The sequence below is a fragment of the Fistularia commersonii genome, chromosome 4 (assembly GCF_037954325.1).
Source record: "Fistularia commersonii isolate RoL2024-O1a breed Wild chromosome 4, RoL_Fcom_v1.0, whole genome shotgun sequence".
In the NCBI taxonomy this organism is placed as follows: domain Eukaryota; kingdom Metazoa; phylum Chordata; class Actinopteri; order Syngnathiformes; family Fistulariidae; genus Fistularia; species Fistularia commersonii.
In genome coordinates this window covers 7,092,620-7,215,385 of record NC_141287.1, presented here as the reverse complement: position 1 = coordinate 7,215,385, position 122,766 = coordinate 7,092,620, and the positions used below count along the sequence as shown (strand labels likewise).

At 41.7% G+C, this 122,766-nt stretch overlaps 1 protein-coding gene across 7 annotated transcripts; it reads left to right on the top strand.

Annotated features, from left to right (window-relative positions):
• Window positions 1-18,305: 18,305 nt before the first annotated feature.
• On the top strand, window positions 18,306-110,944 carry dachd (dachshund d). Of its 7 annotated transcripts, XM_086144958.1 has the most exons (13): window positions 18,312-19,055; window positions 66,473-66,588; window positions 73,143-73,259; window positions 73,488-73,640; window positions 86,420-86,592; window positions 86,706-86,841; window positions 86,989-87,120; window positions 101,126-101,271; window positions 103,182-103,329; window positions 103,694-103,837; window positions 105,125-105,145; window positions 105,319-105,387; window positions 109,364-110,944. In XM_086144958.1, the coding sequence occupies exons 1-13, from the start codon at window positions 18,499-18,501 to the stop codon at window positions 109,399-109,401; spliced, it is 1,950 nt and encodes a 649-aa protein (XP_086001084.1). In that variant the 5' UTR covers window positions 18,312-18,498; the 3' UTR covers window positions 109,402-110,944. The 7 variants fall into 7 exon arrangements, with proteins under 7 accessions (XP_086001089.1, XP_086001088.1, XP_086001091.1 ...); XM_086144963.1 differs by lacking the exon at window positions 73,143-73,259 and having other exon boundaries at window positions 18,306-19,055; window positions 86,992-87,120; XM_086144962.1 differs by lacking the exon at window positions 73,143-73,259 and having other exon boundaries at window positions 18,306-19,055.
• The last annotated feature ends 11,822 nt before the right edge of the window (window positions 110,945-122,766 follow it).

Sequence of the window (122,766 nt, the reverse complement as noted above, 5' to 3'; positions counted from 1 at the left end):
ATAAGTTCTCACTGAACTCTGAAGGCCTTTACTCCTCTGTAAAACAAGTAGCAGTTGAACTAACACGCCATGAAACAGGAAATAGTCATTCATTGATTCTGTGTGTGTCCAGAAAGATCAATTTTATTCTTCCTTTGTTTTCAGACTACAATGCACTAAAGCTCCTGCTGCAGCAGGATATGTTTCGTACAGCCGTGATCCAAATGAAGCTATAAATCAAGTGTTGGAGCAGAAACACATAATGTCATCCCCTGTAGACCTTGTATGGCACTGTTTTGCACATCAAACTTCTCCAACCCGCTTTCACAGTGTCTGTGAAAACAGTTTGAGGATGTTGGCCGATCTGATTACTGATTCTCACAGTATCAAAACAAGGGGACAAAAAAAAAAAATGCTGTGTTTTTTTTTTTTCTTGTGTGTGTCCTTATAAGTTCGTTAGATTCACATCTCTATAATCACTGTTATCTGGTTCAAAATCATTGTGTTATTGTGCATTTTTTTTTTTATGTGTGTGTGTGTGTGTGTGTGTGTACTTAAACTGACACTTCTTTAATTGTATTACACTCGTGCTATCTTGTGCTGGAGTTAACTCTTAAAAGTGAAGTCTCAAGCAGATTTCCAGCATCTGCCTATTTAAGATTCATAGAAAAGACCATCCACCCCAATCAATAACTGCTCCAGATTTAAGTTGCATTATGTGTCCCCTTCACAGGCTTGATTTAAAACATCAGCACAAAGTATTCTTAATTTTATTGCCTGCCGTAAATTAAAATTAATGATGCTGACATCCACAATTAACAATGAAAAATGCAGATTCTTATAATTACTTTAGCTGTAATATTGTTTTCAGCCCAGACTCAAGGTGCTCCTCATATGCTCCTCACCATTCAGTAAAACACAAAAAGACAGCTTCATTACATTTTATTTGCTATAGGAAACAAAAAAAAGGGTCTAACAAAAATCCACAGCTCATTTGGGAATTTCTCGCCATGCATAATTAAGCAAATTTGATTGGAATTAAGCATGACTTCTTTTGGTTGGGTTTTAATGAATGCAAATCAGACATCTACATCCCTAAGATTAATTTCAGCCAATTAAAAAACAAAGCTTGTTGGAAAGTGTAAGTGTTCAAAGCAGGGTAGCAAAGCACGTTCTCTCTCCCTCTCTCTTTCCCTCTCTCTCCTCATCTTATCTTCATAACTTGCACTCAGGAGACCCCCCCCCACCCACCCACCCTTCCCAACTTTGATCATTAGCATGAAGTTACAGGCAAACAGTATGAATTCAAATGTGGCAGAAATGCACTGCCAAAATCCTTAAGCCTTTGAATGTCAAAGTTTTAGCCATTAGTCCTTTCCTTTAGAGCGGGAATATCCGTTTGTGAGAAAGTTGGTCGCTAATTTCATAATTTTCTCGAATCGATACGTGCGTTGCTTTTCCCCTTGCAGCTGCAAAGTTTAGAGTTTAATATGTTATTTCCTGGATTCTGACAGGAGAAAATATGCCAATTACTCTGCATTAGTTTGCTCTCTGTAATGTTGCCACAACCTGAGATCAACCTTTATCAGTGTTCAAGAGCATTCAATCCATCTGACTTAGGCTCTCAGGAGAACTCATGGTGGTATTTTCCATTTGAAGGCACCATTGCACAACAGACCAGTGACAAATAATGCAGCTCACACCAATAACAAATGCCACTGTCAGCCAGTGTCTATGGCTTCGGTTTTAGGCTCATAATGACGGTCTTACATTACCCTCCATCTTAAATGTTTTTATGCGCCCGTCAAGGTGGTGCACACCAGCGCTGAGTGAATCCTGATTATTTTGAGAGCCAGAAGTAAACGCTAATGATTGAGGGCAAGCAGGCACCTTCAGGCTAATGCTAATCTGCCTGCATATTGCCCAGAGAATGCCGTGTACATTGATTTGATCTCTCACATCAAAAGACAAACAGCGGTGCAAGTCAGCACTTCCCCAGTCAATGTCATTCCTTGAAGTGATTCCCCCACATGTGCATCTTTACGGTCCTGGGGAGGGAGTCGGGGAATAAAGTAGTAGGCGATCAGATCTATTGGCATTTCTTTAAAGGAGATTCATGGCGGGGGGAGAGAGACAAAAAGTGTGGAAAAGTGTTTCCCCACTCACCTGCAAACCTGAGCCACTTCTGAGAGGCTTGCTGTGTTTAGATTGCATTAATCCCTCTGTCTCTACCTGTTACTGAGCTTTCATTAATGTTGTCTTTTAACATCAAGTCTCCTGCAGAGTGGGGAATAAGTTGACAGTACTCAGAAGAACTGCAGAAATTTCAAAGCGCCGCAAGATCCCCTTTATGTGTTCCCTTAATCATTCAAAAGCCCAACGTAGTATGCCACTTGCGTACTGTAGCTCCTCCATATGACGAGAAGAATTAATGTTTGGCCTCTGATGCATTCTTTTTGAGAGAATAAAGGAATGTGAACGGAAAGCATTATCTATTCAAGGAGCGCAGGGAATACTCTGACTGTCTCAGTTCTGTTGTAGCTGCTGCGTCTCATTTTGTCTGTCGCAGATCACAGAGCTGCAGACTGGTATGTTTCTGAGGGAGAATTGAGAGTGGGGAAATTGTACTGTTTTATTAGAACCCTGTGGGAGAGTTTTGTAGAGGCGAGCACGCCATTGAGCCTATTTGAATCACGCTAGCAGTGAATAGATATGATAATATTGAAATACTTTGGAATCACTTTCACAAAAGTGGTTATGTGATGATGTTTCTGTTGTGAGAGCCTTGAGCAGATCCCCTCGGAGATACACAGCGAGTCCACGCTGCCTTGTTTAATTTATCTGCGCCCTAAACGTTACACATCTACACCTTTTAACTATAAATCAACATATCACTGGGAAAGACTTGTCAGACTGGAACACCAGACAAGATCGGTATTTTGCCTTTTTATTGTTTGTTCTATTTCAGTTTTTCATCTTCCCCCTGTGTTAATGTATCAACGGCGACGCCTCGGGCTTTTTTTTGTCATTCAGTACAGCCTCATTGCTATAGAGATGGCTTTATGCCCACTTTATGCACCAAGGACCACACATTCAAGTTCACTAGAGCAGACCTACGTGCCTTTTGAAGCATTCGGATCGCGTCATTATGAAAGTATAGAGTTCGTACATTTGTAACTCCAATTGCAACTCAGCCATCGGTATAAAATTTTTCTATTTTAAATTTCCTGAATGCAGTGAGACAAAGAGAGGGAGAGATGTGTGTAATCTTTATTTCACACATAACACAACCGAGGTTATTATTCACGAGGGTGAAGCCATTGAGGCTATTCACTACATTTGTTTCAGACTGTCTAAAGAAATACTACTCAGTCCACTAAATTCCTTTCCTTCAGTGGTGTTTTCCAAAAGCGGTTTAATTCCCATTATATTCCAATGAACTATTTAAATGTGCTCAATGAAAGTCTGTCTGCTAGGTGTGGGGATAAAATGCGTGGGGCAAAGAGATTTTCCTAAGAGATGGGAAGCCCAAGGGACATGCGGGAGGACAATAGTGTCTCTTGGGAAAAATTTATGCAGCTGAAGTTAATTTGAATACATAAAGGAGAACTCTTGTCATAAAAAAGGGGGCTACAATATAGCCTGTGTTTTCTTGGTCCCTTGTGTGGGAAAAGAGGCCGATTATGTTTTTTTTTTTTACCTTTTCTGGCTCTTCTCTCAGTTACTAATTTAGCATTTAAAGGTCTGCAGTTGTGCCAGTAATGCATCAGCGCAGGAACTGTATTTTCTACCTCCACATATCAAACTTGGGTCAAATCTGTTGCTCTTCAGTGGTGGTTAATTAACCTTTTTATCCATTCACTCTGCATATTCATTTCAGATGCATAGCACTGTGCTGAAATTGTTGCACAGGTTTATCGCCGCCTGCAAAGGAATTATATCTCCCCCTCTTAGTTAGTTAGTCTGCATATGTGGACTTGTTATCTGAAATCTGAAGATATTTGAAATAGAATGGGGAAAGAGTCGGGGCTTTGAGTGAAAAAGTATGCTTTGGAGGAGGAGGAGGAGGAGGAGGAGGAGGAGGAGGAGGTGGAAGAGGGGGAGGCAAGGTGTAAGCATGTTGGTGGAGAGGCAGCTGTTTGTTTTTCACAAGAGGAAGTCAGGCACAGTTTTGGCCACCTGTGTTTCTGAAGTGTCATACACTCACCTGCCTCTTCATATACTATACCTGCACGCTGTAGTGCCGGGCAAAGAAATGTGGGGTGGTGGGTGAGGAGTGCAATTCATTGAAATGTGGTTTTAATATTTTGCCCCTCTCACGTATGCAAATATTAGAAACACCTCTTGATATAATGCGGTTCAATAACACTGGAAATATCAACCTCAGTGACAAATATAGTCAAATGACTACCAGACAGTCTAAACCGAACCGAACATTAGCATCTTTGTGGTATTTATGTGAACACTGTTTCACTGAATCACATTAGGCTGTAGAAGTGTGTGTAGTTAAGTGGTCATGAGAGTATTTAACATTCACCGAGAGACTTGAAGTGCAGAAAATCTCTTTGCATCCTGTGCAAACTGCTTGTTTATATAACAGGCTGTTGTCTGCAGTTTTCATCCTGGTGTATCAAATGTCAGTCTGTTTTCTTGGGGTGCTGGTTTTATCCCCTGACCTGTGCTGATCATCTTTACAGAGCTTCAATGTTTAGTTTTAGCCAAACAACTTGCAATGTTTTTTTTTTTTTTGTTTTGTTTTTTATGAAATACTCACACTATTTTCAGGCCCTTTTGGTCATTGTTCCTTTTTTTTTTTTTTTTACTTTTTTTCACAGTTTAATTTATACCTGTTTTTCCTCCAGCACTTGGCAACGGAGAAACTGTGGGCAGGGGGGAATCGATTTACCCAGGTGGCCGTAAATATAACTTCAAATGAACGATAATGTTGTTCTCTAACATAGCCCTTATATAAAACTGTAACACAACTCTACTTCTTCCAAATGTCGTGAATGAAGCCAGAATATAATAGATGTGTTTGCAGCACTGGACATGTCATCTGTAAACTCAGTGCCAATGGAGGATAGTGCGCTGTTCTGTATCAATCAAGTTAATTTTGTGTGTATAAAAAAAAAAAAAACATTTGGAAACAGACAATCGTAGTAACACAGAGATACCACTGTATTTTCTTTAACATTGTTACCGATAAAGAGGTTTATCTGAACAGATTGCTAAACTCATATTTCCTCCTACACATTCATTTCCAGGCTAACACCTTCACTTGTGTGAGTACTTGGACTGTGTGTTTTGGCAAATTCAGTAAATATAATTCTACAATGTAATATTTATTTGCTTTAAGTGCAAAACCAGTGTGTCACTTTACAAAGCTGTTGTTTGAGGCACATGAAAAACCCCTGGTGAAGCAGCTTAAAAGACCCAAACCAAACAGTCAGCCTCTCCACCACGCAAGTATAAATACAGCACTTTGCTGAAGTCTAATAAAAATAAAGTGCCAGTCACTAAGTGACACAAAATTCTTGCTCAAAGCAAACTATCAAATGTCTGGAAATTGTAGAGTGTAAAGTGTTATTTTCTCCGAATCAAAAAGTGATCCCCAAAACGATGATTTCTTCCGTAATGAAATGTACCGATATTTATTAAAGATAATGAATTATTTCTCATCACTGCTACCAAATAAATACGCAGAAAATAAACAGCATCACATGGTAATGGTTGATTTTATGATCTACTGGCATTACATAGTCAATCCTTGTACATAGTCCGTTTTGTAAATTGACTACATTTGCTAAATGTTGGCTGAAAAGCTTAACCAATCAACGGAACAATAATAATAATGAATCAATATTTATAACATCTTTTTGATACATGGGAGTATTGCAAATTTTTCATATGAGATGGAGCTAAAAAAAATTAAGCTCTTTGGGGAGGGATGGACATCATCCATGTCCAAGTCATCTCATGATACTTAGAAAACTAGACACTGACGAAAGTGATCCTTTACTTTGTAGCTTAAGAAATAAATAAAGGAAAAAAAGACTTGCAAAAGGGTCTTAAATGGGGCCCTGAACCATTTGCAGCAGTTTTATCTTAATGTGCAGTGTGCACATTTAGCAGCTCGTCATACTGTGCTGCATAAATTCAGCAGCGTGTTTTCCAAATGCTGTGCATGTGCTGTCAAACTGCTTAAGATGTTTTCCTAATTTGTACATGTTTTTTAATGTTCTAATGCAGGGGTGTCAAACTCAAATACACAGTGGGCTAAATTCAAAACTGGGACAAAGTCACGGGCCAACGTTGATATTTATAAAAAAAAAAATCTTCCTCCAGATATAACAGTGACCCTTTTCAAAGACCCAAACAAGCTGTGCTTAAAAACTGTATATGGAATTAGCAAAGGTTAATACTAGGTAATGTATAACTTAATATTAAAATTGATATTTAAATTAAAAAACACATCAATGGCAATTATAATTTAAATGAAAATGACATAAAATTCGTGTCCTTTTTATTTGCAACCTTCTGAGTAAAATTTTAACCTTTTATCACAGGCTGATAATAAATGTAAATATGAATTAATAATAATATTTGTGCATCAAGAAAACATTAATTAAAGATCCGTTTGCTGCACACTGATCTACTCTGATCATCTGCATTTCTTTTTGCTATTTTTCAGAAAGGTAGTATGTTACAAGTATTAGCATAAGGTTGCTATGATAACTGTCAACAGAGGAGAGGACATCTATGGGCCCTGTCGTGATTTTCGTGCCAAAACACCAGCAGAGCATTCTGGGATTTGTGGTAGCGGTACATACGCTGTAGGCTATAATACCGGTGGGCTGGCACATATTATTTATTATAACTTTGCGGGCCAAATATAATTACACTGCGGGCCAAAAGTGGCCCGCGCGCCAGAGTTTGCCACCTATGTTCTAATGTGTTGGACTTGAAGCGCCTGCACACATTTCACCTTAGAGCTTGATTTATGTGTTTTTATTCTTCTCCTTATTTTCTTTTTAAACACAACGATGTTAAAATGGCAGGTTTTTAATAGCTTTACATGCATTTATTTCACTGGACGTTCATCATGTGGGATTGTGAGAACTGTCATCTCACTTCCTCTGTATGTCCAGTACATGTGGAGAAATGTGACTTTGACTTTGATCGCGTTCAGTTTTCTGCATTTATAACAACAACTAAACAAACAAAGACATGCACCACACACACACACACACACACACACGCATACATACTCACACACACACTTTGCAACAAAAGACAAAGAAGAATACATCATATTCATATCAGCACATTTTCCTGCTCAGGCAGGCAACGCCCCGCACATTCTCCCCTCTTACTTTTCCTGTTTGGTCTGCCCTCTTTACTTTGTCCCTTATCAAAGCATCATTCATTCCTCCCTCTTCTATGATCCTGCGTTTTGCTGGTGTCTGTGTGGCTTGGCACCTTTCCATTCCCTCCCCTTGCCCCTCCACAGACACTGCCCTGGACACTGCTTTGTGTTCAGGCAGAAGCAGAGTGATTGAGAGACATGAGTATAGGCCTCCCTTCACCACAATATCTGTTTGCATCATGAGATGCAGCTTATAGAGAAACTGTGAAATGAACAATACAATTTTTAATGAATTAAAGATGAAAAATGTTCCATAATAAGATTAAAAAAATCTTTTTTCATTTTTTTAATCATTTGTTAGTAGACCGTTATATGCCCCCATTCTGAGCATTTGTGCTTTTGGAAAAGCTGATAGGTATCCCATTTAGTAATTCAATAGCAATATGAAAAAGTAAGGAATTTGGGTATAAAAGTGGAACTCTATACTCGCTGGCAAATAGGGAAACAACGGTGGGGTATACCTGTTACAACAGAATTTCTAAATTCAATACTGACAAAATGAAATTTATTATGTGAAACACAGCACAAACATTTGTTAGTCGATGCTTTTATCTTTTGACTCTGGATCCTGACACATGCAAGACTCTCAGATGTATTTATTGCAGCAGTTACTGCAGAGTTGAGCTACATTTGATGTGTTGTGAGCTCCTGCAGAGGTCACTGTTGTGTGATGCCTCTGTGTCAGGGTGTGATCCACTCAACAGCCTCCATTACTTCCTGTATGATATTTGCAGTAAGTGCTGTGACTTTGAAAGAGACCGAGAGAATGTGAGGAGGAGAAGGATTACAAAGTTAATTTTGTTTGCTAAGCCATAATGTCTAGAACAAATACTAGTGTTATAAAGAGAAAAGTTTGCTGTTGTTAATCTGCAGAGTGTTGATCGGTAATTATTTCTCATGCTATTGTTAATCATGCTGCACCAGTAGTAAGTTAATTTAGAAACAAATGACGACCCTTAAGTACATATAACTGAAGGCATCTTATAATTGTTGGATTATTTTCTCTCTGGTAGACACATGTTATGCTAATCACACAATCCCCATATTTGTATATAGAGCACAAATTAGATGCTCTGATTGACTTTATCCCATGCATTTGTGTGCCATTTAGCTCTGAAATACGTGTTTATAAAACTACAGTTGACCATATTAATCAACTCTTTGGCATTAATCATCAAGTAAAAGGGCCCAGATGGTACAATCTTAGCCAAGCTTGAATTAATACGAAAGGTTTCTTGCTACTGCGTTGAAATCCTCTCAAGGACCTTTGAAGAATGACATGAATAATCATTGTTGTTACAGTAGATGCATAGTTTATCAAGCCACCAGTGCACTATGATCTACTGCAAACTGAATCATTTTATAGCAAATGCTGCTGCTGCTTTCCCCAGATGGATTTCAGTTTGAGTACTGAAGCATAAGGCCGTTCCAACATATAAGATAAAGATCAGAATCATATCTGTATACAATTGTTTTAACATGATATTTCTCATGAAAAAATAATTTTATCCGTCATAACATATGATACAAGGATTTTGCAGTTGTTTTGATTTACTTCAAATCTGATCCAAAAAAAAAAAGTTCTGTAAGGACTGAATACAAAGCTTAAAAGTGCGGATGTAAGCTATCACATTCTGATATAATCAGCCTAATAAATTACCTGTGGTGACGAGGAGCACATATATATTCAGTTCATTTCTAATCACTTTATTTACAGGAGCAGCAGCAGCAACAACAGCGTCAGCTTCTGGCAAGTAAATAATTTATTCAAAAGAAACTGAAAATATAAGTGAGTAGTAAACTAATATTGAGAGGAAAAAAGCAAGATCAGCAGTGATAAAAATGAGATACATTAATAAAACTATACTTCATAATTCATGTAATATGGTGTAGTGAGTCACGAATGTTGGGGTTTATGTTGACGCTTGTTTTCTGTGTGATTTGGGAGTTGCTGGGAATTTTGTAGGTTGTGGTTTGGGGTGCAATGAATTCGTTTTTTGTTTTTTTTTAAACCTATAATTTACCTTATTGAGCAGGAACAGTTAGTTGCATTGCAGGCTTGTGTGGTGTGGCTGTGGCCAACAACAGCTATTGCTCATTAAACAGACGTTTTACTGTCACCCGGGTGTTTCCCTGACTAGAACGCTACAATATTGAATAATGTGTAGGAATGTACTTAAAAATGTACTTTACAACTCAATTTATCCTATATATTAAAGTTTCTAATGTTATAAAATGTATATCTTAAACATGTAACACTACAATTAATGATTGTGGTAATAAAATGGATTATATATCTGCCTAGTAGTAAATCACACATATACATATACATATAGATATATATATTAATGGACCCTTCTTTATACACTCGTCCATAAATATTGTCCAGGGACTCAAGCAGTTTCAATTGGGGAAAAAAAAAGAGAACAAGTAAGCAAATCAAGAGTCTTCTTTCGACACTTCTATACAGGCAGTTCAAAATGACACAATATTACTCAGTGACAGGAACTAACCTAGAATGCAGCTGGTGCATTCAACATATCTTACTTTCTGATTATATTCAATGCAAAGTAATGCTCAACCATAATTTAAATCAGTATTCTATTCAAAATCGTGCAAATTTTCTGTAATAGTAATTCTGGGGACGTCCAGTGTGCCCCGCACACCACAAAGTCTCATCATCCTCCCGATCTTCACATGAAAAAGTTCCAAGTTAGAGGAATAATTTGGTGACTTACACAACTACTATGGTAACATGGTGAGGGGGGAACACAGGTGTACCGCTGTTGGAAAAACAAATCCCAGTGCTTTTAGCAGACTAGCATCCATGCTCACTTGCTGCAGATGCAAAAATTCAGTTGTTTTGGGGTGGGGCTTTTGTTTGTTTGTTTGTATTTTTTTTTTTTTTAAATGGTTTTGCTGCATTACTTTCCATATTGCTCTATATATGCTTTGATAGAAAGCTTTTTACTTGGACTATAATGCAATTTTAAGGAAGTTGGTTTTTTTCCCCTCCTCGCAAGACTTTCTTTTATTGACGTTATATGCATGAATTTGACTGGTGGTTTTCAGTGTCTTTCAACATCATCGGAGCAGGGAGGTTCATAGGAAATGTGTTGCAAAACAGGTAACACAATGTAAATTAGCCAACATTTAGATGTCTGCTTGTTTATGTTTTGTTTATTTTTCAGCTGTAAAGCTCTTCTGTTTTTTTTTTATCTGATTATCCATCAATATTTTAGATTTTTTTAGAGCAACTGATTTTTTTTTTGGCTCCTTGAAACCTCACATCTCAACATGTATATAAAATTGTATACATATGTGGATATGTATAAGGTGATATTGGGATTGAGACTTAAAATAAGCTCAAATTGATACGGAAGGAGGTAAGAGATACATGTCAGAAATGCACCTCCCAAAAGGGTAAATGACATAACGATAAAAATAGATGTGTACACCTTTTGTTTCGAGACGTCTGATAAATTTTAACGAAATACTTTTTTGCTTACATCACACTTCGGACAAGTTATTATGCAGTTGTCCTGTTTGATTGACATCGGATTTTTTTCCAATTTGTTTTGCTGCCTTTAAAAGGATACTCGACACCACTGCATGCTGTCGCTGCGGTTGCATCAGCTTGTTTATTTTAAGAGAAAAACTACACAAACATCTGTGTCATTGTTTGTTCATTTTTCTGATGGTTTAGTCAAAACCAGAAGTGAACATCTAGAAAACAAGACTGGCCATGGTGTCGGTGCCTCCATCTTTTCATCGTCTGCAGGCGTGTTTTCTAAGATAGGTGATCTGTGGCAAAACAATGAAGGATTGTTTGTTTTGCTTTGCCAGGTTCACATTATAGGTTGGAGAGGAGATGTCAAAATAAAGAGTCAAAAGGCAAGACTGGTCTTCCCTCCTCAAGCGCAATTACACCTCAGTCTATAGAAAACAATAGGAATGTAAGTTATTAAATATCCTGTCACTGCTCAGTGACAGGATACAAGGAAAAAGGAAAAACAGTCGTCCGCTTAATGTATTCCAACACAGACGATTTCCTGATTCTAAAGGACATTGCATCTCATTTCTTGTCACTTGTCTCCTAAATTCCTAAAGGTACAATTAGCATTTTGTTTGAAATGTTGAAAGGTTCATAGATTGATATTTGCAAAAATGTAACGGGGTGTTTTTTTTTCCCCCCCCCTCCCTCAAATGCAAATTCTGACATTTATTAACTTTTTTTTTTTTTTTTTTTTATATGTTTATGGATTGTAAAACTCTGCATAGATTCAATGTGAATAAAGTAAAATTACAATGTTTAAACAGGATCCGTGTAGCAAACCGGCGAGTATGTAATTTAGTGTTGTGTGGCAATGAAAGGATTTACGGGCCTTGATTTATGTCCTGTGCATGGCATTTCTAATGAGCAAGACCAACATTGCAGTGCGCCCGTGTTCCAGGAAACTACATTTACAGCAGATCTTTTTTTCTCAAGAGTGTTTTTCCCCTGTGATATAATGTCAGCACTTTCCCACCTTCAAAGTCCTTTTGTTTCCAGATCTATTAACAATTCTAATTGTACAGGAACACTTGTTAAGTAAGGCTGGTAAATAAAACAGGAAACGCATTATTTCCTTTTAGTGCAGATTAAAGGTACAGCAATGCTAGGTTGAAAAACATTAATGAGGTTTTAAATAAAAATGCTGGCAGGGAATTTACACCGCTGACTAGTTTAACTGCAGTAAGCAGTTGATTTTCCTTGATGTTAAAGGGGAACATTATTTCACCCACTAATGAAAAATACATCTTTCCACCCTCCTATCTGTTAATTAACATGTTTGTGTTAAGGGATTTTCAAAAAAGGGATACGATCGCTTTCGATCTGATTAAAGTCAGTGATACATAATAGGGAGGTTGTTTTCCTTGGGTCCTTCTGTTAATTGAATAGCTTTGTATGGCTCTGAATGTTTTTCCTAGTCACAACAGTTCTTTTGGACCTCGCTGCTCGGGATACCCTATCTTAATTACGGATCGTTTTCCAAATGTGGTTCAATTTCCTCAGCAGGACAGTTTCTGTTAACTGCTATTTTTAAGGCCAATAACAATGTCAAAGCCAGGGATGATGAAAGCAATTAAAGTTTCCCTTTGTTTTCTAAGCACAGCGAGATAGGCCTGCCTGTTTGTACAGCATTTATTAAACATTTACAAAATGGAATTGAATCTGTCACCGATGAAGTTTTCAGAGACAATTACCTTTTAGCATGGCAAACACCGCTTCACTCAGCCAATGTTTCACAGCTTATAGCTGTGATTAGCCATTTGATTTCATCAAGCCTAAACTGAAATCCTCTAGCAGGGGGAGAAAGAGAGGAAGTGAGTAAGTGAGGGAGGGAGAGCGGGAGGGGGGTTAAATATAATTTTACCATCGGAATTTCTCATTTAGCATACCACATTTTCTCCATTAGATAAACTGCCTTTAGAGAGTTGGCTGGTTTAATCTGTTTAATGTCCGTGTAAACTATAATCTCCTGATTCTAAAAAGAAATCCCTTAAGGACATCATTCGCATACACTCTTCATAAGACCATTTTTGAAAGACATGATCGAGTGCAGCTTTTAAAGAGGGATTGTGTGGTGATGGGATGTTATGCCTGTCATGCTTTTTCTTCTCCTCGCTGCACGGTTTGTACAACTTTTTGCTCGAGTTGAGCAAATCATCGGTTCACACTTTTGCACACTTTATGACTTAACTATGGCTGCGACACACTTTTTTTCTTCTGTCTTTGAATTGAGATACTTGTTTCTGAGGGATAACACGGAGCCATATCAACCTTGTCAGCTGACAAATCTGAGTATGGGATTCAAATGGAAGTCCGTCAGACTGCGCGCGCGCGTGGACATCCTTGCCAATCATGGCGGCGTGCGGCAGTTGGCGTGTGCGGAAGTAAACAAAAATGAAATGTTTCTTCTTTTTTTTTTTTAAATTTATTATACTTCTGAATGACGCACGCATTTAAATCAGTGTTTACATGCATATCATTGCCTTCCATGATACACTGCAGGCTGTTTGAATTAGAGCTTGCAAAGGCAGTCTCATTCTCCTTGCATCACGCGAAGAGTCACTCCATTGATTACCCTTCCCCGCTCCTAGGAAATGGCTCATGCATCTCATGTACATTATAACAAATGTTCTCTTTGCATTACAATTGAATTGTGATTGTTATGTTCAATCAATGGGGAAAGGTCACGGGATCGCTCCTGCCAGCACTTTAATGGAGAAGTCGATGAGGATTCATTTTAATCACTGCGGCTGTGCCAGAATGAGCACAACACTGAGAGACTGTCAATGGCTCGGTAATTACCGCTGTTTATACAGGTTTCTGCGTTAGCAATTTAGATATCCACAAATCTCTGTTTCTTGCACCCCAGTTATAGGGAAAGCTGCGTGGCATCAAATGAAGTGCTGTAGGATGTGGGCCGTGACTGCCCTAATTGTGGGACTATCGGTGAGGCCGGCTCTCTGAAAATGAAATGAGCTCCATTTGCTCCTCTTTTGAGCAGTTACATTACCAGAAAGCTGTGTGTGTGTGTGTGTGTGTGCATGTGTGTGTGTGTCTCTCTCTCCCTCTCCACGTGCACATGTGTGTACGCGGAGAGAGCATTTTGTTAGCACAGATCAATCCGAGTCCTGTCTAACAGTTGTAGCAAGTAGTGCCAGATTGTGCATATAAATTACCTATCGCTACAACACACACCTTTGTTAACTCAAAGATAAGTGTGGAAAAAGGTTGTTGATATATGATCCCATTCAGGAATTTCCATTGCTCTCGCAGACAGTGGGATGCATGCAAAGGCTCAGCACTTGCACTTCATTTCCCAGAATTCTGAATGCACAAGACTGACTGACACAAGACTTCCCAATTCGATCCGTATTCAGTTTGAAGTAGATAATTCTTATCTATTTAAGAAAGAAATGCAGTTGTGGGTATCTTGTAGGTACACTTATCTAAACACAAACATGTAGTGATTCTTCTTTTTGTTAAACTGCATTTACATGATATGGAAATTCACTTTTTCAAAAGGCTATTGTTGAGGACAGGTTTTCATGTTACACGTTGACACGTTGTTCAGGCGTACCAGAGCTTAAAGTACACTCTTTGCCTTCCTTTTCAATAACCCTTTTTGATGACACTGCAATGAATAAATAATTTGTTCTGTTGGCCTTTTTTGTTGTTCCCCCTCTTATAACTGGCGAATTGTCAAGGAAATGCTGTATTGTAACATTATCACATAGTAATTAACTCTGTAGTCTCTAACTGATGGTGCAATATTAGACTACATCTTTAAAGATAATCCTGTGGTTATTAACCACTTTTTTTTTTAACATATTTCCATGTAGCTGATAACTGGATGAATCATCACATGATCTTTTCATGATCTTTAAGTAATGAGCAAAATCTCATCTCTCTCACAAATCTGGCATTAAAACCTGAACTGCAGCTGAAAGAAAATAAGGAATGGATGTGACTGGTGCAGAGCATCATCACACATTTCGCCCCGAATGGCATGTTTTTGTTTGACGGTGTCTAAGGATAGATGGGGTGAAGGCAGCGTGACCTTGGAAGAAAAGAAATATTCATGATCAATAGGGGCTTTATTCCAAGCATCTAAATGATGCTAAACTCAGATGCTACTTCTGTCCCCTTTTAAGCAGTTTGGAGATTTATGCACGTGTGTAAAAAAAGGACATTTTCATAGACCGGCCGATATTACTGCTTTAAAATGTCAAGTAATCATGTAAGGTAAAGGAACGCGCCTGGCTCATAGAGCTAAGTGATGCTACAGATAATAAATTGCCGATGAAATATGATACATACACATTGTGAGTATGTTTCTTTGTTCCAGGCTGTGTACGCAAACTGTACAATTACAGTTATTTATCTCTCTCATTTTTTTAAGTTCATCTATTATATTGTGATACACTTAATGTTCATAAGAGGATGATGCATGATTGGTCTAATTATTTCTTATTCACCATGCTTTCTAAAGCATATCAATTTTGTTAATACCATGTAATTAAAACACGTCAGTGCGCTACAAGTTGCCGGCTATATTAATGACTATGAAAATTATTTTAATTAAATAGCCAATTATAGAAAAATCTTAACCATGAGAATTGACATTTAAATGAATTCAATTTAAATTGCTTTTCAACATTGTTTTATCAAAGCTTTATGGGGTGAATAAATTATTACATCAAACAATATACGGTGTCATTGATCATACACAAGTCTCGTCCCATATCCATACATTTTCAAACACTTTCCCGATGCCATACATCATACTGGGTGATTACTTTTTGACAAAGTCATTTGTTTTACGCAATCTCATCCACATGTGCTGCACTTACTTTTTGGAAAACCGTTGGCTGTTTACGTTACGAAGCCCGCCCGATAATCAGTCAAGTTAGAAACTTTATTTGTGGCACTAATTTCCATCTATTTGCAAAACTGCACATACTTTGTTCCATTGTATCTGAAGATTATATATGACTTCGTACGACACAAGAGTTTTCCTTAAGGATAGGTTTCCATAACTGATTTGTTATCCATTAATGACTCTGCTTTTGTCCCCAATTTCACAAGTGTTGTGATTTAATTCTCCCCCCCTGCTTTTCTGCTCTCATACAGTAAGTGGGGTCAGATACACGCAGCCCACCCAGTATGTTGAAAGGCATTGGTATCTAAAACATCACACATATCCTGTGGTGCCTTTTAATACCTATTAGGCTACCCAGGCTCATATATTTTCCCTTTTTTCTGCATAATGTTAATGAAGTCATTTTTCAGACATTACAAGCACAATGATTTGCAGTTAACCCATGCAAACAATAGTGGCAAACTGTTGTGACATTCATTGTATATAATGAAATCTTAATATGGTGCATATTTAAGTGAAAGGTTACCAACATAAAGGGCAAATGGATTGCCTGGCAATGAATTTTAAGCAGCTATTGATTTTACACTACAAGCTACCTCTTTTCCTGAATGATAATTTTGAAACAGCACAGTGCTTATCTTTAAGCTGTTTGGATACGCCAGGACAACAAATATGTCGAATATCTCGGCGAGTGGAAGCTGTGAGAAGGATCACTTTTCTACATGTAAAACACTCTCCCTGTTAGGCACTGCGAAAAATGAAAAACACAAACAAAATCAAAAAGCTGTTATTAACAAGCAAAAGAATGAAAGTTGGGACTTTATGGCATGGCAATTGTGAAATGTAAATAAATAACCAACAGGATGGGAGTATGTAGGGATTTTTTTTCTAGCTCTTGTAGATAAAGCTAAGGATTTTTTTCTTTCACCCCAAGTTTTAAAAAGGTCTCTAGCATATCAGACAGAATCTTGGGGTGGGGTGGGGGGGGGGGGGGGGGTGGGGGATCAGCATACTATAACAATATCAACAAAAATAACATCAATAATGACTAATATTGATAAATATCACTTCAGTATTCACACTAATCCCATATATATGTGTGTGTGTGTGTGTATTCAGAAAATGATGACTAAATTAAATAACCACTCCCACCGCTATTCCATCCTTAATACAGCTACTACTACTGATAATAATAATAAGGACAACAACAATAATGATAATAATAATAAATAAGTTCTCTTTTACACTAGTTGTTTGAGGTAAAATATATTTATTGTGTTGTGACGTGAGTTGCAGTTACTCACTTGCACATGAGGTTGACTTGGGTAAATTTGTTGGCTGGCTTTTTTTTCTGTCCTGTCCTGTCCTAGATGTCTGGAGATTAAGATTGTATTTCACATTTCAGCTGAGTAAAGGTTGTTTCAGTACTCGGCATCATAAATCTGTAACAACCCCTCAACAAAGTGTTGTCAGATTGTGTACTTTGCAGCTAAAGTAGAGGAATCTACTGACTATTTTATGGTGATTATTAAACTGGTGATTTTTTTTTTTAAGTCATTTACTTTCATTTTGCCTGCACCCACGTGCAAAAACTAACGCAGGGTATGTTTTATTCAGCTGTTCCTTTTTTCTCATCTTGAAAATTAAATATGAGTTCAACAGGACACAGAGGTGAGCAGTGGAGGCTTCATGAAATAATAACGCTCACATCCATTCAACTTTTCAAAGATGAATAATGACAGTTTAATTCGTGTTTTATGCCTTTTACACTACCTCAGAAAAATAAGAAAGCTACTTTCATAGGGCTGCTCCTTATTCAAAAATGAGAACATTGTTTGTGTCATTAAAACTTGTAGGGGAGAAATGTTTGTTTGGGGATGGAGGGAGAGGCTCGTCCAATGAGGACGCAGCGTGGAAGTTTATGGTTACATTGCAACACCGATGCGCATAGTGGGGAAACAGCAGATGACAAAAATGCGCACGATAGGTGTGTTTACTTGTGCAAAAAAAAAAAAAAAAGGTGATCAGTGAAAGTTATTCTTTCTGCTCCGTCTTGGAAATGGTGTGAAAGTGTTTGGCAGGGCAGGTGCGGGGGTTCACTTCAAACCAAGGGGAGAAAATGGAAAAAAGACGCACTCTTTTCGCGCGTCTCTTTTTTTTTTTTTTTTTTTTGACACACGCACACACAAACCGGTTGTTGTCCCGCGTGGAAAATAAGCGAGGGGGGGATAAATAGAAGAGATGCGGCTGAAGAACGCAGTTTATCTGCTGCTGAAAAGCCTCCGCTGTCCCCTGGCTCCTCCCTCTCTGTACCGTGTGACAACAACAACTCATCCACAGAGCGGAGCTGCACTTTTCTGCTCATTTTCCTCCTGTCATTCCTCCTCCTATCTTTGATCATTGTCCCGGCGCTCGGCAGACCCCCTCCCCACCCCCAACCCCTAGAAAAAAACCCCCCTCAATCACGCCTTTTTTTTTTTTTTCTTTCCTCCAGCTGCACTTTTTTTTTTTTTTTTTTTTTTTTGTACTTCTCAACTTATCCGCGGAACTAAACTCTTCTCGGATTCTTTCATTTCGGGGTGTCTCGGCAGGCTGGGTGTTTTTTTTTTTTTTTCCAAGACTTTGAACTTCGGCTGCTCTCTTCCCCTCCTGTAGGTGACCATGGCCGTGCCGGCTGCTCTGATCCCACCGACCCCTCTGGTCCCGCCGCCTCAGATCTCGACTCCCTCCGCGACGACGTCCCCGCCGTCGACAACTTCGTCGCCGTCTCCATCCCTGGCTCCGCCGCCCGGACCCGGACAGAACCTGTTCAGATCGGAGCTCCTCGCCACCGGCAGCCCGGGCATCCCGACCCCGAGCGCGGCTCTGCCGCCCGGCAAGCCCGTGTACTCGACCCCCTCGCCTGTTGAAAACATACCGCAAAACAACGAGTGCAAGATGGTAGAGTTGCGCGGCGCCAAAGTGGCCTCTTTCACCGTGGACGGCTGCGAGCTGATCTGCCTCCCTCAGGCTTTCGACCTGTTCCTGAAGCACCTGGTCGGTGGACTGCACACGGTCTACACCAAGCTGAAGCGGCTGGAGATCACGCCGGTGGTGTGCAATGTGGAGCAGGTCCGCATCCTCAGAGGGCTCGGCGCCATCCAGCCCGGGGTGAACCGCTGCAAACTCATCTCCAGGAAAGACTTCGAGACTCTATATAACGACTGCACCAATGCCAGGTTAGTGGACGGCTTCCCCCACGGCGTTTCCACGCTCCCCGTGCGTAAAGGCGCAGCAGCCAGGAAGGGGGAGACATTTTCCCCTTTATTAAAACCGTGCGCCCGGTGTGATCGTGTCACCCCTGAAAATCGATGGCTGTGCCCCGGAGGATGTCGGTCGTTCGGTCGGTCGGCCGGACGGGACGGGACGAGGCCATCGCCGCGCGTCCTCCCAGCCAAAGTTTTAGTCAAAGTTTCTAAACACGTGTCGAGCCGAACTGGTGTGCCAGGGGTGGATCGACAGGCCGTCTTCCCAAAACAAAAAACCGAAACCAAAACAAACCAAAAATACCATACCGTAACATATATATACTAATATCATAGTCGGTCCCACCTTTTTCCACCACTTATGTTTTACTTGGATCATCCTCAAGGCACCTCACAGATCCACTTAAAAATATAAAACTAGTTTATACATTCAATTCGTTTCAATCTGGGTCATATACTGCTGTTTTAATATCCTACAGCATTTCATTATCTTCCCCATTGTTACAAGATATTTTCCCCTGCGATAATAGTTGTGAGAATAGAACGATGCTCAATTAAACAGCCTTGATATGGAGGAAAAAAAAGAGGGAAACAATTGCTGCACGTAAATAACCCCACACTTGAAAATCATATGGATCCTTATTATCACATTAAATATTTGAGCGTTATGTGTTTTAACATGGAGGGATTACGGTCAAGATCGATATTTGATTAAAAACAGTTCCTGTTGCTCCCAGCTATGATGTATTGCTCGCTCTCACAGAATGGTTTAGTCTGGTCAAATTTACCATCTTACCTGTCACTATGATTGATTCCATATTGATCTACAACCCAGAAATGAGCTGCAAATGCAAATATGATCGAAAGGCTCGCATCCGTTTGGAGCAGCAATAAACTCGCTGGAGGCAAATGTCGTGTTTTAAAAATGTTAAATTGGAGACTGCTTGGAGTTGCTTGTCTCTTTGCAATGTACATTTAATGGTCACAAGCCCATGTAAAACACACACACACACACACACACACACGTATGCAGAAGTTGCAGGTTCAACTTGGTGGCTGTTTTGTTTTTTTTTTTTTGCTGAAGGTCTGAATGAAATACGAAAAAAAGCTAAATCAGACAAATAACCGAAAAAGCATTTTCGGAAATACCGCCATTCTCCCGCGTCGTTCCCTCTCTGAACTTATTGAATTGATTTAGCCTTTTTCTAATGGCCTGCTTGCTTTCTCCTGCATGTTGCATGAGACCGGACGTCCAGAAGCTATATTTCCATCTCCTTATTATGCTGCCGCTCTATTTTTCCATTTCCAGTCGCAATTGTTTCAACAACTCACCTGTGAACTTTGGTGCTCGAGAGTCATTTACAAAAAGCATCAAGGGAGCAGACCCAACCCTCCCACCCCCTTCCGTCCACGCAAGCCAAAACGCACCGTGCAGTGACCCTCCTCTGTAGTGTGGGCTTCAGGTGACAAAGTATGTGGCTGAACTCTTCGGGCTGTCAATGGGGGGATGGCCAGTGATGGGGTTAAAGGATAATGCAGTGCCTTGCGACGCTTTAATGACGCTAAAGTGCTGGGCTATTATGGGCACATGGACAGGACTGTAATTGTCTCTGAAAGCAGTCAGGTTCTCCCGGTGCTGGGCTGAAATCAATCACTCAGACCCAGCCTGCCCGCCTGCCTGCCCCATTTGGAGAATTACATCATGGAACAGTGAGGCATCTGCTGGATAAAAGGCTTCTGTTACTTAGAAAGAGTTGATTTTATTTGCTGGGATGTGTGTGCTTTACACTGTCTGTCATTGAATTGCTGCTGACAAAATTATCAGTCTGAGTAAACAGGACACAGGTTGCCCTGGAGGTGAAAAGGAGTTCCCTCTCCGAAGTCGATGTTTGGTTTTGCGGCTTATTGTTAAATAAAAAAAAAAAAAAAAAAAGTGGCTGATTTAACCCAACCCGCTCAGGTTACACGAGACTAGCCTGCTGCCTGAGATAGTTAAGCTTTTTATGTCGCCCTTTTGCAGCAATGTCACTAGTCTTTTGATACTGTGGCGGAGTGCTAACAATGAAGTGAATAATACTCCTGTTCAATGGCTCTTACTATTTCATGCTGTATTTTTCCCCCTCCCGTCCTCTATTGTGCTAAAACAGCACTAGTGTCGTTTTGCACACAGGCTGAATGTGAATAGCATCACACACCGTCACTGCTCCCAGCTGCCCCACTTTCGGATTCGGACATCAGCGAGATCCGTTTGAACGGTCCCTCGTCTCACGCTTTCGAAGGCAACAAATCGAGACCGTTCTCAGACTCGAAGTTTGGGGATTTTTCTGCCGCTTTGGAGAGGGGGGGGGAAAAAAAAAAAAAAAAGTTAATAATGAAAAATTCCTTTTATGTGACCTCTTCAACCGTGTGCTCTTTCACCAATAAATGTGGCCGTATTTGAGTAAATCTTGTTAATTGTTGACGATTCATAGAATATAGCCGTTCCCGACCCCTTCATTTTCTTAAGCACTCTCATGCCAGATTAGCGGTGTCCCCTCTCTTCTCCTCAGACTGATCCAGGTTCAGTAATCTCCCTTACATTATGACTGGCCCTCCAGGAGTCCTCTGTTCCAGCTACTTGTTTTCCTTTTCATTTTCCCTGCGGTGGGATGGAAAAGGTTCTTATTGCTGTGTGACACTTGAACTCTCTGAAAGGTTATTATAACACGGGGGGCAGTGCAGAGATATCGCATATCTCTCATTGGTCCGCTTTGTGGAGGAAGGCAATACGATGCTGGGGTGCAGAAATGCAGCAGTTAATTGACAATCATTGTCTACCCCTGAAGGTTAACCACACGCCCCAGACAACGTCCCACTGCTGGGAATGGAACGGCTTTTCACTTACATGCCTTTCTTGAAAAGATTTTTCTCTTTGCCTTTCAGTCTTCCGGACGAAATCTTCTCTCCGAAACGCAAAGAGTCGCGGGTCAGAGTGAAAAGACTTTTCGCTTTAACAAATGTATCTAATTGATACTTCTATGACAGCTAGTGGCATGAGAGCTGTCACCTCTCTTGTTCCCATTTCAAGAGTGTTTATGCCTAAACACACATATTTGCAAATGACGGTAATTGTTTTGTTTAGCGCTCAGTGTGAGCTGCCACCGAGGGTGCCAGCTTGTCTCTCTCCCTCCTCTCCTCCGCTGAGCTCTCTTATAATATATTTGTTTTCTACAAGGCACGGATGTGTTTACAGGTACTCAGGGGAGATTTCTGGATTCCATTCAAATCGTTCCCAGTCAGAGTGGGTGCTAAGATACCTGTCACCCAGCAACCACATCCAAGAGGGAGCTTGAGCGATAATAACTTCAAAAACAGAGTGACAGATGCCTGATTAGAGAGCGAGAGAGCCAGGGAGAGAGAGAGAGAGAGAGAGAGAGAGAGAGAGAGAGGGAGAGAGAGAGAGGAGGGGGGAGATAATTGTATACAAAGCTGTTTAAAATCCAAATCTATTCAAGTATTACCTTGGAAGTCAAATTGGTCCTTGTATTGTGTGCTGTGTTTGTACTGAGAGCGAAAACATTATGAAGTTCTCTCGCTTATATTCTCGCTCTCTTTCTCTCCCCTTTTTTTTTTTTTTTTTTAACATTTTTTTTAATCCTTCAGCGGGCCTCTGTTAAATTTGATTAGGTACAGTACATGTGCTCAAGTCAACTGTGTACTTGGCAGATGGCGGAGGGTATTTTTTGTTTTATTTATTTATTTTCTTCCCCTGCAAACAGATAGTCTCCTCGAAATCAGAATTGCTTTTATTAACTTTGCATTCATTCATTTGGAACAAGCTCAAATTAAAACATTTTGAGAAAAACACGCACTCGCGTGTGTGCGCAGTCTAGTTGACAGAAGTAACATTGATTTTTTTTTTTTTTTTTTTTTCCCCAATTCTTTTTAAGATCATGTCTTTTTTTTTTTTTTTTTAGCTTACAGCGTGAAGCAACGAGACTGCAGCTCCCACAGTTTTCACTTGTTAGTGCGGCTTTGTTTGACACTGTCTAATACCATTTTTGGATTTAGAGGATATTTGCATGGCAAAGAGGCCTGTATTTTTTAATTTGCCTGTTGGATGCATTAGTTGTCCGTGCTCCGATCTTATTTGCATGCCTTTACTGGATCTGCAGCAGCAATTGAATTACCAATTAATCCTTCTAGCAGACATTTTTTAATCACACGTCGACATCGGGGTCTCTCCACGTTGATCATTACGTTAAGGTGACCTATTTTCACTTGAACAACCACAAGTGTTTTGTTTGAACAGATACCGAGCTTGTTTAAATTCTGACTGTCAATATGACTCACTTTGTGTTTTGAAGTCCATTTATTCAAAGTAATTTTTAATATATTTTTTTTTTCCCCCCGATGATTTCTCTGCCCTCTCTTTACTCTGGGGCCCCCTCCCCTTGCAGCATGTTCGGGGAACATGGCCGAAGTCACACACATTAGGACGTTAAATGCTACTGACAGAAGTTAGAGGTAGCAGATGAGATTTCCTGAGTGGGAAAGGAATGCAAGCCCTTGTCTGGCACTGTCTAATATGGTCACATAGAGAAATTGATTTTCCTCTGAAATTAATTAATTTTTCATATAGCCCAAAGCTGGAGTTTAAAAAAGAGTGCACACTTGCTGGTTTCCTATTTTCCCTTTTTAAAGAATTATAGCCTAATCATATTAATACTTTTGCCCCAAGGATGAAAAGATAATTGTACAAATGCATTTGGAAATATGTATCACTGAGTATTTATGATTAAATTATGCAAATAACTCAGCTCCCATCCTTCGTGGGCCCAGATTGTCTAATTAGGATTGATATGGCGAATAGATGTTGGGGAGTCTGAATACAAGCATGTCCAAAGAGCAGAAAATTGAAAATGACAAGGCTCGAATCCTTAAAAAGTGTGTAGGGTTTTTTTTTTTTTTTTCCCCTCTCTCTCTCTCTCTCTCTCTGTCTAATTCGGCGTAGCTGTATCAGGAGTTAATTTTCCCCGGCTTCATTTCTCGTCTGAGCTGACAGGAAAAGGAATCCATCAGGGAAGCAATCTCAGATGGGATTCCACAAATTTCCTCCACTTGTTTTTTTTCTCCCCCCCTCTTCATTTTCGTGGAGGCTATCAGGGATGAATCTTCTGCTGCGTAAACATGCAGATGTTATTCCTCAAGAGTCGATGTTTCTTGAGCTCTCTACTTGATACAAACAGCTCCTCTATAATATGAGACAGGAATGTCATGTTACAAAATCCACTTTTACTGTTTTCCTTCACTGAGCTAAAGTACACGGCATTATTACAACTTTTTAACTATGTTTGCGGGAAAGTAAAGCTTTGTGCAAATATCACATTCGCAGGGCTTTATTTGGGAAACACAATTCTCTCCACATTGTTTACTGCTTTAGTGATTCAAATTCAAGGTGTGAGGGCTTACGCGGGAAATACGCAACGGCTCCATGCGGTGTAACGACAGCGCCGTCCCTGGATGGCTTCAGCTGTTCATCACAAGGGAAGAAATACATCATTTTCCACCGTGTCTCCTTCTGTTGCTCGCTGAAGATGAAGAGCGCGGCACAGGAACAGCTCTGGCGCTTCCAACAGTATCTGTTAAAGGGTTGATTGTTATCTAATCTTTACCTGGCGCTAGCTGGAAAAGCCCCGAAGCTAATGACACTTGAGACTAGCAGCACATTCTGTGGTGGTTCAAAGCATCTGCTCCGTCAAATTCCTTTTGATGATAAACCGAGAAATGGCCTCAGAGCTCTTTAGGTGACGTCTTAATTCACTTGGACGCCAGGAACACTTTACGCAGTTCATTTGTTGCGTTGAATCATATTAACAATGTTTGCCCTGTAAGGCCAGGCGCCATACACTCAGACAGAATGACAGATAAATTAATCATATTCTTCACGAATTGTTAGTCCGAACTGATTTACATTCATTTCTGTAAATAAAACCCCAATTTACCAGGAATTATTATGTTGGATTCATTTAAAGGTCACTTTCAGCACAGTGCTTTTTTTATTTTTTATTTATCTGACAGCTTCATTTTCTATTTATTCCTGAAAATCGGGTTTCGATCAGAGCGCTACTCTAGGTTTTAAAACAAAACCGTCCGCGTCGATTGTGAATTCTTTCTTGTAAATACAAATTTAAATCTCAAGCACAAAGTTTCACTCTTTGCTGCGCTTCCGGACGAGGAAGGCCGTCATCCGTGGAGATCGCCATCCCATAGTAACTCTCCTGACGGGGCAGCACACCTGTAGAGGTTATGAGCAGGGTATCAATATCACCGGGTCAACACATTTTCATCTAACACTGACATCTCTCTGCTTTCTGCGCCGGCCTCTCTGTCTCTGGAAGGCCATTGAGAATATATGTGGAAGTCTTTATTGGTTGCAGCACTTGGGTTTCTCTCCTCCTCGACTCAAATGTCACCGTCTCCCTGATGTTTCTTCAAAATCGCCTGTGCCACCACTTGCTGTGGCGCCTGGCTATTATTACCCTCCTCTGAAAGAGTGACAGTCGGGTCCTCGGAGACGTGACACAAACCTCTGTGGATGCGGGCTGCAGTGCTGTGTCAAGCCGACACACGGCAGCCAATCAGACGGGGAGAAACGCGCCAACGTACGCCCGGTATGCAATAGGTTAGCTGACCGGTCAGGAGACGTTACGGTTCGATTTGTGAGTTTATGTCTTATACACTGTTTATGTTAAAATTAAAAAAAAAAAAAAAAAAAATCTTTAAGGTATATCCGTGTTGCTTTGGTCTGTCCGTGCAATAATGCCTTCCAGGTCATGTGGTGTAACAGTTACTTGTATGAGTTTGTAGTAATTCCACCACACTGCAAAAAATACAGTGAGACGTTTTCTCTATGGAAATAAACATGGTTATGATAATAAAGCAGCCCCTTGGCTGAAATGGTCTGTCCACATATATTAACCTGGTGTAACTCTCACATTTGGAGCATGTGAGTGTGTGTTTGCCTGAGTTCTAATGTGTGATGCTCTGTGAGAGAGTGAGTGTGTATGTGTGTGTGTGTGTGTGTGTGTGTGTGTGTGTAAGAGGGAGAGAGGGGGAGTGTGAAAGAGAGAGACACCCTCGCACAACTTCACATATGAATGGGCTTGTGTGAAAAGGAGGATGAATTGAGTCAAACTGACATAGCATGCCAATAAGCTTTGTCTCATTTCCAATGCTGTATTCATTTGTGCCACAGAGAGATTTATTGCATGATTGACAATTATGAGAGGGTGACCTAGTTCTTTGTGATGGAACAAAAATGGTTTTCATCGGTTGCTTTTGCTGTCTTATGCATTGTGTGTGTGTGTGGTTGTGTGTGTGTGTGTGTGTGTGTGCGCGCGGGGCGTTCCCTGTTAAAGAGTAGGGATATCCTCCACGCAGTGCGATACTTTTTGCCCCTCCAACTATTGAAACGCATGCATTTTGCTCATAATGGCTTCATATATTTTGCATAGAATCCACTATGTCTGTTCCATAGCAGAAAAAATGAATTTCCTACCCCATTAAGCAATGCGAGCTGTCCAAATGGATCAAGGTAAAGTGAAGTTTTTACGAATGCTCTTCAATCTCAAACTGGCCCGGAATTAAAAACGAAAGGGGAATAACTTTTGCAGTCGGTGAAATCTTCAGCCGCACGATTTCTACTTGTACCACCTCCCGCCGCACCGCATTACCGTTGTTGCTTGATCACCCGAATCACAAATACATCCGTCCCTTTAGTGTTGTGACTCAGTAAAGGGCTTAATTTGAATCATACATTCCCTGATTCCTTTATTCCTTTATGGTTCATTCTACCTGTCTATTAGCTGTGTGTTTGTCTGTGTGTGTGTGTGTGAGTGTGTGTGCACGCCCAGTGAAGCTTAGATTACTGTGACTGAGGAGGAAGTCTCTGCTCCTCCTGGGACTCCTGCTTGACTGGCCCCACAAATGATACAAGCCAGGGTTTAGTTGGGAGTTAATATCCTGCAAAATTGTCCTGCACAGCCTCGACAGAATGTGGATGATTAAATGACACAAGCATATCAAAAACATTTTTCTCAGACTAGTGGCTCTTAAGTGTCGCGCCGGTGCAGCTCGTCTCCCAAGGTTACCATTAAAAAGAAAGGAATATTCAGTGGGAAGTGGTGTGTGTAAGTGTATGTGTTTGCATTTGTGCACCTGCAAGAGGTGCATGCATGTTTTAGACCTTATGCGTAATATCGTGTTTAAGTGGTTATAATATCTCGACGGGATATCGGGTTCTTGTCGAGTTGCTCCGTGGAAGGTCGGGGCCTAAGACGACGTGTCTCTATCAGCAACATTTCCAGCTGGAGTTTTTGCTTTACGTTACTCGCTACTCCTACCAGCTCCAAAGCAATCCATTTGATCCTTTCTTTTTCAAAGGATGCAATGCTTTGTTTTAACCTCCGCAGGAAAGGAGATGAAAGGGAGCGTAATAAAGCCAAAAGGTCTTTCTGTAGTTATCAAATGGCCTTTCACTCCTGACCTTTAAGATGCCACAGTAGGAACTGGAGACAATGCTAGAAATACAGATCAGATTTCAGGGATCAAACACCTCTTTGTATAGTTTACTTTCTCAGGGAAGAAAGAACAAGCCTTTCATAGGCCATCATTTGAACGCAGGAAAGAGAAAACCAAAGAAGAAAGAAAAATAGAGGGAAAAGAATCGAGTGTCTCGAAATCCCCTGCAAAGATCAAGCGCTTCTGAAGTTTATGTAAAGCGGCATCAGATACATCTGGAATGTTTCTATATTTCTACCTCTCACTGATGCTCTCCTTTTTGTATTCAACTGGGACCAAGTTCTTGGGTGTGTGCGTGTTTGTGCGCTCGCTACTCGCGCTGCTCTTTCATTACATGCCGCAGACATATTTCTTACACAGCTGTGCATTTGCTCTTCATGTTGTTGCATGTAGTACAGGTTTTTAATATCACACAATTAGATTCTATTTGTGGCTGGAGCAGACAATAACAACCGGGGTGTGTGTGGTAGACGGAAGCAGATACACCCACGCTGAGAGGTGGGTGGTATGGATTTAAAACTTTATCTCTCAATAGTAATGCGGCAACGTAAATTCTTATTGGAAAACACTGGATACAAATCTTACAGCGTTACGGGCGGCATAAACACAAACCACCGATCGAAAAAAACGCACCAACAGGTACAGAGCCACATAGAATAAAGTTGGTCACTGAATTAAATCAAAACATTGGTGAAAATACAGTATTCTCAATGTAGACCCAGTCTGAAGGAATTTCTAAAAAGAAAAAAAATAAAGAAACAAACACCTTCCGTGATGATGCATGATTGCAAAATATGATTATTGTGACAGACACGTGTATATGACCTTAAAACACTTGATAGCCTTAACTTGACACTTTATATTTTATTGTATTTCTTAGTCTCCCTCCTTCCTACTATTATCCATTATTGTTATGTTTTGCTTGAAACTCTGGCACAACAATTTCCTTCGGGATAAATAAAGTTGTTCTTATAGATGTTATTGTGTAGATGCACCTGCACACATGTTTTTAAACACATTTTTACATTTGGGAGCAGCATTAAAGAATTAGATGTGGGTCCAGCTGACAAGCAGTGTTATGTGCTTTTACCTCGACAGCCCCATTTATTCAGCTTTGCCGTATCTATTTGGCTATGGGGTTTCATGAAACGCTGGATATGTCAGTCAACATATGCCGTGAGACTGGTGTCTGCTAACAATAACTCACTCGGCAAATGTTAGATTGACATTGTTTCTTATTTGACATAATGTTATCTGTTAGACATTTAATAAGACCGTTTTGTTTGTGAGGTGGCAATAGCAACGTTAGCTGACATAACATCTCGGAGAAAGTTGCTTTGTGTATTTGTGGGTCTGTTTGTGTGCGTGTGTCTGTGTATATGAACGTGTGAGCGTGTGCACGTGTGTGTACTGCTGCCTGAGAGATGTTACAACAGCAGAAAATATTTGCGCTTGTTTATGGTATTGTGATAACAGGGAAAAAAAACACCACTTTACACACATTGTTTTACGCTTAATGAATGATTTTGCTGTGCAGAATGGTTTGTGTGTGTGTGTGTGTGTGTGTGTGACGGCTCAGACTGACAACCAGCCGCATTGTAATGACAGGCCTACAATACCCAGCAGCCCATTCTTTCAATCATACACATAGACAGGACGACTACATAGCCTGCTAATCATGCTCTTAGATGTAGAACGTTATCAGGATACATGAGGGTACCCGGCATTCTTGTCATTCTCCACATTCTGCAGAGCAGCACTTGCACTCTGAGCGTGGAGTGTCGGTGCCTGTGGACCCTGAAGGGCTCTGTGTGAAAGGCCCAGTCGGGGCCCTGCTGGGCCCGGCCTGTTGACAGTTCCTTGGCACTGTGGTCTCAGCAGGAAGACATCAGTTGGAGTAACAGAGAGGCTGTGGTTGAAGGCTGTCTGGTCAGCAGGGAGAACGGAGTTGGAGAAGATTAGGCTTCACCTTCGGGTCATTGTGTTCCCGGAGCCGGTCCGAGTCCGTCGCCCTTAGTATTGTTGAAGGGAAAGGTCAAGTCCAACAACCAGACTAAGCCTATTAAACAACCCGCACCGCTTTGTCCCGGAAACCTGACTGCGCTTTCTCTTAACTACCGAGTTGGGGGAAAAAAAAAAAAAAATCAGCTGAGCGAAGAGCCGTACCCTGATGCGAGTTGGAGACCGGAGCTAATTGAAAAGAATATTAGCGTATACTCATATGAAAACATTGCAATCATGTTTCTTTATAACGCCAGGCAGCAATCTCATTTTGCCCGTTTCATTTTTTAAGCGCGGCTAATTGTTTTCTCGGAGCCCTCCCCTCGGTACGCCGCGCGATAAATGCACCGGCATGCCGGAGGTTTGCTCTGACAGATTCTACCGGTGTCAGGCAAATCCTCGCATTTATATCCTCTCAGTATTAAATGCTTATGTACTGCATTCATAAGATTGCCTGAGCCCCAAACACTCTCATAAGTCTCCTTTAGCTGTAGTGATGTCTGATGTCAGGGATGTCTTCTGAATGAAAGGAAACACAGGCAGATAGCGTTTGATCCGTGATGGAGATGAGTCCACATAGAAGTGGAGCTAGTGATTAATAATGGTGCATCTGGGTAAAAAGGATGTCATCCTCTGGACGTCTAATGAAAGCTCTTGAACATATCTGGGAACGGCGATATGTTGACAGTGGATGATGCAAATGAGGCTAAATGTGAGCGGAAACCTGAAATGAATCACCCCGCTGTCTCCGCGGCGTTTGTGTACACGCGCCGGTGCGCGTGCGAGTGTCTGCCCCGACTGGCAGCCAGCCGTTTACGCCGTACAAAGCTCGGTGTGACACTCTCCCTCCTTTGTCTCAAACTGCTAACTGTATTTAATTTCACATCTTATCGGGGCCAGGCTTTGTCTGTCTGTGAGTCTCTGCACAGTGGAGGCGACCCCGGGAGATAAACTCTGTCAGGCTCTGGGGTGATTTATTAAATTCTGATTTCTGTGAAGGACTTTAATGTCGAGGGGGTGGGAAGAGCGGGAGGGTGGACGGGGGCTGGGGTGGGGGGGCGTTAGCGTGGAGGAGGTGTGGGGGAGAAAATATGTTGCAGGTGTCTCTGCCAGCTCCGGGCACTGTTCTCTCTCCATTACCAGCATTGTTAGGTATAGAGAGGCAGGAGAAAAGAGAGAAGTAGGAATCTATGTTGAATTTCCTGTCTTTGTTGAGGCAGCGGGCTTGTTTTTTCCCCCACTGTTCCAAGCCAGAACGGCGGTATCAAATCGCACTTGTTTGGACTGGAGATAGGGACCGGAGCGCGGGTCACTTAAATAGCGGGCTCGACCCGGCTCGGGTTAACGCTTATATTTCACGCTAATCTTCCTCATGACACCTGGATGGGGCTCTGACGACCCCCCCCCTCCCCCCCATCCAAATCTATTAGGTAAATCCCCCCCTCGACCCTGTGAGCCTCTTATCCCCGACTGGTATTCAAACGGACCCCGACGCCGGGACATTTGTGACATTTTTTTTTCGACGGGTTCGCAAGATTTTCACGGGCAGCTATTGCGGCCCATTCGGACCCGGGGCTTGGAATTAAATATGGTCATGTTAACTACACATCGCAGGTCAATGCGCTCAAGTTAATTTTAATGCCATTTTATTCATCTCAAATGGACCGGCTCCTCCCCTTTGAAGCCTATTTTCTCTTTCATATCGCCTTAATCTAAATGGATGTCTTATCATACATGGATCTCAGAGGAGGGGATCAAATGATGACTGTCAGCGGTGCCCAGAGAACTGTGTTTTTGAATAAAATTTGGTCCACCGCACTATGAAATATGCTTTAAAGGCGAGTGACAAGGTGCTTTTCATATGACCCTTTCCTTTGTCGGAGGAGTTTTTAAACAGACAAAAGAGCCGTTTAACCGTGCGGTGCTTCTTCTGTAAACCGTGATGCGGTTTGATCAAAAGGTAATATTGGCAAGGAGCACTTCTGTTTCTTGTTTCCTGCATTTTACTTCCCAAGGGGGTCATTTCTCTATGACACCTAGAATCTGAATGATAAAGAGTTGTGTATTCCATATATTTATTTATTGCTTATATTGAGGAAGTTAATAGAAAACTGCAGTCTGTGATGTGTGAAGGGCTGCGTGAGAGCCAGCCTCCATGCATACATCATATCGCACCTACACGCGCCTGCACAGCTACACGTGCACACCTTGGTGCTTTATATCACATAGTTTACCCCTGTCCTTTTTTTTTTTTTTTTTTCCCTTCTCATTTTCTTTTTCTAACCAGGGCATCTCCTGCTCTCTGAGCATTAAATCAAGGCCTAGAAGATGACTTTGCAAAGGCAGAAACTCAATCCACCAGGACTTTAAAAAAAAAAAAAAAGAAAAAAAAAAAAAAAAAAAAGAGATACCCAGAGCTCAGTGACCCCCCTCACAAAAAACAAAAAAAAAAAAATAGCAAGATCAGTTTAAATACACTTCCCCCTCCTTCTGAGGCAAAGTTTATTTGACCTAGTATGCAATCCCTGGTTAGCAGGTTTGATTGAGCAGGCCGGCTCCTCTGATACTTTTGCCTCTCTGTCTCCATTGTTCTCCGCGAGTCAGCATCTTTTGTCTTTGCCACTGATTTGTCTTTTGATCTGTACAAGTGATTTATCTGCATGGAATCGTTTTTCTCTCTGTTCCCCCTCAGGAAATTTGGAATGAGGCTGGCCTAACCTTGCCAGGGCCAAACAAAGCCCGATGGGCTGATCTCACGTATTTTGATGCTGTCTGTGAAAGCGCGCGCGCACACACACGCACGCAAACACACACGTGAAGCCTGCAAAAAGAAAAAAAAAAAGGGGGAAAATGGCACTGTGCTGTTGGTTGTTATTTGGTATTTTTCCACAACAGCTGGAAGAACCTTTTTGCAAGTGACATATTTTCTGAACAGAAAATCATTTAAAAAAAAAAAAAAGGTGCCGGCCGGATTTAAATAGATGTAACTCACGCAGGTTATGAGACGGCTCCGCACCGAGACCCTCGGGGAGCACGAACTCTGCTCGCCGTGTCGGAGATTACCTTACTGGGCTCGTGGAATGGGAGCCCAGATATCTACTGACTGCAACAGTTTTCTCTCTGTTTGCCCGGTTGAAAAACGCTAGTGGCTGGGGGGATTGGAGTTGACAACCCTGAGGGGATTGGAGGTGTTTGCCTTGTGCTCTTTTTTTTTTTTTTCACCCACCCTCATGTGCAGCTGTTATAACCTCCTCCCTCCTCCTCCCAGCTGCCAGAGAGGGAGAGAGAGGGAGGGAGAGAGACATACGGGGAGAAAGATAGAGAGAACAAGGGGGAAAGAGAGCCTTAAAGAGATGGAAAGGTAGGAACCGGCGGGCGGGTTGGGGGGGTGAACACAACCACTCAACACCTGCTGCCTGGTGAAGAGAAAAAGGTGTGTGCACGAGAGATGGGGGGCAGAGATAGGTGGTTAGGGAGAGGCGACATGAGTACAAAAGCCTGAGAATGTGTTAATATGGGAGTGAAAAAAAACAAAGATTAAAAGCAAGACAGGTATGGCGATATGCAGGTAGGCTACAGTATCACAGGCGGAAACCTTTGGTATTCTAAGTGCTCCCTCATGAACGCGGCCCCGGTTATCTTTAGTGTAAATCTTGGAAAAATATAAATAGATGTGTTTGTTCCGAAGGCAGTCTCATTGCTCCAGATGTTTACGTGCTTTGATCAACATTGTTTTGGGGTTGAAGCCCGCCATGTTTGTCTGGGTTTCTCGGCGAGAGAGAACCTTTTTCTCCTCAGTAACGCTAATTATTTTTCCATCACCGCTCTGTCACCGGTGAAAACCTCTTCGTGTCCACATTGCCTCCCGGGCAGCACGTAACACTTGGAAAGCATGAAGCTGTTTGCACAATTAATGTCTCGGAGATAGCTTTCTTTCTTCGACAATTTGCCCGTGAGTTTAACAAACACAATGACCCGATACCATTCAGACTTTGCAGATACGATCGGCGCTGAAAGTTTGTGCACGCAAAGGTATTTGATTTCTGTCCAAAATATGCATATGCATTTAAATCGAATGAAGTAAGCAATCTTTTTCATCAGCCATTTTCTCTGTATCAGAGAAGTGCAGAGTCTCTCCCCCCCCCCCCGTACCGTTTGGGACCTAATTGTCAATTGGCTGACATTATCTAAACAAGAAATAGTAAAACTAATTAAAGAAATGTCTCTGTAAAATCTTGATAAGACGGAGGCTTTTTAAATTTTTTTTAATTTTTTTTTTTTATTCTCTCTCTCCAACTGCTCTGTTAGAAGAGTTGCCACAGGCTCGTCTGAGCAGAGGAAGTTATGAAACTCCCACTGCCGTATCATTTGCACAAGGAAGTTTCAGTCTGTTCCTCTGGCTCTGTTGACTGGAGTCCATAAAACAGCTTTATTAAAAATGACACCATTCCACTCTGTATTTGCTCAGTGGCTGCTCATCTAGATTAGGTCACATGTTGCTGTGAAGTGTGTCCAACAATAGCCAGAGTTTATGACAGATAGCAGCTGTCTGGGCCGACTATGTTGTGATAACATATTGCGTACTGTACATCTCTAAATCTGCTGCCTTCTCATCGAGATAATCTGCTTCTGTTTTCAACAGAAAACTGTCTCGACCACAATTCAAAAGCAAGTCGGTGCTTTTCCAATTTCCTGTTACCAACTGCGCGCGATAGTAAATCATGAAGCCGAACCGACACGAACAGCGTAACTACTACACATCGTGCGGCTTTGCTCTGCCCAGTGGACGTAACCGCTACTTTCTGTTGCACGAGTTCAATAACCGAGTCGAATACTTCAGCGAGGAAACGGCCCCCGTGTTTCTCGACGAAGGCGCACTTTCACCTCGATAAGATCCGCACAGTCGCGGCAAACGGCGAGCGTATCGAGCGTCCGCTACGTACGTTTGCGCGTGCCCGTCCGTGCGTAGCGCGACGGCGTAAGAACACCAAAAAAAAAGGGAAGGGTGAGAATTCAGGATTACGTTACGGCCGCCTCGCCTCCTGTTTTAGGTTTTTTTTTTTTCCCAGAGCCTCAGGCGACTGGACGACATCAAGGACACCTGGGTGCAACTTTATTAAAGTATGAAATGAGAGGTCAGTGACGCGACGGTCCCACACATGACATCCTGCTGCTGGCCCTTTCTTCCCTGCCTCCTCCCCTCAGCCCAGGGCTCTGATGACTCCTGTATGAAAGTCTGTTTCATTAATCCCCCTGAGGGACCCCTCAACTGCTCTCTCTGCCGCTGATACAAATTTAATTCCTGATAGGTCTGTTAGATGGAAGCCGTGTCTATCAAGGCTTTTAATTAATGTGGCACGACTCGCTGTGTATCGCGGTGTTTATCTGAAATCCATGACCAGAGCGAAGACGGACGGGATTGTTTAAAGATGGCTTGTTTTCCATTTTTGGTTGAAATGTGAATTTTAATTAGACACGGTTGTTACTCAGTGGGGTTATAAAAGGGGGCTCTGTGCTTGTTACAAGGACACATGTGTGTGTGTGTGTGTGTGTGTGTGTGAGTTGTGAGCTTTTACTGTCATACATTTCCAATGTGTTTATTTTTCTTAATTAATGCTCCAGTTATTTCAAAGAAAACAATACACTGAATAGGTACAGGAAACAACCTACAAAAGTGGGGTTGACTAAATTCTTTGGGCTACGCTGTAAATCCAAAGCCTGACAATGCTTTGGCCCAACAACTGTTTGTATTGGCAGGCGATTTCCAGCCTAATAGCTGTACAGTATCATTGTCAACCTCTTATCATGGCAGGCACAGCCCTTTCTGACACACTGACACCTCGGTGCCGTGTATGTGTATTTGTACGAGTGTGTCGGTTTGTTCGTGCGTGTGTCTGACGTGAGCGTGCGTCTTTTTTTTTTTTTTCTTTTTTTTTTTTCTCTCCCAAGTGTATTTATTTTTCTGTCTATCTGCATCTGTTTGTCTGCAAACCCGCGTTTAAAAAAAAAAAAAAAAAAAAAAATTAAGTAAATTTGAAGGGATGCTGCCCAATAAGACCTTTTTGCTTGCTCCCCCTCATTAGCAGGCTTCCGTGGTGTGTGAGAAAAAGTGTGTGAGAGAAATGAGAGATCATGAAAGGCTGTGTCCTCACTCTCTAATAGCCTGGACGGTACCTTGAGATGTTCTGATGGAAGATTATCATTTGCTGCTTAGTGCCATCCTTGTCCCTGAGTCTCATTTGTGTTGGGGCTAATTTGTATGCTGTCCTTAATGGTTGTATTTGGGTTAGTTCTGAGTAGCACAAAGCCCATAATTGTGAGGTTTAACATTTTGCAATTAAAATCTCCCCTCATCGCTCTGAGGAATGAATGAGGAGTCTTTGATGTGCTTTAATCAGCCGAGATGTATTGTAGTTTAAGAAGCAGAAAGATGTCAGATACATTTCTGATTTTACATTGACAGACTCTTCAACCTTTGAAGATAATAGATCATTTTTTTATTTATTTTTTATTTTTTTATTTTTTTTGCACACCCCCACCTCCACCCCTCCCCTCACCCACGGCTTGAAGCAGTGAAAGCACAGTCCCTTGAACCCCACTCTCAGATTCTGGGGCACAGATCTCTATCTCCCTTTGCAAAGTGGCCAAACAGGATTAAGAGGAGCGCTTCTATTTCACCAGGACCAAGGAAGCGTACACAATGATTCACCAGAGCTTGACTAAAGATCTTAGTCAAGCTGTTATTTTCTCACCTGTTAGAGGGGCTTTTAGACATTCTCTCCAAGACATACTCTTGTGATCAAGAGTGTTTTTTTTTTTTTGGAAAAACGAGGACCCTGTCTTTCAGAATTTTTGTTTGTTTTTTCTGGAATGTCTTGGCCACGCAATGTATAGAGAATGTAAAGTTTGGAATTGTTTTATGGTGCTGATGCTGAAATCAGCCAAAAAAAAAAGTAAAAAAGAGGGAGAAGGTCTTTTTTTTTTTTTTTTTTTCGGTTTTAGTGAGCAACTCTGCCATTTAAGTATGGCCTTCCCTTAGAAACTAAAAATCTTGCTGCAAACAAATTAACAGGAACAGGGATTTGGAAATAATAGGGGTTCTCGGCTTTTGTTTCACAGTGACAGATGGACAGTGTGTGCTCAAATTAAATTTGGCTTTAATTGCATTGTGGCGTTTATAACTTATCTGCTCCAGAGATTTTGTTTACAGGTTTATGAGATCTTGACATCAGTGTTTGTTCTCTTTTCTCAATTTTTTACCCTCTCTCTTTTCTCTGTTACTTGTGCGCTTGTGTGTGTGTGTGTGTGTGTGTGTGTGTGTGTGCGAGCATGCGCGCATGCATGTCGGCCAGATCCTTTTTCATCCTCCACTACAGCAGGATAAAGGACACTGTAATTCTCTGAGAGTGTGGTGTTCATTACCGTAGCAGTTTGCCCTCCAGGGCGAATGTGTTCAATAAGTGAGATTGTCTTTTTTTCCAATATACACTTAAATGGTATGAGATTGCAAATGTAAGCTTCGTAGTGCCCGTCTGCTCCGATGCTCAATGTTCAAATCATTTGGATCACTTGGATAGGTGAACACAATATAATCAAATATCACTTCCTTTGAATAACTCCTGCTGATGCACACAAGGACATACATATTCACAGACAAGCGGCTCGTATATATTACAGCAAGAACACACACACGGTCCCATTCAAGTACACACAATGAACAAGAGAAAGAGTTTGCCATTTTGTAAGTGCCCGTGTTATGCAGCATGTTTAAGTGCCTTCTCTCTATCCAGGTAGGTTGAAGGGGAGCGCTATTTTCATGCAAACAGGATCAGAAAACGAGACCGCTTGGAATAATGTCCCGGCTCGGCATTGCGCCTCAATCTAATTCCGGACATGAATTAGTGTTTTGACTCTTTAATTTTTTTTTTTTTTTTTTTTGCAAATGTTCTCCTTTCAGCCTCACGAACCGGGCGCAGCATCCCTCGGCGGAGATAAAAAATTATATGCTTGTCTCCCGTTCCATCTAGCTCGTTTTTCCTCTCCTTATCCTAGCCTCTGCCACCATCTAATTGATGCACCCCTGCCAATTTACACTTCAGCCCTGGCTGTGACCCCTATTAACTACCTGGCCTCGCTCTCCCAGGGAAAGCACTGTGTTCAGGGAGAATCCTCCACCCCCAATCAACTCCTCTTAAGACCGCCGCTAAACACATTTTCATTCTCAGCCGGAGAGAGAACTCCACTTCACACTCGCGCCAACTTTTATCTGGATGAGTGGGAAGGATAAGCCGGACTGTGCCGTTTCCCTAAAAATAGTAGCCCATAACACGGCGGTTTATCATTGGCCGGCCTCACGGTCATTTCACAAAGGTTCTTTATTTATTTAGATTTTTTTTTTTTTTTTTTTTTTTTTTTCTGGCCTCGGATTACTGTCCTAGTAACACTGCGCCGAGCACTTGTCTGTTTTTCACTTGTCCTAGATCAGGAGTATTTTGAGGAATGTCCGCCCTGTTCTCTGTACCTGTCCCAGAACTCAGCCCATTTGGGCAGCGAGAGGGAGAGAAGTGAGAAAAGCGAGAGAGAGAGAGAGAGAGAGAGAGAGACCGGGAAGGAAGGAGAAAGAAAGAGAGAGAGAGCAAGCAAGCGATAGAGAGAAAGGGATCTCTGTTCTTGAGCCGCAAAGCTGAGCGTCTCTATCAGCTCTGGCTTATTTGTGGTGAGCTTAGCCAGGCATTCCTACACTACTTTCATTTGACCTGATGTTATGTCATCATAAATGTTCTCGGGGGGTCCGGACTTGGTGCCGATTAAAGGACACCAGATAATCATGTGTGTGCTTATGCCTGTGTGAACTGCTGATCATCTGTTTATATTTAGATAATATGGCCAAGTGAAGAGGATATATTTAGAATAGAAATGGCCGGGGTGGGGACACTTCGAAGGGTTAGTCACGTAGTTACATTTCTTTTTTTTTTTTCTTTTCTTTTTTTATTCGCTGCAGACGTTCTATGTGTACAGGGTAATGAAGTAGGGAATCATTCTGTGTTCTCGATTAACAGTAATCACAAAGCAGTTGAAGCGTGAAAAATGAATTTGTTTCTTCCAATGCACAACAGCTCCCAAACACACAGTAAACTTATTACTAATACAACGGTGTCGAGCCGGAAGAATTATATTTTTAAAAGCTGTCATGTTAATGTTAATGTTTCACATCTTCCCATTAAAGTTGAAACACAGAAGAAAACTGCTGGTGGCTTTTTTTTTTTTTTTTTTTTTTTCTCTCTCCTATAGAATAGTATTGGAGCTGCTTAGCCACTTTTCTCCGGGCAAATTGTTTTGGTGACCCATGGAATGTTAGAGGAAATGCTTCTTTTTCATTGGCAGTCCCTCGAGTGTGGAGGCCATGGCCTCTGTCATCGGCCCCGGTGCACACATGAACACACACGCATGCAGACATGCACGCACACACTCTCTCTCACTAACACACACACACACACTCACACAAGGAATCACTCTTTGCTAGAGAAAGGCAATCCACCACAGGAGAGGGACCTTCAGGCCTGTTTATACCACCAATACTCACTCCCAGACTCCCAGACGTGACATCACAACAATCAGAGATCTCTTTCAGAGGTATCATCATAACCACGCACTTGCCCACATGATGCAAAAGATACCCACATGATTCCTCTTTCTGTCATATATTTTTTTTTATTTCCTGTGTTGCTTTCAGTTCACCCCTGCATCGCGCTAATAAAACATCTACTGGACACTGTTTATTTTGCGCCAGCTAGCAAGTTGAAAAAGCAATCATAAAAAGTCCCAATCTGGAAAGGATTTCCCATGAATGTGCAGTGAAATATGCTCGTCAGATCAATTAAGTGTTTACAGCCTGTAAGAATCGGCGGCACAATGGAGAAGCTGTCTCTTCTGGACCCTGGAGGCTCCTGTAGCAATGTTTCATTAAGTGCACTCACTCCTGTGGCCCCCTATAAACACACATTAATTAAGGCACACAGAAACACAGCCTCTGAGCTTGCACTATGGTAATGATAATATGACCCCAAAAGGAGAGGTGCACAAGGGGTCAGCGAATAAAAGCAGGGAGCGTTTAATGCCAGAGCTTGGCTGATCTGCAGAAACACGGTCTTAACTCGTCCAATTCAAATTAGGCCAAGATTTGCTTAACTGGCTAATTTAGATGTGCATGAATGTAGATTCATTTCCAGTGTTGAGCACAGCCAGGGTGTGTTTTCTCCTACCATAAAAATAATGATGAGGGTCAAGATGATGATTTTCTCCAAGTCAGCAGTCACAGCCTGATATTATAATTTATACTTAGTGATAAAATGACCTAATAGCACTGTGCTATATTTTCACTGAAAAGGAATATATGAAACCCCGCATAGTTACATTTTTAACATAAAATGATCCTATCGATACCAAAGTGAAGCCTTGGAGAAGCTCAACATCTTTCGACAAGCCGCTATGTTAATATGCTAATGTGTCTCATCTCTTGAAACAAAAACTAAGCAACCGCTTCAAGGAAATAAGTTAAAAAGTAACTGTTCACATTCCTGCGATCTTGTAACAGAATCTTCCTTAAAATACAGCCAATACAAAGTTTACCCGACACTTCTTATTTGTGGCTGTGCATGACATAAGCAAATGCAAATAACTTAAATTACTTTACAAATACTTGTGACTCTATTAATTTTCATAAAGTTTCATTCATAAAGTTTTCTTCTTTTTTTTGTTTTGTATTTTTTTTCCTTTTTTTTTTTTTTTTTTGGAATAAATAAAGCAACTTGTTGCCACTTCCTAGTAGAGATAAGGGCAGTTTTTAACCAAACCACAAGATTCAATGATAATCAATGATAGCTGTAAAGGCATTTTCAAATAGCTGAGAAAGAGAAATCTAAGTCAACCGCCCATTTTTGTTTTGCAAATGTGAACGGTTCCTTTTTTTATGAAAAATGATCTACACCTGCAGTCAAAATCTTATTGCAGGAGTTTTTTTTCTTGGTGTGTGTGCGTGTGAGTGCATACTACATATCACAACAACTAAACAACTCACCAGTGAAATGACTGATTGAATTGGCTTTGCAATTCATTTGTTAAAATTTAAGTAACACTGTGAGTCTTTATGAGTTTTACACTTATCTTATTGTCCACGTCTTCTCCAAAGCTTCAGTCAGTGCCCTCCTTTAGACAGGAAGCATCTTTTATTCTCTCATTCCTCAAACTCTTAACAGTTTTAATCATATCTACCCACAATAGGCCGAAGGTAGATTCGACTGTCCAAACATTGACATTTTCTTTTGTTGCTCAAGTTCCATCTCATCCCCTAAAGAGCCGAGTTACAGGCCAAAGGGGTTGGTATCCATCTTCGTAACAGTGACTATGTTGGAGGAGGAGTTGAAGGAAGAGGAGGCGAGGAGATAGAGGGGAGGGAGGCAGCATGTCAATGAGCCTACCCAGTGTCACTGAGCACCACACAGAACAGCCATCTGGAGAATCAAAGACTCCTACCATCTGGCTGCCTCACCCACTCTCTACCCCCTCAGAATAAGAATCAAGCAGATAGTACTTTTGCCATGAAAGTCCTCGGCCGGAAGGGAAAAAAAAAAAAAAAAAAAAAAAAAATCAGGTAAACCACCCTAAAAAAGATGCCTATCAACATTCAGAAATGTATTTAAAAGGAAATTTGCTTTTGATCCGCCTGTGTGCTTGTGATTTATGTGATGAATAGATAGCACTGACCCTTAGTTGTTAAGTCACCTTATGTTCGAATACGGCTTTCCAAGGTTTTTGATTTAACACGTGAAAGGTTCTGCAAAACATAATACCACCTTTGTTTTACGCTTCAAAATTAATTTGAAAATTTCTGGGAAAACACAAATTTATGAAATGAAATAGCACATAGAAAAGTATTATGCTCGGGTTTTGCCGTAAAACTCCTTGGCCTTAAGGAAAAAAAAAAAATTGATAAAACTTATTCTAAGCAATCACCCAAAGAAGATGCTAATCAACATTTAGAAATGTTTTAAAAGAAAGTATGCCTTTTGATCCACCTGCGTGCTTGTGATTTATCTGACAAAAAAGGTAACACTGACCCTTAGTTGTCCAGTCACCTTATGTTCAAATAAAGACTTCGCAAGGTTTTTGAAATAACACGTTAAAGGTACTTCAAAACATAATGCCGCCTTCCTATGCTTAAAATTAATTTCACCTTGGCTGATAAAAGTCTAATTTATGAAATCAAAAAGCACATAGAAAAGTGTTATAAATCAGGACCGAATTATGCTCAATGGCGCATGCGCACACACTCACGCACACAGACACACACACACTTACACACACAAAAAAGATACATACATATATAATATATAGCTGCAGTTTCAGAGCATATTCAATCGAGATTGACCATACACAAGCAAATTAAGCTTTTAAATCTATATTCTTCATCCTCTCAACAGGTTCCTTTTCGTTCAGCTTTTTTAGAAATTAAAGCCGGGCAAGATCTGAGTGATTCCGGAAATTCTGCTTGAGAAAACAGAGACTGTAATGCGATGAAAACTTAAAGCTCAAGTTCTTAACATTGAACCGGTATTGCTGAGTGGGCCTTAAATGTCTTGATCTCAATTATGCATGCTCTCTAAGTATGTATTTGGCAGGAAAGAGTGGGCTGAGGAGGAGGGATCCACGTTAAAGAGTCATCATATTCCAAAATGCCATTTCCGTGTTGCTGAGGTACCATTGTTTACCGGGCTTTGATGGAGAGGTTCCCTGATCGCCACTAGCTGCTACCCCCCTCACACACCCCCACGCCCCCCACCCCTTAGTTTGAGAGAAATCTCCTGACGCTGTAAAATGGGCAATGATGACATATGTGGATGCAGGCCTGTTCATATCTTTGTGGAGCCTTTAGGGAAATAAATATCTGAGAACATTCAGTGAAATGAAGCTCACTCAATAAATCACCATGACACAATAAACACTTCTGGCACATGAGCACCCCCCTACCCACCATCCCTTGGTGCCCAGCCCCCTCACACACACACATAAACATGTTCTGTCTCTCTCTCTCTCACACACACACACTCTCTCGCTCTTGTCTCAGACACCACCTACCTCTCCCCGCCTCTTCTTGTGCTACCAAATGGTGCCTCCCCACAGACCAGTAAATCAAATCCCAGCACAAATACAGTGGGAATTTATTTGGAATGAGCTTTTGTTCTCTTTAACACCTGATTGTTAGGCAGACTAGGTCACGTGATAAATATGAACGTGTTGTTTTTGTGCACCTAGCTGTGTGTGTGCTGCTCCCAGTGTGAATCCTATAGCCTTTAAATGCCACTCCCTTGATCATTTACCCTCAGTGTAGATAACAGCGGGGAAAATGACCTCACAATATCCATTATTATGCTTACGACATTTGCTGTCTTTCCATCTCAATGCAGCGATCTACAGAGTAGTCAAAAGTGCATTTCGTGTAATAAAAATCTATCAGCAGTGGTAACAATGCAGCCTGACAGCTCCTGAGTGACAGTGTGAGAAGGATGAAGGCCGCTTCCCTCGACTCAGACGTCCGGTCTGACTCTGACAGACGCTGTTTTTGCAGAGGTAAAGAACGAGGCGATATAACAGAGCGTAATTGGTTTATCAGTGTTTGCTATGGTAACCCGCATGGAAACAGCCCTTAAACAATTATATTTTTAAACTGTTGGCCGGCATACATTTTGCTTTATCTGCTGGCTCTGTGGATATGATTGCTCACTGTTATAAATGGCACATAGTTAGTACACTGAGAGAAAGACATTGTTTACACTAGGACTCATGTGGTGAATCTGTCCAGTGTAAGGTAATCTGCAGTAATAAGCTCCATTTGTTTTGTTTAGCTTTTTAAGCTGAGGCAGAGGAAGGGAGAGAGGAGAGAAAAAAAAAAACTCATTTCAAATCCTACCCACCTTCTTATCTCTATTTGTTCAGTTGTTTTTAATGCCACATACTGAAAGAATTTCAATGGCTGTTTTGCCATGAAGTCATTTGTTATCCTTCAGCGGGCTTTCGTCTCCCTATTGTGTGACAGCCCCCGAGTGCTCGAATCCTCCAGATGGAGCAGGTCAGACACACACACACACACACACACACACACACACATTCACTCACTACCAAACTCAAGGACACACACTCACACAGATTTCGAATACTTTCTTTTGAACAGATCTACTTGCTTTATGACATATATGGAAATGATAATGTCATTTTTGGCAGTTCGTGTCACTCTGCTTTCTCTGTTGGAAAGATGGTTGTTACATTGTCTGGCAGTTTTACGCAGCCAATGTCATGCTTACACAATGTCCAAACTAAAATGTTCAATGTCCCCAAAATAAATGTTATGCATATTGTCGGTGCGTCTGTTATTTGCATACGGTCTTTCCCTCCCAAATTTCGGGGATGCCAGACAGCACTGAGACATCGGCTGTGTCTGGTTTGGCAGTCACAGTGATCCAAGGAGTCATGTCCAAAAAGCGCAATGTGTTTACAAGTCTTTATTCAGGAGATCAGACACATTTTGGTTCTGTCCTTTGCCTATAAAAGTACAGTTTATGAGTAACACACTTTTATCATTGTCCTGACCTGTTCTTTTATTATTTTCCCTTCTTTCTCTTTTTCCATGTGCCGTCCTGCTACCCCCTTTCTGGATCCTGAAATGTTCAGGTTAGTAGTTTACATCCTACTACTACTACGTTTAAAACCGACTCCTTTTTTCCTCTCTTTTGTTATTTCACTCAGGACTAGTGCACGTTCTAAAGGTTGAGAAAAAGTCTAGCAATACGCTTGAATACAAAGTGTAATTTCTGCATGATTCTAATTCACTGTGGGGGACCTTAACCTTATCCATTCTCTTCGCGTTTAGAGTCAAATGATCCTGCCTTGAAATGTAATTATTGTTGGGAATCAAATATAGCAAACCCTGCACTTCTTATTTTTACTTTTGGCTACTCCCTTCAGGATTGGCCACAGTGAATCGACCTCCTCCGTCCGACACTATTCTCTGTGTCCTCTCTCCTCTCGCACCGACTAACTTCATGTCCTCTTAGCGAGGTAGTTCAATTAGTGTGAACACATGTTGTTGAAATAAGTATAGAGGAATTCAGCAAACTCACCATGGGTCTGATCTTTAAGTTCCCAAGAAATTCTTCTTTACCTTGTCTGGAGTAAAAAAAAAAAAAAAAAAAGGTTGAAGTTTACCGCATGAATTCTGTTCATAACGATTTGCAGAAGTTGCGCTGCGGTCAAAAGCGAAACCCATCGGAATTGTTTCCATTGTACGGATGGGTTACAGGTTTTTTTTAAATCTAAACGCAATGCAGGAAACCAGATAAGGCAGGAAAAAAAGCACCTCGTGATTCTCCTAGGGAAGGAACAGGTGCAGCATAGTGGTCATTTACCTAAACTTGCCAGGTAATAAAGTTAAGAGCGGGTTCCATAACAAGTAGGACATAATAACTGTAACAGCCATCCTTAAATGATTTGATTGACTCACGCTAGACCTCATTGCACTGTTTTAAACCTAATGGAGTCCAGGTATAATTTGACCAAGCGCTGATTGACAGCTCCTTTCTCTATCTCAACAGTAACCCTTGACGATGTACATTAGAGCCGGATTAAAGCAAGGCGCTAACGCATATTAAAAAATTAAGCCAAGCCAGTGGACTGGCAAAGATGTCCCCCATCCCTGCCCCCTTTTTTTCTTTTTTTTTTTGTTCTTCTGCTCTATAGACTTTTCTTTTGGATGGTCAGTCTGGCATTAACATTTCACTGCCATCGCGAGGCACAGGGACTTGTTAATACAGCCACAACTTACCCTTCTGAAGGGAAAGGACACAACGCAAGCAGGCCGCCGAGGAAGGAGCGATGGGAGGATATACCGCGTACCTGGCTATGAGCAGAAGGGAACATCAAATATAGACTATAGCCTTCATAACTACATGTCGAATTTGTCAAAATGCCTCACTTTTGTCTAGGGCACCTTTTAATGCGTCTGGAGCCCTTGGCATATTTAAGAGGGCCAGGGTAGTTTTTCCTCCGGCAGGATACCGCCTTATTGTACTGCTTCAGCTGCTGTAAATAGTAGTAAATCTCTAGTGTTGCACTTATTCTAGCATGACACCAAAGCCTCCCACTTAAAATGATTGAATGTAATTTATTTGATTCTGCTTCCTTTCATTTGTGGATTATGTGAGGAGTCTTGTTTGAAGACAATGAGCTAACAAAAGATTGTTTTAACAGCTGCATGTCTTTGATTACGCGCTTCTTTGAAGTATCACTTTAACGTAGCCTTTGAACTTGGATAGAGATCAGAAATGAATCGAGCTTCTTTTTGATGTAAGAGGAGGGGATTTTATTGTCGAAAATGTTCATAAACTGTTCCCGACCGTTCTGCGAACAAGTTGGGTGTTGATTTTTGAAGAGCGGGGGGGGGCCGGAATGGGAGGGGAGGAGCGGCGTCGGGCGAGAGGGGAGGGATCGAGGGCGGCGGTCCGACGTTCACGTGCTCCCGATGACGCCGACACGGAAAGCAATTATTCAAATCGGTCTCCGAAAGGTAGAGCTCTCAGATAACATTGTCGTCCCGAATCTCGGGCTCCACCCCGTGACTCATTAGGACAAAATTGTCCGTATGTTTCCTTAAATGGTAATTATATCAGTTTTCCCACTAGTAAAGGACTTCTGTTCCATTATACTTAATCTGCTTGTTGCTGTCTCGCAGTGGTAACATTGTGGGAATATTGTGCATTTGAGGTACTTGTTTTGGACAAAACTCAAATTCTATTAAAGGATTAAGTAATTGAACACTAATCTACAGGACTTGAGGTTGCTGTTCATTGGTAATGCTTTTAATCTTGGCACAGTTTTAGAAAAGGCAGTGAAGTACTGAGTCACTGAGGGAAAAGCAGATTAGTTCAATTTCATGTATTTTAGGGGGGAACTGCACTGGCTTAGATGGATTAATGTTGAATGAGTGAATTGAAATTTAATGATGCAAAATTCATTTATTACAGCCGTTTTGGCATTTTCTCTGTGTTGGCAACAACAGCACCGTATCCACAGTCTTCATTTAAAGAAAGCAATTATTTGTGATTTTGTTAAATGACATATTTGAATTTGGATCAGAGGTCCCCCAACTACAGATTTCACACACACAACGCCAAATTTAGAAATATAATACACCATCAGCTGTAGGCCATTGTATCCGTTTTCTTCATCGTTTCCAAATTAATCATGCTCCAGATCCACTCCCATTGTTCAATCTGACTGTTACCAGTAACAATAAAGAAACAAAAGTTGAAGAAATTGCTTGTCCTACATCTGTCATTGTCATTGAGAGACCAGCCATAATACTTTATTTATATTCTACTCTGGAGATACGAGATTTATGTTGTGAATGTTCATTGATTCAAGGGCATACAAATATACCTCCGACACCTCTTCGTGACCCACATAGAGCATTAAGCGCAGCTCGCCGTCCGACGCCATCGACACAAATAAACCGTATTCTACATTTTTGTTGCCCTTGCGGCTACCTCGAATTACGTTTTGAATGTCGTCCGCTCGATCTGGTCCCGTCACGTCTTCTGTGCTTTTCTTTGGTATAAATAGACAGAGATTCAGGGGTCTGGAGTGTCGGGGTAAGAAGAATAAAAAAGGAAGAGGAAATTTAGATATTTTTAAATGATGTCCTACATTTTGTCAGCTAAAATCAGGATATTGCCTGAGCTGGGAGAAGCCATGTTCTTCAGTTGTCAAAAGGCAGTAAGTAATGATTAAAATAGCAGTGTGAAACGCGGGGAGATTAAAGTGATGCTAATGATAAGTGAGAGAAGAAAAGGGCAAGCTATATTTTAATTCCTGGGAGAATGGTTAATGACTTCTATTGCCTGAGATTAAACTAAACCTGTCTCATCAGCTTTTTCTGCTCACTGAGGAAAAAAAAAAAGCCCCCTGCACTTTAATTTATTAAACTCTTTTAAGGAAGCACATTGATCTACATAGGTTAAACTTTCAAAATTTGGGCAAAAAGACGCCCCATAAAGCTGTCATGCAGGGCAAAGCTGGTGAGTTGCTCTAGGCACACTATAAAGAATTCATTATCTCCAAACTGCCACATTTAATCAGAAAATATCAATTATTTAAAAGGGGAGGTTTGCTCCTGTTTAGATCATCAAGTTTCACTGACACGCCGGATTATACTGACACATTTAATATATTTTACTGCTGTCAACTTTTCCATTTTCCGTGCCCTTTTTCACACCTTCGGTTTAGCAAATGCGCATTTGGCCACTGTAAATGAGTCCGTGTAATTACATCAACACTATAACATCATCCAACAAGTAAAATATTTATCTCGTGTTTTCAGCTTGCTGGAGGGACTCAGACTTGTGCTGTGAAAAATATTCGCATGGCATTAGCACAGACGCGGCGGTGACCTCTTTAATGAAATGTATGGTACTGTTGACACGGCATTACAGCGATTCAACACTGTTCATTAATCTTTGTTTTGCTGGAACCCTTCTGGCATGTCCTTCGCCAAGGTGCGGAGCAATGCCAGAAATTGTAAGGCTCTCCGCATATTTCTGATGGCAATTAGCATGCATTCCGATTCACTGAGCCCCTCGCATAACAGCCCAAGCTTTACGGCGGCCAGAGTCTTTATCATCAACCGGGTGATAGGAGTCATTGAACATTCTGCTGACAGCAGATTATTTTTGTTTTTACACAGATGTCAAGCTTGAATAGGTGGTGTTTTCCACTCTTGCTCTGTGACTGCAGGTCCCATTATATTCCCTGCGAAAAAAAAGGGGGAATCCATTTCAACTTTTCTTGCTCCGGTTTGTCTCCCCGCTAAGCTTTCCCTATCTCAACCTCTGTCGCCGCAGGTCTCGAAATAGTTCTGATATTTAAAGTGCCAGTAAAGAGGGGCTGTCATTCCTTTGAGGACAAATAACAACACTACACCAACGCGGAATTCTCCGAGCCTCTAAATTCTCAGCGGATCTGTCAGCGGGAAGCACGCATGCAATTAATAAGCCCTTTAGCTCTCGTGTCACAGTTATGCCAGATGGGATGAAATGAAACACATTCATATAGATATTAGGGACATTTTCCAGAAATCTCAACATGAAGAGGAAGCGCGTTTTCAAAGCGCCGACCGACGGTTCGAGGCGCGGCCGCGGTAGCCGTGATTTTGATCGATATCATCAATGACTACCGCTGCTTTGCAGAATTTGATCCCGGAGTATCATGCTAATGTTCATGCCTGTGTCAGACACAATGTAATCTCTTCTTTTTATGGTCTCATCATTTTTCCCATTCAGGTGGTAACACTATTCTTGACTCCTGCTGGAAGACTATAATGTGAAACTCTCCCAAAAAAAAAAAAAAAAAAAAAAGAAAAAAAAAAAAAAAAGGATTTCCTCACGGCCGTGTTAACGCTTAAACCAACATTTCAACTCCGGAAACTCTTAACGGTGTCACACAAGATTGCAGATGGTGGCTTGTCTTCTGACATAATCAAAATCTTCTTTGGAATGTTAATGACATGGATCTCTGGATTTGCCTCAAGTCAGAAAAAAATAATCACATTAATAATGCACATATTTTGTCACATATTTATAACTATCCCCAAGACATCAACATGTCACAGTTGTTGTTAGATCCCCCCCTGGTTTCAATTGAAATCTGGCTGCGGCAATAAAAATAGCCAATTAAATTGGAGCAGGCTCTTCAGAGGTACAATTGGTCTGATTAGATTAACCTTCAACATCAATTATGTTTGAAATAAAGATTAAATGTATATTAATAACTACCCGCTGTAGTTGAAACTAAGCTATACTTTCAGGGTGTCACTCATTTCCATGGCATTGATTCTGTCATTATTTTTACTCGATTGCCAGCATTATCACTTTTTTTTTTTTTCCTCAAAAGCTTATTTGAAGCTTAATTATTTATATCGCAGGATTTTATTGATTTTCCGGGTGTGGGATGGGTGGGTGGGTGGGTGGGGGCGTCTTAATATTTTTCCACTCGAGCCACAAAGAGAGGGAAACAATCCGGCTTTTAGCGGCACGGCTTCCGTCGTCACATACTGACACACACACTTCGTCCTCCCCGATAGCCACGAAATGTCAGGCTTTTCTCACCACCGTCGCTGCCTCGACGCCTTCGGTTATCCACCCTACCTGGTTTTTCCTGAGTAGAACGACCAGATGCTAAAAATATGCTCGACGCTAATGTCACACCTTCGTGCCATTTCCAGCACCCACTTCCCAAAGCCCGGGCTGGTGTGAAGAGATGGAGCCGAGCAGACATCTTTGTAATTCTTTTAATAACATGTGTAAATGGGCAAGGGGCCTATCGGTCTTTATCAGGGCTGGCGAGTGGTGCAGAGCAGCTGATACCACCTAGGGGCCGGGAAACGTCTGATTCATCTAACAGTCCGTGAAGCTGATTAATTTCACTCTTCATTAAGAATGTGTTGTGGTGTCTTCTCTAAGCACTCTCGAGCATATCTCTTCATCACACAGTCTCTTGGTCATCTTTATACTTCTTCTCCAGCCCTCTCCCTCGATCTCAGTCGCCCTCCTTCTTTTCCTGGGCAGCTTTAGCAGCCGCGACCACCCTCCTCCGCCTCCTCTTTGCGCCCTTGGCAAATGAAAGGTCAAAGACGCTGCAGTGATTAATGAGCAGTAGACTCTGCGATCTCTCTGTCAACCCCCCGCCAGTCCCCCCGCCCCTCTTGCCCTCCCCACTCCTCGCATTATTTCATCTGCTAATCATGCACAAAACTACTTATTTAGGACGTGGCGGGGAAGCGGGAGGCGCGTCCGTGCCGAAAAGACGACGACTTTTACGAACTTTCCTCCTCCGGTCGGAGGAGGGAGACGGACGTTGCCGTGCCGCAATTTTCCCGCGGTGTAAAATTGTGGGATCTCCGCTCTGTGTTTAATCTCAAGATGTTGCCGCCGAGTCCGAACAGACGAGGGAAAAAACTAAGCCCCACTTCAGCCACTTTTTGGGTGTAATTGAATGTGAACCGCGCAGTTCCTTTCCCTTTTCCCCTCGCTCGATGACACTTCACCAGCTCAGGCCAACTGTTTATTTGAAAAAGTAATGGGATATTTACCTTCCCTGGCAGATTAGCGGCAGTAATTGACCGAGCTCTATGCACAAGTACGTGTGTTTTATAGTACGGGGGAGAAAAAGTTAGAGGGCCCCTCGTGTTTGAATGCAGATCTTCAGCACAATATAGCCCGGTTATTGAGGCTGAGTTTCTGCCTGTCACTTTCTCTCCACATGTTGCTTTTTCTTTCAGAGATAAGTGGCCCTAATGCTGAACAAATAGTGGAAATCAGAAGCCACTGAGAATCATTTGCCTCTCCTTTTCCCATGGCTCCCAAACAGACACCCAGACTCACAGACGGAGGGAGCGACGATGAGAGAGGGAGCGCAAGACAGAATAGGAAAGGGGGGGGGGGAGGTACAAAAAAGAAGGGGGAAAAAAAAAAAAAAAAAAAAACACAATGAGCAAAACAATTTTGTCACCACAAGCAGATCCAATTGAAAAGTCTCCTGGATGGGGAAGAGCTGGAGTTGTCAGATGAGACCATGGCAATGAAAAGATCCAAGCAGGCTAAATTGGCATCAGGTGTGGGCTTCCCCTGGCCGGTGATAGGCTCCCACATTGTGCTGGCGAGACATTTGGCCATTTTCAAATATAATGGGAGAAATGAATGCAAATGAGTGAGTGGACTGAAATGTATTTAAATGCAGATTGAATGGGGGGCTCTGCGTAGCGCCTGATAACAAGTTGCTTTAGGAGAAGGGCCACATTGTGTTGGATCATCCCTCCAACCCCCACCGCTCCGATTCCCCACACCGGCAGTCCTGTTCTCTCTCCCTCTGTTGCATTTGTGTTTCATAAGGGGCCATTGTTCACTGGGTAAACTGTCTCAAAACTATTTACATTACCCATTTATTTGAATTTCAAATATTTTGGGTTCTTTTTCTCCCGTATAGAGCCGAAACACATGCAGCTGGCCGCCCGAGGGCTATCCAGTAAAACAGTAATTGCAAAGCGACAGGGGGCTGTTGCGAAAAAAGAAAGTTAAAAAAAAAAGAAAGAAAAAGAAAAAAGGCCGTTGTAAAAGAAGGGCTCAATCATTAGCGATTATTCTTCCTATGTTCATAGACTCATTAGAAGCCGTGCAGGAGCTGGTTGCATGCGTTTCACAAACAAGTTCCTTCTGCCCACTGCCAGTTGACTCCCAGCCCACGGTGATCCATCTTCTCAAACATCTCATTCCTATATTTAAGGAGCTCTCGCGACAGCTTTTCCCAGACCTGTGAATTTATGGTGCACTCGGAGCACTTAGCATAATCGCCGGGAATGCAGCAATTTCATCGGGAATGTGGGAATCAGGGCAGGAGAGAAAAAGAAAGCTGTTGGTGTGTTAATTGAATTTCATAAGAATACTTTGCAGCAGCTTTACGGAGTGCAGTGTGTGACCACATGCGGGTGATCCGCGTCTTCCTCGCTCGCCACTTTTCTTTTCGCCGTCGATCTTTTCCCTGAATTTTTCTCGCACGGCTCGGCCTGTCATATCGCAACCAAATCGAGCGAGTGAAGGCTAACAGGAGGGTGCTTTTGTCCACCCGAAAAAAATACAACAAAAAAACAACCTAGATTTTGAAAATACAATTTGCATGCAAATAAATTTGATTAAATACGGACACTAAGCTCTGCCCATCCTGCGCGCATACGTTGTATAATACCTCTCAATGTCAACCAGCTCGTGTTTACTTTAAATTTGGGCGTCGTCCGGGCGATCATTATACAACTGTTGTAGCAAAGGCGTATGTTACGGGTGTCTATTTAAAAAAAACACCAAATACTTGATATTAGAGCACCATGTGGGATCACAGTGGACTATGAAACGCTGCTGGATGAACCTCGGAATGGCACTTATTGTTGGCCCTGTTAGCGGAGGGGGCAGAGGTGGCAGGGGCTGCAGAGACGTTTCAGTGTCCAGAAGTTTCCATGCAGTGATTAATAGGAAGGGTAATGTAGTGGGGAAATGAGTAAACACTCCCTTGCTCCTGGCTTTGTGCTTCAACGGCTTGATGACAAGGGCAGAGCAAGGTGAGAATTAAACAGACCCGGAGAAAAAGAGAAAAGGAAGAAAAAAAAAAAAAGAAAACAGGAGCAATGGGCTGGAGGAAGGAGTGAAGCATGACAGACCTGGGCAGTGAGTGGGAGTGAGGAAAGGGCAACTGGGAAAAAAAAAAGAAAAAAAAAGAAGGCCGCTCTGACAAAAGTGGAAGTGGAAGTTTCTCCCGAAGAAGAATAATTAAAAGCGCTCAAGGGAGGGCAGTTTTAATTTCACATGTAAAGGGCTAAAGATTTCATTTAAAGGCATGGCTAGTGGAGAGGAGGTTAATAAGATGAACAAAGCAGGGAATGTGAGAACATACAGTGGGAGGAAGCGCATTGGACTTTCACCTGACACGTTTTTAATTATTGAACCTCTGATATTTCTCTGTTGAAGAGAGTGGGTAAAAAGAGAAGATTAACTGATTACTGGTCGTGGTTACCAATTACTCACTCGGGGGGAAATAGATGTAACTTCCCCGCAGCAACACTTCTCTTTAAAGCGAAATGACACCAAGTGCTGGATGACTTCTAGCACCAAAGCTAAAAGCATACTCTTGGTTGTGGCTGGCAGTCTCAGTAGCTGCCTATTGGGAACACAACCAGCACATTGCATAATGCCTCCTTCTAAAAAAAAAAAAAAAAAATAATAATAAAAAAAGCGAACTTGTTTCTGCAGTTGAATCTATGCTCTTGATAACCGAAATCTGAGTCCATTAGTGCCATCTGAAGTTGATGTATCCCAATTATCATAATAAGATCAGCTTGGTCCTGTACTCCATGGGACTCCAAACTCTCTCACTGCAACAAAATGATCAAAAGGACTTTGTGAACTAGACCCAGAGTCCCAGCTGTGGGGTGATTTGTTCAATAGTGGCAAAAAAAGTACTTTAATTGAATGTGATGTATTTCTTTTTCTTGTACTTTTGGGCCCATTGTACTGGAAGTGAACAACAGAGATGTGCCAGGCTGACTTATCTTAGCTAAATGTCAGTCCTTGAATACTTTAGTCAGATCAGCACTCGAGACCATAATACAGTTGAATGTTTGCCAAGCTGCATCCCATTTATAAACATCCTCTCCATGATGCTCGTAGCATGTTCCATGATATTTCCCCCCCCCCGCACTCCCTCCCGCATCTTATAAGATCATTCGCATTCTCAGTGTGGAGCATGGGAATAAGTGCTGTATTGCAATCCCAAATCCAGCTCCCCTCCCGCCGCCACGTCACCCTACACACACACACACACACACACACACTGCGGTTGACACTTGTGTATTATATGTTTATCAGTCTCTAATGAAACACTGACAAGTTCCCTTCACAAGGGATACTGTGTTCCATTAATAGCCCTTAACGAACCTCGGGCACTCACAAAAAGGCTGGTCCTATTGCAGCTGACAGTAGTGGGGCCCTCAGCCCCGGCCCCCTGGAGAGGGAAGATATTAAGCGTTAGCGACGTCTGGACTCTTTCCTTCGGTCTCTCTGTCACTCCTTCTCTCTCTCTTTCCCTATATGCATCTGTCTCCCTTGGAAGTAAAATGTGTCTCCTTCTATTTCTTCACACACTTGTTACTTTGACCGCAGTCTTTAGTATGGAGCTTGACAAAGAGAACTCTGTCAGTTAATTTGTCAGAGTGTTTGTGATTGATTTATTCATCTAGGACTCAACAAATGTTTGCGATGAATCCCCTGAACTATAATTTGCCGCAAATGAAAGTCGGACCTGTAATGACACGCCGCACGCAGACATTTACATATCGTGTGATTGTTTTTAGAAGAAAGATGGGTGGCGTTTTTTCTATCTTTCGGAATTAGTATTAGGTGGTTTGTCACTTAAACGGGCGTTTATATTAGATGTCTCTCTCTCCCGATGCCGAGCGAAACGTTACCTTCTCCTCCCCCCCTCGATTTTCGTTAAATACGAAAATTCCTCTTGTTCTCCAAAGCCGCATCGGCCACGCGAGGCCCCTGATCTCTTTATTAAAATGTGACAAAACATTTTGCTCTCGCCACAAATAATGGTCCGTTTAAGGCTCGTATTTGATTCGCAGTTTATTTGCAAGTCCGTCCCCGTGTTGGACACGAGGTTACGGGTGCATCACACATATGGATAATTTTAAACAGACGAATCTGGCGTGACTACCATGCTATGATTAGTTTCCAGAGCGTTTGTGAGTGTGTAAACCATTGCCGACATGGATGAAATATAGCCTAGGTTCACTGGGAGTGCAGAGAGAAGAAATGTACCCCATCTGTAATACACTGTGTAGACTAATATCAGCTCCTTTTCTCTGATATTGCAGTGAGATATCGATCTGGTAAAATTGTCCCATATTGGAGCTGTCTGTTGTGATATTCATCATGCTGTCACCTCTCCCCAGCACCTACACGTTATTAGAAACCCGGGTTTGAAGAGGTGGAAGGGTTTTAGTCTCTGAGATGTAGCAAACAATTCATCATGAGACTGGGAGAGAAAGAGAGTGGGAAAAGAATTCAGGTGAGCTGATGCTTGGGTAAGATTTATGTCTAGTCAGGCTGTACATTAAGAATTATATCATCAAGCAAGAAGACAACGGCAGCTTCACTTCTATATCTGCTGAGTAGTTCAATTTGCTCTCCTGCCAGCCTGAAATTGAGTTTTTTTTTGAGCTACCGTGTAGCTTTTAAGATACATTCGAAGTCTCGCGGTACGTGGTATCTCATCCAAATAGTTATTTTTGAAATCGGCGGCAGCTTGTCTATAATAATTGTCACGTGTGCGTCTTTTTTAGTGAATGTGACGTGAAGCGTTGAGCTCGATGCCACTCACTTATCAGGCATAAAGCCTGTAACTGGTATGTGCCACCTTCAATTTGGCCCACTTCAGGGTGGGACTCTAGTTTGAGTTCCTGTTATTTCCTCTCATTGCTTGCAGTCAGAGACTCTTCCGGAAGGATCACAGAGATGTACACAGACAGAATCCAATTCTTCCGTGTCTTGCAGAGGAGTCGGGCTTTGATTTGTCTTTAACTCAGTACAAATGCTCGTCTGGGAATGTGAAGGCTGGGGGCTCCCTCTGAAGTTGTTTCCCTCCCTCGTTCTTTGTGTGTGTGTGTGTGTGTGTGTGTGTGTGTGTGTGTGGGTGCTGGGGGGGCTGCATGTGTGTGTGTGTGTGTGTGTGTGTGTGAGAGAGAGTGCTTTCAGGCTGGGCTCTGTTAGCCGCAATGTTATTGTTGTAAACAGCATTTAAAGCACAGCTGGCCAAATTGATCAGGGCTTGCGTTGGAGTGAAGTCGAGCAGCGGAGAGTGGGGCTGCATAAACAGGGTTGCTTGTATCTAAATATGCAAACACACTCGGAGCAGTCCTCACTCAGGGGAACGGACTATGTTACTTCTGATGGGCAGACAGTGAAAAACAGGCCAAGCCCTAACCTTTCCGTGTGCACTGAGAAAGAGATGACGTGGGGGGGGGGCCGGAACATTTCTCCTGATTATGTAAACATTTCTTTTCCTCCTTAGATCATTTTTGGACTCCTCCAAGTATTTACTTTTCATTAATTATTGAAAAGAAAAAAAAAAAAAAACAGGCAAAGAAAAAGTGAATAAACAGTAGATAATTTTGTTTAATGTTTCACACAGGATTCCAATCCTCAGTGCAATTAATGCTAATCACCATGGTCTTCCTGTTTAGCTTGAACTCGCAGTCTGTTTGTGAGTGTCTCCGTCTCTCTCTCTCTTTCACTCTCTCATCCCCCTCTCTTTTCATCTCCCCTTTCTTTTCCATCTCTGCGTCTCATCTCCTCACATTATGATTACATCATCCCTTCTCTCTGTTGTGTCCATTTAGACCTGAGATTTATCGCACTGGACGATCTGGCGGTGCTATTCCCAAAGTTCAAAAAGCTTTAGTGGCAAGTGAGAGAGAGAGAGAGAGAGGGAGAGACGGAGCAAGTCGAGAATGTTAAAGGTACTTATCGTTTGGCTAGAACGGTGTATTAATCCCTTATCTGTTTTTGATTTCAGAGTCATTTAAAGTTAATCGAACGCATCGTTTTCACAGCTATTGTTCTTCGGGGTTTGTTAATTGTCACCCCACTGGTAGAATTAAAAGCAAATTAAAAGCCTTAACTATTGACTCTATCTGAAGTCACTCTCCTCAACAATTTCATAAAACAATGGGGAGGATTAATGAAAATGCAGCTTGATTTCTGTTCTCCAAAGCTTTTGCTATGGGGAACCAATTAACTACCCTTCAGGATGACTTTCACTTCTAACTGCCGGTTTGCTCCACTGCCAGAAACTGGGATTAATTCTCAATTAATCCCTCCACCAGAACAACTCTGCCTTTGTCTGCTGGGGAGGACATGAGCATACAACACTGAGGTTACCCCGAGCCTGTTTGGTGGAGAAACTCCGCCCCTCCTTAGACTGATACACCCTGTAGACTAGCTCTTCTCAAGCTGAAAATAAGAGCCATTAAAAGGGAATGGTTGACAATGATTTTTGTTTTAGGATTTTGAGCTTTATTAGCCATGCATATTAATGAGTCAATTAATTCCATTCGTCCTCGCGAGTGGTCTGTTTGTTTTTGCCTGACCTTTTATCTTAGATGCGTTCACGCTCCGCTTGGTTTAAGCACTTACTCCACACTGTTTCCCATAGCCCGGCGTCCAAAAAGGGAGTTTTTATGTGTTTAGCACCAAGATTCTCCCACTCTCTTTTGTTTCCTCTCTCTCTCTCTCTCTCTCTCTCTCTCTCTCTCTCTCTCTCTCGGCTGTTCTCCCACCGCCCTCCCCCTCTATCTTCTCTCCTTCTTGCTCCCTCTGTCAGAATGCCTGCTGGATGTATTCCTCTCTAAATGTGACAGGAAATATGCTATTATAAGATGCAGAATATTTGCCTGATGGGATTTGTAATAAAATTACTACATTTCCTTTCCATTAGGATCTCTTAAACCGCTTGCTCTAATTTATGATTACCCTGGCAAAAGGCATGTTATATACATAAAGACTGAAGTAGCCCCCGGTCCACGTTTAGCCTGTCCCTGCTTTCAAAGTTATTTGAGAGGACAGGAGAAATAATTGAAAAACTTGAAAAGTGTAGCTGGACTGTGTACAATCTTGTAAAGGATGCCTAGAAAATGAGATTAATCAGCACAGAGACATTGTGGGGAAAAGTTTGCAGTGAATGCCTGACAGTCGTGCTCTTTCTCTCATTTCAAATGTTGGCAGGCTAGCAGGCAGCTCCAAGGGAAATGCGCTCCTTTCATACTTGAGTAATTGATGAATTGTATGCAATATGCAAATGAGAATCCATAAATCTTATGAATGACAGCTTAATTTATGTGAGCCTTAATGAATGCAGGATTAGATTTTAATTAAATATCCTCAAAGGCACCCTGACTGGGTAAGTTTTTAAAGCCTTGTTTTGAAGACTTGTTTCATATGCATCGCAGTTCATGAAAAAGAGAGATCAGTGAGAGTGGTTAGAAGAAAATTTCCTCGCAGTTTGAAGATAAGACCTCTTCTGTTTTGCTAACCAAAGGCACTTGCAATTAATAAATACCGGAGCAAAATCATATCTACCGATCTCATTTAGGGCTTTCCTGGAACTGTTGGTTCTCATACATTTGATTAAGTGAATTTACTTTAAGCACTATCTGATTTCTAACATTTGGTACAGTATCTTTTTTAATTAAGGGAATCATCCATTAAGCGTGGAAAAGTCAAACAATTAGGCTTTCCTCATCACTTCCCATCAAGCAGAAAGTCTGCTTACTCATTATCAGTATGTTGACGTGATACTCAGCAGTCTGCGAGTGTGTCGTCGCGCTCCCGCGGTTATGAAACCGCTTTTGTATCGATAAACCGTGAAAAATCAGAGCGATTAAGATGATTTTAAGATGGTACGCGTCACAGCCGAGAGGCTTCCGACCGGCCTCGGCGTCCTCGCGGTGACTGCGAGCGCGGCCCTGGCTTTTCGGTCTTGACGACAGCGGAGGACTGGCCTCCATACTGTCAGACACTTTGATGGCCGCCCCCGCCCTCGTCCCCCCGCCCGCAACCCCGCGCTCGGAGAATGTTTCCAATCAAGCCTCTGGCCCAGACGTAGGGAAGTCACCTTGTCCCAAATACCACCGATCTCAACCTACACGTTGGCCCACGCAGGGATCAGAGCCTGAACGGGGGGTTTGGAAAGGGGGATCCAGCAGGACTGGATGCCCCCCGCGCCCCCAACCCCCTTTGATTTCACAGCATTTGATCTGTGATATATTGTTCTGTAACAAAGGTTCACAGTTTGCAGGCGGATGCAGCTGCTCCTATCCCTAATAAATAGAAGTGTGTGTGTGTGTGTGTGTGTGTGTGTGTGTTTTCTTTTTCCTCCTCACACTCACCAACTCACTGTAATCCAGCTATCTAGATCTGATAAGCGCGATGTGGCTACCTGTGCGAGGCGGTGTTTGACAGGTGCAAGGGGAAGCTGATTGAGATAATCCAAGAATAAGTTCAATGCTGGTACAGATACAAGATGAAGCCGAGGATAGATGGATGCGTGAAAAAGATGGATGAGTGAATATATTCCCATGTATCACACTGTGACTCTGAGATCATGATCATCACAACCAATAGACTGCCAAGGTCAGCAGGAAAAATAAATCATCTTGCCTTTTTCTCTTGAAGGCTATATACAATACACTATTAACCTGGCTTTTGCTACTTTTATTTTGTCAGATTCCTGTGACCGTCATGAGTGATATTATCTTTGTCTGTAATCTGTCAGTTAATAGGTGATTGCTCCCGATAGTTTTACTAAAGAGGAAAACGTCCGCTTTCGTCCGTTTTGATGAAATGCACTTAGATACAATTATATAAAAACAGATGCATGCGGCTTCTTTTTATTTTTGAAGTCTGATCTTACCCCATGGATCACTCAGTCAGTGACTATAATGCCGGCTCATTCCTAATCATCGCTGTGAGTCCGTACATTGTGGCTACGTTTAGAAAGGAATCAACACTTCTTTGTTCCGGTTGTGTAAGTTTGCATGAGCGCTGATGTTATCAGGGTATCGGTGGCTGCCGGTATGATCACACCCTGCAAAGGTGAGCTGAGTAGCGAGGGCAGATAGCGTAAGAGTGTCTGAACGCGTGACTATTAATTGCCACTAAAGGCAAAATGACAGTAGTTTTATTCTGACGAGCGCTGGATGAGTTTCCTCCATTATGTCTTTCACTTTTTGTAACACAACCGAATTGTTATTTGCAACTCTTGTATGTGGAAAAACCACACTCGGAGGTCCTTTTTAATGCGTCGACACAGTAATGTTACAAAACTGACACCGAAAGTGGTCGAAAATAGTTCGTTTGATCAAGGCTTATGAGCGAATGCCTGCGTTCTGTTTAAATATGAACTGTTATGCAATGCCAGGAAATGCGACAGAACTTTTATCTGTAAAATTCCAGAATTCTCCTTTTTTTTTTTTTTTTTTTGTAACACTTTTTTTTTTTTTTTTAAATCGAGGGGTTGCGAGAGGGCTGGGAGTTAAACAAAATACAAAAAAGAAACACGGTAAACACAGCATATTCAAACCCCTGACAGTCGGGGCCCTCTGGATTTCTGCCTGACCTGGCACTTAAAAGGTAAGGAGCTGCTTTGTTTTATCAATAAGACCTTGTTTTCATGGCTGGTCACCACCCCAGCAAACCAATCAATGGGGCATGCTCCGCTATCGCTGCAAGAGAAATGAAAAATAAACCCCAGATAATCCTTCAGTTAAAAGGTTACTCAGGGCGATAAAAGCTATTTTGTTAATTTATTTACTCTCTGCACAGGAGAGATAAAGAAAAGGAACAATTAGGGAATTCTAGGTGAGAGATTTTAAAAGGGCAATGACATTGGGTTAATATTTTATAAGGCCTGATTGGCAGAGACTTGGAGAGGCCTTTTGTTTACACAAGCCCCAGATGGAATGATTCACTCGCTTGTTTTGGCCGACTGGGCGGAAATGGAATAAATATCTCCATCGTTGCCTTTTAGGAACGTCAAACAAAAACCGAGATAAAAGGTTAATGGCTCAATCATAACCAGCAGGAAACCACATTATGATCGTTCTCTGCAAACCCGAGTCACTATTGACATAATCAGGTTGAATTTCTAGAGATATTCGAAGATGGGAGGAGCGGACGATTTTCGTGTGTAACTCAATCCACTACGAGAGTGTACTCACTTGGGCTAAACATTGCATTTGTGGTTCCAATTGATTTATAACAGATCATAATCACTGCATTAACAGCAATGCAGGTAATAAGATCTCAGTCGCTGCTTCCGTTGAAATGTCTAATAATGAGATGTCAGAATTTTGTCACGAGATCAAAAACCGTCCCGATATCTCCCGTGATATTATACCTCTTATTATACCTATCGCTTCGTATTGGCTTCCTGTAAACGGGGTGAGAACATGAATTTAATTATTGTGCTTTTATTGCATTGTAGCACTGAAATTAGACTCGTGTGGAGTGTATTGTTGGGCCCGGTGTAATCTGATTGCCTGTGCAGCGTAGTGTGTTGGATAGTATCGGGTTCCAGTCGACTCTGCTGGGTCAACACATGGCCGGGCCATTAAAGGAAGTCTGGTTCAGGGAAAGTTCACCGTTATTTTCTTTTCACCATGGCAGCAAAACAAAAAAGAGAGAATGGATGTGTAACATATTTGTGGCCCCAGACTAAAGCTGATGGGGCCTATTATGTTTTCTTAATTGAAGCCAGAGATAGGAGGCCCTGTAATATCTTAAACTTCAAATACAAATAAAGCAAGAAATGCATTTCTCTCATGACTGACCTCTGCTACAGAAATAATATTGTCCGAATCAGTCTAATTAAAAAACACAAAGTCGTTTCGGGAGAGACAAGAGTGCGAGGGAGAGGGGACGACTGGGAAAGACAACCGGGGGCTGATGAAAAAAATGAAAGTTGCAAAATTCCAATCATAAATCCAGTTGTGTTTTCTTTTTCCACAATAATGGCCTAGTTTGGAGCAGTTTCTGTGCCATGCTATTTAAGGACTCAGCATCTGCTGCTTGATAAACAGCCTGGCTTTTTTTGTTTGAGGCCAGGTTGAGCTCCTCTGTGGACTCACCATATTGGCTTGCAAGTACGCAACCATCGCAGAGCAGCAGTGCCGTTCGCATGGACTACATAGTTAACACTTCACCGAACCGCGTCCTCAAAATTTGAGTTTAATCTTAACCTTAAAGACCGTGGCTCTGGTGTCATCGTTCCATTTTGCCGCAAACAAAACGCAAAGCATAAAAAAGGAGAAAGAAAAATGAGAGTAAGCTTACCTTTTATTCAGTGTGTGAACACAATGTAAGGGTCTTATCAAACAGTCGCGGAGGTGGGAGTCGGTCTTGATAAGTCACGCCTGCTTTTGTTGAGAGGCGCTGATGGGGACGTTTACACTCCTCAGGCACAGGTCTCGATACCCCCTTTTGATTAATCTACTATATCACATCTTTTTTGTCTTCCCGGTCACATATAGCTGACAGCAGAGCTGAAACAAAACAAACAGCTTAGGGGATTTTAATGGATGCAGTTGAGACGGTATAGCTTCTTTCGCTATTTTCCTGAGTGGCAGCTGGAGAGTGTGGGGAACATTGCATCAACTGCTACTTTCTAATTTTAAGTCAGTTGGTAAATGTTTATTCAATCTAATGCATGATGCCCTTTTTTTTTTCCAATTTTACTGTTTGACCACTTGGACCATTTTAATCAAAGCCAGGCATTTCATATGAGCAGGTTTCTCAGCTCTTCTGCAATATATCGGAATATCGTGAGATAACGGACACATCGTCAGATATCAGACTCCTACTGCATATTAACACGGTCTAAAATTGATCTGAAAATGTTCAATTCCATTTATTGCTTTCCCGTCCAACCGGTCCAATCTGTGGTGCACAGGAATGAGGTGTTATTTAAGGAAAAACAATGTCTACGGGCACTGTTGTTTTGAGGGGACAAAGACCTCTATCTGTTTGCCTGCGGCTTCAGGTCTAATACAGTATCTACCTCAACGCCACTCATGGAGATGAGGAACCAATCTACCCTCTCTCCAAAATAATACCGGTAACTGTTATTATTCTTATTCAAGAACGGTTGCGGCTCAGTCGGCAGAGGGTTTCCCCTCCTTTCAGAAGGTCGGCGGTTCAGTTTCCGTCTCCGTCTGCCTGCATGCCGAAGTGTCCTCGGGCATGACACCGAACCCTCCGGTCGCCCCCCGATGGTTTGGTTTAGCGCCTTGCACTTTGAAAACTGCAAGGTGTCAAATAAGTGGAGAGCATCTAACATCAACTTTTAATACACAATCTTCCCATTAGGAGTACGTGTATACATGCTTCACAATAATTTTCCAAAGCGCTAAATAAGCTGTGAAGCACATATTGTGTTAGAAGTCTAATCAATTAAGGAAGTTTCCAAACAAGCTTGTCCTTGTCTCTGTGGTTTCTGTGGTCTGCCTGCAACAGCTACACACAATGGCCCTCATTTATGAAACAAACTGGCAGAAAACTGGGTCACTTCCATGTAAGCTTGGCATTTATCCTCATGGAGATGAGTGGAAACTCAGTTTTCAGATTTCAAGTCTCACCTCATGCGCAGGATTTTTGAGAATGAATATCATGCAGCTATAAATCTTTAATATGACAGAATATCACTACTGGTGTCCAAACAGCTGCTGACAAATATTTATAATTTTATATGTGCACTCTTTGGCAAAATTAATTTTCCTCAACAGGCCCGTAGAACAACTCTTTTTCCAATTTACCCAAATACCATCCATCCATCTATCTGTTTGTCTGTGTCTGTCTATTATATTTATTTATTGTATTATAATCGGGTTGTATTGTGTACTTTTTTCTCAAATTAAGTATTTAGTGCTTTAAAGGCTTCATTAACCACTTTATGGGATGTCAGTTTATCATTTATATTTGTGCATTTTTTTTTTCCACTTGTTTGAATCATTCAAGCTGAGGAAGATTTCAGCATTTTAAAGTACATCTCAGCTAATTTTGTCCTCTCTTCAGTTTTTCCATGTCCGGTCATGGATGTTTGTTCTGTAAGCAATAATTTATGTAAGATGTATTGATTCTAGATACTGTGCATAGTGTCTGGCCCACACATTCCATACAAATTCAATTATGCATCTAAATATGATTTAAACATTGGTCAAATTTCAATTCCTTGTGTGTGTGTGTCTTAATATTCCCTGAAAGCTATTTCTGGCCCAAAAAAAAAAGCTACTTTGAAAGAAAAGAGAACTCGGTGTTAGTGGACCTCAGGTCATTGGTAAAAAAGACGTTGAGATTAATTTCTGAGAGTCATTTCTGTCTCCCTGAGGTTTCGCAGATCAGACGTAGTTTTCAGTCGGATTGCTTTCAGAGTCACCTCCTGTTTGTACACCCAGAAGAAATGCTCTTCCCTGGACAGAATCCCTTGCAACACCACCTTCACTTAACTGGGTCTTTGTACCTGGGTCCACATCTTTGACATGATATTCGGTTGATGTGACATTTTTTTGTCCATTTGAGGACCTTTTTGCTTTTAGTATTGTTGGTAAAAAGCCTTTTATCCATTACATACCCTCTATTGAGGTCTTTCATAAATAATTCAGCTAGAGTACAAGTGAAAGTGATGACAGCAAAACTGTCTGCGATCTCTCCCTCTCATACGATCAAAGAGGTGCTTCTATAGAAATAGGAATTACATTTCCAGACATTCCCAGGTTGAGCGGCCACTCATTTCTCTCTCTGCCCCCCCCCCCCCCCCCCGCCAACCTCTTTTTCGCAGGCTGCCTCTCACGCTGCCATTTGCTCTCGCCCTCGCCACTTCTCTCACTTGTGTGTTCTCCCTCAGAAGCAACAAGGTTTGGTGAAGGTCTGCTTTTAGCCCTAAAACCTCTAGAGTCGCGATATGAGAGTCAGCACATTCGGGCAGATAGAGCGAGCACACTCTGAAGTAAATAAACCTCGTAAGTCACGGCTGAATAAACGAACACTTTGCTGTGTCGGAACTAAAAACCGGGCAGGACCGTGGGTCCGCGCCTGTGGGAAATGTAGTAAAATTTACTGTGACTCACTCTTGTAATAAACGGATTGATTGACCAGAAAGAGTCGTGAGTATAAGAAAACAGCGCATCATCACTTGTAACAGTTAATTTGATGTGGTCGGTGATGGAGTAATAAACAACTTTATCCAACTACGGTTCAGAAAAAAAAAACCCGTATATAATACCCTTTTATGATCCTAGTAAGTAAGGTGTCACGCCGTCGGAGCTAATTCGTTTTATATAGATATATTTATAGAGATTTCACACTTAATATCAGAAATGACAATGGCTGCCCTGTTTAAGCATATTGAACATCCCCTCAAGCCATTTTAACAGAGACAAATAATTCACTTTAATGAACTGCCGCAGCGGCTCCGTCAATATGTCCCGGGTTTGATTTCCGGCCATTTCCTCCCCGTGTGAAACCCTGTCGTGTTTGTGCGGGTTTTTCTCTCACGGTTATGACACACTACGGAAACCCTTTGGTGTTTTAAAGATGGATTAAACTCGGTTCATATTAGAGAGAACTTAGGATCCTGGTAAAGCTGGGACTATTGTATGCGAAATAATAGATGAAGCCAATATGTCATCTGTGTCAAGTCACCATAATTCATCTTCAGCTCAGACACTCTGCTCCTTGTTCACAAAGAATATTCCTTTATAGACTCCATGACCCCTTATTATATGTTCAATGTATTCTTTTACCCTGTAGGTTTTTTTGTAACTATAAGCCAGCAAAGTAGGTATTGATTGCAACTTGAAGCTGTATTAATAAGTGAATGAGTAAGATGTGAGGAAAGTCAGGGTCATATCTGCTTTGAAGGCCTTTTCTCCCGCACAGTTAGGTGGCACAGTCATTTATCACGGCTGGATCTGTGCCCCTCGTTTGGTGTAATAAAACTCCCCCATCAGAATCGTCCAACAGGTCTGAATCACTCTGTCACACCACCTTCCAGCTAAGGCGCGCATTAAATCAAGCAAGCAGAACATTTCCTAAGGCAGCCATTGCCTTTTAATTTCCTGAAGAACCTTAAAATATCATTCATTACCAGAACTACACATATTTGGTTTTTAAAAGTCTCATAAATCAATAGTGGTCTGACTGCAATAATTATAACAAGTTAACATGTAATTTCCAGGCCGAGTGCCGCACACTGGATTTTAGCATATGCAAACGAGGCAATTCAAATAGTGTGGGGATATTAATACGGAGGACCAGGTAACGAGTTACGAGTTATGAATTATGCATCGAAAAGTGGTTGATCTTCAATAAAAGAAAATGAATTCACCATGTAATCTAATTAGTTATGGAAGTCTATTATGTTGAGCTGCAGAAAGCAACTGTCCTTGAAAAGAAATTTATTTACAGTACATGTTAGCTCATTGGGATGGAATTGCATACTGGGCTGCGCTAAATGTTGACCCCCGCCCCCACCCAAACCCACCCTACCCTCTCAGACACACAAAACATAAACACACACACACACCCCGCCGGTCCACTTATCTGCTACTGCCTTTTCTGTTTTAGCTCCAGACCCGGACGGCCTCCAAAGAGGACGCAGAGTGTTACATCACCAGAGAACCCCCACATCATGCCACACACTGTTCCTGGTCTCATGTCCCCAGGCATGATCCCACCCACAGGTATGGTCTAGTCTTGAATGTGGCACTCTGTCACTGTTGCTAAGGCCTGATTCACTCTTTCGTGGTGTGTGTGCCCCCCCCCCCCCCCTTTTAAACACAAATACACATAAGCACACGCAGACACACACACACACACACACACACGAAACCTCTGCACCAGTGGGCTCCCTACAGCTTGTCCTCGAAATGGCAACCAGTCCAAAGTGACACATGCACCCAACCACCAGACACCAGCCCTTCACTCGTTTACCAAAAACAGATCCTCCGCTCAACCCCCGGAAACAAAGCGGGGGAGAATAAATTGGAGTGGAGATCTTTTCTCTCAGATTATTCCAGTAGATGTTGCATTTTGCCTTGAGTGCGTTCTAATTAGTGCGATTAAATCCACTCCACTGGTATATATACATAGGCAGTGGAGATGCTAAAGCAAGCTTATCGCCACAAGAATCAACAACAACCATTTGTGCCCTAACTTACCCCTGGGCCAAGTCTTATTGCAACTAATGCTTTTGTTCTATTTGTGGCTGGCTATATTGTGACTGCTTTGATGTCGGTGGCTGTAAGTGTTCTGATTTGCATATTTTCTCCTCCTGCTTGATATGTGTTTAATGATATTATACCGTCGAGCAGGGGCTCTTTGAATGCGGTTGATATTTAAGTAACTATTATCCGTGGCTCTCAACAAACAGATAAAACGCCATGGACGGATTTCTGTGGCGATGCTGGCTAGATAACGGTTTGAGAGACTTCCAATTATCTTTCCTCGCGAAACATTAAAAAAAAAAAAAAAAAACTCATCGTTGTAAAAACAGTCTGGGATTTTTTTTTTTTATTTCCTCTCTTTTTCCAAAAGGTAGCAAAGCAGTGTCTGTGAGGTGTTTGAAATTCAATATTAAACACAGTTTCGGCCATCCTTGTGATTCAGTACAAAAGCAGGCTTTGAACTATGGGAATAGGGTGAGGTCACTGGCTATCTACGCTACGGTGTAGAAGGCGAACTTAAAGGTAGAAGTGAACACAGAGAGGAACAATGATGAGAAAGACCAGTGTTATTTAGTGGAACATAAAGCAACAGAAAAGCCTTTTGATATCATCCCCTTTAAGCCCAGAGGGACTCTATGATCTTGACATTTAGTCAGGGTATTCAGGGGGCAGAGATAAAGTAATTGAGGTTTTTGGTGTTCTCATAACTGCCTAGAGCTCCCCAACTGTGGGAAAGACAGAACTTCTCCATCACTTTTCGTGTCATCGTTTTGATTCGGGCGTCACCAGGCGTTAAATGTCGAGGAAGTTATAGATTTTGACGGATTAATAATTAAATATAATTGACCACACATAAGTTAGCATCTAAGTAGGCGACTAATTGATCCCCCTGTCATGTTCAAATGTGCTGATTGATAACAGAAGAACGACATTGAGAAATTGTCTTAAATACTTGCACTGTTGTGTCATGTCATATTAGTGTATATTTCAGCTGAATTAGCACCGGCACACAGATGGGAAATCGGGCCGCAAGCTTTTCCTGAGGCTTCACCGATATTCCAAGACTCCTGGAAAACAAAAAAGTCACCCATTTAATGCAGAGAAAGAACAAAATAAAAGACTTTGGTTTCTCAAAGGGGAAAAAGGTAACTTATTTCTATCAAGCTACTCATGACAATTGACACTATTTTCAATTAGAAATTTGACAGAAATCATATTCGACGTACGTCTATGAGCATATTCACCGCGGAAAGATGCTTCCTTCACACTCCAACAAGACCAGGGAAGGGCCCGTGTGAAACACATTGTTAACATATGTATCTTTGCCCTTGACACCAGTTCCATTTAGAAAAGGACATCTTAATATGCTTAGGTTTCCATTTAAGGAAATACCCTCAGATGTGTGTGAAAGCACACCCACGTGCGTATGTGTGAGCGTCTGAATATCTCCGCGCTTGCGTCTATGGCCCCGGGAGGGTTGCGCTGGAGCCTTTCCAGTTGCTGATGCATTACAGGCAGATTGGCCCCCAAATCGGATTATTTGCTGTGGACTGACACCACACGGAGATGACATCTCCTTTAAAGCAGAGAAGGCCTCCGCTCACACTCTGGCCACTACTTAAACAGCAGCTCTAGTATAATTCATTTATGTTGTGGATATGCCTTCAACCTTTTGACTAACGCAAAAGTACTGCGTTTACCATTAGAGAAATGAATGTCACCTACATCCAACAAGGCTTCCCGCATCCTTTACTGATAAAAGCAATATTTCATTCAAGGCTCTCGGGCGCTGCCTCGCCATTACATGCGCGGATACTGGCGCTTCTGAGAGCCGGTAGTACTTGCAAGTACAGACTGTGGAAACTTATTGTAATATTTATGTTCTTTTGATGTACAATTAGCATGTCAGTATCGAGAGCGGATCATAATCCGGCGCCGTTTCAAGCTGCTTTAAAATAGATCCGGTATGCAGCAGGTAATTTAGTGTCACTTCTTTGTGCTTCTACCCCTCCTCTTTCAGTCCGCCGCCTTGTCATAAGGTTAGCAAGCTCTGTAATTGATACTAAATTTGTCATGATGTGGATAGCACAGTTCAAGTGCTGCAGTGTACCTAAGAGTCGCAACACTCCCAACCCCAGTTTGTCATTGCTGTGCCGCCACCAGTCCATGCATAAAATTAGGCCGCCATGCTCATTGACATGGAGTGTCTCTTCTCCACTCATCGGGCCAAATAAAGTCCTTTCTCATTCTTGCCCATGGTGGCGTCCCTAACGAAGACGAAATGGCAACGCGACAGATAAACTCCGCTTATATTTTTCGTCACTGCGAGAGAAAATCATAAAAATCAGTCTATTGTGTACCGATGTGGAGTTAATCTGATTTTAATTTAATTATACGAGTTAGTTGCAGAGGGCACGGGCATTGGGGTGTTTGTTGTAAGAATGTTCTGACATTGGCGCAGGTATGGGGCAGCTAGCATGTTAATTAATGATGAAGATCCTGACAATATGCAGAGGCATGACAGCGTTAAGCCAGTCGGCTGCTGCTTCCTTTGCATATTAATAGATCCTTCATTATTATTTAATATGACAGCTGCTCCAAGGGCTACCATCAGACCTTGTCTCTGTTATTTGCTGTTTTGTGCTCCCCATGTGACAGTGCCATGCTATTCTCTATTTGTCGAAATGTTCCCTTTTCTGTTCTTTAACTGGAGTCGCTCCGCCGTACATGCCGTAGTGATGTTTGTTTTGTGCTCAGGAGGATTCCGTCTCGACTGTGCATCTATACGAAAGAGTCTGAATCTAAAGGTGACTTTGAAAGACTATATGAAGCATGATTGTTTTGTTTGCATAATAATGAATGTAGATTAGCAGTGAGTGGGACTGGTCTTGTTGACGTTTAGACTTCTAGTGGCTTAATAGACTTGTTGCTGGGCGCCAGCATCTTCCTCTCTTTTTTTATTACATCCACCATATTGAGGCGTGTGTTGTCGGGATGAGGAATGAAACAAATATCGGAGGAAGGATTTTTATATCTGTAGTTGATCACACAATCAAAGATAGGACACTGGGTAATGACAAACGAAAAATGGAAAAGAGATTATATTGTGTGTTTCACAATAGATCCAATTTGCAGTATACACTTGGAATACTAAACAACAGATTTAAACGTGATACTTTCATTTTGTTTATTTATTCTTTTTTTGTTTTTTTTTTTTTTTTTTCACTTTTATGCCACAGTTCAGTCGAGTTTCCTGAAGGAAAAAGAAACCGTCGAGGCACACGACGCAGACTGCGGTGCAATAAACCGCAGTGGCCCCTCAGCCTAAGTTAGAGAGCATTAGGAGCACCACTGTGGCGCGCCTTTGAGCGGCACCTGATTTGTGGGGTGAATTTATCACACAAACAGCCCAGAGGTGATTTCAATATTTACTCGGCAGTCTGTTCTGCATACGTCTCATTTGGAAAACAGTTGACTCTTGCCCATTATACACAAATGAAGGCTGACCTTCAGACTGGGCAGAGGCCACATTCATTATGTGGAGAAGTATCACCTTCTTATGAGACAATGCTTTTCTTTTTTTTCCTCTCTCCTCCTTTGTCCATGCATATGGAACAGCATCCAGGGCCCATTGCAAACGAGAGGGCCCTTGCTGACATGATGTATACTGTACGTCAATATGGTACTGATGTATTTTAAGATGCAAACAAGGCTTTAAATTATATGCACCTCCATGTCAGTGGCTCAGAGTGACTCTCACCATCTGCCTATCAGCCGGGGATGAGAGGAGAAGGTGGCCAGTCCGGTATGCATGCGTGTGTGTGTGTGTGTGTGTGTGTGTGTGTGTGCGTGTGTGTGTGTGCGTGCGTGCGCATTCGCGCTCGTTTACGTGTATCTATTAGAACCACATGTTCGATTTCTCCTTCTCCTTGTTCATGTGCCCCCCCTTCTCCTCAAATGCATGGCTAATAGCTACTCCTGAGTCCCATCAAAGAGACGTGACAGCCTAGTGATGATAAACGCAGACGTTGCCTTGTTCTGCGTCAAAAGCAAGGCATACCTGCATATCAAGTGTAAACAGCCTCCGTAAAAGGGCAGGTGATATAAGGTATAGTGGATCTGAGTGATTCCACTAATAGGTGCATATCTTTTTCTCACCATGCATCTTTGATGTTGTTGCTGGGGTTGGCGAGAAGAGTCCTGGGACTCTCCTGAGACACATAGGCCTAGAAGAGCTTTAGCACTATGCGTCCCTGCTGTTCGAGACCAGCCTCATGAATAAAGATTTTGGTCACGTTCAATACAACGGAACTATGACGATGACAATCCGTTGCTTTATGGTCTCCGCAGTGGGCTCAGAATAGTGTACCGTGTCAATAATCCCAGGCACTGCATATCATCCCAAGCCAAATGTTGCTTTCAGAATTTACATTGAGAAGAATGAGAGATATGAATGGTGATTGTAAATGAGAATAATGTCAATAGAAAACTGGTCTGATTAAGGAAATAGAGGCCTAGCGACAGAGCAAATCTTTGGGCATTTTTTTTTGAAAACCCTTTGGCCTGGTGCCCTACGATTGAAAGCGGTATGAATTCTGGAATGGCCTGAAATAGACAAAAATTCTTTATTATACTGGGAACTGTCAGCCAGAACATGAACCTAGAAATATTAGATTTCCATGATTTAAAAAAAAAAAAGGGGGGGGGGGTTGGCCCGCTACCAGTTAGAGCATTTGTCTCTCTAGTTATATTTATATCCATATTTATATTTATACCCATATTTATTGATACTGTAATTGTTGCCCTGTTGTGACAAAAGAATTTCCACTGTGGGTATCAATAAAGTATATCTTATATCTTATTTGACTGTATGCTACAGTAAAGGCGGGCAAAAGACTAAACACAAACAGACAAAAAAACAATTAAACAGAAAAACCCATAAGAAAGGTATCACTTATTCCTTCTAGTTTCTGCCCCAAATTTAACATTGGAAAGCAAATTCAGAGCTTATTTCTGCTTTACATATACCTTCGTTTGTCACAACTACTCTTGACTTAGAAGGGTCCTTTTTTTCTTTAGAAATAGTAATGGCCATATGACATTAATGAATAAATATTTTGAGCTCAAAATTATTATTCACAATGCCTGTGCATTTTGATGAGGTTTACATACATGTTGCAAAATACCTCAGCCAAGAAGCTCAAGAAGGTTCAGAACTAATCTGTTTAATATTATTAGATCGTAATGTGTTACCAGCAATGTTTTGTAACTGGACGATAAAGTTCCATTAAGGCCTTTAGAGGTTTTACATCTTTACAATAATTATTTGATCGGTGGGGAAAATTAATATATTGTCATTCACTGATATGTACAATACATTAATATGCACCTCACAACTTTTTATCAAGTCATATTTGATCCACCCTGACCAGATTGGTGTCGTCTCTCTCTCTGTCAAGAGGTGCATAGCAAAGGATTTAGAAATTTTACTAAACCTTTTCTTGGTTTGGTTCCAGTTGTCAAAAAAATGTGTAGCTTCCTGTTAAAAAAAAGTGCAAAGCTGAAATGTTTAAAACTATTATCAAGCCAAATAATTACATCAACACCAGTGATATCTGTAACCATGTCATAAGGCCTGAAGTGGATTATCTGCTGTTTCATTATAAACACCTTAATATGAATTGTTACTGATTAAAGTTCAAATGAAGAATATTATTCCTGAAGGTGATCTGATGCAATCTTCTAGAGAGATATGTCATTCGGTTCATTCTCGCCGAACATCAGCGTTCCAGAGTGATAATGAAGAGAGCACACAAACCTGTTCAAATTTGGACTTCCATCAAGTTATTCATGGAAATTAATGTTGACTTTGAACATCTGATATGATCATGGTATGATCACGACACAAATCTTTCCCTCTGTATTTGCTGAATCTCCCCCCCCCCTCCCCCTCTGCCCTATGATTTATTTCCCTTCCTTATCATTAAACCGCACAATATAGAAAGTAACACAAGTTATACACACAGAATGCCTCCCATAGTATTATCCTGACTGCATCTCTCCCCATCAAGGTACAAATCTGTTAATATTTGAGATGAGGAATACTGGAGTGGATGAAGCATTCCTAAAATCATACGCTGCCACACATGCAGGAATCCATTCTATCATCCCAGCGACCTGCTGTGAAGGTATCCTCTGTCAGAAGAAAACCAAGCCATGATCTCATATGAGCATATTCACCATAGTGTATGCAATTATTCATTGTTTTACTTCATTCATTTTTTTTCTTTTTTCAAAAGTTTCTTTTTTTTTTTTTTTTAATTCTCTAGAGCATTCTTATGAAAGGTTTTGCAGGTGAGGTTTCAGCAGACACATACTGGTATGTAAGCTCTGTTTCCCTTGCCTCTCCTCTCCAGGACTGACAGCGGCGGCGGCAGCAGCTGCCAACGCAGCCATCGCAGAGGCCATGAAGGTCAAGAAGATCAAACTCGAGGCGATGAGCAGCTACCACAGCAACGCCAACCACCACGGTGCTGACGGAGAGAATGGAGACCTCAGCTCCGGCGTCGGTCAGGATGCCCTTCGCAGACATGCAAAATATTACGCATTTATGATCATGTAATAGAAAGACACTGACGTAGATTTAAGGGCTAAGACACACGCACACACACACACACACACACACATTCACACGCGCGCATAGATCCGCACATAAAGACTTATTAGTACTTCTTTAACACTAGAAGGCACTTGAAGGACTCAAACCCCTGCCATCGTTACACTTTTCAGAATATTCATTGAGTAATTTTCTTTTTAATCTTCACTTTAATTATGACATTTAAGTTTGATCTTTATCTGTATTAAAATGCGCGCATAGCACAAAGATAAGTGGTCCATGAAGTTCATGTTTGTGGAGAGAAAGAGAGTCAAGTTTTGCTGGACTGAAGGACTTCATTTGCACACCCAACTGCATTGATTTATAACCGCAGTCAAGATGTATACCTATATGACAGTTTATGTTAGAGGACATGACTGGAACAAGGTCACATTGTTGCAGCGATTTCTAGTTTTTATCTGGTGTCTGGTGATTCAAGTTGTCCTCCTCAGTAGCCAAACAAACTAGCAAATAAGACAAAAAAAAAACAAAAAAAAACCCCTAGCCGTAGGCTATAGCTGATGCCAAACGTGCAGCTTTCCCTAACCTGTGCATCTGAGTGGCTCCGTTTTGACAAAAAGCGCTGCTTTCCTAATGTTTACATAGTGGTGAAATATTGATTTATCTTCATTTGTCTGCACTGCAAATTTTCACCTTGGCACATGTTTTCTGTTCTCTCGCCGTGCCGCCTTGCTCTGTTAACAGCCAAAGGAAGGAAAAAAAAAAACATTCTCCCAAGCTTAGTATGACACAATAACAACAAGACCTAATTGAATTGCTAGTAAAGCTTTGTTTTTCACCACGTGCCATTTCAATTAAATATTAGCCCTAAAATGTTGAAAAAATGTTGTCATTTCAGGCAGAACCACTTAGTGGATTAAATAGAACGATAATGTATTTTAGAGCAGATTTACGAGCCCTTTCCAAATTATAAACCACACGTATTCCCCGTAACTCTGGTTTACTAAATGCAGATTTTCATTCACTTACTGTACTAAATGTCTCAACTCTTATGGTGCGCGGGATGAAAACAGGATGTGTTTCTAAGCACATTTAACAATGCAAAATGCATAAAGTGTGAGGTCATCACTCTGAGAGAATGGAGTGTGTAAAAAAAGAGAATACGAGCCTACGAGGTCACGGAAATAAAGATAAATGTGAGTACCAACAGCAAGGCTATGGCAATGGAGCTAATAAGAAACTGTTTTATCTTTTTACAATTTAAATTGTAACCTTGAGCCCACAGCCAGCCACACAGGCTCCCACTAGAATCATAATTCTGGCAAGGGGGAGCAGCTCTAGGTGTGGGTGCGCGGGCCGCAGCATTAGCTGTGAGTGAAATATATGGCAGCGACGCCTCTCGGCCCCATCCACAATCAATTGGATTCTTTTACTTTAATATTTACTCGCAGCGATGAGATGCTCGTCTGCATGGTGATGAACAGTCTGCCACTGGCGTTTGAAGGTGACCTGTCAGTGAGTATGGACAAATCTCTCGCTCGCAGAAATGTAGAAAATAAATCATTAGGGGCAGGCTGCTAGACAGGGGCCTCTCTCTCTCCCTCACTCACCTCAGATTTAAATCAGCTCAGATTTATGATTTGAATTAATGCTTCGTTTGGTCAAAGGAATGGTCGCAGAGACAAATGATGTTTGGTACTGAAACCATCCTAATATTGATTACTGGGTGTCGCAGCAATCTCTTGTTTATATCAAGCACTCTCCTGTGACAGGGTGGCCAGCAGGAGTCATCCTGATAATACGCCGGAGAAATATGGCCCGTTCTGCACCGCGGGGCCATGAAACACTCCACTCGAAGAAGGCTCTCTCTCCATACCCGGCCTCAGGCTCTGCCTCGGATAATTATATTTACAAAATATAAACCGACTCCGAGTAAAAGTGCGACGCCGGAATTATCGAACGCTCCAAAATTATTTCACCTCGGCTCGCTTCCAAGCGCTCTTTAAGGCTAAATACTTAATACCGCCGGCTCTGGGTCCGATAGCGACGCAAAGTTATAACCGACTTGACCGATACGGACTATATTTGGCTGCGCGGTGGGGCTGCGGTGACTCGTTCTCACAGCGCTGACTGATATGACTTAATGTTTTTTAAGGGACTGGCCGCAGCTGCGCTGAGGAAATGGAAAGTTTCATCATCCTTCGGCATAAACAGAGACGCACAAATGGATGTGTTTATTACACAAATTATGTTACCAACCATGATGGGAATTGATATGCTAATTACCCCCGCTTCTGATAATACCACTAAGGACGTAGATCTATTTAATCAGAAGAAGCTGCTACACAAATGGACAAAAAAGAGAAAAAAAAAAAAATCATCCACAGGCATAAATACAGGTGCCTCATCTAAGTGTTTGTCTGAAGCTGATCTTTTATTGTGAAGCGCTTACAGCAAAGCACAGCCACTGAAGGACACTCGGCTGTGTTTGTAGTGTTGGATCGCCCGTCTCCGTCTTTGTGTTGATGTAAATTGAACAGGCTAATGTTTCTCCCTCGTATTAAATATTCATCACAATTAGACCTTCCTGTTTGCATCAATGTTATTAATTATAAGGGGGAAAAAAAAAAAAACAGCAGTTTCAACTCTCAGCCAAACTAACCAAACATCCGACTCGGCAGGGCACGGAGATGCGGGGGGAAAAAAAAAAAAAAGATCGGGAACGTATGATGAACAGAGAAAGAGGCGAGAAAAGAAAGCAAATAGAGTGCAATAGAATGTAACGTGTGTGTGTGTGTGTGTGTGTGTGTGTGTGTGTGTGTGTGTGCTCTGGAAAGGGGGGGGTTTCTACTTTGATTTTCTCCAGCACTATTTAGTTGGGCATAAGGAGCCCTCTCAAAGCACAATGTGGATTGTTTCTGCGCCTGTCAGGAAATGCCACAATTACAGATCACAGACCAAGCAAAACACGTGTGGCGCAGGGCCTTGAGGGGGATAAACAGCCCACCATTCCCTCCCAGGGACTGACCCCAGCCCCAACCTTCATTACCAGGAGAGAAAATATTGTCAGCTGCCCACTAACAAACACCTGCCAATTTCAAGAGAAGGGATTGTTTTTTATCAGGCGTGGAAGGACAATAAAGTGTTTCTTTGAGTAAAAGAATGGGGAGAAAAGATAAGGCGAAGTCCACTTCCCCCTGTCTCTCTTTAATCCGTCTTCCGTACCTCTCTGCCGTTGGCCCTCTGTCTCTTTTTGGCCACTGGGTGCTGCCCTGCCACTCATCTGACTCCTCACCGCACAACTCTAATGGAGCTGAAATCCTGTTTGTAATTAGATATGGGAATTCCACTGTCATCAGCCAGATGATGCCACGACGTGGCAAACTAAACACCTCGCCGCGGCACAAGAAATGGCGGCTAACTTTCAGACTTAGCGCCGCATTTTAAAATACGTCCTGGTGAGACAGGCGAGAAAAGGGGCCAGATTGTCCAACTAAACGTTTTTCGCGTCGAATCCGAGGCGGCCTTTACCCTACGGGGTACGAGCGAGAGCCGCGTGCGACGGCGGTGTGGCTGGATGGGCGGTGACAGGTACCTGGAGTAATGCCCGACTCGGAGTTTAGGAAAGGGGCCCGGGTGAGATGATGAGGAAGCATCATTCTCCGTTTCCAGGGTCATCAGGCTAATTTCTGCAAGCCCCACCCTTATGCTTGTGTGTCTGCGTGCATGCGCCAGTGTGTGTGTACGCAAGCGCTCACGCCGGAGAATGAGGGGGGCCTCGGCCCCTGAGAGCGCTCTGTGAGGAGACCACAGCTGTACACTCCCAGCAGCTAATTGGTCCTTATCTAGCTGTCCCATTCATCTTCATTTTTTACCAATTACTGAGCATTATCTGTGTTCTCAGTTGGGTATGGGACTTAATCCTTTTTGGTTAAGCTGGTGCTACAGCTTGCAAATTTCAAATGAAAAGGGAGGGGGGGGGGGGGGGGCTGGGGAGGGAAAGTTGAAGGGTACGGGATGGAGGGGTGGGATGGGGGGGTGGGATTTAAAAGTCATAGCGAATGCAAACTCTGGAAACTTCCCATCATCCCTCACCCGGCAGGAAGCGATCGATCGATAAGCAATGACATCACATGAAGGAGAGAGGAAAATGGAAGGGATCAATTATTGGCGTTATAATTCAAGAGCTTGTTCGCAAACATTGCGGCGTCATTGATTAAGCTGCTCTTGTTGCAGTCGCCATTATTGACTTGTTAAAATCATATTTTCTCCTCATCAGTGGTTTTACATTTGCGGTCACACACATAACAACACTTTAAGGGCATCATTAATTATTCAAGATGTATTCATTTTAAAACCCAGCGAGCCCCAAATCATTTTGTTTACTCTACAAACAATACAAAGTATAGTACATTGCTCATCCAGAAGGTACATCAAGAGTCTGCAATCTGGGGCAGTTAGCCTTAATTTTCTGAGATCAATGCATAACTAGACTCTTCGCCATATGCGGTCCGTGGCCGGCCCTGCTGCAAAGCCGAGCGGAGTCGGCCTGCGGACCGTGCACTAATTACTGGAGTGTTTATTACTCTGCTGGATAGCATTTGTACCATTTTGGATCATGTCGGCGCGAGCGTCGGCGTGCTTTGCGTCGGACCGGTAAATAAGATGTGGAGACGACAAGTGCATACGGACGGAATCATATTAGGGAAATTAATAGCCACCTATTATAGTATAAACACATGCAAAATGGCTAATATCAGATGCTGCGCATGTATGGGCACTTACAGAAAAGAGGCGTGTGTGTGTGTGAGCAAACACACACGGGCGTGTTCACAAAAGCGAGCCACATATAGAGATGGCGCTCCCGCACTTTGATAGGGATCTGTTTGGTCACACTCTCTGCGCCAGCTGTCAGCCCGGCTCCACTGCTGCGATTTAATTAGTCTGTTTATGTCCCTTCTAATAATAAAGCTCTCTGGGTGGAAGGACACATCTAACTAGCTAGCAGTGTGCTCCGACCTGCTAGCCGCGCTCGCGCTGGTGGCCCGGCGCAGCTAAATGTGGGCCATGATGGAGGATGGTGGCTACTTCCTGCTCCTCTAGACAGAACAATGGCCCTCAGGCTCAGATCTAGTATCACCCCCTACTCAATCCTAACCTTAACCATTAGGGGATAAAGCACATACTGACCTGATATGAGTGTCTAGGGGCAACTTCATCCATCTTCCTCTCCAGCTCTCTTGTGGGAGCCTTTGTCAGCCGAAGCTCTCGAGAAAGACTAGATTGTTGCCATAGGCTGAATAGAATTCATTCCGCGAACATATAACACCTCTCTCGCTGTCACACGTTATCATCCGCTCTGATTTATGCAATTACGCGCCGGTTGATCTCTGTTTATTTGTGTCCCCGCGTATTTGCCACGCCGGACGGGGCAGAGTCTGTTTTCAGCTGCGAGCGCGGAGACAAAGGCGGGCGATGTTAGTAAGTGAGTCAGACAGAGTGGCAGAGCAGACAGACAGCCTTCCAGCAGAGTGAAGAGCTTGATGGGTCTCTGTCTGTCTCTTGGGTTTAGGCCCTCACCGTCTCTCTATTAGTCTGCCAGGCTCTTGGGAGCCAGGTGACAGATAAGTGAAGAACGACGCACACATTTTAATAGACATTTCAAAAGATAAACCTGATAATCATTTCTCTTTTTAATGAAGTCTAATGTCCTCGTTCTAATTCCAGTTGCGTCGCCTGTTAAGCATCAGCGTAATACTTGAATATGCATGACTGGGAAATTGTCAGGCCCAGTCATGTAGCTACAAAGTACACAAACGGAGACAACTGCAGAAATAGATTACAATAACAGGGGGAATTGATTAAACATTATTTCCGTAATGATCCATATCAAGTTCTACCGCCTCAGAGCGGCGGGCGGCGCAGTCGAGGGGACGCGGAGGAGACGAAAAGAGGGGCCGCGCCGACCTATCGTCGGGGAAATATTTGTTTGATTGTCTCATGCGGTTAGTTCACGAAAGCAGGAGCAGAGCTATAAAAAACAACTGACCAGTCGAGTTGTCATCCCTCATCAAGATTAGGCCTCGTTCTTCATTAATTGGATAGATTAATTTGGAGCGCTTTGACGCGAGGGTGATGCATGCATTCGGCTGTCCCCTCCTCACTATTCTCTGTCAGGTTGAATTTAGCCAGGGAAGGGGCTGACCTTTGAAAGTGAAGAGATCAACACAATTTGAAAAGACAATGTCACTTGGTGTAAAATGTGATACGTGTAATAAATGACATTCAACCTTTCAGTGGCGATGAATGTTCACAGGTTGGAGTAATGTGAAATATGTGCGGTGTGTAATTGCATTGCACGTGAAGCTGTTTTCACATGCGCGGCTAAGATGGTAACGCGTTAGAGCCCTGATATCATGGGCTCTCATTTTATTGTTATTATGTTTAAGGGTATGCATTAGCAAGGAATAATATTGTGACACATAATGTAATGACTGCGCAGGTATGACGACAACAAAATGGCACGTCTTTTAACGCGATCACGTTGTAGAAATGCGTATTGGCAGCAATCGTAGGGAGGAGCGCCAAAAAAACAGGGAATTTTCCCCCCCAGAAAGAATCATTCTGAGGCCGGACACCTTCGCCATCCTCCTTTCTTCAAAGTATTATGCAAACAGTGGAGCATATCTCTTTGAATCCCTAAGAGAAATGTTGAAATTACCCCTTTTTTTCCCATTTAGAATTGTACTTGAAAAGTCTTTAAGTCCGAATCACGATGAGACACGTCGCACATTTCACCTTGAAACGCCGCCGCAACCCGAAACCGCGCTCTGCATCACAGATATTCTCTCGCCAGGTGATTGTAATGGAGAGAGCGAAAGAGTGAGATGTAGTAATGCTAATTTTGTAATTAAAACAGATGATCCGATGACCATATGAAAACCGATCCCCCCCCACCCCCCCACCCCGAACCCCCTTCCACTAAAGCGTTATGACAGCAGAGTGGGTTGTGATTGATAACGCTCGTCAATATATTTCATTTCAGGAGCCTTAGTCAAATGACAACTGGTTGTCATTGACTGAAAGCAATCTTTTTAAAAGGGGAGCCTTTGCTAAGTATCAGATGAAAATGATTCCTCTGTCTGCTTGGGTGTCACTGTCTGTAGGAGCTTTATTGATTGGGCTTGAATATATTGCACCCGCAGTAGTAACAGCTGCTAGTAATATCTCCCCCTTCCTTCTGCTCTCCGCTCTTCTCCACGGCACTTACCGCGGCACGTCGCACCGTCAGCCATCAGATGCCACTGCATTTTTGTATCCGTGCTGCGAATTTATCAAGAGTGATGTGTTACAAATGTAAAGTGAGCCCGGTTCTGACCCAAATTAGAGGGGACCGGTTTGTTAATGTGTCCTGAAGCTCCGCTTTTCCCAGCAACCCCGGCCATGTGCATGATTGCGTTAACTAAAGCCGCTATTGTCTCTTCGGCTCTGTACGCTCTCTGTTATCAAGCACAAAGATGTTGGCATTGGTTGGTAAAGGTCATTTACTGTAATGAGATTTGCCACATGCAAGCATATGGCTTGATTATGGCCCTGTTCGTTAACATTTTCAGCAAAGAGACAAATAGACAGCGAGCTGAAAAAACAAAAAAAAAAAAAAGGGAGAGACGCAAACACAGAGGGCTACTGTGAGGGTGGGGGCGACGGTGAAACCTGTAAAGCATTTCCTCTTTAAAGATGGGAAGAAGTTTTTTTTTTTTTTTTTTTTTTTTTCCCCCGAACCGATCCGTCACCGAGATGATTGATCTTTCAATTTTCGGAAGGAATGCCGGCCATTATAGCAGAGGATTTAAATTATCCTATAAAAGTTGCCTGCCTTAGATTTTATACACTTAAAGGACAAACACCTCTGTCTGTCTCCTTGATAATTTTTACCACATGTTACACTCCAGTGGTTTGGGCAGGAAAGCAATTATGTTACCTCATCAAACTCGAAATGTTTTCTTATCATGCTTTCTCTTACATTGCACTACATTAGGCGTCTTGGCAGGAAATCTTTGCCCACATCGGGGGAAAAAAAAAATATCTCTTTATCCCCGGCTTACTAAACACATTTTGTTTGTTGATGGGAATTTGCTTGATTCCTATCCAGTCCCGTGTCTCCCGGACGGCGAGGTTTATTGTTTGCATGTGTTTTCATGTCTGGCCGGCTCCTCGTCCGTACGTACCTATACACTTTTATCTTTACTACATCATTACCTGAATGCATAGCCAAATGTTTTCATGTTTACCTCTTTATCATGTCCCCGGCAACGAGAGCGAGAGAGGTATTTAACAAAAGCAAGATGTTTCTTTATTATCGACATTAACTGCGTAAACACAAAAGGTTTCAAAGTTTGGTTCAATGACACCGAGGGGCTGTGGGTGGCTACATCAAAGCTCAATACCTTCCTCTCTCCCCTGGTTTTAATGAGAAACAGGACTCACCAGCCTTGACTGAACCTGCCATCTGTGTGTGTGTGTGTGTGTGTGTGTGTGTGTCTGTTTTTTCTTGTTTGCATGCATGTGTGTGTGTGTGTGAGGGCAGTTGTGTTCCTATGCATATGTAAGCACAAGCTTGTGTTGTGGCACCACCATTCCAGACAACATGTTTATGGAGGCTGCGTATGTTTGATCTAATGGCTATAAGGCTCCCACCGTCTCACGGCGGGTCTTCAGATTTTGTCGGAGATTAACAGTTATAGTAAAGATGAATAGCCGAACGGTGATATGGAGAGACCTCTAAATGTCTCGCCGCATGATAGACACTTTTTCATGAGCCATTCATTTCCTTTTGGGACCGGCGTGCAAATCCTTGATATGACCACAACAAAGACTCCATGTGCGTGTACCTCCGTCTCACCTTTGTCAGAGAAATACATAAACGACACAGGGGCATTTTTATAAGCGCAATTAGAGGAAGGAAAGCGAGATCGCTCCTCGGTGCCGGACTACATATGCATTGCGCCGGGAGTGGGTTCATTTAGCCGCTCGCCCGGAATGGTCCTGTTCGGTTTGACAGATCAGAAGAGGAAAAATGTCTCGACGCCATGAAAACCAAAGGCTTAGCGCTCAGCAAATCAGCCCTTTGTCTTGTTCAATTCAAATCAAATTCAAAGGATAACCAGGAATGTTTGTTTGACAACAGCATTTACAATGCATTGTTCTGAAGCTCAGAGCCTCCCAAACAAAGACAGATAGGCTTTAAACAAGTCATTTAATTAGCACTAGATCCCCAGCTTTGGCTGCGCCAACCAATTATACATTCCTGAGGCATGTGCAGGTCCTATTTCACAGGAGCGAGAGGCAGATCCTCTCCAGCCCTGTCTCTTACAGTACATCTCTCCCCTTCCATTTAAGAGAAGGTAAATAGCCCAGACAGACAGCTTCATTAGCCAGCGTCTGAAGAGTGCGGGGCAGATTGTCGCTTAAATAGTGCGCTTTTACTGCAGGCCCGGCCGACGACCTCCGATCAATTACAGCTGACATTATTGTTTGTCGGAGGTTTTTTTTTTTCTTTTTTTTTTATCCTGGACAGAGGGAGTAAAAAACGAGATCAAGCCGGAGCTTTGGCTGGAAATGTAATCTTCCCCCTTTCTTTGGTTCTTTCGCTCCACGAACAATAAATCATTCAGTTGAAGAGATAATAAAGTGCCAAGTAGGATCTAGTTTAATTTTTGTCAGGGGAAATCTGTCCACGGCAAAGTTAGGGGAAGGGGCCAGCTACCACCTCCTCCTCCCCCCTCTTCCAATGGCAATGGCTTTTTCTTTTTTTTTTTCTTTTTTTTCCCCTTATTTTCCTCTGTAGGGTTAGATGGCCAGAAAGGCTGACGTCCTGTTTAGATGAAGATTAACTGCTGCACAAATCACTGCAGGTTATCTTTTCTGTCATCAAAATAAATTACAGCTCTCTTTTTAATCAATTTAAAACATTTAACATGCAATCTTTTCCGATGTGATTCTTTAAAATATTGGCCCCGGCGTCGGCCGCGAGATTTTATTCTGATGTAACAGCCTTTTAATCATGTTGTTACTGAGGGCTGTTTAATTCATTCAATTCATCCTCTGTGATTCAGATCTTTGCTTATCCATGTGTGAACTCCCAAGCACTGCTCAACATAATAGCTGAGCTGTTTAGATTGGTATTAAGTGATTTGTAGTTTTAATGATGGTAAATCGGAGTTCACCTTTGCAGGTCCCCCAGGCTTACTTCAGGTAAATTACTCCAAATGCATTGTTTATGCCCTTCAAGAGAAAGAGACGGCTTGTGGGAATTCACCTCTCATCAGACCCGAAACTCTGCATTAAGGATAAACAGAAATTGATGAATGTTTCCAACACCTCTCTTTCACTTTAATGATCCGGATCTTTATTTAGGAAAAGATATACATTCGGCCGAAGCGTCTGGCCGCGTAGCCGCGTGATCTTTTTCTTGGAAGGAGAAAAAGAAATCTATATAATGAGGCGGCATTGCATATGAATACGGCAAAAAGCCATTTAACTCTCCTGCAAAAATGCCAGTTTCACTGAATAAACCCCCCCGCCCCCCTCACCTGTTTCCATTCAGTTACAAATAAAGGGATTTGCGGGACCCTCATTGGCCTGTGGCACATTCCCCTACAGTGGCCTGAATAGGTCTTCATGGGAAAACACTGCTTTTGATGGGGTGACATGAAAGGGGCTGGCCATGCACTGAAAGCGAGACTAATACCCCTTAGAGTAAACAGAGGTCCAGTGTTTCGCTACCGGGCCGTCCGTCAGGTGGAGCCTCATACGCCGCCGTTTTTGGACGCGACTCGCGACAAGTAGAAGAATGTGATTAACGGAGATCAGACTCGGGTGATTCTCCATCTCTTTCCCATTGATTTGGAGAGAATTTGACTACTTAAACCCATGTATCTTTATGTGTGTCACAGCGTTTGATTGAATGGGTGTAATGTATCCACCTCAAAGGCAGAATAAATCTCTTCACCCCGGCCCTTGAGTGGCCTTGAAAGGCTGATACGTAGCCCAGACCACTCCATGTTGTCCTACAGTAAGTACCCCCGCAATCAGGCCCTCTGTGGTGTTTTTTAATTGAGCTTAGCCTGCTGAGTGGTAATTGATTCAGTCTGAGCTACAGCAGAGGCGCTGATACAAGGTGCTGCCTCGCTTCCGCCTTTCTTTAATCTCCCCTGCTTTATATTGTTTGGGAATACTCACCACTGAGAAACTGCGTGCTATCTTTCTTATGGAAATCAATGCTTCTTTTGGAAAGAGGGGAGTAACAGAGAGAAGTACTTCTCATGTCCTTTCATTTTCAACCAGTGTCCTTCTCTTTAGAGGCTTCGCCATGCAGATCTCCTTGCCCTTTGGCTACTGATGTTTTGTCAGAAAAGAGGAGTGGACTTGTTTTGTGGATCAAGTTTCTGTAGTGGCGTATCCTTTTTTTTTTCTTTTTTTTTTTTTTTTTTTTTGCCTTCTCTCTTTCACACAGCTTTTTTTTTTTTTTTTTCCCTACCTTGAACTTGGCTGCCAAGAAAGATAAAAAAAAAAAAAAAAAGTGGAAAAATCAACAGAGAGACTCAATCAGATCCAATAGTGTCTATGAGGTTTTCTTTAAAGCATTTGAGGAAAAGCATCTGAGCGGTGGAAGAATGAAACCAAACTGTTCACAGTCACTTTTGATCCTGCCGGTTCAAAGTCCCCATTGGGCCGAGGGGGAGGGAGGGTACAGACACCTAGCTTTGACCTTCTGTCTGCGCTCACGTCCTTTGAAAGTTGGCTTGTTTTCATTAAGCCATTTCGAAAGCGCAGCACAGGGCCACAGTTTGACTAACTAGTAACCCCCGATGGTGTATTTATTACACGTTTCTTCCATTTTTCAACGAGTAATGTCTTCAATTTTCCCAATTAGGCGTCTATTTCTAGTCAGCAATTGCATAATTTAAAGCATTTGTAAGATATTTTCTGATGTTGTAATGGAATAATTTGTATGCGTAAAAAAGAAAGAAATGAAAATCCCATTATTGTGCAAGCCGAAAATGACTTTACGCCTCTCTCTCTCTCTCTCTCTCTCTCTCTCTCTCTCTCTCTCTCTCTCTCTCCCCCTATCCCTCCTCCCCTCTGGTTGAGAATATAGGCTGATCTAATTAGCCTTAAGTCATTGCCATGCTGTAGTCTAACCGTACTTGTTTGTCATTAGCACATTTAACTAGTCATTTGGGTAATGGCTTTCAAGATTGGCTTTGTTTTTACAGAGATTTTTTATATTTAAATATTGAGACAATTTCCATAATGTCCCCTTTTTATTCATCATAGAATAATTGATGCATCTTTATTGCTGTGTAAACTTTGGTCTATGAATTACTGTGTATATAGTTTTCATTCCCCGTTTCTTTATTATTATTGCAGTAGTATCTATTATTAACGTATGCAGTAAAACATTTATGTGTATTATGTTAACATGGAGAGATACCCAAGAAGTGATTAATTTGAATTATTCAATTTTTTTTTCTAATGGATGGCAGCGTAAAGCTTTAGTGTTATTGGACACCGATTTTTAAATGATATATCAGTGGTGGGAATCGTCGACTGCTAAATTAACATCGTCAGGTTCGGAGTTTTTAGCAGGAGCCTCGCAAGTTTCTCCCGTGACTACGCGACTCATAATATGCATCACTGAGTAGCCAACGACCTCTTTGTGTGTTACAGGGCTGGAGCTCCCCTTCATGATGATGCCGCACCCCCTGATCCCCGTTAGCCTGCCCCCAGCCTCTGTCACCATGGCAATGAGCCAGATGAACCACCTCAGCACCATTGCAAACATGGCCGCTGCCGCACAGGGCCAGAGCCTGCCCTCAAGAATGGTCACCTCTGTCATAAAGGTAACTTTTGAAACAGGAAGACGATTCCTCATATTCTGATCCAGCCCCTTTGGCTCGTCCGCTCGTACGGGATATTTATTTTGCTTGTGTTTTTGTGGCTGCTGGGGTTGCAGGAACGTGTGCCAGACAGTCCCTCCCCTGTCCCGTCCTTAGAGGACAACAGGAGGCCAGGCAGCCACCCGTCGTCACACCGCAGCAGCAGCGTCTCCAGCTCCCCGGCCCACACAGAAAGCTCCTCTGACAGGATACGTATGTCTGTTTTAACTCGCGGCATACACATAAAAAATTAACAGAAACCTCAAAATGTGTTTTTTTTTTTTTTTTAATTTAAAAAAAAAGGGCTGAAATATATAAAAATATGATTCTCATGTTACTCCTGTTTTTTTCCCCTCTTAGCAGCACATCATAATGGCCTGTCCATGAATCAAGCCCTGCTTGGTTTGTCCCCCAACGTCCCACCCGGACCCAAAGAGGGAGACCTGGCCCATGACATGAGCCATGAAGCGAAACGGATGCACGTTGATAAAGGTGAGCCGGGAGTGATGGAAGAGTGAAATCAAACATATATCGCACCGTAATATTTGCTTTTGTTTTCAGAGGCGCTTTCACGCTAGCGGTGAAGCTGAATTGTCGCTTCCATTAACTCACAAAAATAAAAACCCGCGAGGAGGATGAGTGCGATGAATGATGAGTACTACAAAAGAATTTGTAATTGGGTCAAAGTATTTCTACCGTGAAACGTATGATCACTGAAGAGCTTTTTAACAATTTGAATATGCTGATGTTGATATGCAGCCATAGACGATCCTCAAACTCATCAGAGCCTTCGGCTAATTCAGCCCGTCGAGCTCACCTCAGATTTGGGGTCGCATCCCCCGACCGAGTCAGTGCTGCTTGAACAAAAGACAAAACTACCTACAAGAAATAAGATTTCAAGGCGAGAAAATGTGATCTTTTATTCGCCGCCGCTTCCCCGGCAGCGTGTCACTTGTTGATAAGAGGTTGAAATAGTAGTAAACTTCAAGTATCTTATAAATCTGCAAAATCACCTACCGTCAGTATATTTCTGAGAGACATTCACAATAACTTCAGCTTCTCAGAAAAATGATTGCCCGGTGTTGTTGGTCTCCAAAACCATGTTTGAAAGCTTTTTATTTTCCTGCCTGGGCGGTGCGGTTAGAGTGTACGAGACCGATAGATAGGATAACAATGTTTTTTTGAATTGTGTCAACAGCAAGAAAAAATAGTTTGCAGGCCTTGAAAAATCTCTGGGATCAGCTCTTTGCTGAAGGGATGATGAAAAGTGGGAGGAGGAACCTGGCAGGTAGCTGGGCATCATCTCTTTTTTAGTCACTTTTCCCTTTTAGCTCTGGGGGGCGCTAAAAAGTAGGTGTTTGACATTTCTCATCTTCCCGTCCAATCCTATTAATATCCTAAACCGACAACTATCACGCAACGGACGATGAACTGTCTTTTTATTAAAAAAAGTGTGAGTTGGATGTTTACTTTCATTCCTTTTCATAAGTGATTTCTACTTTCTTTCTCTCCTGTAATTGCTTCCTGTGTTGCCAAAAGCTAAGAAAATGGTCTCTTTTTGAAAACGAAAGCAGCCGTGACAAAGTGAATCCCGCGTTTTGGAAATGCTGCGCTCCACTAAACAAGATCTGCCCGATGTTTGAAATTAAGTTAGACACCATATGTAGACGGTCTGAATAATTCCAGCAGCGCAGAAGCGCAAAAGTATGAGTCTGCAGAAAAGCCTGAATCTACTAAACAGCAAAAAAAAAAAAAAAAAATCAAAGAACGCAAGAGGGCAAACTTAAGTTAGCGGCTCTTTCATTGAAAACGCAGAGCTCACACAGTTAATGTGTCACCAAAGCTAAAAACATTTTCCTATGAAGTTTGTCAGTAAGTGGCCCTTTGATCAGATTAGTCAGAGGATCTTTTTCATATCAGTTAGAATAAAAGATAACTGGTTTCTTTATCTTTCGGAACTAATCAGAAACATTTGGCCCGCCTGGTGTAACTCAAGTGCATCTCAGTCCATAGATTATGTAATTACTAAAAATGCCACTGCCTTGTCAGAGTAACTGATGTGATGAAAAAAAAAAAAAAAAAAATTCTCACATCAGTGAGTGAAACCATTTTGTGCTGCAGCAGTGAAAAATATAAATAAGGACTATTGCGGCACAGTGTGAGAATGTATGTGAGAATACTGTATGGGTGTGTAATGAAATGAAATGCCACACATTTATGGCCTTTTTTTCTCTCTTTGTTATAATTGCCGTCTAACATCCGGTATAATCTAAAACATTCCTTCCACTGTATTGGAAATACCACAGGCATGTGAAATGACGCAACACCTTAGCAAAAGATTTCATGTATTTAAAAGGTGCAAATCACTTTGAGGTAATTATCACACATTTTGTTTCTAGGATCCGATGTCTTCTGCTGTAAAAGTACCCATTAACCGCAGTATACCTGGAAATTGTTAGAACAGCCCCAAATGCTTTTCTGTTAATTAAAATAATCAACAGGGAAAAAAAACTTGCTCAGACCACAATTTATTATGCCCAGGTATTATGATTATGAAAAAGCACTAGTTTTATAAAAAAAAAAAAATATTTTGCTTCAACAGTTTCCCTATTTATTACATTTGGCAATTCTACCATGCATGGCAAAAATAAAGGCCCCTCTGCACAGAACAAGCATGAGACAAGCTCTTTGCTATTTCTTATCAATCCCCACCGAATACATGGGGAAAATCATTCAAATTATCCAGTGTAATTGATTTATTAATTTGCCGCCAGTTTTTCATTAAACAGTTTCTGTACATATGAAAGGGGGGAAAAAAAAAAAAAGATTTATATCTCCTAAATATGTTCAATTAAATATAGAATGAGCCAAATAATAGATTTCTGTATTCTCGGTTGAGAAGACCACATGTAGATTGTTCTGTGCTGCACTGGGTGGGGTTAGGTGATAATGATATAAGAACCACTATGGAAATCATTGGGGTGTATGTTCCCCGTTGGATAGACTGACGTGAAAATCAGTATTAGACCCGGGGTGCAAAGCAGTGAGTAGTAATAATTAGCAGGATCATGAGCGGATTTATAGGTCACAAACTGTCTGTGCCTGTGTGTGTGTGTGTGTGTGTGTGTGTGTGTGTGTTTGTAACTGATATCCGCGGGCAAACCTATTTACACGTACAGGGAATTTGGCTCAGTTCTGTGACAAAAGCTTGTCCATATAATGTAAACCATAAATCATGAAGCGAAGACTTGGTTTGAGGTTAAATAAGATTAGGGTTATGTTAAAGTTATAGTAAGGTTAGGGCAAGTACCCATACAGGTCATTAATATAAATCAATGTAATTTCTCCTGAAGTGATGGATATGTGTGTGTGCGTGTGTGTGCGCGCGCGCGCACGTATACTTGCACACACGCACGCACGTCTGTACGTCCGTATGTCTGTGTATGTGTGTGATTGTTCTAGAGAGGGGGCGGCGTAAGCAGGCCAACGCAAACAAAAGCATTAACAGAATCTTTCCTTATTACCGGCAATCCTGTTTGGAAGCTGAAGTGTCTCCTCCATACTGACGTACTCAAATCAACACAAATAGACTGTAATTTCTTGCCTATATTGGAGGAGAAAGCAAATGACCCTGCAATCGAAAAGCTGTTCTGGCTAGTTGACCCGCACACATCTATCGGCAAACACACACAGCATTATCTTTGAGATTGTCGATTCCTAATATGTCACTGGACTTGATTAGGATTCTAAGCTCTCCAGTGTGTGCACCAGAGGTCTCAGGCTGTGGAAAACATTTTTATAAAATAACCCATTAATGCAGAGGAGTGCAACTAAATTAGTTACCAATTTGCTGAGCATGAATTAATGAAGAGAGATTCTCCCAGCTCCCACAGTTGTAATTTTCATAATAACCCCAGACCTTTATTTGGCAGGTTGTTTAGTTTTTTCGTTTGAAGGTTTTCATTAGTCTAATGAGGACTGTGCAAGGGCGAGCAGTCAGCACAATTTACATGAGGAAGCTATCATAATAAATGAGGCAATTTGAATAACATGCACAGGTTTATGCAGCGAGATAAGAGAGATTGTAGCAGCCAGATTCAGAGGTAACCAATACATTAGAACTAACTAATAACCAAAGTAATTCCAATAAAAGCTTTAAGTGAAAGGAATAAAATTAATGATAGATATATTGAACTGTAATGATATGATACATGATGCATTATATTAATAAAATAAATGCGTCGCATTGTTAAAGAGGGGAAAGGCCTCACGATCCAAAGCTTTGTTTATGGTGAGCTTTTTAATTAGGGCTGCTCATCGCATCAGTTTGTTTAGATAAATGAGATAACATTCCAATGGTTTAATGATATCTCCCCACTTGTTTGATCTTTATGATCCTGGCAGAGCATTAAATTAATCTCTCGCAATGCACTCTTAGAAGAGAGCAAAGTGGGCGCTAGGGAGAGAGACGCGTCACCCCGGTTCATATGGAGGCTATTTAAATCGCCAGACAACTCGGAGAGGAACTCCAATGTCACTCAAATTCTGTGAACAGGCCTCGTCTTTTTCATGTCATCTCTGTTGATGAAGGACAAAGGCTGTTTGTTGTCATCTAAAAAAGACTGTTTCCAAAGTTGTGTCACCCAGCACAGAGTAACCAGATGGTTGTTTTTGTTTGGTTTTTTTTTTTTTTTTTTTTTTGGAGGTAGGGTGGTGGTTTTGGGGGGGGGGGGGGTGTTTGAACTCGATTAATTTTAGTCCAAATTTTTTCCTGAGAAAAAAGGGGAGATTAGATGATGTTTGAGAAAACGAGCCAAGCAGAAAGCAAAGTGTTATCTCACATGTGACTAATTGAATTGCTTCAAACAGAAAGTCTGTGGCGATAGCTTCCGACAAGCCTCTGTCTCATGAAACAGCAGGTAGCTGACAAACAAGAGGAAATTTGAAAGGTACGGAAGCCTTTGGCTGTAAACTCACTTTGGACATCAAACACTTGACATCATTTTATTTCCTCGGGGAAAAGGTGTTTGAAACACAAGCCATATGTATGTACATCGAAGTACTGTATAAGAGCGTCTGTAAATACAATGTGGCAGTTTTAGTATTTTGCCAACAACAAATTTCACCGCTTTACCTCAGCCCAGCCACTGCGGTTCTTTTCCGTGAAATTGAACGGCTGAGAGCAGAAGCCACTACAGCGCGGCGTGAAACCCGAGTCCCTCGACCCAATTTTAAAAGCGTGCGGTTCATCGTTAATACGATATCGCGATATCGTATTAACCGAATGTTCTATATCCTCGTTGATACAACGGGAGATGCACTCCTCGCAGTCGCACATTCACTCGCAGATGCAGGCGGTGCAGCTTTTCATTCTTCTGCGTAAGTGAGTGTTTGTCGAATGCACGGTTTGATCTGTTTGATCGATGTGTATTACGCTAATATGTGACGGGCTGAATAAGCATACTTAAATTCAGGAAACTGACTGAGTTAAATATAAGTAAGGGTTAAAGTATAACTCTAAATTGTAGTTATAATATTATTCTAACTATAAGTTAAATACAGTTCAGTGTAACTAGAAATATTATACTTTATTTTAATTCAGACACGGGCAGATAGAAATCCTGATATTTTGAAGAGTTTTTACCAAAATCCATGCTACAGCAGTGCCTCATCAGGAGTAGTGCCTCATTCACCTCTTTAAATAAAATTTTCTGACATATTTTTAGGAATTGATTTTCCTAAGTTTTTAGGTTTATTAAAAAAGTATATGTCACGTAGAGTATGTTTGACATGGTTGCAACACTGAGATAATAAGCATTTACAGCAATCAAATATCACAAATAAACAAAACATAATGATAAGTTAATGATAACGTCCATAATAATGCTCATATCCAAGACTGTGATGTTGTTTTATCCCGCTTTACGTATTTCCTATTTTTATTTCATTTATTTATTTCGAAATAAATGAAGTTGACTGATTTTGTACATGTCCGCTCAATGCAATACCCAGTAATGGTCAAGTGGAGCAGGTACAAGTGTCGCAGCCTATTTTCACGGACATGCTTGGGAATAGGGAAAAGGCCCCGTGGGCACATGCAAGCAAGGGAATACAGTTAAGAAAAAGATGAAACAGACAAAAAACAGATTTTTTTTTTTTTTTTTTTTTTTTTCCCCCTTTGTAGTCTTTGTTCTGTTCCATCTTTGCATGAGCATTTGCGACGATAAAAGCAAGTCAGGGGACTTTGGGCCGGAGAAAAGTTTCAGCGTCGGATTTGGGCTCCTGTTGCGGGGTAAATATTTCACATTGATGGTGTTTCTGTATCATTAAAAGTTCGATATGTTGAGTGTAAGCTTCTTCTCTTCATCTCTCTGACTTTAATGCATAGTGTTTTGCTCAGTCCTCTCAGTGTCCTTGGCATTGGAAGCTTCAAACACATGCTGACTACCTGACTTTCCCTAAGTCAGGAAGCAAGATCATTAGCCATCACAACCCTGAAATGTGACTTGGCAGACAATAATGCTTTATGATCAAACAACTTGTCAGTGCGTCCTGTTGAAATGAAAGAGTGCAAAAAAATAATTCAATAGAGGATCAATCAAATTTCCCCACACCATGTGAGAGAGATTGCTGATGGTGCAGAGAGGGGCTATTCCTCGAGGACATGGGAGTTCATTTGGATATTTGTTCTCCCCCTCATGAATGTTCCATTGCGTGACACCATCTCCTGCTAATCACATTTCACTGAAAAGGGGAGATGCTTTTAGGGACGTTGAAAAGAGAGAGGTTCTTTTTAATCTTTGAAATGCCTCAAAAGTGACAGAATGCTTTCTCCTGCCAAGACGTGAGGCTCGGATGGGGAGATAAATATGCTGTGGTCAGCTAAGTGTATCTAGTGAGCAGAGAGGCAAATTTAATAATGCATTATCATTCACTGGCGAAGGTGAAATCTCCCTGTCCATCAGAAGGCTGAGGCCTGTTTCATGTTACCCTTCACTGCAAATGAACAAGTGCTTTACTCAGCCGCACCAGAGATGCACAGTAGGCACCGGCGTTTGCCTATACGTGCTACTCTGGACTGTCGGGGAAAAAAAAACAGATCCGCAATCAAAGGAGCCGTCTATCGGTGTTGACTGGAGAGATGAACGATCGCACTCCTTAGTCCTGATAAAACTGATTTGAACAATAACAATTTTTTTTTCTCCCCCCCGCCCCCCCCCCCACTCCCGGCCCATCTTTGCCTGCGAGAACGCGAGGTGAGTTTTACATATCTGAGCATCTGCTGCGGTGCAGATTCACATGCATCCCCGACGCCCTTGGACAACCGCATTAAACAATTACAAAGATTATGTAAAATACGGAAAATTTGTGATTCAAAACAATACATATCTTTGCGGCGGCAACTGTTGCGGACAGATAAGGTTGACCCTGAATATGTATTTCTGTACTTTTGGAGACATTCTGTGCGGGCGTTTTGTATAATTAAATATTTGCATGTAAACAGTAATTAAGTGATGCTGCTGACATGCCAGGTCCAGCCTCTGCCAAGGTAAACACCAGCCCTAGTAGTTTGCCACAGTCTATCATGTTTACAGACTTGCAGAGCCGAGTGTTGTTTGTGTGCTCTTTCTTGGTAAAGGCCATAAAACACGACCAATTGGATCCCGAGTGTTGAACACAGTCACTCTTATCTCCTGGCAGTCTGCTAGCTGACTTGAGGACATTGTGAGTCAAACCTTTAAATTTTCACTCTGTGATAATTACGCTTCTATACTTGAGCTTTTATATCCTTTCACTGAGAAAGTAAATCATTACTAATAAAGAGAGGAAGAATAGGGGGCGGAGGGAAAAGTGCTTGAGGACTAATTCTCTCCACTCCCTCCCTCTCTGCTCTCTATTCTGTTTTTTGAAAGCCTTTTTTTTTTTTTTTTTTCTTCCCCGAGTATTCCAGTCACCTTGACTTTTCAGCTGCAGCCGTATAGTCTGTTGCTTATCCTGCCTAACCCCAGCCTGTCAATTAGGTGTTTAAAAATTAATCTCTTTAACTGGAAATACCGTGGCGGCTCTCTTCCGTCCGTAAATGAAGTGTTATTAATTCACACGACGCAAAGCCAGCGTTATGAATAATGTTATCAAAACAAATTTCCACACGTTTAACATGTCGCTTCTGTTAAAACCCCTTAAGTATTTTTATAACTGTGAAACCGGGACTGCTCATTTACATCCGTTTTCGAGCGTCTCCACCAGGCGGCCGCGGCGCGACTGTTCCTAAGCCAGGCCTTTTAGAGTTTACATTCCCCGTTTCCTCTTTTGTTCTTTCATCTTCATTTAAAAGCAGCTAAGTATATCCAGGCTGGATATGCGCCAGCCGTCGCCGACCCTCGTCGAGCGTGCCACAGAACACCAGATCTTCTCCCTCTTGGATTGCAGTTCTAGGCGTCGACACCGATGTGCCGCCCGCGCCCCCCCCTCCTCCTCCCCGTGCCTCCCTCCTCCCCCAAACCGGGCAGGCGACGCTCTGATCTAGCAGCGGGCTATCTGGCCAACCACACCGAGCTAATACTTGTTCCATTAAAACCTGGTGATTATGGGGGATTTCCTCTCTATTTGTTTGTTTGAATGCTTAATTATCAATATGTAATTGGCATATGTTATTGTGATGTCGGGCGCAATTTCAGCGGCGTTTTTTTTTTACTGAAATGCACGCCGCTATCGGACGGAAACAGGACTCCCCTGTCACCTCCTATGTTAAGCTGCGTGCGAAGTTGCTCTAATGAATTAATAAATGCGAAACAAAAGGGGAACAAAACAAAGAGTGAGAAATAAATGGCTTCGTGATTAGTGGGTCAGAGAGATTAGTGGGGTGGTACAGTACAAATGATCCCGCTCTGAATAGGGAATAGTTTAGGCAAAATAGCCAATCAATAGCCAAGGCTTATTTAATCTCTCCGATTCTCCTGTCAATAAATGGACCTGGTCAAGGGAGGTCAACGTGCAAAGATAATCTAAACATCCTACAGACCGACCGCATCCTTCTCTGACAGTTCGGGCTCGGAGTCGATAGGTGCGTCTCACCAATCTATACCACTCTGCCTCCGACTCCGCTTGTCTTGTCCCTTTTTTTTTTTTTTTTTTTTTTCCCCTCTCCACACGTCCACAAGTTTATTCTTCCTCCCTTTACCCTCGTAATGCGAGTGAAAATCATGAATCTTAGCCCTCGCGCCCCTTTCGGTTTCAGCCACTGTAACTGTGATTGTCTCTTTACAAAATGCCATTTTGTCTCTGCCGCTGTTCACTTTAAGAGCTCATTTGAAGGTGCGCGCTGGCAGAAACAAAAGTCCTGTACGCTTTTATGCAGTCATCACAGTCAGCCAAGCCTGTAATCCTCAGAGGTCCGATAATGACATAGCCCCTGCATTTATTACATGGAGGATAGGAGAGAGGGAAAACGCTGACTTTGAACAAATGAACACTCTGACCTTTATGCAATAAATATGACATGGGCCGCATAAAAAGACAAGATATCTTCCTTCAGAATGGAAGTCAGCATGGATTCTGCTCCCCTGCCTCTTGATCTCTCTGTTCCCCCCCCCCCCCCTCTCTCACTCTCTCTCTTTTTCTCTTTGTTTTGTTCTCGTTCCTGTTCCCGTTATACAAATGATGAAACACACTTTAATCGTTTGCACTATAACACAACGCTGCAAAAGCACAATTTGTAGTTCCTAATTTCCTCTGCCGTTAGTGGTGTTTTACATGATATTGCCGAATATTGGGCAGCTCATCCGTCAGTATTTCAGCCCCTGCGCACGTTTAGATTGTTAAATTTATTACGACTGGGTGTTTTGTCTGCGGCTGAAGCTATAAAGAAACGTTCTTTATTCAAGCCAGGAAAAGGCAGTTTTCGCTCACAGCCAACCTTTCACTGTGCCTTTTGTGGTCTCGGTGTGATCCCAACTGAGCATCACGATTGTCTTCTTTTGTCACCTCACATTGCCTTTCTGACAGTAAAGGATTTATGGTTATTTCCTCCACACAGCCTGTCCATCTGTGGCTCTATCTTCATATGGCCTTGAGAATACGATTCAATTTATTAAGGCAAAGCAATGGACTCATTACTTTAAAAAGGTGGCGAGAGAGAGAGAGAAAGAGAGAGAGAGAGGGAGCGAGAGAGCGAGGGAGAGAAGTAACACAGTGAATTGGTTATTAATGGAAAGGCACAGCCATAGGGCAGTTGAAATTTAATGATATCCAACAAGAAAATATGAGGGTGTCACTCTCCAAAAAGTCATGCTAAATGTCAACATTTTAAGGTGCTGCCGCTAATTTTATGCCTGTGCACAGTAATGTTTTGGAGAGCATTTAGGAAACACGGCCCAGTGGCCAGCCTGATTATCCTGCTCACCTTCTCTCCTCTCTCTAAATGGGTTTGTGCAGCAAGCGATTTCATCTCTAAGTGAAGGGAACATTAGGGAGGGGAGAAGGAGAGAGCGATAGAGGAAAACACGCGGTTTGATTTTCATGCTGTGATAAGAGAGTGGGAGCCAAATGTTACCTGTTAATCTAGCCCAAACCGACCGGGGCTCTTGACTTTGTCCCCCAGCAGGGATGGGGCAAACACTCATTTTCCTCTCTCCGTGATGAAAAGGAAATTAGCTTAAATGTGATGAGGGCACATTAGTGTGTGTACCGTGCATGTGTGTAATGAATTGTGTGTTTGTTTTTTTTTCTTTGCGTACGACTGTCGCCATTTTTTTTTTTTTTTTTTCCTAGCGCGTGACACACCGATGCAAGAGACAGTAAGGGAATTAATTCAAGTCGAGCTCTGTTAACACTTCGCAGTGGTTCTTTTTCGGAATCAAAAAGCGCAGGTGTATCTAGAGTTACCGTTTTCACCACTTCGGAGTCGGTTAGACTGAATGTATTTATCCTGAAAGACCTGTCAACACGCAGACATCCTTTGCTGGATAAGCTCAATTGCTCCTACTTTGCCCGGATCTGCATCACTGCATTTGCACTCGAGGACACACATTTCCCTTGACAAGATTTTCCAAATCCAGCCATTTTAAATGCGGACGCAACAGCGCCGGGTTAGCGGCTAATGGCTGTCCGAGAGGCCGTAAATGCTCCTTTCGGACGAGCGTGTCGTGAAAACCAGGTGTCGGCCGCGCTGACAGTCTTCAGGTTTTGCATTTATTTCACCTGCTGGGCGAATCATATTTTTGCAAGGACAAAGGCTTTACCTGTCAATATATCATACTGACTGGCCAAATGTACCTTTGCTCTCCCTCTCCCTCTCCCTCGCTCCGCTATTTCTCTTCCTCTCTGTCAGTATTTCAGCCTTTGCGCACTCATTCCATGCCGGCATCTCTATCCTCGAACTCAACCTCACCTATCTATCCATCTATCTTCCGTGTCCACCTGTCTAAGCCCTCGTTCCCGGCATCCCTCTCGTCTTCTTCCCTCCTCTGTCTTTGTGCCTCTCTGTATCTTCCTCTCCTCCCTCTCGCACAGCCTTCAAGTGAGGACTCATCTGAATTGTCCTGAGGGACCCAGTTTCAAACACAAGAACCAGAAACATATGGCACATTTTCAACTCCCAAGGTCAATTACAGCTATTTATCCAGAGATTGCAGCTAAATTTCCCAAGGTTTCCTCTAGATTTACCACAGATTGCAATGTGTGTCTGTCACATTTTAAATCAGGCCAATTTCCTGTGCTTCTCTCCTCTCCCCATGACTTTATATCAAATATTTTCAAAGGTTTTCAAGTGCCGTTTTAGAAATGTTTTATCTCTGGTTATCATATGCACCATCTTTTTCGCCCCAGCGATGCTAGGACCAAGTGCCACTTGCAACACAAATCTAATAACATGTAAATTGGAGATAAGCCCAGATCCCTCCAAGTGATTTTTTTTTTTTTTTTTTTTTACATTCATAGTTTGTCGAGTCAATTCCTGAGCCCCTGTTTTAGCAACACAACACATGAGGAGTGAGAAAATTAACTGGATAGGTGATTCATCATTGCTAGCACACTGTCAAGGACTCCCTCTGCAGCTATTGAGAGCAGGGTGGAGGAGGAGGATGGAAAACGGCGCGGTGGTGGTGGTGGTGGGGGGGGGGGTGGCATTGTTTTAAATTATGGCATTTCATTCAAAATGCATTGTATTTACAGCGTCCCATTTTTATTTGTGGCTCCTATTATCCGCTGAAACAGTTGTGCATGTAATGTTATTTGTGACAGGGGTGACCTACGAGTGTTTTTCCACGCAGTATTTCATAGTTGGGGCCTTAACTGTACCTTCGCCGTACGGTACGTGTGCGAGGCTGTCACAGCTGCTGTTGGCAGCCGGGCTAGCGGAGAAATATCACCTGGAAGCAGATTTCTTTATTCCGCAAGCCCCCATCACTCCAACGCCTGTCGTTGTAATTAAGTTGAAGTCAATGATTCTGAAGTGATGGTGAGAAATAAACATGCAAACACATGCCAGCGTTTGCATCCAGGGAGAGGGCGGGGGGGCTACGCCATTAGAAGCCTAGAAACCAAAGATCTGGATCGTGTTCTGCCGGAATTTACATTTCAGTTTCATTAAGCCAGTTCTGATTATATTGAATGAATTAGTGTCTGATTACCCTCCCCTTTCTTTCGTCTCTCTTTTTTTTTTTTCTTCTCTTGGAAATGCCTACATTTATGAAACGCTCCTGCTGGAAATGGTATCTGACAAGAGCGCCGTACAGTAGTTGGAGTCTGTCGAACAAAACACGCTGTTTGCTTTTCCCAGAGCATGACAGGTTGTTTCCTCTGCAACAAAGCCATCAAATATTCCGTGTGATCCGACATTGTGTTAAGGGAAGGCCTGCCGAGTGGAAAGCCGGAGTTTGTTAAAACAATGATTTATGATTAATGCCAGCTCTAAATAAGGGACAAAGTGCTTACAGTACAAATCAATTACAAAGCTGCAACAGCAGACCTTTCCCCGAGGTCTACTAACGTCTCTAGTTGTTATGGTGATTTTATTGGAGGTGGGTGATGCATGCACATAATGCATGCAATACATCTATATCAACCTGAGCTGGAGCCAGCTGTAATGCTTTTGATCTTTGATTAGGAATTTTATTGAGATAAAATGGGACTTTCATGTTGTGTCCGTCGAAACGGAGCGCAGTGCTGACAGCCGGCTTCGGCTGCAGATAGTCTGCGAAAAAAAACAAGACGCGTTTCCACGGCGCAGGCTTATTAGAAAAAGGCAATTCATTATTTTTATGATGTCAAATTATAAACAAATTTTAATCCATTAGGCAACCATCCATTCTAATTAATCAACAGGAGTGAACTCCAGCAGAAAAAAGAGGAGAAAGGTTGTTTACTCTCTCCACGGACCATCGATGCATATTTCACCATCGTCTCTCAGAAAAAAAAAAAAAAAAGAAAAAGAAAAAAAAAAAAGCCCTCTCCAAATTACAAACCTAAACTGTGAATCCTAACACTCGACTTTTGGCGCGTAGATGTTTCCAGGGCATTTGCAGATGCTTGAAATAATCTCCAATGTTTTTGCTCAATCTGCTCTGAGGATGGGTGAAATAAATACTTTAAACTAATTAATGTAGGACCAGCTGTTCCCGGCACTTGGCTGGCATTGGTGAATATTGATGGGAGGGAGAGGCAGGGCTGTTCAGCTTCACTCGCTGTTTGTACAAGATTCAGGCTGCCACATAAACAGATATGAATACTGGATGAGAGCAGAGAGCCGCACAACACAGCCAGGGCTCGGCATTACAAATAAAACTTTTTCTCCTGTTCATTAAATTAACAGTTAAACAGCCGATGATGCAGACCTCCTGCCGAGATATCCGCGGCCGGATGTGTTTAATAAACCCAACAAAATAGCGCTAACCCCTCGCTTGCAAAAAGCTCAACGCGCAGATTCTCCGACACCCGCCGCCCGTCGAGGCGGCGAGTGTCTCACGTACTTGTCGTTCGTATGTTTTTCTGCAGCTCTCTCTTTCTCTCTTTCCCTTCTTCTGCTCCTCTTTCCTCCTCTGAGGCCACTAGAGAGGCTGGACAACAGATGGCAGGGCCCAACCCCTCTGTCTGTGATGAATGGAGGATGATGTCATCTTAGGTTTGACAGACACTCGTGCATGTACGTGTACACAAAGGAAGTACGAGCCTCCGGGGCTGAGCTGCAGGGCCTGCTTCTGATTTGGATGTCCACAACATCTCTTAAATTGGGGGAGGAAGCTGGATTTATATCCCGGTTGATATCGGTTAACCCCATGCTCAAAGCGCTGAGAAGATGCACTCCAATGGAATCTGTCAGGGGCCAGTCTGCTACATTCAGAAGAGATTTGGAGATCTGGCCGTATGTGATCGATACACACCTAGTCATTGCTCTCGGCGGTTTTCGACGCGCGCCGTTATACGTCCGTCTCGTCCGAAAAGCAGCCGATGCCCTACGCCTTTTTGCAATTACTCTATTTCCCTGTTGTTATTTTTACAGAAGACAACCCAATGTGCACCCCAACAGCACGAGACAGCTATGAGAGGTTGTCGCTGGCCGGACAGGCTCTGCCCCCTGGCTTCCCCTCACCTTTTCTCTTCCCCGATGGCTTGTCGTCAATAGAGACTCTTCTCACCAACATACAGGTATTTTTCTCAAATGATGGACCTTTATTGTCGTGCATCCAAGGCCTCCCTTTGGTATTTTGATATGCAAGCGCATTGTCGCGAATCTTTTGCAGCTAGAACAAAAAAGATGATGACCAAACCCAAGTGTTATTCAATACAATGATTTTGCAATATGAAAATGCAATGACTACAAATACTAAAAAATAGATCTCAGTTTAGAATTTCCTCTTATGGAAACATTAAGGTGTGCCATTCTAGATACATCAGATCATTGTGCAAGCGTATTAATATGAGATATTTAAAAGTATATTGACAAGAGCAGAGCTCTTGATGATTGAGGTCATCCAGCAGGGGGCACAACTCTGAGTGTTCACATTAATGATGCAGGAAGGAGAGACGAGCGTCCCAGCTTGTAGTTGTTGAGTAGAACAAGGGATATGGAACACTAGGGCTAGTTACTAGCAAGTGAAATATAAGATAAAATCATATTTACATTATATCTATGATATATATAGATCAGATCAAGCTCTAACCTGCTCCCTTTGGAGTACAAAACCACTATAATTTTGTGTAATGATTCATAATTGCTCCAAGTTGTGTAAATACGTGGCCCTGTGACTGATAGCGATGGGTCCAGGTTAGATTTTGCCTCACACCCGATCTTAGCCTATTAGAAATATGTATTAGAAAACAAAGAGATCATTTTATTTCTCCGTATGTCAGTGACATGGTTAATCTCAGTGAGAAGTTGTTAAAAATTTCAAATAAAGGATGTACGGCAAAGAATCGCAATGTGTATTTTAATGTATAACTGTATCATCAAGCTTGATGAAACTTCTAATAAGGGGTCTGTTTTAGTATGGAAAAAAAAAAAAAAGTCATTCATATCCTTCTGAGTGCTTCCATTCTTTTCAGAGTCCCATTTAGGCTTCAGCTCAAACACCCTCAGTCAGAAAGATGAATGCATTCGTCGCTTGTCTGAGTGCAGTGGCGTGTGTTCGCTGCTGCCCTTCGCGTTGCACTCCCACCACTGGCATCGCAGTCCTGCCTCTCCTTCGGCTTTGAATGATAATTAGGAAGCCAAAAGTAAACCGGCTTGGAAGCTCTGAAGTCATCTTCAATAATGATCCCCGGGATGAATATTTATACACAAATCAACAAAATGAAACCAAGCAGAAAATGAAGATAAAGCAATGTAGAATAAATTGGGGTCAGAAGAATCAACAATTAGTAAGATATAGCCCAGTTGAAATAATTGTGGGTGGATGGGGAATAATTGTGATGAAAATAACTGACGCACAGCTTTCATGCGAGAAAACAGTATCTTTCAATTGAGGACTGTCAGGAGTATATTTGGAATGGCAGTAATGTAATTGATACATGATGAGATACTTGTCATTCATATTATTCATTCCTGCTGTGCAGTGCGAGCAGCTTGGAAATGCGCTACGGAGGCCAATTCATCTTCAGAGTCGAATGATCTCGCCCGCTACCGCTTTCTCAGATATCCCCTTCGCAGTCTCGCAAACTTCTGTCTCTTTTTTTTCACGGTTGTATTTCACAACTTTGACCAAAAGGTGTCAGACACAGCCAGCGGTGACGCGCCGGCGATCATTATTCGGTATTAATATTACAAATACATTTGTAATATTCATCATGTCGAGGATTCATTTTAAGATGACATGTGTAATATCCCCCCCATTTAAGAATTAATAACCTGTACATGTATGTTAATGGCGCTGCAGCTGTGCGGTGGATTGTTCAGGTAAAAACACAAAGACCTCTTGGCTGATAAACGGACCAGCAAAGGTGTTGCGGTTTACCATTATGAGGGTAGCTTACTCTTCCCCTCATATTCAAACTTGCATCACATTCCCCCCCCCCCCGTGTGTGTGTGTGTGTGTGTGTGTGTGTGTGTGTGCATGCAGGGGCTTCTGAAAGTAGCAATTGACAACGCTCGGGCTCAGGAGAAGCAGGTGCAGTTGGAGAAGACAGAGCTGAAGATGGAGTTGTTCAGAGAGCGGGAGCTCAGGGAGACTCTTGAAAAACAGCTCGCCATGGAGCAGAAGAACAGAGGTACCGCAAAAAACAACTTACCCGAACCACCCACCTCAATTCTCCAGTATGTGTTGACGTGTGTACCTCTAAGTACACACACGCTGTTCTGCATACAAGTTATTTTCTAATGAAGCGCAGATGAAAGTTGCTGCAAGTTCCCTTGCTGGCAATCGCTGCTCTGAGTATTGCTACTTTTAGACAGATGACATAATCAATGCATCAAAAATGCACTTTAACTGAACCTAATCCAAACCAAGCCTCATGTCAAATGTACTGGATTTCCTTCCTTTTTTTTTTTTTTTTTTTTACAGATTTTGAAAGATATTATAACGTAATTGTCGTAATAATAAGGCCCTTTGTGGAAACACTCATGCGTCCACAGCGATCATTCAGAAACGTCTGAAGAAGGAGAAGAAGGCCAAGAGGAAACTCCAAGAAGCTCTAGAATACGAGTCCAAGAGGAGAGAGCAGGCGGAGCAAACTCTGAAGCAGCCGTCGCCCACCGACAGCATTCGTTCACTCAACGGTCAGCCTTCATCACACGTCATTTCAGTTCAGGCTCTTTAAATTATTAACGTTCCCCTCAAAGAAAAAATGGGAATTCGAAAGAAACATCACAGCATTATAGGTCATTACCAGTATTGACAGACCTTACTCATGTTATGTTAGATGATTAATCATTTAGGCTTTATAAGATGTAATAAAGTTGAAAAGACTCTTTTCTAACTTCTGGGACAGAAGTCTCACATTAGGCTCTCACAAAGAAAATTAACCAATTTCATTTGTCGTAAATAATATGTTTAATCACAATGTTGATGCCGTGTTTTCTTAGGCATAAAAGGCATACAATCATCTTCATTCCCTTTCGTATCGTCAGTGTTTGAATTTATATGAATAGTTTTCATTCATCATTCACTCATAATAGCTTGCCAAGTTAGATACATATATTAATATCAGGTACAGGACTGTAATAAACACCAGAATGTATTTATGACAATCAGCATGCTCACATGACGCCGCGTAGCGTCAATGTCTGTGATGCGAAAGCTTCCGGTTTCCACACGACAAAAGTATTTGGTGAATGCTGGTCGTGGGTCGGCTACTAAATATTTGTGATATCACAAATCAAATAAATGAGTTGAGAGAAATCGGATGAACGTGGGAAACAACTTTCTGATATTGTATTTTGCACATCCATCATTCAAAGGACCGAAGCTCAAATACTCAGATGAGGGAGCAAGTCCAAAAACACATGGCTGACTGGAGGTACTTTGAGAGTTGCTGATCTATTGTTGCTGTTCAAAGGAGCCAGTGTCTCAGAAATGAATGATATAATCTTCAAATAGCTTCAAAATATGAAGAGTTAGTTTTGCTGTGAAACAGGACAATACAATTTGGGAGAAATGCAATTAAATGCTACTATTTTCTGTTACAGCATTGGTTTCATTCATTTGTTTCAAAAAAAGCCTAAAAGTGGTTTTGCCACTATCTTTTCCATCAAAAAAGAGCATCTATTTCAGTTCTTTTAGGTGACATGAGCCATAAGAAGTATTTGTAATGATAATATACAATTTTCAAATGATTTTGTAAACTGGTCATTCATTCCAAATCCAAAAATGTTGCCTTATCCTAAAAAATTATTGATACGGAGATATGAGACTACCATATAATCAGGTATTTCCATTATTCTAGTGTTACTTGTTAGGGATAAAATGTTTGATTTTTTTTTTTTTTTTTTAATTTTGCCACTGCTTTGATTCTAATTATCCCCATCCATACCACAACTTTTACTTTTTTTTTTTTTTTCCAAAAGCGTTAAATCCAGGATGCGAAGGTGAGTTATTTCCACCAACAGCAGAGCCTCACAGAGCCCTCTTTCACTCACTGGACCCGCATCAGAGATGTGACCTGAAGCCTCTCGTTTTGAATGAACAATGCTGTGGAACTGCCGTTGTGATAGGTGGATGTCAGGGATGTTTAACGGCGGTGATCCCTCTCTTCTCGCAGACTCTCTGACCCCTGAGATGGAGAGTGACCGCAGCAGTGGAAGAACAGATGCTGAAAGGACAATACAAGGTACGGGGGCTCAGATGAGACAATAAATCTCTCTCGCTTTCTCTGGCTCTCTTGCTTTCTTTCTCTCTGTCCCCCGCCCCTCCTTTCCCAGTCTCTCCCTCACACACACACACACACACACACACACACACACACACACACACTCGCTGCTTTAGTGTATGAACATTAGTGTTCCTGTGCCTGCTGTTCGGGCATACAGCTCACCATCTGGGCCACTGCACTAGGTCAAGATCATTGGTTTTCTGTCGAAATAAATATTGTTTCTTTTTTACCGTTTTCTGGACTTTCGGGTCACGCTGATGCAGTAGAGAACCAAAAGAAATTAAAAGATCAGCGAACTCTCATCGCGGATGGACAAAACATCGAAACTAGTAAACCGGAAGGCTCCGAAGACAGAACGAAAGAAATGGTTTGTTTACAGCTCAGGAAACACTAATGAGTCATAAAACCACAAAAAGCAGTGGAATCCCCCCTTTGATAGTCATAAAACAGGCCAAATCAATCCATTTTATGAATAAGCCTTGTTCATTTTTAATGGTTTGTTTGTTTGTTAGCCTTGGGGGTGCAGTGTGTGTTTGGGGAAGGGCGCTCTAGCGATAACCTCAATAGACCGTCTGCTATCTGTGTTTACCCAGATACAATACACCTTGCTGAGGTTGAATATATAACGTCTTGCTTTAATATGTGTCTGCCGCATCTGCTCAGCACCGCCTTATCAGTGTGAGAGGTCCCAATTTATCCGTGAGAAAGCGCTGCGTAATTTGCTGCGAAAAAAAAAAAAGGGAAATATTGGTCTTTGCATGCGGAATAAGTTTAACTCTTTAACGTTTGATGTGGCTTCTTGAACCGGCACTGGCAAAAAATGCCAGTAAAATAAAGGCGAAGGCCACTGAGAAGTGATGGCTCCTCCTTAATTAAATGTCATTCAGCCACTGCAGGGATCTGAGTGTTTGATGCCTTAAAAAAAAAAAAAAGGAATTTCACAAGTCATTTAAATACAAAGATAACTTCCGCATACCATGTAATTATAGACCCTTATTTCATAGCAAATTAGTATATTTAGCCACTTTAATTTTGCACTCATGAACAGACAGCTCATAGTCCTATTACACATATAGAACAGATGGAAGATGAGTGAAATGAAGAATAATTTGATTTCTTATCATATTCTCGTGTTTGTTTCTAGATCCATCCATGTCAGGGAGTAACATACGGTGTATAATTTATACGGTCTCTCAATCACTCATATCATTGCAGTTGAGTTTTTGTTCAATTAGAGAAGCATTTGTCTGCCACCCATGTCTCCTCTGCTCAACTCTGCAAGCCTCGCAGTATAATTAACCTCAAATGGCAAAAAATGATGTTGATAAATTACACAAGCGAGGGTGGGAAAAGCAAGCCTATCACTCGCATGAAAGCCAAGAGAAATGTGCTGGTATGTTCTCCAAACTCGGAGACGAAAGGAGAGAGAGAGAGAGAGAGTAGGGGAAAAAAAAAAATAATGAGGGCATAATTTTAGCGAAGTAATTATTTCTATTTGTCTTTTGTCACACTTCTCTAATTCTGCAATATTCTACAGTCTGTGTTTATTAATTGCTTTTACAGTGTTTTGAATCAGGTCCAAGAGGGAGCGTGGGTCTTTTCACAGGCAGGCGAGCTGCTGGGACCGCACCTCGCCAGTACTGCCTGGCAACCGTGCACATGTGAATATCTTCCCCGGTATCTTCTCCGCTTCCCCGCCGCTTCCCACTCGATGTGGCAAGTTTACACGACCCTGTGCGCAGAGATAAAGTTCTTTGTTGCAAGATTAAACATCAAAACAGTTAAAGTGAAATTAAAATTAAATGAATGAATGTCACTGAAGCAAAAAAGACTGTAATTAATGGATCCTTTAATTGTCTTCATAAAATATTTGCATGGGCATAATTTGCATAATTTACATGTATTAATTAATCTTTCAAAGGAGTTTTATGCTGAGAGAGGCCAAAAATTCCCTTTGTTTTATTTAGCATCTTATGAAATATGTATTCTCTTTAATGAACTTTTCATCTTGATTTGAATATAAAAATACTAAAGTTTTAACGCGTTTTAATGAGAGTCTCTTTCATAAAACAACGTGTCAAGACGTCACTTTTTTTTTTTTTTTTTTTTTTTCTCCCCTCCCGTTTGCAAATTGTTTCAACATTTGCACTCGCGTTATTTGCGGTTGGAAACGGATCGGAATCAGTGATATCTGTCATGATGCTGCAGACAGACGGGGAAGTGTGCGTATGCGTGTTTTTTTTTTTTTTTTTTGGGAGGGGGGGGTGTTTTTGGATGCTGTTACGAAGGGCGTCTGTGTGGATAAAGTTGTGCATCCCGGCTCTTCACACTCTCTCAGCAAACCCCTCCTCCCCCTTCTCATCTCCCTCCTCACTGGCTTTCGTGTTCTTTGCAGCTCTGCATTCCTGCTGTAATGACTTTTCACAGAACTTGGTAGTTGTTGCGAGAATAGAGGCAGCCAGAGTGCAATGCCTTCGAGACCCACGGCATGGCTGGGTAATTAGCTTGTGTGTTTGTACATCCAGACCACCCCAACCCCCAAACAACAACACACACACACACACACACAGGGTCCAACAAGTCTTTCTTTTCTCTTTTCTCCTTGTGTGGGTAAAACGTTGTCTGAAAGGTTGAAGAAGATGCATTGATAAAATATCATTATATGTTTAAATGACCATGGGTTACAAATCGATTTATGAAGTAACATGATCGTGTGTGTATGTGTGTGTGTGTGTGTGAGTAAAAGGAGGTAAAGAAGACATAAGCAGTTGTGTCCTCCATGTCTCTATGGAGGAGGATATCCGATGTTGTACTTGGCTTCTGTCATGTCCAACATCTTACACTGCTAAATTTCTTGGTGTGCATTTGTCTTTAACACTGAATAATTTAGCAGCGCTGCCATCGAGACGTGTGTTTCTTAAAGGCATTACCGTAGCATTCAGCCACAGACAAAAGGTAATAAACGTCATACATGATTCTGAATGCTGTGTAACAGATGCTTTTACCGGCTCAGCATCGGTGCAGTGCTGCTCGCTGAGGCGAGCACTCAGACAAGACCTTTCACAAGAAAAAGGGGAAACTTGTTAGGTTAGAGGTGTGTGGAGATCCGAGGAAGGGACATGGTTTTCCATCAATGCTATTTCCATGCTAGAGACATCACATGAAATCACTGATTTTAAAACAAGCGCAGGGTTAGAGGTCTGAAACGCAAGTCTGATGTCTGCCGTGTATCCTTGCGATGTGTGTGTTTTAGGAATAAATGCAAATGTGGATTATTTGTGTCAACATGATTGGTTTTATCAAATTTTTGCTAAAAGAACAATGAACCTCTCCCATACGCAAAAATATTGAAAATCTAAGGTAATTTGTTTGTCACACTTCAGTCAGTCGTCACCTTCATTTGCTCCCGATTCGAAATTTTTTTAAATAAGAACCACAGCTCTTATTTTTTAGATAAATTTTGTGTTTTAGCACTAAAGTTATTTGCATCGTAAATTGCGACTTAAAAACTCTGCAGTGTATTTTTTGGACGCACAATCAGTATAGTCATGATTATGATTAATCCAGTGATTTAACAATTCAAATAAAACTATAAATAAAAGGAATATCCAGTGGAGTCCAGAGTTTTGACATGTAAATGTTTAAAAATGAAAGATCCAACTGTCCGATTAAATCATACATTTTCTGTTTTCCATCTCACACGATGATCATCCAATCAATCGCACATTACCTGCTCGGCTGGAAATCACATTTAATCATTTCCCTTACCGCCAGATCATTTTAAATCCATAGCAATTTGTTTGAAATGGAGAGACTGGAGGGCAACATTTTTGAAGTTACATTTCATCAACAATCACATCCTGAATACTTCATGTGCGTCAGCAGGATCGTAGCTGTCGGCTAATCCTCAGCTCCTGTGTGTCCTCTGTTGCAGATGGAAGACTGTTCCTGAAAACCACAGTGATGTACTGATAAGGCCACCACGAGCCGGAGGAAATAAAAATGTTTCGGGAAAAAAAAAAAAAAGAGGATAAAAAAAAAAAAGAGAAAAGAAAACCCATGAAGATTCTCAAGAGTCATTTTCCAGGGTGTTTTAGTAGTGGAAAGACGTCAAGCTGCTGGTAGGAGTTCAGTGGAAATGCTGTGTTCACCCAAAATGCTGGAGGAGGTGTGTTTGAATGTAGAATAAGAAGTCTTTTTATCACAGAGGTCAACATTAGCTAGTTCGATGAAGCAGCATCTGATGTATGGGGTCGTCCAACGTGAACGATAAACATGTATATTGAGCACAGTAAAATGTACCCATGGTACACCGTTGGTAATAACCCATAAATTCACAGCACTGAAGATTTTTATACTCTATCTTAGCCACTGAGAAAAAGCTTCGAAAGAAAATTCGCCTGATGTTCTGTTTTGTATTTGAAATTCAATTTTGAGAAACTAAAGAAGCGACGTGTGGGGATGAACCTTGTGAGCAAAAAAAAAAAAAAAAAGAAAGACAGTAAATAATGTGAATCGATCCGCTCGTTCATCAAAAGACAAGACTGATGCTGAATTTTCATGTTTTCTAAATTAGATGACAATACAATCAAGTTTCCTTTTTACCGTTGTTGTATATATATAAGATCTGACGATGATGATGATGATGAAAACTCACTCGATCTAACCTGAGTGAATTGATAAGGTATGTGTATATAACGTTATGAGGTATTGTATATGCAGTAGAGCTATTAGGCAAACAATACCATGATTTATATAAACCTACCATTTTGTTTTGTTCTATTTCTGAGCCATCATTCTTTCCTATAGCTGCCATTTTGGTGAGAAAGCATGCAGGCATGTAAATGTTTGTCCTGGAATTATGATATTTAATAAATCCTATATTGTGCTGAACAAATACTAGGGTTGACTCACTTTAGCCCAAATGATTTTGAAAGCGTAATTATCCAACATTTCTGTTTCAAATGAAGACTTTTACTGTCAATAGTACTGTAATCTTTGTAACAGAGGTAATATTTCTTGGAATTTACTGTACATTTTTGGTCACAGACACACTCGAAATCAGCACCTCTCTTCCTATTTTTTCTTTTTAAACAATCACAAAGGCATCACGGTGAGAAATCAGAACAATTCCTCGTGACCCAAGATCCCGAAATAAAACAATTTTCAGAAATCCCTTTTCAACCTACTCGCAGAATCCGATTTTTGTTTCCCCTCTTTATCATATCCGGATGGAAGAAAATAGATTTCCCTGACTTCTGAATTTCAGTGCTGAAACAACTGTGTATACTCTCTAGACATAAGCTGTCAGTCCTTTAACTGCAAAACAGGTTAGACCTTATGTGTTACAATCAGGAGGGGGGATGGGGGTGTCCCATGTTCACCGATGTGTTTGTTCTTTTTGTTCTCAATGCAGTGTCTAGGTCTGTTGTCACTGATAACTTATATAGCTTTTCGAATCATCTCTTCATTGTACTTCAAATTCAAATAAACTTAACATGTTGATGATATAAAAGAATGTGAGTTAACTATGTTGTGCCACAGCCTCCGCGCCTCACCGCACCTTCGTATCAACTTTTAAGACTGGCGATGGCCCGCACTGCCAGACATGACAGTTCAAGATGAAATTGTTATTTGTGTGTGTGTGTGTGTGTGTGTGTGTGTGTGTGCATGAGAGAGAGCGAGAGATTATTTTTTTAGCCAATTTTCCGACATGTTCGACCAGTCCATAATCTTTTCAAACTCATTTCTATGTATTATTGTATGTATGGCCTGAAAACACTGCAGGAATTACTGGACTGTAGAGAAATGAATGAGCATATTGTTCTCCACGTTGTATAGCTGTGCAAAAAAGTGTTTGACTATTGAAATGATAAGAATATGTTGTGTGACTTTTCCTTTCTTCTTTCCATCAGCTAAAGATAGGAGTGTGTGTAGCCTATGCCTTCTGTGCGTGTGTTGTTTTTTTTTTTTTTTTAATGCGGAGGCTAATCAGAGATAAAGTATGTAAATGAGGGTGTGACCAAGCTCACTGTAAATAAATTATTTCATGTGTTCTTTCAAGTGTATGACACTAATTCACTATATATCACCGTAAAATAAACAACACTCCTTTAACTGCTCACCATAAGGTCATGCATTATAACATGATCATACATGTCGTATTTCACACACGCTAGAATCGTGAGGGATGCTTAGAAATTGGAAGCGTGTCCCGTTTTCAAATTGCTTTTGTCAAATTATTGCAAATGTGACATTGCCGGTCATCACAGAGGCTTTTCATGCAGATCTTAGCCTTTATTTGGGACTGGTTTGCACGGTGTGTTCTTGAATTGACATTATTTACTTTGCTCTGGAGGGACAACAGTTATTCACAGGGATCGTTCCGGAACAACCACGAACAGGTTGGGCTCTTAAAATGCATAAAAAAAATTTCAAATCGACATTGAGAGACAAATTTCTCTAGTAAGCACTTCTGAGTGAAATATGTCGACACAGCATGCTTGGTCCATTCCCATTTTGCATGCTTTTTAAAGCATGGCTGTAACACAGCCACAGAGATGAATAATTGACTGATTGCTGCATAATTCAATGCTGCATTGTGGAAATTCAAGGCCTGAAATATTTCAAGCTCCCCCACTTTTTCTCTCTCTTTTCCCAAATTCAAAAAAAATGGTGTTTAAGTTTCAATCAACCTTGAAAGAACATTTACACAATGAGCAATCAATCATAAAGTCTTGCTTTCCCGTGAGTTTAAACTAATTCTGACTTCAGCAGCTTCTCTTCAAACTTAAACTCACTCTTGAGTGAAAGAAATGTCCACTTTAATGACTCAATTGTGCACGCGTGTGTGTGTGTGTGTGTGTGTGTGTGTGTGTGTGTGTGTGTGTGTCCTTTTTTGCTGCAGTGCAAGACACACTCCGCCCACTTCCAATGAGCTTGTGCAATGTGGGCTGTTCACAGCTATTGCTCAGATATTATGTTTATTTCTCTATCTGATGCCTTTTTCCTGCACTGGCATCTTAGGGAGGAGCCCTGCAGCTACATGTTTCATATCACTGCACATTTTGTAATAAATTCAATTCAGTACAAATATGACCATGAGGCACAGAGACTTTAAATACCAAATGTGCATTATAGCTGTGTTGTAGCATTCCACTTCACTGCAGTGTGGAAAAACAAACTGCTGATTGCATATTCAAAGCTGTGTGAACTGTGTGACTTATGTACTCATGAAGACATCGACACACACACACCATTATTCCACATCATCCTTAAGCTTATGTCACTTTCAGTCTGCCTAAAGTCAAAATCACCAAATTTTCTTATTTTTTCTTGCTTAACCACTGATGAGAAATGTATCATTACACTACATTGCTTGTATTTGTGCGTTTTTTTTTTCTTTCTTTAACACTTAGGGGTTAAAAGAAAGTTGCAGGAGAGCACCTAAAGTTTTATCTACACTTCAGACCAGTGTCAACTACATTGTTAACCCCGACCGAACTAATTCTTTGCTCATCATCAGCACCAGGACATGGCCATTTAGTGAAAGCGGCGATATTGCATGTCTCTTGATAACTGTCTGTGTCTGTGGAGAGACATTACGAAGGTGCAGCCCGATAGTCTGATAGGACTAATGTCACCTAATCAGATAGACCATTATGTATTAGCGAAACTACAAAACAGTTTCATCTGACAAGGGCCAGGACACATTACCTAAATTAACATTTTGCAAGCATGAACATGGAAGCCCACAGAAGCGAGGGGAGGGCTGTAGGACTGTGGCCTGCGCTTAGACATTCGGCAGTAATTATTAATTTATGATTGTCTCTGGTCTTAATGAAAATGAAAGCCAGGAAAGAGAACAGGGAGGGATAATGTGGCGTGAAATTGAGTTTCATTTGTACAGGGGCCACCTTTTAACTCCGCGCTTCTTTGGCTGAAATGGAGCCGACTCTCCCTCTGTCTCTCTCTGTCTTGAGAATGTATTTTTTTTCTCTTTTTCTTCCTCAGAATTGATCTTGTTGTCTCCGTTTTCAGTCTTTTTAGTTTAAGAGTGTCGGCATCGTCGTTCTTTTACGATAGCGAAAGCGAACTTGTTACCACAAGGCCTTTTCAAGGACACCCAAGGACATTTCATGTTAGATAATATTTCTGTAAAGTAACAATTTAATTTCCATAAGTGATGCGAAAAATATTTGTTTTATTATCTTTTAATGCCGACATGATGGCAACACCGATCAACACGCAGGATGAAATTATTACACTTTGATAATGAGAATGATGGGGCCTCAGTTTAGCTTTTGGTCATAAACATGATAAACAATAAAATTGTTTAAAAAAAAAAACCTTCCCTTACACGGAACACCAACGCAGCTCAAAAACACATCAATTGTGTAATTCATGGATGTTTTAAAACTGATAAACAGTTGTTATAATAGTGTATAGTATATTAAGCTTTTTTTTGTTTACTTTATATGCTCGGCTGACGTCGAAATAAACACTTGACATTTTTCACATTCGGCAGTAAAGAAAGTATCAAAATGATTAAAGGGTGATGATGTTACGACGAGCTCGGAAGTTTCCCCGATTTGAAATTTTTTGTCATGAAGATTTTTTCGGTTCCTTTCCATTAAACATCCGTCATCCGATCCGGCCTCGATGTCTGCCGGTGAGGTTCAGTACTTCTTCAAAATCAGTTAAGGGAAATAGAAAATGTACAACATTCACATTACATAAAGACTTCATGTCTCCACATTAAGGGATTTCACTCACAAATGCGTCTTATTCAGTTTTTAGCAACAAAAAAAACATTTTTGACACTCTTTTCGAAGCAAACACTGGAAAAGTAGGACTTTACAAGAGCCAAAGGTCAGCCAGCCAACGCCGATCCACTTTCCAGACACTTGTGCTCAGGGCAGTGGACTGAACCCGCCGGGAGGACGGCAAAGGATGGTCTTCCGACACGATCAAACATTTAGAGCCGCTCGTGTCACGCAGCCAGACCTCAGAGTATTTCTGGCGGAGAGAAAACATCCATTTGTTTGCATTTATTGAGAGCAGTCACCAGTAGAATATCTCATGTGAGTCACTAATTAATAAAAAAAAAGAACATTATTGTCTGTGCCACAGAGGTGATGCAGGCTTCGGTGCCCGTGATTGTCTGCTGGTTTTATTATTTTGGCTTTTGGTTCTGCGTGGAATGTCTTCTAATTGTGCCCTTTCCTCTGCAAACCTTGGAGATGTGAGTGAGCGGGGTCGGCCCCTCGCTGAAAGTCACAACACCATAGCTTTCAGGAGACGACTGAAGGTCAAACTCCCAAAACAAAAGCCCAAATATTCCCCGGGATAACCCGAGTATAACTCTAGAAGGATATTTGACGATCTGTTTTTTCGAGACGTGTGCAGGCTGTCACCGCCAAAAGGGTCGCTCGTGATTGCGTCAGGAAAAGGCGGCTGTCATTGCTTCTAAAAGTGTTTCATAACAATGCTTAAGGTCGAGTTTATAACTTATTTTATGAGGACGTTTTATTTTTTCAAGATTTGACAGCATGAGTCCGATTTTTTTTTTTTTTTCTTTTTTTTTTACAAGATGGGAAAAAAGTCGGGGTTCTGCGACTGCAGTAAAATCGGACTCATAAAGTCCTGTCATTGTTGATCAAATAACATTTATGATCAATCATAACAACGGTTTCTGGATTTTTTTTTTTTTTCCCAGATTAATAGGGAACTAGAAAAAAGGAAAATGCTGGAAGTAAAAAGGGAAGAGGATGTTTACTGAAATAATGGGCCGAAACTCTCCATCTATGAACTCGGTTACTGGCTAGCTGACAGATAAACACTCCTTTCAGCACGTTCCTCCATGACTGAATGTCATCAAACCACCCACAAGTCTCGTGTCACTCATCACGCAAGCTGATGGATTTTGTTTTCCCAACTTGCTGCGATACCTGCTTCGTTCGCTCTTCTGTCTCTGTCCACCCGCTTGACTGAGGACTCCGGTGATACCGCTGATTTTCAACAGTTCTTTTTACAGCCCTGTAAACGTCTGTTTTCATCTTATTTAGAAACCTATGGTCTTTTTTAACACTGGGAAATTTCCGACACGGCTGCTTTCGGGAGTAATTTCCGCTCACGTCTAAGAAATCCCCAATAGTGTTAATTCAGCTCGGGAATGTAATGCGGTAGAAACACCTTTTGAGATCTGGAATATATAAGAAATCATTTGCAATGTGTTTAAGTTGTCATCCCTTTATGTACAAAAGTTGTTTAATCTTGAAGGTAGATTCTTAGAATATCTTTATTCCTGTTTCCTATTTCTCTAGTGATTGTAATTCCAGATTTTAAGAATGCATTCAATCCAATGAGTCTTTTTAACTTTGCAAAATACCAACCGTGCAAGTGTTTAAATCAGCAGGGTTGATTATATTGAGTCAGTTACATTTCTTTATTTATTTTCAACAGTGAGCGAAGGATGTTTAATTTAGTTTGACCCGAGAGCCCCCAACACTCCCCCTGATAGCAGATGGATGAGACAATTGACCACAGGCGTGAGAGAGTGTGTCTCTGAATGTGTGTGAGCCCGCTGGATTAGTCTTCATTTTGTCTGTCATAAGGGGGGGGGGGGGGTCTGAACAGAGTGTGGCCAAGCAAAGAAAACACACAGGGTCAGAGGAACACACACAAACATGAACACACACTAATAGCCCACCCCCACCCCCCACCCCACCGCAGCTCATCAACTTTATTTTGCAATCTTCCCTCAGAACCATTAGAATACCCTGAAGAAATGACTTTCCAATTAAAGGGGATCTGGAGGAATGGGGTCTTATTTATTTATTTTATCTCTGGCTTCTTTATTCCAATAATTTAAATTGGAATTGATTTTTCAATTTAACCACTGACTGTTACGGACACGGAGCACAAGGCTAAATAGAGCTGTGTTCTTACTATATTTGTCACAAGTGCCAAATGTACCTTTACACAGCCCCTTCCCTCCTCGGCGCCCCCCCCGGTAAACCATTATTAAGGAGGCCTTTTCTTTGTTTGACGTTTGTTCCTTTTCAAACGTCTGATTTAAACCGATATAGACATTTACGTGGATTCATTTTACAATTAATTCAAAGTACGAGTCAAACAGTATGTGTGAGTGTCTCCATCTTCGTAAATGAATTTAAAAAAAAAACTGTCAGTTACTGCACCATGAAACTATCTGACAGTAAGAAGTTACAGTAAAATTAAAACAACAAAAGAAAGATTTATCAATTGGAAAAAAACCTGAAAATGATCAAGAAATTTCCCTGGAATCAAGAGACAGGGTGAATTTGATTACTTAAATAATTTAAGTTATGTAAGATGACGTAAATAAACACAACTTAACCTTAATCACGTGAAGAATTGCTGGCAAATATGAAGATATCACTTGAAACTTCTTTTGTTTTCACATCACTGGGGGGAAAAAAAACAAATGACCTAAATATGACTAATTCTAATGCGTCCGCATAGGATATTTCATACCAAAGTAAATACAGTATTTCTATCTATTTGCATTAAAAATTGTGCTTGTAAGTTATTAAGCCAAAAGGATAAATTTTACATTGAATTACTTACAAAGCCCTGGCTTCAGGAGGATTTGCCTTTTTTGGCAAATATCTGAGGCGTGTCAATTTCGCCTGTATCACACTGGAAGGTGTTCAGAGGAACGATGCTGGCAGTTTGTTTATTTTTCAGCTATGAATATCGGTCACAGGCGCCTTTGTCTAATATTTAAAACTGTCACAAAGGCCAAGACGTTACGAACACAAAGACCGTGTGGGACGAAACAGTAGCGAGGCGTCATATATTTAGATTTGACAAACTCCACCTATGAAGTGTACAACAACAACCAGTTCCAGCTGTTCTGTAATGAACATTTATTTTGCCTCCGCCACAGCGAGTACTTCAGCGAGTACTGTTCAGGCTCCTTTAAAAAAAAAAAAAAAAAAAAAAAAAATCAACCAGATTCTCTCTGAGCTGTTTTACAGATGCGTCGAGAAATGCGAGGCCATTCTTCTGTGGACGAATGGTTTTGTCTTTAGCTCCTGACAGCTGTACAGGCTTGTTTTTCGCTCTCTCCAGAGTTGTTTTAATAAAGTTGTGCTGCAGGAGTAGTGAGAGAAGATTAATGGACGCACAGGAAGTGTGGCAGTTGTGAGAGGATGCAGGACAGAGCGGGCCAGCAGCCATCTGTTCCCTCTCCTTTACAGCTCTCTTAATGGAGAAGCAAACCAAACAACATGGATCTGAGCCCTGCAGACAGACACACACAGGCACATGCACACCTCAGTCACACACAGCTAAACACAAAACATCACTTTATATGACAGAGATGAGAGCTAGGCTTTTGTCATTGTATTCCCTCTTGTTGGAAGTGTATATACACCTGCTGGTGTTTGTGTGTGTGAGTGTGTGTGTGTGTGTGTGTGTGTGTGTGTGTGTCTGTGTGGGTGCGGCCTTTTTTTTTTTTTTTTTTTTTTTTTTTTTTTTTACCTTTCAGCAATATAAAATTGGGTGTGAGCCACGGCTATGAGATTTAGATGAAAGACACCGCCTGGATGGAACGTGATTAAGAGATATGTTCTTGAGGCAAAACAGGACTTGGCATTTGCTGAGACAAATCCTAATCAAATTAAAGCAAAACATGGCCATTGTTGTGGAGTGTGTTCTCTGCTTGTGTCACATTTGAAATAAAACCATGTATAAAGGAGATGCGCTTGTGTCTGCGCTGCATCACCAAGGCTGGTTTTATTCAGGTTTACACAGAGGCATTGACTAATGACGGCTGTGCCCAATGATGCCTAAAGCACTTTATAGAGCTGTCGGAGTTGTAAAAAATGTTTACTATGATGGAGCTGAAAGAGTGTTATTGTTTACAAGTTATTGTTCTAAATTAATTCACTCAGCAGAATTATCTCTCCAGCAGGCAAGACCAGCTCCGGTTCATACCTCCATCAAAAAAGTATTCCCATATGAGCCCCCTTCTCTGGTGAGTTCCCACTCTTTACAAGAACACCATATTTATTACCGCATGGTGCTCCATATTTATTATTAGTCTATAATGAAATCCAAAGTCCAACTGTTTCTCATTTGGTTTGTTAAGAGTGAATGCAGACCATGTCAAGTTAAACGACAACATGCATTGTCTCCCTCTGTCTCCCAGTGAAGACATCTGTACAACATGATGAAGTTTCCTCTCTTAGTATCAATCCTGTAATTGAGCTCGGGGAGAGAAGACGTGACGTGCACACAGAGGATGTGAGAGGCCTCCCTCGCTCCTTCCTTTCCTCTCTCTCCCTTTCCCCCCCATCCCTCCCTCCTTTCTGTCCCATCCGTCTGTCCATACTCACGCACCAGACTAATGCTGCATTTTCATTTTTTTTTTTTTTTTTTTCAATTTTCAATTTTTAATTTTGCCTGTCTCAGACGCACGCACGCACGCACGCGCGCGCACACACACACATTTCCTCTCTCCCTGGCTTTTACATTAAATTTGTCAGTCAGCTCTCCTTAGATGCGCATCAGCTGAAATGAGTGCATTGGCATTAGTTGCCACAGTATTACTCTCAGTTCAGCGTGGACTGCACTATATGGCCCGGGCCTCGGCACTGAGAGAGCAGAGACTCAAGTGGAATTTCATTTCACAAGCTTTTTACAACACTATATACTGAGTGAGACAACATCCTGGAGCTACAATGTCTTTACTCATGTCTCTTTATCTGCCTTGTAATGTTGCTGTTATTTTCTGCTGTGATACTGTGGTTCGTGAAGAAACTGAAGTGAGAGTGGATTAAATATTAACACAACCTGACACAGGCCCCACCGGAGCCTCTATTCCACTTCATGTGATACAATTAAAAAACATTCCCACATGGTTTGAGCGGAACAAGCGTCAAGAACATGCAGCTTTACAGACTTAAAATAAATCTTCTACTAATCTATAGAGAAGACTGACAAGAGCAAGGTTTCTGTGCACCCACTTAGCAGAGGGGAGAGTTGAAAAAAAAAACAAAAACGGAGAATTAAGAGTCTTACATTATTTATACAGTTTGTGCTAATGGTGGTCGGATGTGTCTGTGAATGAGCAACAGAACAATCTGCTAAAATAGACCCGCAGCTGTAACCAAGGACATATATTTGCTCTCTTCTTATGTGCCGCTCACCACAGTGTCAATTGGAATCACTTTGGTGGCAATTTCAACTCTTGCAATAAATGTTCCCTGTAAAGATAAAAGTGAACCCGAGCATTTTCCAAAATAAAAGACACTACAAAGCTATCCTGACATATCCTACTTTGCATACTATACAAAACAGTATATCTCTTCCGCTGTTTGAAACAACAGCTGACGTCCTTAACATAGTTTGGGCTGCAAAAGGAATCCATTAGACTCATTGTGCAACCCTTAAGCTCGGCATTGGGGCTCCTCAAGATCCATGCACATGTGCCTCTCATTTCCTATGGCAGACCAGAACTATCCTCCAACATCCCATTGTAAAGTTTACCAGGGGAGAGGTTCAGTGTATTAAAGTGCCCTGAGAGAAATGCTAACTGATGTAAATGTAGGCAGCTGCTTGTTTCTAATGCTCTACAGTAGACAAGAGGCCCTGGTGAGGCGAGATGTATACAGTATCCATATAACATTAAAGGCTCTCTTTCATGTCCTCGTGCTCGCTAATGGAAACAGAATGAAAACTAATGGTACACTAAAATATTTCCAAGCAAACTTCAAAATATTCACTTTCAACCGCAGCAACGCAAGGTGGCGAAAACGTGTTTTAAGAGGTTATAAATGTGCCGAGGTAAAAGCGGCGAACGGATTAGGACTCGGGCCTTTATTGATCTTTAATGCTTGTGGTTCCAAATGTGAGTCAGATGAAGTTGCCTGATTTTGGGATAACTTAAAACATACGGACACATCTTTAGACGATGCAGTCCAAAATGTATATAATTGATTGAAATTGATTTAAAGCAATATAAAAACGATCCAACCATATCAATGATGCTAATAGTTCACTTTTTAAGTTTGTTTAATTATTGATTTGTTTTCATTTCCTGATTTTTTTTCAATCAGTTCAATCATTTCAGTTATGTTCCAACTAGTCTTTATAATTAAAACAGTATATATTGCTCATACATACGTACATGTAAACATACATACATACATACGTACATACATACATGTGAAACTTTCCATTGAATTTACTTTCTACTGAATCACTAAACTAATTATTGGCATTAGTATTAATGTCAGTAATGGTATAATGAGTACAACCCTTTGAGTATTTTTGCCTTTACTTAATCAATTACCTTTTTTTTAACTCTAATTGTATTGATTTTCATTGGCTTTTTTTTCTTCCATAAATATTTAACAATGCACCCATTACTGTTCCCCAAGTTGTTTATGCATTACTGCTTCTATTAAAACATTTCAGTCATTAATATTGGCTAATTGTTTTGAATCACAATTACTTTGCTTGTACTCCCAGTTGCTGCCCATTGGTGCTTTCAATGAAATTATGCATTTCAAATTAGAATTCCAACTATTTCACATGAATTGAGCGGATACACCAACTTTACAATGTTTGCATTTGAATGCCTCTCTTTGTAGCAGTTTGAAAAGTCAACTGCAAATCAGGTATAATCACAAAATGATAATTGCTCTTCTTTTACCACGCCGGATCACTTCCTCCCGGGTCTGGCGGCTTTTACGACAGCATGTTAGCGTAGCACCTTCTGAGAGACAAACTTTCTAATCGTAGTGACAGCAAAGCACAATTTTGAAACTAAACACAAAAACATGTCTCCGATCGTCATTTGTCGCACCAACACGCAAACTCTATTAAGCTGTCTTCAAATATGCAAAAATGATATGATTTCACAATGATTACATATTCACTTCCCCAGCTGGCTGGCTCCGAGCGTCTCCATTTGTCATCGACTATTGTGTCCAATTATATGATTAGCTTTGAACACTCCAGCACTTCGAGAGCTCTCTGTGTTGATTCACAAACAAAGTCATTACAACATGTATTCACACATATCAAATAACAAAACAGATGGCCGGCGCGCTCACCGCCTGATTTGTTTTCCACATGAGTGGTGTAAAAAAGAATATTTTCTCTGCACTGCGTTTAATGCTGACTGTTTTTATTCCCAAAGAAGAGCAGCTGGCTGTCACGCTGTTAGATCAGCTCTTATGAAAGACAATCTTGTTTTCATTAATTTCTCTACAACAAAGGCACTTGTTGGGAAGATTTAGAATTACTCTGGCTAAAGCTTCCGGATAATTCATCACAGGGACTTGACAGGAAACTTAATTGTTTTAAATGCCAGTTGCTGTGAGCAGCAAGGCTGTTTTTTCTTTGATGCCTAACAGGTGGGACAGATAGAAGACCCTCTGATGTGTCATTTGACGTTTGACCTCTTGCTTATAAATCCGCGTGTAGTCCGCCGGCCAATAAACCCTTCAACATTTGATGAACCGCAGTTCCCAGAATTCCATGAAATGGAAGTCTTTTACTTTTCCTCCTCTTATTAAACGAAATGTAAATCTTTACCGTCTTCTCCGCACCATCGCCCGACCTGGTCGCCCGTCACGAGACACAACTTCACGTAAGTTTGTAGAATTCTGCGTAAACGGGAGAAAATCACCTTTCTGTATTCGTAATCAACGTGCCGTCCGATTATCGTTCGGAAAGCTACATTTGTATGTGCGGTTACAACCTCGCAGTACCTTTACCGTCTAATTGTATGAGTCACTGTCTAATCCGGTTAAGGCTGTGTAGGTGTGACAGACACACTAACTAAATTATTGCAACATCAGCAACACCGAATCGATTTTTGGCTTGGGTGTTGTTTGTGTAGCACATCTATTATAACTGCCGCATCGAAAACACGAGTTTTTACCTTTGCTCCACACAAACACTTACAATTAAACTGTCGGGCTGCCAATACCTTTGGACTCATCGTTTGTCCTCCACTTGGGGAGGAAACCGAGATCGCATGGCAGGATCTTCCTCGCAAGTCTCAGTCTCCGAGCAGAGACAGGTTTTCTCTTATAACATTAAGGTTGCTTTGAATCTAGTGAAAAAGCCTCCTTGACATCTCTTGAGGATGTTACTGTAAATGCACTCCAAGTGACTGAATCATTTAACATCTAATCAATACAATTCGCCTCCGCTATTGAGGAAGCTGTAACGACAGCAACCGACGACTAAGGCATTAGAGGGGAGAACGGTGACCGTTTCGCAACGCAAAAGCCTGGACTCGCTGTTTGCGAAGCCGATAACAAACACGGATCT

Bases quoted from the DNA above. Each gene is read 5' to 3' on its own strand.
- dachd (XM_086144958.1), top strand. From the start codon at position 18,499: ATGGCCGTGCCGGCTGCTCTGATCCCACCGACCCCTCTGGTCCCGCCG. The intron at 66,589-73,142 runs GTATGGTCTAGT...CTCCCCATCAAG, and splicing joins AGGCATGATCCCACCCACAG to GTACAAATCTGTTAATATTT. The intron at 73,641-86,419 runs GTCAGGATGCCC...TGTGTGTTACAG, and splicing joins AGACCTCAGCTCCGGCGTCG to GGCTGGAGCTCCCCTTCATG.